Source organism: Mercenaria mercenaria, chromosome 17 (assembly GCF_021730395.1).
Source record: "Mercenaria mercenaria strain notata chromosome 17, MADL_Memer_1, whole genome shotgun sequence".
NCBI classification, from domain to species: domain Eukaryota; kingdom Metazoa; phylum Mollusca; class Bivalvia; order Venerida; family Veneridae; genus Mercenaria; species Mercenaria mercenaria.
The window spans coordinates 25,323,908-25,434,962 of NC_069377.1; the positions used below are offsets into that span (position 1 = coordinate 25,323,908).

The 111,055-nt window shown below is 34.4% G+C and overlaps 7 protein-coding genes across 7 annotated transcripts in view; 5 read left to right on the top strand and 2 right to left on the bottom strand.

Annotated features, from left to right (window-relative positions):
* LOC128550285 (uncharacterized) overlaps positions 1-4,852 on the top strand; it is a 6,741-nt gene extending 1,889 nt beyond the window's left edge. Inside the window, exons 2-3 of the mRNA XM_053529023.1 lie at positions 3,636-3,707; positions 4,035-4,852. Of these exons, the coding sequence (XP_053384998.1) occupies positions 3,636-3,707; positions 4,035-4,510 (548 nt within the window). The 3' untranslated portion in view covers positions 4,511-4,852. The remainder of the gene's footprint in view (positions 1-3,635; positions 3,708-4,034) is intronic.
* A 3,254-nt stretch (positions 4,853-8,106) lies between these two features.
* On the top strand, positions 8,107-14,817 carry LOC128549927 (uncharacterized). Its single transcript, XM_053527712.1, has 5 exons — positions 8,107-8,326; positions 8,725-8,796; positions 9,181-9,635; positions 13,198-13,270; positions 14,336-14,817. The coding sequence occupies exons 1-5, from the start codon at positions 8,155-8,157 to the stop codon at positions 14,815-14,817; spliced, it is 1,254 nt and encodes a 417-aa protein (XP_053383687.1). The 5' UTR covers positions 8,107-8,154.
* Positions 14,818-20,271: 5,454 nt separating this feature from the next.
* On the bottom strand, positions 20,272-25,164 carry LOC128550363 (uncharacterized). The gene has a single exon (XM_053529289.1). It carries the CDS (start codon positions 25,124-25,126, stop codon positions 22,580-22,582), a length of 2,547 nt encoding a protein of 848 aa, XP_053385264.1. The 5' UTR covers positions 25,127-25,164; the 3' UTR covers positions 20,272-22,579.
* A 13,028-nt stretch (positions 25,165-38,192) lies between these two features.
* On the top strand, positions 38,193-60,312 carry LOC128550308 (uncharacterized). The gene is made up of 3 exons (XM_053529119.1): positions 38,193-38,523; positions 58,353-58,424; positions 59,807-60,312. Exons 1-3 carry the CDS (start codon positions 38,259-38,261, stop codon positions 60,280-60,282), a joined length of 813 nt encoding a protein of 270 aa, XP_053385094.1. The 5' UTR covers positions 38,193-38,258; the 3' UTR covers positions 60,283-60,312.
* Positions 60,313-63,839: 3,527 nt separating this feature from the next.
* Positions 63,840-65,489, top strand: LOC128550364 (uncharacterized). Its single transcript, XM_053529290.1, has 3 exons — positions 63,840-64,091; positions 64,487-64,558; positions 64,938-65,489. Exons 1-3 carry the CDS (start codon positions 63,920-63,922, stop codon positions 65,414-65,416), a joined length of 723 nt encoding a protein of 240 aa, XP_053385265.1. The 5' UTR covers positions 63,840-63,919; the 3' UTR covers positions 65,417-65,489.
* A 3,156-nt stretch (positions 65,490-68,645) lies between these two features.
* Positions 68,646-70,961, top strand: LOC128549928 (uncharacterized). Its single transcript, XM_053527713.1, has 3 exons — positions 68,646-68,721; positions 69,301-69,372; positions 70,480-70,961. The coding sequence occupies exons 1-3, from the start codon at positions 68,646-68,648 to the stop codon at positions 70,959-70,961; spliced, it is 630 nt and encodes a 209-aa protein (XP_053383688.1).
* Positions 70,962-79,841: 8,880 nt separating this feature from the next.
* Positions 79,842-81,209, bottom strand: LOC128549929 (uncharacterized). The gene has a single exon (XM_053527714.1). The coding sequence runs from the start codon at positions 81,207-81,209 to the stop codon at positions 79,842-79,844; it is 1,368 nt and encodes a 455-aa protein (XP_053383689.1).
* Positions 81,210-111,055: the final 29,846 nt, after the last annotated feature.

Here is a 111,055-nt window from a genome sequence, read left to right on the forward strand (position 1 = left end):
TTTACGTTTATAGCACGCCAATTGTCCAGTCATTACGCGAACCAGGTTCACGGTCGCAAAACTAGGAATAACGATCGATAAACTAGGTTTTCCGAATATAAAACCAGGTTTTTCGAATATTTATCTATATTTTCGAGCGAAAACATAAGATAACGGTGGTAAACCGCTCATGAACCCAGGTTTACGTTAGGTAAACGAGGTTTCCCGATTGAATTATGAATTTGGGTCGTTATCCTAAGTTCAGATGCGTGAATCTATGTTTACGGGTGTAAACCTGGGTCCACGAGCGTAAACCATAGTTTACGAACGTGAACCTATGTTAACAAACGTGAACTTGGATTTACGACCGTGAACATGGGTCTACGACCGTAAACATAGGTTCTAGCTCGTGAATATAGGATAACGACAGAAAATCATAGTTTTGTTTGAGAAACCTAAGTTCACGTTCGTAAACTATGGTTCGCGGCATGCCAATTATCCAATAATTACCTTCTTGGTCAAAAGACGAGGATTATTGAACACAAACCTATATTTTCGAGCAAAAACATATGATAACGAGCATAAACCATAGTTTACGCTTATGGTATACAAATTGTCCAATAATTACGTGAACCTAGGTTCACGGTGGGAAAACTAGGATTAACGATCGAAAAACAAGGTTTTCCGAACGTAATACCAGGTTTTTCGAATACTTACACCTATATTTTTCGAGCGAAAACATAGGATAACGCCGTAAACCACAGTTATAACTCTTAAACGTAGGTTCACGCTTGTAAACCCAAGTTCACGGTCGTAAACATAGGTGCACGTTCGTAAACTATGATTTACGGGTGTGAACTGGGGTTCATGAGCGTAAACATAGGATAACGACCGTAAACATAAGATAACGACCGTAAACCACAGTTAACACTCTTAAACTAGGTTCACGCTTGTAAACCCAAGTTCACGGTCGTAAACATAGGTTCACGTTCGTAAACTGTGTTTTACGGGTGTGAACTGGGGTTCATGAGCGTAAACATAGGATAACGACCGTAAACATAAGATAACGACCGAAATGTGTAGTTCAAGCGATAAACCTTGTTTATCAAACGTAAATCATGGTTTACGGGCGATTTATTAGGATTATAAAATCAACTACGAATTTCGGCGTGAACATGGGTTTACGGCTTTGAACCTATGTTTACGAGCATGAACCTACGTTTACGAACGTGAACTCATGTTTACGACCGTCAGCCTAGGTTTATTACCGTGAACGGTAGTTAACGGACGTGACATGAATGGCAATGGTGAAAAACTTGTATCTACGAGCAATAAACTAGGTTTTTCGAACGTAAAATCATGTTAACCTATTTTTTCGAGCGTAAACATAGGATTACATCATAATCATAAACCATAGTTTCACGCTCGTAAACGTAGGTTTACGTTCGTAAACCCAAGTTTACGGTCGTTAACTATGGTTTACGTTCGTAAAGTATGATTCACGCTCGTGAACCCCGGCTAACACTCGTAAACGTAAGATAACAACCGAAATTCATCTTAGTTTTGTTCGAACAACCTATTTTATCAAACGTAAACTAGGTTTACGCTCGTAAACAAAGGTTCAGTAAGCCATGGTTTACGTTCAATAAACTAGGTTTCTCGACTGAACTATGAATTTCGGTTGTTATCTTCTGTGTCCGAGCGTGAACGTTTACGCTCGTGAATCCCGGTTCACGCTCGTGAACCATAGTTACAAACGTGAACGACGATATTATATTTTTTCGCTCCAAAGAATAGGTTAACATACTTTTACGTTCGAAAAACCTAGATTATCGATCGTTAATCCTAGTTTTTAGACCGTGAACCTTGGTTCACGTAACTATTGGACAATTGCCATACATGTCACATCCGTAAACTTTGGTTCGTAAACATAGGTTCACGCTCGTAAACTCATATTCACGCCCGAAATTCATAGTTGATTTTATAATCCTAGTATATCGGCCGTAAACGATGGTTTATGTTTGATAAACTAGATTTCTCGGTTGAACTAGAATTTCGGTCGTTATCCTATGTTTAAGCTCCTGAAACGAACGTGAACCTGTGTTTACGACCGTGAACTTGGGTTTACAAGCGTGAACCTATGTTTTCGAGCGTGAACTATGGTTTGCGGCGTTATCCTATGTTTTCGCTCGTAAATATAGGTTATATTCGAAAACCTGGTTTTACGTTCAAAATCCTGTTTTATCAATCGTTAACCCTAGTTTTATGAGCGTGAACCTGGGTTTACGTAATTATTGGACAATTGGCGTGAGATAACAGGTCATTAATTTGTTTACAATTTGCGAAAGGTTGCAGATCAACAAGTCGCAAAGTCTTCTTCCAAGAAATCCGAAGCTCAACATTCAGTGCACGTGCTGGAAGGACATATTTGTCTTTATTTGAAAATTTATAGTTTTAGTTTCATCGAGAGTTGCATGTTAAACAGTATATAAGGGTTTCGACTTTGAATAACAATAAAACAATTGTGATTGCTTTTTATATATATCGTTGTAGATGTTGCTCTCCTCAGTTTCTTTGGAGCTGAATTCATTTAAAAAATGTTATGAAGTCAGGTATTTGACAAGTTCTTCACTGTCAGAAAAGTTGTTCCTGCAATATTCAAATTATAACTTTGGATGACATATTTTCAATTGCCTGGTCGCACGTTTCCTCCAGTCTATAGTTCAATACAGGTTTGCTAAGATGTATACAATTTACAAGGGAAACTACATTGAAACTAAGTATTTTCAGAAAATCTTACAGAAGATATTTAAAAATGATGAAACTATTATTTGAGTGATACATATATTTTTGTCCGAAATAATATACATTAACAAACGCTCTTACTTTTTTTCAACTTTGATAATTTAAAGTGGTATGGTCGACGTAGGAAGAAGGTTTCAAATTTTCCAAAATTTTGAAAGAGTTAATAACGTCTTGATTCAGTGTTGTTATATATTCTGGTCCTTTGAGGTCATGGAGTCCTTTCAATAGATGTGTAATAGAGTTCCACTTAAGCCGGTGCTGGGGGAGGGGGTGGGGATGGGGCGTGAGAGATGTTCACGTTTTATTACCCCTCATGAACAGACACAATCAGACCGAGTCTGTTATTATTCTGTATGGTTATAGTCTATGCTTCCAAAAGATTTTTTTTACAGATTTTATTGACTATCGCAACATTTTCCGGCTGTAAAATGTCTCCCCGTACTTGGATTCAGTGTTGCTGTATTTTCTGGTCATCTGAGATAATGACGTCCATTCAACATATGTGCAATAGAGTTCCGCTTAAACGGGGCGTGAGAGATGTTGCACGTTTTATTACCTCTCGCGAACAGACTCAATCAAACCGAGTCTGCTACATTTTATTCTGCTTGATTGCATTCTATGCTTCCAAAGGATCTTTTTACAGATTTTATTGCTTTTATTACATAAATGCAGTAATTATCCAATAAAAAATCTCACATAAAGCATAAAAATATTGACCAAAGTTATACAAATCGATTATGAAATACCATAGGATTCAGTTTCGGTTAAAATAAAGACACAGAGGTTACGGTATTCGCAAATGATTGTTTACTTCATGAAATAAGAAAAAAAAAACCCTGTTTTTTTTTCAGGTCAAGGATCGACGTATGTGAGATGGGGTAAAACAATGTGTGATGGTAATGGAACAGAGAAGGTGTATTCAGGTAGAATAAAAAATTTAGAAAAACCGTGGTATTCATGTACTGTATTTATTACTGTTTCGTGTAAGCCTGTCCAGACCGAAACCCATGCATGTATTTAACGTAACTGAGCTTTTCCAAATTGCCATAATTTATTGTATATATATATATATATATATATGTATATATAATTACCTTTATGTTCGCACTACTTTTATAAAAGCGAAATAGTATCATAAAAGGCAAATGTTATTCTTATGGCGAGTTTTGGACCCCAACAGCGTTCTTATCTCCGAACTAATGTTGCTGAACAGCATGTTAAAACAATTTAAGTCTATGATTTCATTACAGGATTTACCTCAGGATCACCATATGATGTCGAAGGTGCTGCGAGCTACGTCTGTCTCCCACAACATCCTACTTGGGCAAAATATAAAGATGGCATACAAAACATAGGTGGTGAAATATCTGGCACAGAGTCTGAGATATCTTCAATTATGAACACATTTTCTCAAAACATTAACAATCAAGATGCACCTTGCGTAGTGTGTCGAAGTCCAAGACCAACAACTGTCATGATACCAGGAAGGAAAGACTGCTACCCGAGCTGGGCACAAGAATACACGGGGTATCTTATGACTGGTTACACTGGTTACAAAGGTGGTTCTGACTATGCATGTGTTGACGTTGACCCAGAAGCTGTTTATCACGGAGAAGCTGACCAAAACGGCAAGCTACTCCATCTTACAGAAGTTAAGTGTGGATCTCTGCCGTGCCAGGAGTACCCGGACGGACGTGAACTGGCGTGTGTTGTTTGTTCGAAATAGTTTGAAGGAAATAAAATAACTCTTTACTTCACGTATTTAGACTTGCACTCACTTAACATATTCTCTCCAAAGAAACTAGTGTAAAAAAATACACAATACAAGAAGGATATGCTCCCAAAATCTTAATTGGGATCAGGATATGAGAAAAACATTTGAAAATAAATGCGTCTATTTGACCATCTGTCTTAATCACTATGCGTGTATGTCTGTTTCCTCAATACAACACTGAAATTATCTGAAATTTTCACTGTGTCGTAACAAAAAAAAAATGTAAGCCATTATATTGTTCCATTGCACCATAACTTTATGAATGTATGATAAAAGAGACGACTTTAACATCGATATTGTAAAATACCCCCACCTGAACGGAGATGTCACCGAGTAACACCATACACAACTTATACACAGCCATTATATTGTTCCATTGCATCATAGCTTTACGAATGTATGATAAAGAGACGACTTTAACATCGACATTGTAAAATACCCCCACCAGAACGGAGATGTCACCGAGTAACACCATACACAACTTATTCGTTTGATAGCGCATGCTCAAAGTTAGATGATTTTAATAATACAAATCTATTTATTTAAAAAAAGTTGTTTCAGTCACAAACTTCAAATCGTTCAGCACGACATTTTTGTTGTGTTAGAGGTTCCTCTTTAGTTTTTCAGCTTGAGCATTTGGTTGTTTCAACACTCCCTCGCGAATTCATAGATTTGGGTATTGTTAACTGAAACTTTAGATATGGTGCCTGTTTTTAATTTTGGCACTTTCTGTGATATGCAGGCTCCATTACCTCAGGTCTCTTATCTAAATTCCTTTTTGTTAACTCTGCCCATCGTTTTCTCGTTTAGGCCACTCACATTATTTTGATTGGGGACAATTCGCCGCCTTTCATGGAATTGCACTGAGTATCATTCAAGGTTCTGTGAACACCATGGTATGAACACATCTGCGGATGTCGCTTGATTGATTTTAGTATTTGTAACATATGCTAGCGGGCTAGAGGGCGTGGAGATATAGTGCTTAAAATACGGAAAATTCAACATTGTCTTTATTTTGATCAAATATTTGTAAATCTGTTAGAAACTTTATTAAATGAAGATAAAATGCAAAGATCTTAAACCACATGGTTATCGACCCAAGTTGGTAGAACTTTACGTATTCCTATGACTATTCAAGTGTGAGGCTCCATATGATGCTTATCTCCAAAATCCTACACATAACGGAGCGAGTGGATTTTGTCAGGCAACTTACCTAGTCGTGCCCTTTATAGTTAAGCTCTTGGTTCTCTTTGCGTCTTGACTTCTGACTTGTTATTAAATAAATTGATGTACTGATACTTCTGTTTGATCCTATGTATATGATTAAATAAATTGATGTATTGATACTTCTGTTTGATCCTATGTGTATGATTAAATAAATTGATGTACTGATACTTCTGTTTGATCCTATGTATATGATTAAATAAATTGATGTACTGATACTTCTGTTTGATCCTATGTATATGATTCAATAAATTGATGTACTGATACTTCTGTTTGATCCTATGTATTTGATTTATTTGGAAACAATCTGGTATTTTGGCACTTACGTTGGAGCTAAGGTCAGTGGAATTTGTATTGACATTTTCTTGTCTAATAAGCTGAAAATAGGCTAGGGTGTGAAGTCGGCATGCTCCAAACGCGTTTAAGCCCCAGTTCCCTTTACATACGTTACAGATTGTTCCAGGGCGGTGCCCTATTTTCAACCCTTTGTCTGTACCGTTTACTAGTATATTTGTTATGCATGTTTTCTTGTATGTTGATGATGTTACTTCCCATCCCTTCTTATGCTCCCACCCATTTCTTACAAACACTTTCCTTTTTACCCTGCCTCGTTTTTAGTTATCCTTGATATAATTTAATCCTGTCTTGTTGATAGGTAGTTGAAGCACTTGGTTGTTGGTGGCCTGCTTTGCGGTGTGTGGTTCCGGCTGTGTTTGCTGTGCTCAGTGATTAAGAGGTGTCTACTCTTAGCTTTAAGAGATTCAAATTGATCAACTACGTATAGCTTAATGTGGAACAGTTCAATATGTAAATAAAAGATAAAAAAGATCCGTTTGTTAAATATAAATTGTTTTATTGTCGTTTGTTTACATCAACCTGTCCAACCTAACCAAAATAAATCCAAAATGATTTGGTACCGGATCGCCATATGGTATCCTGTCATTTTGTCAAAACCATACATAGAACCTAGACATTTTATAGTATCTTGACATTAATGGAAGAACAGACGCTCTTTAATTAAATCGTTTGGTGCAGGAACGTGTATAGTATACAGTATAAGATGAATGATATATCTGTTCTACAGAACATCCTCATCATACATCAGTGTGAATAAATCCGAGATGCTACAACCTCTTTACACAAAACGTTAATATATAATATGACTACTCATAAATCGTGAAACTCGGCCGACGGAAGCCCGTTTGAGCGATATGAAATTAAATATATCTGCATCGAACCCCATAGCGATAAACGAAACTCGAATAAGCGAGACGTCCTTGCAGGCGAGACGTCCTTGCGTCTGATCCTTTGAGATCATGGAATCAACTCAAGGCTACTTTATTATATTAGAAAGTGCCACTGGTTCAGGGGTTGCGAGACTGGTGTCGCACATTTCTTACTCTTTTGTCAACAGTCTCAATCAACCTATGGTTGTGATGAATGCGTACTTACTTAGTTGCGCCATATCTTGCAAAGGATATTTTAATAGATTTTGCTGCAACATCCTTGTTAAACTTCGCAGATTCTATACTCGTTATTTTACGACATTTTAAGAGGAACTAATTTTTGTCCCCCTCATACTGCCAATGTGAACGAGGCAATGACGTTGTAAAAAGTTATATGCTTAAGGTAACATTAATTGTCATTAAAGACGTCTACATCTATCAAATAACTGGATCAAACTATTGCCTTCATAGAAGGCATTATTGGATAATTTTACCTCATAATTCAATTTAAGTCAAAGGAAGTAATCTTTTGGGTGAAAAATAGAACCTTTCCTATTTTTTTCTGTAATGTAAATGTCAGAGCATGGATCAGAAGCTTAGTAAACATGAATGCTGAGTATGAAGTTGTACACATTCGTTAACATGGTTGGCCGCTAGATGTGCATCAGCTGAGTTGAAAAGGTTTCGGCCATTGCAAAAACAATGAAACTCTAATCGATTTGTTTGAAGAAAGGGAGCTGCCAATTTTTATGAGTGAAAAGTAAAGATTTTTTGTCAATAAGCAATGCAAATGTGTCCTTTTTCATATTTACCGTTGAATTGCAATCATTTAAATGTTTCATTTTTTTTTATAAAAAAGCAGGGAGGAAAGAGATGGTCCACAACTGACGAGAAAGTAAAAGTAATTCATGCTGAAAATGTTCTTATCTTTTTATTCATTTTCTGTTAACTTTTGAGTGACTGGGTGATGCAAGAAGTAATTTAAATTATAAATGTCTTGAATATTTGGTAACCCTTCCTTGATTTTAACTTGCGTAAACAGTAAAGAACATTGCACTAACCTAGACAAGGCTTTAGATAACACTCTCACGTTAACAATATTCATTATTCATTCAGCTAAATTAAAAGGAAAGTTGGGTCGTCAAAATGAAGTTTCTTTATTTCTTTATATTTACGTTCCTGTTGCATGGTAATGTGGGAGAAAACAGCGAATCCCGACGCCTTGTTTACCACAGTGGTGAGGACATTGCCGCCGAGTTTCAGAAGTTACGCCAGGAAATACAAAACCTGAGGGCTGAAGTGACAACATTAAAACAAGGCAAGTAATACTCGTAATTTAAATAAGATAATCTGTTTTGATATATAGATCCGTCTCAAAATTCAACTACGACTTAACTCAATTTTTCGCATATCCCTATAAATGTTGCCGGCTAAATCATTTTTCGTTATGATCACACTGGATCATCTTTGCGAAAAAACACGATTTAGCCTTATATCTAAGACACAAAAATGGCAATATGAGTCATAGGTCGCCGGTATTGAAAAAGAGTTACCTGCCCTTTAATTTGATGTACTAATTAAACTCATCTAATAAGATCGCTAAAACAAAATCACGTTTTCTTATCATGCAGAAATAATATATGCCTTTTAGCGTAATCATGATTATGCCGAAATTAGGTATGCGAATTTATACGGGCGTATTGTGATTTTCCTCAGAAAAAGGTTCAACTTATGTCAGATGGGGTAGAACGACATGCAGTGGAAACGAAACAGAAAAAGTGTACTCAGGTAAAGTTTTAGTTATCCCGGTTCGTCTCAACAGGTCGGTTTGTTAGAAAACAAGGGAAAAGACCGAAACTTTCAAATATAAATACGAAAATGCTCATGTTGAAATATATTTGATAAGTAAACCAAAACAACGTACTATATACTCATGTACCAAACGTCTTTGCAGAAGACAATCCTTAACTTAAAACTGTAGAACTCTTTTTCAAGATATTTTCGTCAATTAAAACTTTAAGCCCGGTCGAATATTTGTACAACTTTTAGAAATATCTAATGTTTAGAGGGCAAATTTTAAAAATGTAATAAATAGTATAATCATCACTTAAGTGTTATAATCTACTCTTTAAGTCACTGATTCCATATTTTTCTTTTTCTTTCTTTCTTTAGGATTTACTTCAGGATCACCGTATGACAAGGTAGGTGATGCGAGTTACGTCTGTCTGCCACAGCATCCTACATGGGCAAAATACGTTGATGGTATACAGGACGTAGGTGGATATATTTCCGGAACAGAATATCAGCTATATACAGCCATATTTCCACAAAATATGCAAGACCAAGATGCACCATGTGTTGTTTGTCGTACCCAGCGACCAACAACACTTATGATTCCAGGAAGGACAGACTGCTACCCCGGCTGGACAATGGAATACACCGGATATCTAATGACTGGACATACCAGCTATAAAGATACCAGTAACTATGCCTGTGTGGATGCAGATCCAGAGGCGGTGTATCACGGAGAAGCGAACATGAACGGAAAACTGTTCTACCTCACAGAAGTAAAGTGTGGATCTCTACCATGTCAGGAGTACCCGGACGGACGTGAACTGGCGTGTGCTGTTTGCTCCAAATGAACGACCCGAGATGATATATCTGCACTCGTATATGTGAAATACATTTACTTATTAAAATAAAAGTATTTATTTATTTTTCTGTTTTAATCACGATCTCATTATATCAATGTCTTTTCCGAATATAAGAATGAAAGTGTTTCATATGTATCTCCCGCTGAAAATAATCGATTATCCTAGATCCAAAATTTGAAAAATTGAGATATTGTTACCGCTAATGCCACATCTCCGATACATACATTATTTACATTTATGTTATGGGTTTCACTTACTTGTATATATACTCGGAACATTAAAGACGAGATTTTTCATATTTTAAAAGTTTAAATAACAAACTAAGGTAATATGTTAACTCCAAATTCTAGTCACGTAACGGCTTGATCTAACAAAACTAAACAAAACTCCCAAATTTATCCCCTTGATAAATTGAAAAGAGGTTACTGATCATGTTATGATATATAATATCATATGTGAATAATAGTTATAAGACATTGTATAGGTTATGTTAGAAAAAAAGAGGGTTTTTTTTTAGAATTAAAAAAGTCCTAATAGATAGTTTAAATTAAATTAATTAAAATTGGCCGACAGATATTGCAAATCCATTTTTAGTAAAAATCAAATCTCTTTTGCAAACGGCAAATAGTTTTTTCAGAATCTCGTAACAGAGCAACCAAAAAGAAAGAATGGACACGTTGTTGTAGCTTTAGGACTATGAATCGATAAACTACGTAGGTTGTTAAATCTATTATATGACTCTTTATATAGACCGCCGTTCCATAGTTTACTAGGCAAATAAGTAAATAATTGAAAACAAAACTGTGAAAGTAATTTCATGTCATGTAATAAAACACTATTGAATGGCTTGCCAGTCAATTTGTCAAAACTATTGCACGAGGTCTGATGGTTATAGGGCAATAGTTTTGACTATTGACCGACAACCTATTCAGTCAGTGTATAATGTCAAATTAGTCACTCATGATAGCTGACCTGATGTTGTATAAGTATTTTTAGAAACAAGAAAGATGAGCCGGCTCCTTAAAGTACTGCTGGTCATGATTTTGTACATATGACATCAAATTGATCTGCTGTGTAGATTTTGTACGGGAATACAATGCAGTTCAATGTATATACGTGTACTAATGATAACTCTCCTCGTGTTACTTTGGCATGTTTTAATTAACATAGTTTCACCTTTCCTTCCTCTCAGCTCCTGATAAAAATAAACTCAATGTACTTCTTCTGAATCCCCGAATGACATAATCTCAATGTTTGTTAGACTATCGATTGGGGCCTTGACATTTAGCGGGAGTTTGGCCTCATTGGAAGATGAGATCATATCATATGGAAATCTAGTAGTTAAACTTTTTAAATCATTTTGGTCAGAAACAGTTTTAAGACTATCTACCCACCAGAATATCCTTTTATATTGGTGTAGGTAACTCTGAGTTACATTTCGTTTAACCATGGATACAACATGTACATGGAACCAACCGAAGTCAAAGACCGACTAGACTATTAGTAAGAATTTAGAGGAAAAACGTTGGAAAATACGCAAGGAACTGCACTTGTGTTGGACCGGAAGACGGCATACCGGAATGCCCATATTTGGTCTACACTAATAAACAACAATCTTCATTCCATGTTTCACAGTATTTGCAGTATGTCAGCCCCTCTCTCCACACCTCACCCCCCCCCCCCCCCCCCCCCCCCCCCCCAAAAAAAAAATCATATTCGAATACTGTACTATTTCATAGTCTGTGTGACATCAATTCAGTGAATGATTTCTATCGTTATTAAATGGCTTGGCTCAGATGTTAGTTTGTCCTGTTATTTTTACAGAGAAAAGCAGAAGAAGTAGGCAAATAGCCCTTAAAAGAAAATATAAACATACTTTTTAGTTATTTTGATAACAGTAGATCCTATTAGTCATCTTAAGTATAATGTAGCGGTTCTCGTATCGGGTGGCCTCGGTAGCTCAATAAGTAGAGCGTTGGCACGGTAAGCCGAAGGCCAGAGGTTCGAGTCCCAGCCGAGGCTGCACAGTTTTCCTGAGACTGTTACAATAAAAATGTTTTGGCAGGTTATACCAACCCCTTGCCTCTATCCCCACCTCTTCCCATCCCAACTTGCGTCAACGTATAATTATAGCTGAAAGTGTCTTATATTTTGTTCATGGAAAATGTGCAGTCAGGAGGGGCTCACATATTTACATGATAAGAAAAATTCTTCTAAGATAAGGACTATTTATAATTCCATTTGTAATGCTAATTGCCCCATGTTGTTCTGGGACGATCTTTGTATGAAAAGAATTGGAACCACTGCCTTACCCTTGCATGATCGTAAGAGGCGACTAATAGGGTCTTAACACTTGGTTTTGCTGTAACTCTGTGATTCCAGCAGGTATGCAAATTTTGATTCCATACCTCATGTTTTTATCCCGATGTAAATGAGATGTGAAACCGAAATTTGTAGTCCAGTTTGGCGCCATATAAATTATACTGTGTTTGTGTGCCGTAAAACCCAAATAAATAAATAAGTAATGCTAATTATTTCATATTGCACAGCTGGGAAGAAAGAATAGCACAGTGATGTTTGTATTAATGTTTCTGACAATTACTTGTGCTGCATTGTCTTGTGTTGAGGTTCGAGTAAAACACAAAGTGCGGCGATTGGTCCTTCACAGCAGCGATGACTTAGCACTAGATGTACAGATGTTACGCCAGGAAATAAACACTCTAAAGCAAGGTAGATCTTTTTTTCTTCCGTATGGATTTAGAGGCGGATTCTCATGTAAATGTTTCACCTGTACATGTGTTCGATTAGATAGAATCACTGCATTTCATAAGCATGGGTTCCTCACATGACAGAATTGTAAACCACAATGGAGGTTTCGAATCCGCAGCTGAGGGAAATGGGATTCGAAGTTAACGGTCTCAACCACTCGCTCATGGAGACCCGTTCTTAGAGACCCTTTCATGTACGTGTCAGAAAATGTGTTACCGCAAATGATACAAAAATATAATTATAAATATGCATAGGCTATTATTATCACTACATGAGTCCTCATTTCACTTTCACAAACACTTGGTTGTTCATCCGCGCCTGCCAAATATCAGCCAATATTTTAATACTTTTTTATTGCATTGATGGTAATTTTTTAAACATGCTGAATTTGTTCCAAAACATATTCAGTGTTTGAGATATGTGATCAATGTGTTTTAAAAGACTAAAATATTGACTGATATTTGGCAGGGGTGGAGAGGGGAGGGGGCTTGACTTCCAAGTGTCTGTGCTCAGTTTGACATAAATATGACCATATTGTCATCATATAATCATGATACATTACTTTCATATGCGATTATAACCTCACGTTTTCTCACTCCGAGAGTAGTTCTAATTCCTAACAAAAGTGTTCGTTTGTCGCCAATTTGTTCCATTTGTGTCATTTCAATGTTTAAGAAAATGTTTTGTGTTGAGAACATGTGGAGGTCAGTTGCAAGTCACAAACAATATTGTACTCAAATTACAACAGTTTGAATTATCTTTTCAGTACAAGGGTCAACGTATGTTAGATTGGGCAAAACTACCTGTGATGGAACTCGAACGGAAAAAAGTGTATTCAGGTATATGCTATCATATCAGCTTCATATTAAAGGACACTTTAACATTCACACATGAAAATGTGTGAATTGCAAAAACTCTAATGGATATAATTGCTCCAGTTTATATAGAAACGAGATCATCGCTGTGTGGAGCATAACACCCCCAAAGCAATGTACCTATTATGTTTAAGAATCATATCTCAAAGCATTCTGAAGGTATTGAGCGGAAAATAAACTGCAAACAGACTGATGGATGACAAGCACCATCCATCACATAATACATCTATCTGATTACTTTGCATGCAAGTGACCATGACCTTTGACTAAGAAACCTCAAAATCAGAAAGAAGTCGATGGTGGACGTTCTCTTTGAAATAGCTGTCACTGTAATCGATTGAATCAAAATTCGTACGGGTCATTCACCGCCCATGAGCAATGTGTCAAGTTTGAGAGTCGTAGGTCAAGTCATTCTCAAATATTTGAAAGAAATAGTTTTTTTTTATACTTTGTACTAACAGTCACCGTTGCCTTGATCTTTTACCGTATAACCTCAAAATCAGAGGGTTTCATCTACTGCCCAGTGACACTGTGTTTGCAACGTTTGAGCGTCACAAGTTAAATTACTCTCAATATACTGAGAGGAAACGGTTTTGTACTAACAGTCAGTGTGACATAGACTTTTCAACATATGCCCTCAAAATAAAATAAAGGTTATTCACTGCCCAGTGGTAATATGCCTGTAAGGTAGGGGAGAACAGGTTGAGCGGAGATGTTTTTTTGTACTAATAGTCAATGTGTATTTGACCTTTGGCCTATTGACCCCAAAATAGGAGCAATGCAATGTCCATTAGCGATATATTGGGCGGCTGTCACTGTTACCTTGACATTTGACTCACTGATCTCATCAGGTCAAAGCATTCTTTAATCATTGAACGGAAACGATATTGCTGACAGATTGCAGACGAGCTGCGTCATTAAACAAAATACGTCCCTCCGGGAAAATAAAAACAACATCTAAACGAAAATTATCAGATACATACGACTTTGAACCAAATTAGAAAAAAAATTAATTTTCTTTCATTGAAGGTTTTACAGCTGGTTCACTGTATGAAATAGAAGGAGGTGCAGGGAAATATCTATGTTTACCACAACACCCCACATGGGCCAAATACGTAGATGGTATACAGGACATTGGTGGATATATTTCTGGTACAGAGTATCAGATATTTACTAACACATTTAGCCCTTTCCCACAAAACATGCACGATCAAGATGCGCCATGTGTACTGTGTCGCAGTCCCAGACCGACCACTGTCATGATTCCAGGTAAGACTGACTGTTACCCCGGCTGGACAATAGAATACACTGGCTATCTCATGACAGACCATAAGGCTTACATATCTGCGAGTGACTACGCCTTTGTTGATATGAATCCAGAAGCGGTGTACCATGGTGACGTCAGCTTGAATGACAAGTTGTTTTACTTTACAGAAGCGAAATGTGGATCATTGCCTTGTCAGGAATACCCAGACGGACGCGAACTTGCTTGTATTGTATGCTCGAAATGAGGTGTTGCACATGTATATTAGACTTACTTTGTGAAATAAATTTTACACAAATGCTTGCATGTCTATTAGTGTATTCATTGCCAAATAAATTAGACACAAGGCAGTCTGAAAGACAGCTTATAAGAAAAACTTTTTTTTCTGTAATAGTCTCAATTTCATTTGTATAGTACCAGTAATATATCTGTATGAAAAATACTAAGTTTCAGCTTGATTAAATCAGTTTTCCAGGTTTTATAGCATTTTCAGTAACGCGGGTCCCTGCACCAATTTTCCTTCAAAATTGATGTCGCGACATAATTTTTAACCAGTTCTTCTAGCCAGAGCTGGCTTTTGCCCTATTTCATAAATTTTCACAATAATTTGCAAGCAATTTACACATTAACACTTTGAAATATACCAAATGTCCCCTCTGAAAGGTATAGATGGGCATAATTTAGAGTGCAAATTTGCATTTTTTTTAAAAAAATACCCCCAAAACAGAGAAAATGTGAATTTTGGGGTTTTTATCAAGTTTTGCAGCAAAATTTCTATGAAATTCTCATTTTTTACCAAAATCTGACCAAACTAGTTCATTTATATCAATATCTGGACAAATCTCAATTTTTGCCCACATTTTCTTATAAGAAAAACTATTTTTCTGTAATAGTCTCAATTTCATTTGTTTAGTACCAGTAATATATCTGTATGAAAAATACTAAGTCTCGGCTTGATTAAATCAGTTTTCCAGGTTTTATGGCATTTTCAGTAACGCGGGTCCCTGCACCAATTTTCCTTCAAAATTGATGTCGCGACATAATTTTTAACCAGTTCTTCTAGCCAGAGCTGGCTTTTGCCCTATTTCATAAATTTTCACCATAATTTGCAAGCAAATTACACATTAACACTTTGAAATATACCAAATGTCCCCTCTGAAAGGTATAGACGGGCATAATTTAGAGTGCAAATTTGCATTTTTTTTAAAAATACCCCCCAAACAGTGAAAATGTGATTTTTTGGGTTTTTATCAAGTTTTGCAGCAAAATTTCAATGAAATTCTCATTTTTTTTTACCAAAATCTGACCAAACTAGTTCATTTATATCAATATCTGGACAAAATATCAATTTTTGCCCACATTTTCTTATAGGTCATAATAAGCTAAATAGTTTTCCCTATATATTCTATATAAAACTGACCTTTTTTTAAGAGTTACCAAACATAACTAGTCCAATTTCAGAGAACAAATCCTTACCTCATTTTAAAGAGTTATGATAAAACTGATATAAAATGAAAAGAAAAGTAGGGGTCATGTATCTTCTAAGAGAGATTTTTCTGGTCACATTTGCTTACTGTAAACTGACATCAAAATCACACTGCTGTGACCTGGAAGTACTACTCATACTAAAATTGAGCTTGACTTCACCAAATACAACCTGCTCTCCCATTTTTTCTACCAAAATGTCAAAAATACAACCACAATGAAATTTAAACAGAAACTAGCTTCAATTTAGACCTCTGTTGCCATGCCAAGTGAAAAATTAGTGTTCAAATACCTGGCAGCCATTACGCGACTAGACCAGATGGCTCCAACGCTGGTTCCTTTAGTTTAGTAAGGCCTATATACCCCGCCACTGTAATGGATAGTGAAAGGGTTGATGGTATTGGGTGGAAACATTGACGTTGTTAAGTGTATTTTATAGACCATGTATGAAGGCATCAATGAATTTAAAAATCCTTCAAAGATGAGATGCTCATTTGACCCAAGTTTCATGAAAAGTCTTCAAGGGGTTTAGAAGATACAGAGCTGAAACCTTTTACCTTGAGTTGTGACCTTGACCTTTAGCTGACATTGCTGACCAATATGTTCTACTCATTGTCTTGATGAGATGATTCTTTGACCCAAGTTTCATGAAAATCCTCCATGGGGATTAGAAGTATATTTTGTCCTTGAGTTGTGAACTTTACCTTGAGCCGAAATGGGAGACATATTGTTTTTGCCCTGTCCGTCCGTCCGTCCGTCACACTTCATTTCCGAGCAATAACTGGAGAACCATTTCACCTAGAACCTTCAAACTTCATAGGTTTGTAGGGCTTATAGAGAAGACGACCCCTATTGTTTTTGGGGTCACTCCGTCAAAGGTCAAGGTCACAGGGGCCTGAACATGGAAAACAATTTCCGATCAATAACTCGAGAACGACTTGACCCAGAATATTGAAACTTCATAAGATGATTGGTCATGCATAGTAGATGACCCCTATTGATTTTGGGGTCACCATGTTGAAGGTCAATGTCACAGGGGCCTGAAAATTGAAAACCCTTTCCGGTCAATAACTTGAGAACCACTTGACCCAGAATGTTGAAACTTAATAGGGTGATTGGTCATACAGAGTAGATGATCCCTATCGATTTTTGCGGTCATTCTTTAAAGGTCAAGGTCACAGGGGCATGAACATTGAAAACCGTTTCCGATCAATAACTTGAGAACCTCTCGAACCAGAATGTTGAAACTTCATAGGGCGATTGTTCCTGTAGAGTAAATGACCCCAAATTTGTTTCCGGGGTCACTCCATAAAGGTCAAGGTCACAGGGGCCTGAACAATGATAACCGTTTCTGATCAATAACTTGAAAACCTCTTGACCCAGAATGTTGACACTTGAAACTAGGATGATTGAACATGCAAAGTAGATGACCCCTATCGATTTTGGGGTCACCCTGTTAAAGGTCAAGGTCACAGGAGCCTGAACAGGGAACACAATTTCCGATCAATAACTTGAGAACCACTTGACCCAGAATGTTGAAACTTTATATGATGATTGAACATGCAGAGTAGATGACCCTATTGATTTTTGGGTCAGTCTATTAAAGGTCAAGGTCACAGAGGCCTGGTCATGTAAAATCATTTCCGGAAAATAACTTGAGAACCACTTGACCTAGAATGTTGAAACTTAATAGGATGATTGGACATGCCGAGTAGATGACCCCTATTAATTTTGGGGTCACTTGATCAAAGGTCAAGGTCACAGGAGCCTGAACAGTGACTCGAGAACCAAGAGTGTTGAAACTTAGCGGGATGACTGGACATGCCAAGTAGATGATCCCTATTGTAGCCAACCATCAGTGTCTCTTTGAATTTCGCTCCTGACCCCTATTGACTTCTTGCCTATAGGACTTTGCATTGGGGGAGACATGCGCTTTTTTACAAGAGCAATTTCTAGTTTGATCAAAGTTTCATAAAAGTCCATCAAGGGGTTTATTTAATACAGAGCGGACACAAAATGTTACGGACGGACGGAAGGGCGGACGGACGTGCTGATGGACGGAAGGACGGACGGAGACCATTCACTCGTGGCGGGGATTAAAAAATCTAAATTCATTTTATAGTTTTAGCAAACGTTTCAGTAAGTCATCCTCTTAGCTCCACCTTTCCTCCAAAGAAAGTTTACAACTGAGAATGTCAGACTATTCAGATGCATCATTTTCTGTATATAACAAATTGACGTAGAAAAGACTGTCGGTGCAATGTGATAGCCTGACAAACTGAATATAAAAGAGGGTGTGCTTTTAAATGTGGCAATACTTTTAATATTAACCACGGCATACGGAAAGAATATTAGAACTTTTTCACTGACTGTAGATGCGGGTTGGGATATCCGACTGAATGGTAAATGTTTATGTGGTAAAGAGGCTTTGTCCGCGGTATACCAGAAAAAGAACGAAACCTGTTTACCTTTCATAATTTTTTGTATTAAATTTATTTTTGGCTGGATTAATAGTCACACTTACACAATTCCCGTCATATTGCGATGTATAAGAGTCAGTCTTATTACATACTAATATAAATTCTGTCAAAAAATACAGCTTGTAGTTCACAAGAAAATATGAACAGGCAGAAAAAAAAATCGTATTGTACCTTTTGTACTGTCTGTTGCTGGACTACTTCCATTTAATATGCATGACATGACAGTTCATAAATAGAAAATATAAAAACTTCACTCAGTTCTATTTTAACGTCGATAAACATTGAAGATTTCGTCCGATAATAAAACAAATAACAAAAAAGTGGACATATATAATAAAAGGGACATTATAACAGTAGCTAAATCTGGGATTTGTTATTCGGCTCAATTTGATTTTGCCAGATCTTACGAGGCGCGCAAGCATACAACCCTATTACATTCACTACGATTGTTCTGGGCTGATTAATTACCACTGGGGAGGCACCTCCGACCTTACGAGCTTCTTCACACAAACATGGGATGAACAAAATCTACGTTCGAAACCATATCTATGTTGAGAAGTTACGTTTGCCACACTGCTACGGAGATTTCTAAATACAAAGGATAACTGACACGAAATAGCTCGATTACTTCGCGCAAACATTTGAGAAGTTTTAGCGACAACTCTAAACTTCCTTGATGATTATCCGATAAATATTTCGTTACTTCGAGTTAGTACTGTCACATGTTTTGTCCTATACAAAAATTTATATCGCACTAATTCTCCGTAAATCTTTTATCCAGGCGTGTAACATTGGTTTGATGGATCGGCAGCTATCTTAATCTGAAGGCAATAAAAAGCTGCGTATTCTCCAAATTGCTCACAATCTAAACCGGGTTTCATGAAAAAAATCTTGTTCTTTTTCAATTGTATACATCTTTTGTGGCAGACAAACATACAGACAGACAGGTGAACAAACAGACATATATCTATTAGGGACGTATAATGGGATCGCGGGCGCTGGACAAGCGGACAGCGCCAACATTATATTTCGGCCAAGTTTGATAACCAGCTAGATCATTTCTGGAGCTAAGAACCTTAAATTAATTACCATTTTGTTACTGTTAACCGTTCCAAGGCGTTACCGCACTGTGTTCCTTCTACATGTATGTTTTGTGTCTGTTTGTTACTTCTTTGTAATTACTACATTCGTTTGTGTTACTGTGTTCATATGCTCAGTTACTGTGTGCGTATAAACAGTTGCATATATCCATATTTCTATGTGTAGTGATGAATGGGGACTGCGTTCTTTGAATTTGGCTATTACTTTTAGACTTCTGTCCTTATTTTCGATCACAGTATTTTAGCATCGTATCTTAGGCAAGTTCGACGACAAGCTTGATATTTCGAATCAGTCTTTATCTCGCAGATTGCTTTAAAATTGTGCCCTTAAAAGTTAGGCTCTTGGTGCTCTGACTTTAGACAGGTTGTTGAGTACATTAATCCTCGACCCCTAAGTGTGTCCTTAAATCGTAAGAGAAACGAAACTGCAAGGCAATGTCGGTTCAAGGCCAATGTCGTACTGGTAGCATAAAGTACAAAAGGAACCAAGGACTGGTCGCGTAACGACGGATAGGTCATTGACTACTACGTTTTCTCTTGGAATGGCCGTAGTGGTATCAATTAAAGCTGTGTTTTGTTTAAATTTCATTGTGTTTGTAGTCTTGATATTTTGGTATAAAAATAGAAAATAAGATGCCAAAGGAAACTCATTTTATTTACCTATAAAACAGTCCTGTTAAAATTGTCTCAAATTGCACACAACAAACATAAATGTTAAAACTGATATCCTTTTATATACATGTATAATTCAAATTGGAGCAGTTAAAACACATTATCTCTGGCCCGAAGTAAGCTTAAGTTTCAAATTGCCAGCAACACACTTGCATTTCAAGGCTGCTATCCTTTTATATATCATTCATATTTGGAGCAGCAAAAACACACATTATCTCTGGCTTAAAGTTTACTTTAGTTTCAAATTTGCATTTCAAAGCTGGTGTCCTTTTCTAACCTATAATTTGTAGCAGCTAGAAAATTGCATTCGCTCTGTTTTGACCATAAAAATAGTATAAGGAATACGCTCCAATAGAGCTGTATCTGCTATTATTTTATGATTGTTTATCTATAATACGTGATCGTATGGATCATTTTGTAAGTCAATAGTCTATGTATGTGTGACTCCTAATATGTAGGTTTCAAAACTGTGAAATCAATTAATTTTTCAGGTATAAAACTTCGTGGTTAGGCTTAAACGACTATCAATTTTATCCGAGAGACGCATTTGTGGATTTCAACTACTGAAGATAGAATAAATGGGACATCTTTTTCCAATCTGATTTCGTGGATTGAAGCTATCACTTAATTCGAGAAAATTACCACCAACCAATCCCACTCCTCCATCTCTGATATTTACCACCAACCCATCCCACTTCCCCACCTCGAAAATTATGATTTCACAGAAAGGATCAATGGTTTAAACGCCGGGTCCTACCTGGCTGGTATTGCGGTGGTAAAGCCATTAAGCATATTTAGAGAGTAGACTGGGCTTATCTGACAGATGATGGGTGATAACACTGAAATTTTATCTCTAGTAAACAGAACCACGTGTGATTTTATATATACAGGAACAACTTGTTTTCAGATTTAAATAAATTGTACTAAATACTCATCCACAAATTAAAAAGACTTTGTCTCTACCAGGGTATCTACAAATATTTTCCATTGTTGAAATACCAATAATTTACATGACTGGATGAAGTTAAGAAGTTTAATCTTAACTTTGCTTTTGTATCAGTATCAGAGCAATGGTACACAGGAATTAGCATTTCATGTAATAAATATTAAAATGTAGAAATATTTTTGCTTACTTACACAATTCTTTGAAACATATTCCATAGAATGTTTTAATCTCTCAGAGTTGTAACAATATATGTCAGTATGTGTATTACATAATGAATGTTTGAATATTTGTTTTTACGTTTCCCGGAAATTGAATTTTGAATCTACTGGCTCTGATATCCATATTTTATATGCATGTAAATACTAACAACCTGCACTAAAAACATACACCTGGTGACTAAATATCCTGGCAATGTTTTAGTTCAGTTTATCACAGTGACCAGAATACTCCATTTTATAATGTAGGTACATCAAAGTAACCAGACCTGCTGATTTTATGAAGTACTAATATTTCAATATACCAAAACTACTGATCTGGTTGTAAGACCTATATATTTTAACTGTAACAGTTTCAAATTATACAGTTACTATTCATTTGTTTGAAGTAGGTCAATATTGAAGGGAGTCAAATAACCTTCCAACCTAATGGGTCAACTAATGTTTTGGGAACTAGATATAAATCACTTTTATCTACAGCTTTCAAGTGGTGTAGCTAATTACTGTAATGTGTGCAATACAGGGATGCTGGGGATTACTCTTGATAATTGAGTGGAACAAATGTAGAATATGTGAACAATGTGATATCTAACAGTGGAAGTACTGCCCGCAACATTTTGAAGGTTAAATCAGAAAGTAAATTATCATTTATGGAGTAAATCTAGATTGTTTATAGAAAAAGCAGAAGATTTTGTTTCTTTTCTTTATCTAAATGCTGAATGGAGTTATTTTTTCATCTTCCGCCATCTGTCAGATAAAGATGTTACTCATGTAAACTTCCCTATTCTGTTATTGGCTGAAAGGGAGGTCATAAACTTTATGTGGGCTGGCTTTAGCAAGTAGAGGTAAATTTGAATTTCTAGCAGACAACAAAAAACATTTTTTTCAGAAAGGCAGTAATTACTTGATAAAAATTTACAAAATTTTACACACTGAATTCTGTCATACTACAGAACATTTGTTCCAAATTTCAAAAAAAAAAAAAAAAGTTCAATGAAAGTAGAGATATTTAGAAAAAATGTATCAGTTTTCTGTTGTTCACAGCACTGTGTTCAACTGAAAAGTAGACATTTTCTGAGCTTGTCTGCCTTTTATACTTTTACCCTGGTGTTTAATCAAGATCTATATCCATATCGGGTTTTCTTTTTGCCTTGTCTTCCCTTCTAAACACCGTTTCTATTTTCTGTGAAGCTTCATGAAGTACCTTCCTTATCTCATCAGCTGGATTGATTTCTTTTTTATCTTCATGTTTCTGCCATACTTCGACGAGTTCAGCGAATGTACTATTGAAAACTGAAAATATTGCATTTGCCTCTTTGCTTTCTTTTCCTTCAGATTCATTGCTTTCTGTATGCACTGAGTTGGATTGTTCTTGCATTGACACTGCAAATTCATGACAAGTGGATAAGAAATTGCTTATGTCTCCTGAAGATCGATCGTCTTCCTGTGGCCTTTTAACAAATGACGATAAACTGCTAAATACATTTGAGAATCTTTGGTTTCTAGCTATTTCGGAATCTGTACCATTTTTGTTGTTAAACACTTCATCATTTATCAATTTAGCTACTGTTTCAAACAAATCACTAACTCCTATAAATACTGCTTCTCTACCATTGTTTTTCATTGATTCCATTGTGTGTTCAATTGTATCTATTGTATCTAGAAATAATTTCTCTTGCGAATTCTCAGTGTCTTCATAATTATATGATAACCTCTCATCTACTTCAGACCGACATCTTTTCAGCAAGTGTGTAATGACTTTATGAATCGGGTATTGATTTTTGACGAAATAAGGCAAATCCATTGCACAATTTACCATTTCCTTTGATTTTCTCTTAATATTCTTTGCTTGTTCCTCTTCACTTAGTATATTTTTAATCACACATTTATCAATAAAATGTGTTTCAGAGCAACTAGGTTCTACAAGGAATTTTTTCAGAAATTCCAATGGCTCTCTACGGATCAGTTCAACTTGTTCTCTCAAGGTATCAAATAATGCTTCATCACAGCCATTCAGGAGATTCATTCTTCTGACAAAATAAAATGGAAGGTTTCGTTTTTGAAGACAATCTGTCATGAAGTCTAAGCATGAATTGACAGCGACCGGTACATTTTCGTCTGTCCAGAATGATTCGTCTAAGGTTTCATTTACCCAGAACATAACGTTTTTCCAATGATATGATGTCAGACATTTTGGTGACGTCTCAAGAAAACGTTTCTGGTAAGCTTTTAATACTCGCCAGCACAACAGCTGTTGCTCTTTCAAACTTTGTGCTAGTATTATTTCAGAAAGTGCAAATGACAGTCTGAAATACGGGTCTCTCTCTTCCGCTATTGGTTTGCTATACAAGGCTAAAGGTTGTTTTGCTACGACCTGACATCCTGATTCCAGAACCCTTTTCAGAGTTACTTTCGAAGGCCATTTTCTCGAACGAGTTACCCATTCATCTGCTACCCGTGGCCATCCTTCAAATTTAAATGCTGGAACAAAGTCTATTGACTTTAACTTTGAGAATGAGGCATCGCGTTTTTTTGTTTCATGTTTTGATGATTTTTTTATACGTTCACGTGCTGAACAACTTTCTTTTGCTTCCGTGGGATTTGATTTCATGACATTTTTGTTTTTACGCTTATTGTCTAATTTAGAATCTGTACCAAAATCATTCCATTTTGTTTTTGTTGCTGGACAGTCTCGTGATAATTTTCTCTCATATGCATTGACACGCAATGTATCAGTTGAAAACGAATCTTGTGGCATGTTGTTGTCTTCTTTTTCAAGGTATGTTTCACGTTGCATCGAAATACCTTTCCCATCATCAGCAGCTTCTGTTGGACGCTCCCCACTTGTATGTTGAATATTTTTTGTTTTACCGCTGTCTGTTGCTTTGCCTTTGCTCATGTCATTAAATCTATTTAACATCTCTAATAGTGAGGTGTTGTCGTGATCAGTTAACATTGTTCTATTGTTAGTCTCACATATAGTTGATCCATCTTTGGCATGAGTTCTTTTTTCAGTTTGTTTTGTTAGATTCATAATTCCACCAAGCGCATATTTGGCAAAATTTTCCATTCCTGTCAAATTCAATTTTAACGTATTGGGTTTATTATTGGATTTAAAAGCATTTTGCTCTACCGGATATAATTGCATCTGTTCTTTTCCAACTGCTGTCGATCGGTTCACGTTTAAGAATTTGCTATCTTCGGACATAAAATTCAGTGTTTCATACTTCATCAACAATTTTGATATAAAGGGCAATTCTTCAAGACGCTCTTTAAGAGCTGCTGCCGGAAGGTACACACCCTCGATCGGATCTTTCACGATTTGGAAGTATTTCTGGTGTTCATTGTTAACTCTTATATGCAGAAATGCCGGAAACGCTTGGTCGTAATCAAATAAATACTCTTTCAAAATAATATTGTTAGAAACTATCAGCACGTCCATATCACCACAGTCGCCCGGTACGGTAACCTTTGAACCGTCTACGCAACTTCCAACAGGAATAAGTTCTTCATTTGCAAATAATTCGCAGCTATGTATGATATTCCATATTTCAATATTTTTTAACAACGAAACAAAGTCTGGATCTATTTTTGAGTCAATTTTTTCAGCAAAAGTTGTGAAATCAAGGTGTTTTTCTCTCTGACAAATAGTAGCCATTATACTCTCTTGAATATGATTTTCTCGCTATGTTTATCTGTGTTAGAAAAAACATGATATATTTTATAACCTTATTAACAAGATTCTCTTGTAGAACATACACGGTCACATGAGTCGATTTTGTAATGATACAGAGTAAATTATTTAAATCTATGGTCGTTTTATTTAAGATCCATAGAGTTGTGAAAAATGTATTGTTTTCCTTATGACTTCAGTCTGTAAATAAGGAAGACAAAATAGTGACACGGAAACTTAACAACACCCAATAGCTGTTTGCTAAACACGTAAGATATGCACTTGAACATTGACCTAATGAATATCAAAGCAAAAACATAACTGACATATCAGAATTGCTTACACCAAAATAATACCGTTACCAAGAGTTACTTCTTTGAACGGATGAAACAACCATAAAATGAAAAGATTTAACTCAGAAATCCAGTATAGTTTTTTTTCAAAGTTCTTCTCCCTTATGCAAAACTAATCGTATCAGAAGCTAAATTACCGCCAATTAACACTAACTTTGAATTCGCGGTTTCAACGATTTCACAGGCAAACCTCAATACGCTGTTCTTTTTAGTTAAATAGTTAATTAACAGTTATTTTAAGAATAAAAGGAAAATATACAGCCCTAAGAGAGAAGCATCGCCTGACATATTTTATTCGACTCGCCTTATGAATATTAAAACCTCACACTATCCATGTACGTACAAAGATAAAGTTTTGTGTTATTTTGATAAAAATGTGTCACATATTTTATTTGTAACATAAACTGATGAACTGACTTAAAACATGTTCCTCAAACAAATATTAAATTAGTCACTAATTAAAATATATTTAATTATTAAAAATGAAAATAAACTTCATGGAATTAAAAGTAACTTACACGCGAGCATAATTTGGCAGCCAGTCTTAACCTTTAGAATATTTTGATGACAAATGAAATGATTCAAAAACTGATTACCTTTTCATAAGTACAGTATATAAGGTAAATATTGATATAGTATCGGTATAATATAAAAATTATATTAACAAATATTCGCCTTACCTTTTTTCACACAACATCAACTGCTACTACTGGTTACGATATGATTCACAAAAGTTTGTTTTTTTCAGATTTGCCGAACAGGTTGGTAACATTAAACTGTGGTTTCTCAGACCGTTTTATGTTTATTTAGAATAGGAATAACGATCATTCCAAACGTCATGTAACTTTAGACGATTTTACGTACTAGTTAAATGCATTTCGTAATTAAAATGTTAAATGAATGCATTATGTATATATTTTATCAGAGTAGAAATAGATTTTCACAAATAAATAATTTTTCAATGGAAGCAAATTTTATTCATTTGGCCTTGGTAAAATTAGGGACTTTGCGAAATGTTATAACAGTGTATATGAGTAATACGTTAAAAGTGCAAGGTTTGATTGAATATGATATTCTTTTATTTCCTTCTTGTTGTTTTATGGGAAAATGACACGATTTGAAGACAGAAAAAAATTCCTTAATAAAATCAAAAGAAACAGGATATTAAATATTAAAGTTGTAACAGTCTTCATAACCAGAAATTATTTTCCTTACTAAAAAGAAATAAAAGTTTCAAAATTACAACTTTTCGGTTTTTAAAGGAAATGGCACGTAGAATTCCCGTTAGAAAAATGGCCACCAATTCTGTAAGATTTCAAACGTTGACAATAACAAAAAAAATGATATGGCTGTATTCAATGAAAACAAAGACTTCACAAACCTAGACAAAACTTTAAACATTTTTATGGATAAAGAGCCATCATTTGAATTAATTTCAACAAAGAATTATCTTACTTAGTTATTTTCGTTTGATGGCTAGTAATTTGAAATTTCAATGGAATATCAATGTGTAACCGGGAAACAGCTTGATAGTTAGTTACACGCAAACTTTAACGCTATTTAAGTAGAAGGGAGGCTCTTATTTACATGAAATTGAATTTTGGTAGTCTTTTTCTGAAGTTAAGCCCAATACATATAATGATTATTAAAGTTAAAAGTATGGACACCGGAAGCGACGCTGGTATCATTGAATCTCAGTAGAACAGCTGCCATAAATGGAATGTGCACAAAACTTTGGAGAAATTAGAATAGCTCTCTAAAACTTTTTAATCTAAAAGTTTTCTTTATATCCGAACACAATTTTCAAACTGCTAAAAATATTATTAATTTTCAAATAACACAATATTTGAAAAGCATTTATTAAGACTGGAACAAACCTGATTTACTATTATCTTGCCAGGCTGTGTTTTACACTTCTAAAAAGATTTTCTGATAAATTTTATGAACTTTCATAGTTACAATCTGTAAGTGTCGAATGGCGGCTGTGAACATACTCCTCGTATTTGAACGCAGTGTTGTACCATTTTCTGGTTCTTTGGGATCGTAGTGTCCGTAGCCCGATATTTAAGTAAACATTACTTCTGTGATGTTACTTACGCTATGTTCATTTAGGTATGGACACTGCATTTTGGTAAGCTTGAGTCGGACTGTTCAAAGTCTTTCTGTATAATATAGTTCGTTTAAAGCAGTAAGCGAGGGCATGTGGGGTGTTGCACTTTTTATTACCTCTCGAAAACAAACTCAGTCAAACCGAGTCTACTATATTTTTTCTTGTTCCAAAAGATTTCTTGTCGGCTTTATTACAAACGGTAAACATTTTAATAAAATGAGTGCATTTAGTCAAAAATATAATCAATTTTAGATTGCATATTCTACTTAATTTTAAAGGAAAAGATGTTTTTGTTTGTTTGTTTTGGGTTTAACGCCGTTTATCAGCATTATTCTAGTTATGTAACGGCGGACAGTTAACTTAACCAGTGTTCCTGGATCTTGTACCAATACAAACCTGTTCTCCGCAAGTAACTACCATCTTTCCCCCATGAATAAGAGGTGGAGGACTAATGATTTCAGATACAATGTCTTTTATCAAATCGTCACGGAGAACATACGCCTCACCCAGGGCTCGAACTCACGAAATCCGTAGATCTACGGCGCTTTTCCTATTGAGCTAAGCGGGCGGTCTTAGACAGTCACATACCGGACATCTATATGGACTATCTTTACCCAGGATTGAATATAAAACCTGGATTGTCTTATTCAGTTGAATGTCTTATATTTGTAGTATCAAACTATCTGAAACGACGGCTCTCGGTCAATGAGAATGGGAATTGCCGCCTTTGTATATATAATCTTAAAGCTTCCCCCGCCGCCACAACCCCCTCAGATTTGACCAAACAAAACTGTTCAGTATTGCAAAATCACTGGCGCCAGACCAGAAAGAAAATGCCTCTGTACATGTTATACCTTACCCCTAGGTATTCTATAAGACCCATGGTCATGAGGGGGAAAATATACTAACCCGTTTCAATCGTACATTTCTCAACTTAAACGCGCAGTTCTGTGAATGGGTACCTAGTATATTGAAAAAGCGATAATTTATCTTACATCGTGCACCAGTCACATTATCTCAATATTCCATATTGCTGAGATTATCAACATATTTTATGCTTTCGTCAACGTTACAGAAAAAACTTGCGTGACCTTCCCTAATGAACATCCGGTCTAGAGGTCACGGCAGTGTGCACATGTTTGGCGAAATGTAAACAAACAAAAACAGAATTTAAAAAAAGTCACAATTTACACTAAAACTCGAAATGATGAATGAAATTCATCTTGTATCTGATCTTTAATTGAAAACCGTACATTGCTCTACATTTGTTCTGTTTATTTTATTCATTTTGCACGTTTATTCTGCATTTTCACATTTTAGCGAACACGTGTAGTAAAATGACGATTGACATACATTTTCACAACAGCCAATCAGAATGGTTTTGTAATCTAGAAGCAAGTTTTTTGCGTAACGTTGAAATAACTATAAACTACGCGTTGTTTTTCCAAAATAAGATGTATTGAAGAAATGTGACCGGTACACAATGGAAGATAAATTACCACTTGTTTGATATGCATAGTACACAATTACTGAACTGCGTGTTTTAGGTATGAAATGCGCGATTGAAACGGGTTAGTATATTTTCCCCTTCATGACCATGGTTCTTATAGAATACCTAAGGGTAGGGTATAACACGTACAGAGGCATTTTCTTTCTGGTCTGGCGCCAGTGTGCAAAATGATAAATAATTGCTAACCAGAATTATGTACATATTTATTCACAAAAGCTACTCTTTCTTATACATGTTATATTTGCCACAAACTAGTTTCTTTTTAAACAAATTCGACAGTAATAGGATTATCTAGGTTTCACATCTTAGTTTTTGTTCGGAGCAGACCACATTTTTGTTACAAATGACTGTTTAATAGAGAATAACAGGCTACTGTCTTTTGATATCAATGTTATCAGGTCGAGGTTGATATGGGCTGGAAGGGGTGAGGGAACCGAACCGAAGTAGCTTGTTATTCTATTTATCATGAAACTCACACAAACTGCTTAGAACAAGATATGTCTTCTTCTCTTATTTAGTAAAAAATGTCTACTGAAGCAAAAAATTCAATTTATATTTTACGGATATGAAAATTCATCCGCCCCTGAAACATCTGAACGAAACAATACGGCAGCCATATTGAATTCAACTCCGACAAAGTTTATTGACTTTCTGATATTCTTGTAAAACATAACAATGAAATAAACCCTTACCTGCATAAAAAATCAAAAATCATCCTCTTGAATAAACCAGAACATGATTTAATTCCACATTATTAAACATTTGACTCAGAAAACTACATGTCCAAAGCGCTGAAAATTTCACTTCCAGTTCCAGACTCATGTCAGTCTTTAAAGTTTTTAAAATCACTAAATTTACACTGATCCAAGAATTATAATTAACTGATCCAAGCATAATAATTAACACAAATACTTTTGCTAATACTTAATAAAATGTGCATGCCTTAAATTAGGCATAAATCAAGAATAAGTATATCATACATTGTCAAGTGTATTGTAAACCTTTCCAAGAATCGATCCATGTAAACATTGTGATGTCATGATGAACGTTTCACAATGACGTCATTCAGTGCTATTGTCTGTGTGATAAAATTAGAGACAACCATATTCGAGGAAATTTGTTGAGATTACAGAATCTATTTAGAAAAAATGTTGTGCGACATCGAAACTGGACTCTGTAATAAAATTCAATCTGGAATGATGTAAAAAGTAGTCCGTCAATATGGGAGGGGCTTAATTTTGATATCAGGTCAATGACCTGATAACAAAATAAAATATCAGGCAAGTGATATCAGGCACTCTGCATAGTAGTTGCATGATAAATTATCACATTGTACACAGATTTGCAGCAGCTCTTAATTTGCTCACTTTCGTTATTTTCAGAATAATGCATGGTTTTCAAAAATGCCTCTTCAGATGATTATTTTGTTGCTCTACCTTATCTACGTTTTACATTTTTTTGAGGTGTTTGATGTTGAATCGGAATTTGACATCCTGTTCTGAAATTCGTGATACAATTTTGATATCTTTCACCAACTGCTGTTAGATCATGTACGGTCTCAAGTCTTCGGAAAATTTCACTTTTCCATACATCATTTCTGCTTTTACAAAGATCTTTTATTGTTGACTAGATAAAAACATGATATACCTTTTTTTGTCATTTTGTTTGGCATCTGTACCACAGAACAGACTATAGAACAGACATTTGAGATGAAAAGAAAAGTCAGATGAACATGTCCATTTAGCTACGTTAGAGATACCCTTTGCAGCTTGAAGTAGATTAGGGTGACAGTAATTTTTTTCTCCACTCACAGTGGACAATGTTCCCAGGTGTAACATACATTGTTCGCCTGCAATTTTATAAAAAGAACAATGAATGTAAAGGTTAATTGATTTTTATATATATAGTAACCAATGGCAATCTATAGTTATTTAAGTTTTAATACAAATAGACTCATTATGGTCCCTTTTATAATTCATTCTTTTTTGTACATATATCAGAGATGTTTGGATAACAAAGGAGATACAATTACACACAAGTATTCAGTGTAATGTTTTGATACATAGAAATAAAGACGGTGAATTAAAAATACCTTTCTTTCAGAAAGATACACTACACAATTGAATATTAAAATTAAATTGGTAATAAGTAATACGCGATTGCGTTCTTCTGCTTCCATTCTTCTCAATGTTTAAAGAAATATACAACACTAGATAAGCCAGGAAATAGCATAAACAACTAAAATGCATGAAAATAATTTTACCCAATGTTGCTGTATTACGCAAGTCTTTCATGTCGCAAATGACACACTTCACCTCAGCACTGAAAAGGGAAACGTTACTGTTGAGTTGTAAGACGTATCAGGAAATTATATGCACTGGTATTAAAGTATTTTAAATAATTTTGTAAAAAGCAAATGTTACAAATGCAAATAACAAGGTCTTTACCTCATGATAAATCCAGTAAGCGCCAGATAAATAGTATATCAACACTAACACCACTTTCAACAGTAAAAAGACTTGTTTCTTCTAGTAGCACTCATGCAACAGACAGTATAACACAATCATGAATTTTAATCTGAAAATAACAAAAATGATCCTATACATAACAATGATATTTAAAATAAATTGTCAGTATTTTTGAAAGAAATATGCCTTTAATACAGGGCATTTATGTACTTATAAATACAAAATGGATATATCTAAGTACATTTTTACGAATTTATTTTTAAAAGACCTTTATTATGACACAAACACGCTTCCGTATATTCATTTTCCATGCATAATCCATGTAACTGACTAAATTTTACTAGACCTTTTTTAGAATAAGCAATCGTTGACAATTTCAACACTAACACTTACATTTCATACCGGTCTGTGTATCAATACATGTTTTGAATAAAACATTGTAGTAGCAAACTTCGCGGACACCCATGAAAATCAATCAGCCTTGACAACTATATAATATAATGTTGCATTTACCAAATAACAAACGTTTGACATAATTTAATCAGTAAATTCTTTTACTTACCATGCACGGCTCTCTCAACGATAACCAGTAATTCGTCGAACAGAGTGGTGTTCCACACAATTTGACATGAAGCTCCGATGTTTACTTCTTTCCGGAAGTAGGGAAAACTTAGCACACGGTGCATGAAAAAGGACATTGGAAAATGTTTTTCCCTAATTATTATAATGTGATATCTCAGTATCCTGTAGTGATATTTTGAGGACTTTTATTTTCTTTGTGTGTTATCTCGTGTTGCTCTACCTATTCCATGATTAATATCTTATGTTGGATTTAGTTTGACCATACGTTTAACTATAACCTGCCTAACTTCTATTATTTGCAATACAATAGAGGCATGAAAAGTCCGTGCATATCATTAACGGTGCGCGCGTAATTGACCAGGTAAAAAAGATTATAGTTTGTTTAAAAAAGTCCGTACTAAGTATAAATTTTCAATCAGTTTTAAAATCAATCAAAGCAAGTCTGCTATTATTCTGCTTGGTAGCATTCTGTGTTTCCAAAAGATCTTTTTACAAACTTTATTGCAAATCTTGAAAATTGTTCTAAAACCGACTTCGATGCAAAATTTTAACATTCAATTTTAATCAAGTCTTGGGTATTGTCTGAAAGTTAAAACGGGCATCATCAGGGATTTTCTGTCTAAGTGAAGAATGCTTCGTGGAACAGGACATTTTATTTAACAGAATAAAATAATGACAATGATAAAATTTCAAAAAATACAAGCACTACAAATTTACTCCGAGTTAATTATTAATCCACTGATTTTCCGTACAATTTACATGAAACATAAATGACGAACTCGTATTAAAATAAATGCACTTATCTGTTCGTGATATATTTTATAACGTATTCGGACGAGCCTTAAATAAGAGTTAATTAACCTACAGTTTAAACTTATTTTTTAGAGTTATTTTTTATGAAGTAGTGGTGAAGGGTGGGAGAATAAAAGTGTAACACACATTACACATGTTACGTTACCATTTCAACAACCTGGTTGTATTGCATCACTTATTTAGAAAATATCCCAGAAACATAATTAATATTACTTATTTTGTACAATTATAATACAATATGCTTCTTTACTTGTCAGACTTTAAAATACGTTACCACTACCACTGCTTTTTAAACAGATATTTAAGAAGAAATTGAAGCCCTAATTGTCACATACTGATTTATTTAAACTGTTAGCAGTAAGTTTTAAGAAGGTTTTCTTCTGTTATTTCAGAAATTGCCTAAAATATACATTGCACCATCCATGTAACTATAATTTTAGATGGAATTTCAATAAAACATACAATAATATCCATCTGTACGTTCATAGAGTCGCTCCAGAAGAATTACACCCAAACGATAGAATCGCTCAAGAGGAATCACACGCAAGAAATACAGGCACTCAAGTCCGCATAAACAACTGAAATAGATTCAGTTAAAGCTACACAAAAACGTGAAATACAGGCGCTAAACGTCACACAGTCACAAAAAATAAAGATCTTGAAAAATGAACTGGCAACAATCAAACAGGGCAAGTAAACATAAAGTATCTATCTTGTAAAATTTAGATGCTATCAGGGTCATTCAGGACTCTCACTGATAATTTGGCCTTAATATACTCTTCTGAGCACTGGAAGAATGGTTTACCAAATAGTTATATTGCGCACTTGTCACACACAGGAATTATTTTTCTATGGCCCAGTATCCTCCATACAAGTATTTTCCTTTGTTTTTCGATCATAAGTGAGACCAGATGTAAAACTTAACGTCTCCGTAGACACTGAGACGAGTAATGTTTTGTACATGTAGGCTGTGTTTAAAGAGTTAGATAAAATCATTATGGTCAGTTACTTAGTTAAGGAACTCTTGAAAAGAGGATTTACAACACTAGCGGGCACTTGATTTCAAGACTGGTGCAACAAGCGTTGTTAGGGGAGAACAGGAGAACATGAAGTGCTGTACCCATATCATGGATCTGATTTACACTAAGTTGGTGAAATGTGTGGATATTATTCTGGCAGACACAAGGCGTCAGTACAATTGTGAGTTCGATAAAGGAGATTTTGTAATTTGCAACACTTTGGGGATATCGGAAATCATTTGTATCCATCGGAAGCCGCGTCGCCGGAACACTTTGCGAGTGTTTATGTTTTGCTGAGAGGAATGCGACTACCTTTATACTTTTCAGAAAGGCCAGGGCGTCTATGGCCGTGGTTTAGAAAGCGTGTTTGGGGTGCAGAATGCTTTCATGTCAGGAAACCATCCAGGCTGCTTACGGAAGATCGTTGGTTCTACTCAGGCGTCCACCCCATTTATATAATGCCCGTATGTGCACATGGCCACTTCCTCTACGATCAAAAGCGGGAAAGTCGCCAAATGACCCGAATTGTTTTACCAAGCGGAAAGCAAAGTTTTTTGTTAGTTTATTTATTTATAGTCTACATGCTTGAGTATTTCAACTTATGTAAAATGCTAAAGCGTTTTGCAAAATTTTAAAAATTATTCAAATAACTCACCTTTACAAGTAAGTTATGTATTATTTTAGACAAAGGATCAACATACATCAGATGGGGTAAAACTGCTTGTGATGGAAATGGAACACATATTGTTTACACGGGTAAAAATTACTGAATATATCAAAACTCGCAACATGCCTTTAATAATATTAAGTATGTACACAGTTCGCCTACAAATATTGGGGTATTTCTGAAATATGCATGTTATGAAAATTAAAGATTAAAAATTAGTTGTTATCCATGTTGAAATTCTATGTGTATAAGTACAAAACCTCTCGCAAAGAATTTTAATGAAGCCGGCAAAACCACTCCCGTAAATTGTCAAGTTTGATTAATCCCCTCCCGCTAACTTTCAAAATGAACAAAACCTCTCCCGTGATTTTGAACAGGTGGAACACCCCTCTCCCCCATCACAAACACACTTTGCCGTAGATGGGGCCTTGTCCTCCTGCTCCAAATCACGAGAGAGTTTTAGTTCGCTTATTTAGCAGGAGAGGGTTTTTATCGCTTTGTCAAAAATCAACGAGACTCCCATAGTTTTAGGTTCAGTGACTGCAGGTACTCAGTATATTTCTCATATTTGATAAAGTTGCATAGAGGTACAAAATTGAGCAGCTGTTGTTTTTTTATTTTACACTCCATTTTTGCCATTGATAAAACAGTCAGTGTTTTCGCTACGTTTTGCCATAGCCGCCCTGTTTTTACTGAAGTGTACTTTATACGAGTCAATTTCAATGTTCATTGTATACGACTATCAAAATTGATTTGTTTCTTTTTCGAATAAAGGGTTTACATCTGGATCTCCTTATGACAAGGAAGGCGGTGCTGCAAAGTACATCTGTCTACCGAAAAACCCTACATGGGCGAAATACTTTGACGGTATACAAAACATTGGTGGATATATGACTGGCACAGAATTTGATATATACCTGAATATATTTAACCCATTCCCTCAAAATATGCAATATCAGGATGCGCCGTGTGTTCTGTGCCACAGCCCAAGACCAACTACGGTTATAATTCCTGGTAGGACAAACTGCTAAACTGGTTTGGCAATGGAATACACCGGATATCTAATGACGGACCATGTGTACCACAATTCTGCGAGTGACTATGCATGTGTCGATGTTAATCGAGAAGCTGTGTATCATGGTGAAGCAAATGAAAATGGCAAACGTTTTTACTTTACGGAAGTGAAATGTGGATATCAGCCATGCCAGGAGTACCCAAATGGTCGTGAACTTGCGTGTGTTGTTTGTTCGAAATAAAAAGTTACTTTGCCATAACCAGAATTGTTATACATGCGGTTGTAGTTGTACCTTCAGTTAAATACTATGGATTCGTGTAAGCAACATCTTTTGGTCCAGTTAAAAAGTACAAATGTCGTCGTTACGAGAAGGTAGGTAGATAAATAGATAGAGAGATAGATTTATTTTGGCATCAAGTATATAACGAGGGTATTAAAACATGGTACAAATTGACAAAACGATTTTTACCATAACGTCAGATCTTAGAGATAATTAGCATAACATAACAAAATTAAGAAAAAAGCATTTAGGAATGTAAAGTGGTGCGAAATATTATGCTCTTTTGTCTAATAAGGTACGGGTCGCCAAAAGGTAGAGTTACTTTTCCCATTTTTTATTGTACGAGACAATTAGACGGGTACATCATTAATGTATGTCGGGGACGCGGTGCGAAAACTTGACGTTTAAGCAGCGCTTATTATCGTGTTTTTGCCCCGCGCCCCCAACATACCAGTTACTAAATCTCGCCCCGTGACCCCGCTAATTATCGTGTTTTCGCTCCGCGCCCCCGCTAAACAGCGAGTTATCGCCCCGCGCACCCGCCATTGTAACTTGTTAATTCTCGTGTTTTCGCTCGGCGGGGTCGCGGGCCGAAAACGTGAAATGGCAGAAATAAGCCACCATAGCTTTGACATAGTCATGTTAATAGTTTGGAGTGATTAATTCTGAGCAAACCCTTTATGTCAATGGCTTACTTGTCTTATTGTAATTTAGCACTCACAAGTAAGAATCAAGAACGTTGCAGTAGGTGGTGCGCCTAATTCGAAGTTATTGGGTTTCGTTTCGAAATTTTGATTAATATAAAATTCAGCATATTCCTCATAGACTGCGTAATTTACTTTTTAGATATTTCTGTATTTTTTTTCTCTGCAAACCTTCAAAAACGACCATTGACGTCCATTTTGGACGAACCACGATTTCACGTCCATCAGATAATTTTTGTAATATTATCGGACCTTTGACGCTGATGTTTTCTTATCCGACAGCCGTTCCGACGAGAAAAATTTGCATTACTGATTGTTTGCCTTTAAAGTATAGCCGCAAAATCAGAACAAAATCACCTCAAAAAGGTTGATGATAATACAAACTTATACAAAAGAACTTATTTCGATAGAAAATAGAAAATATGAAGAAAGAAACGCACAGAATTAAATAAAGTCCCTGTTTTTCAATAACTTTTTTTTTTTTAGAAAAGTCGATAGAAGAGGTATTTTAATTGGATGATACAAAAGATGATTCAAGACTTTGTCTAAACATAATTAGTGTTCCCACCAACAGATTCGTCAGAACAAACTCCGACACTTTACCCTTTTGTGAAAATATGCTTATTTGTTACTGTATAAGTGGTAATATTGGATCTTACTTGAGAACTCATACTAGTATTGCCATAAACTTGATGGAACAGGCTAGGCTTGTACTTTTAGGAGGGTCAGCGTCAAAGGTCCGGTAATATTCCAAAACTATTTTAGACAGCCTCCAAGTGGCCACAGAATAAAAAGACTACTAGCATCTAAGCAAAGTTCAACGACACAATTTAGATATCCTGGATGGTCCTTGGGTCGGATCAGGTTAGTCGGGTCCAGCACCCTACCATATATAACAGATTAAGTCATCTTACTTGACCCCTCCCCATGTCGATTTTTTCAAAATGATCTGGTTCAGTTTGTTGACTCCTTGCTTTTTCATTAAACGCAAAAATACATTTCGCGGACATTTTTGCAAACAAGTGCAACTTGATTGCATTTTATTTTTCAGCAAATAATGACACCATCGGATTCAAATGTCACAAAAATAACTTGAATTGCTCGGAAGATGAGGAATTACTATTATTCTTTCTTATTATCACAATTCATGAAAAGTATTATCACCTTGCTTTGAAATCTAAATCTAAAAAAAATTCTCCGGCAGCTTTAATATCAAACATTAAAGATCACCATGCAAATCTTTTGAATTGGTTTGTTTAAACCCGAGAAAAACTGTTGCCGTAACGTATTTTTTTGTGTTACTTTCCTTATCCCCTCCCGGGCCCCCGATTTCTACGCCCCTCTCCTTTTTAACTATGAGTGAGGCTAGGTACCCACCATATACTGGTTCAGGCTCCCAACTGGTGATTTTGCCAACGGCAGCAACGTCAATTACGGTGAATTTCAGATATCGCTTGAAGGTTTCGGTGACAAGTTAGGACAAACAGATAAGGTATCTATATCTGATATCTATATAGAACAAGTGAATTAGTGCAAAAACACACATTGGTGGCTACTCCAATAGTTTTAAAAGCTGGTGCTCAGCAGCTTTCTAAAATGTTCTTTGCGGACGTTTTAATTGTACTGGTAGCGTTTCATGGTGTAAATTGTGAAGAACAAAAGCGACTTGTTTTTCACAGCAGTGATGACATTGCTTTGGAGTTCCAGACATTACGCCAGGAAATAGAAGCTCTTAAAATAAACCACACAAACGACAGACAAATGCTCCAGAGTTCGCACGCACAAGAAATACAATCGCTCAAGAGTACACAAGCGCAAGAATTGGCAGCCCTGAAAACAGAAATTTCAGTATTGAAGAGTGGTAAGTGAACTAGTAGCTTCAATTAGAAAAACTTTTATCGTTTGAGCAAGGATTTGCATTGGTTAGAGGGTGGTATCGTACAGCTAAAATAGATATACAGTCGAGTCCACTTAATACGAACTCGCTTGATACGAATTTTCGGCAATAACGAACAAAATCCGGATTCCCCGGCCGAGTCCTTTTATTTTCTTTGTAAAATTATTTCGGTAGTAGCGAACTCGCTTCATACGAATTTTCGGGAGATACGAACACATTTTGGAAGTCCCAATGAGCTAAAATGTTATAAGTTTCCATTTTTTGATACGAACTAATTTTAGAAGTCGGCGGCCATTTCGCCCTTGCAAAGCTTGATTTTTTAATAGTTTGAATCTGTACAGTGCTGATATTTATTCGAAGTGATTATCACCTGTAATCGATAAATACATAATAAAGAGATTAACACTATGTTTGCAGTTATTTTATTTATTACAATCGAGTCCCAGTAATAATGTTTTTTGCAGTTGAGCGATAATCACTTTCATTTGTACACCTGTCCATGAAAATATATTTTCATTGTACGTATGAGGGCCATGTAGTGTAGTTTATGTATCAAAAATGGCTATGCCTAAGTCTGGCATAAAAAAAGCAATTTCTTTGGACAAAATTGAGATAATAAATGCTGTTGATGCTGGAATTTTAACAAAAGCTAGAATCGCTGAGAAATTTGACATTTCCTGAAAAACCTGTGTCTGATTTTTTTATCAGTAGATAGCATTAGGAAGTTTCTGGAAGAAAAAGGCTCAAATGAAAAATTATTCAAATATTGTTCAGAACTCAAGGAATTTGGCATTCAAGAATTAAATAATAGTAACATTCAGCCAAAAATTACAAGTTTCTTCAAGTAAAAGTTTGAAATGCCATGTGTAAGGTAGGCCTACCTGTTGCAAAAATGCATCGACGTATACCGTATACACGTTACTGTATTTCCATGTATCTATGCTATAAACACTTGATGGTTAATAAAGTTTAAATACATTTGTACATTGAAATTTATTTTTCATACATTTTTACGTGTTTTGCGTGTTTTAGTATGACTTTTGTTGAGTTATTTCATTGTAATCTAAATAAATAATTAACTTAATCAGTTTAAAACTACCAATGAACATCTATTCACGACTGTATTTTCATTTAATGGAAGCTATTCACCGGCGATACCGGTGATACTGCCAAACTTGCTCTGGCAAATTATCCAAAAGTCATACATTCGTTAATACGAATTTCGTTTGATAAGAACATATTTCTCAGGTCCCGAAGAGTTCGTATAAAGCGAGTTTGACTGTACTGGCAATAAAGTAAATATTCGAATAATGAAATGGTGTTCATTCAGAACAAGGACAACTATGCAGTAATAATGGCCAGGTTCAAAGAAAGCCACCTCCACTACAGCATGGACTTTTTATGAAAAGAAAAACAATAAACTTTAATTTATATATTTTCTTGAAAATTAGTAGGCCCCACACGGAGGGGGTGGGTAGATTCTGGGGAAAATACCTCATAATACTGGGTGTTTGGATCCCACTGCAAATCTTATAGAAGATAAGGTATAGGCTGGGCAATGGCTCAAGCCCTATTCGTGCACACACAATATGGGCACAGTTGCACACAAGGAAAAGATCACCAAGTCTTTTAGTATCACACATGATTATACTTTTTCTTTATATATATCAAAAGTGTTTTATAATTCTTTTGACGCCCGAAAATTACGAAACAATTGGGTCTCGAAAATACGTGATATTTGGCATCCAAACACACAAGGTGTAGTCGGCATGCGGATATTTGGCCATATCCTTTTTGGTTGCAAAATGACAGAGCGTGAAACGAATGTCACCGTAAAATGCAGCACTGCCGAGTTGTTTACCTTCAATCAAATGGGTGCTAGATTTATTTTTTGGCCGTGGACTGTCTATGAATGTGACCAAACAAATGCGCCGAATGCCGATGTCATAGATAAGATGTCATAATCAATCCTCATTTTCGAACTATGCAGAATCTATAAGTGTTATGCACAGTAGTAAAGAATGTTTGTGCGAAGTCAATCTGAACCCACTTAACTTTGGACACTTCTAAATAAACTGACATGTGGCAATTAAAATACTTTATAAAAACCACAGGTTTAAACCCCAGTTTAAAAGTTTTAAATACATTACTGATATAGGATGAGTTTACAAAATTAAAATATATTGTTTGAACGAAAGAGATTTACTGATAAATATAAACCCCATTAGTGTTATACAAAAAAATGGTGAAAAATGATAAAAGCTACCTGTTCATTTGTGAAAGATGAAATCAAGTTTGTTTAAAAGTACAGGGGCGTAATTTAGATTTTTTCACAAAGCAATGTTACCTTTAGTACTAAGAAAGGTTAACACTTCAGATTATAATTAATTGTGGGACCAGGAATTCCCTAGATAATGGAACCCCTGTCATGAACTGGATGCAGTATGTATGGACCATGATTTTGCTTATGTCAGTGATGTAAAAAGGGTACATGTGATAAACAAAGCTTTCCAATTTAAATAAAACTAATCAAAAACATTTGGAGAAAAGATTGACAAAACATTTAGTTGGTAAAACCTATAATTAACACAAAATACAAACTTGGGTGGGACAAAAATCAAAAACGGGAAAAGGGGGTGAGTATACCCGGAATCACTGCACCAAGCTACCGCTGGAGCGATGTATTAGCAGCAGAATTACGCAAACCATTAAAAGAAAATTTAGGAAACGATGAGTGATAGTTAATTGATATTGTAGATATTGGTCAGTGATTTAGTTGACTGCAAGCTTTTTCAAAATATAATAAGGGAGTAAATACTTGTTAACCGTTATGATATATTTAGTAAATATGCTGGGGTTATTCCATTAAAGAATCAAAATGAGAAGTGTTACTGAAGCATTTGAAAAAATCTTTTCTGAAGTAGAATTCAAAGACGAAAGTCCCCGAAGACTGCAAGGATCACTCATAGAATGATGGGTTGATGAAGGAAAAGAATTTTATAATAAATGTTTGAATCATTTTTGAATAAAAATAAGATTAATATGTACAATACATTTATGATGGAAAGGCTGTAGTTATAGAAAGATTAATAGAAGTTTAAAAAAATAATGTGGAAAAATTTTACAGCAAATAATTACTTATACTTATTTAAATATTTGCTGGGATAGGTTGATAAATATAACAAAACAAAACATTCTAGTATAAATGACACCATCCGTAAGCTAGTAAAAACTTAATAAAGTACTGTTTTACTTTAATTTATATGGTGATTTAAAGATAACCAAAGTGCTATAAGCCAAATTTAAATGGTGATCGAGTTCGTTAAGTAAACTTAAAAGCATTTTGGAAAAGGATATACACAAATTGACAGAGGAATTATTTATAATTTATAAAATTAATAAATACAAATCCCAGAAATACACTATTTAAAGATTTAAAGATGAAATAGTCAAGGTTCATTTTAGGACAACGAACTTTTACATACTACACAAGAAGTTTTTGAATTGAAAAAAAGTTATTAGACGAGGACTATAAGAAATAACAAGTTTAGTAGAATGGAAGGGTTTTAGCGGAAATTTTAATTGGTGGGTCCATTTAGCGATCTGAAACAATTTAATTTGAAATAAAACGTTTTAATTATATAAATGAGCAAATAAAAATCTAATTTCTAATATAATGGAATAGGAACAAAGATCAATTAATTATTCACTAACTAAACTTAGTGCGCTTACAGAAAAGTTATAATTTTGTGGGAGAGTAAGTACTGGTTTATATAATTACAGCAGGTGTCTTTGTTGTTCAGCTGAATTAGCACTTGGTCCAGTATTCCTTTATTTGTAGCAGTTGCTGGAGCTGGTTCCATCAGTAATTACATATTACTAACAGACTAAAACTTGACGACAAGGAAATTTTTTTTAAAAAACATCATCACAAAATAAAACAACTTATAACAGAAAGCACGGATTGGAAAAGTAAATAAAGAAGATTCCAAATAAAGTTATTCAGGATATTTTTCAATACTATTAGAAATGCGCCAGAAACCAAATTATTTCAACACTCTTGAAATGTTATGAAGGTATTTATACTTAAAAATAATACGGATATAAGTAAAAAAGAGAAGAGTTGTATTAACTTTAAATAAAGATTTTTTCTATAAGTATTTTATATAAATGAGAAAAATTTATCAGTTGAAGGAATATTGATCAGGAAAAAGTAGTTTTTAGGATATTATTAAAAGAAATATAATCGAATTTTTAATATAATTCCAGAACAATTCACGAATGGCAAAATGTTATGGATCCAAGCGAAATTCATTATAACCTTTTTGAACTTGCTGCTCAGAACCTTCCAATATTTATTTCCTTTTCAGTAACAATTTTAAAACAGTCATATAAAAATTTATCTTCTGCGAAACTGTTTTGATGGTGTTTCAGTCCTTGAACGTTGTTAAGTTAACTAACAGTAAGTTTTTAATAAAACAATCATACGACAATGGTGTTGTAAATGACCCCGATATGGGAGCAGTATACAACTTTCTTAACTGATCTTATATAAAAATACGGAAAAAAATCAATTGATGGATTTGTTTATGTTAAACCGACCAGAATATGTTTTAAAAAGACTCCAAAAAAGAAACAGAACGGAAGAAAACGAAGTTGGATTAGATTATTTAGAAAAAAACTTCAACAATTTACACGAAGAATGGTTAAACAGACTGTTTCAAGAGGATAAAATTTTAACAGTTGATAAACAATTTAGAAAAATGACTTTAAATCTTATTCAAAAGATTATTAGATAATATAAACAAATTTTCTCAATCATATAATTTCATTAGGTGTGTATTTAAAGATTTTTTGCGATAAGTATAATATATATAGGTTGGTTAATAGAAAGCGTAGATAGTATGATTATGCCAAAAATTATCTAGCATTTAGAGAATTATGAATCAGATAAAAAAATTCATTTAAGAAAGTTCTTTCAAAAGAAGAAATGTTATTAAATATTGGTTTAAATCAAATAGTTAGGATGAATATAAAAATCATGTCATTGATAAAATTACAAAATGTTATACGATCCTTATCTTTAAAAAATTATTTATTTGAATGGAACTGTGGTTGTCTATTAACTGAAGAAGAAAATGCTGAAAGATTATGTGATTGTCAAGACCAAAATAATATTCGAAACAATCCTAAAAAGTTATTGTAACCGACTGTGATACTAATGAAGAAAAAATATAAAGCAATTATGCAGCGTCTAAGACCTTGGTATTAATTCTGGGTTAATAACATGTGCTGAAGGCGAAAACGAGTAAAATGTGGAATATCAAAAAACTAATGGAAAACGTTATAATTTAAATATTTTATTTCTTCTTAAAGATAATTTAAAACTTTATTATTTTAGTATTTTTTTTTAGATATTTTTACTCCTTTTTTGCTTAACGAATTTTATTTTCTAACTATAATATATAGATGGAAATCGAGAGATCTACAAACAATATTATAGGAAATTTGAAATTAAAATTACATATAGACAAGATCCAAAGAAATCAATTATATTTAAACTATCAACAACTCTTATGAAATACTTAAATCAGAACTTAAAACTTTAAAAGGTATAAAAATAAATGTTGTTTTAAATTTAAACTTTTGTTAAAAATGGATTAAAACTGATACAATATTAATCAGCTTATTTTCAATCAATGCTTTAGAAATTATTAAACACAAATGAAATAAAAAACTTACATAAGCTTTGATAAATAATAAATAGAATTGGTAATTGGATTTTGAAGGAAGTGGTGGAGTATACAGACAGTTGATGCTCCTTATATAAATAGATATAAGTATGTTCATTGGCTGCTTCAAGTTATTTAGAATTACCAAAAAACTAACAAATTCAATGAGACGGATTAATAAATTAAAGAACGATGATAATGAATGTTTTAGATGGTGTCATTTAGCTTATAAATTTCTGTACAAAACATTCTGAAAGAGTTTCAAATTATTAAAAAATAACTTATAAACGATTTGATTATACTTGGAATTAAATTTCTGTTACATTAAATTCAAATACCTAAAAATAGAAGTTTAATGAAAAATATTTATTATTAGGTATGACGAACCTACGGAATTTATCCATTGTACATATCAACATATCAATCGAAGAACACTGTGACATGTTGCTAATTACTAATAAACACACCCATAACAACTCACATATCACATACACTGCATATTATTAACCACATCATGTATTCCAAAAAAATTTTTTTAAAAATACTTAAATATATTAAATAATAAACACCAAAAAAACACACTCCAAATTATTAAACATAATAACACCTAAACTACTTCCCTCCAAAATCATTCAAAAAAAATTAAAAATCAAACCTTTATCCTTATACCCCAATCCACATCTTTCCCCTACCCCTACCCAAACACACAAAACAACCTTAAACTCCTACCAAAATACAAAAATATCAAATCCACTACCACCCCACTAAAACAATCAAACACCATCAAACCAAACAATCCTCACACCCCACACATCAATAACCCCCCAAAACAAAAAAACAAAAACACCCCAACAACCCAACTTAACCAACAACTATATTCACACCCCCTATATCCCACCCCCAAAAACAAATTGTTACGGCTTTAAAGTTGTTTGTTTGGTATGACGATAAATATACTAAAACCAAACCAGATTTATAGTGGCCCCTAAGCAGTTTATAAGTTTATTGAAAAATGCTTGAGGAAGGAGGGAATATTGTTAAAGAAATATTAAAGAACATTTTTAACAGATTTGAGAATGTCTAAAAAAGATGAAAGTGAATTAAAAAACAAAAGTTTTTGTCATATTTGTGGCAAAAGAATATATTGAGTGTGAAGTGCCAGTCGTGATCATTGTCTTAACAGGAAAATTCAGAGGGAAGTGCTCACTCAGAATGTAATATTAATTTTAAATAACACATAAAAATCCTGTTATTTTTCTTAAATTTAAGAGGTTATGACGGTCATTTTATTATGCAACAAATAGGGAAATTTAAAAAGAAATTAATGTTATTTCTAACAATATGGAAAGATATATGGATTTATGATTTCTGACTTGGTCTTCTTGATTCATTCCAATTTATGTTCTCATCATTGGATAATTAGTAAAAAATATCCAGAATTTCAATACACATCAACGGAATTTATTGTGAAAATGTTGAATTATTAAAGAAAAAGGTGTTTATCCATATGATTACATGGATTCATTTAAAAATTCAAAGAAACAAAATTACCTTCTAAAGAAGGTTATATTCAATTTTTGATGATACACATATATAGACAACGAATATGAACATGCTAAAAATGTATGATTAATTTAAAATTAAAACAATGGGCGAATTTCATGATCTATATTTAAAAACTGACGTATTATTTAGCTGATGTATTGATAAATTTAGAAAAAACTATGTTTAAGGTACTACAAATTAGATCCTTTGTCATTATTTTAGTAGTCCTGGGTTAGCTTGGGATGCAATGTTAAAAAATGACTGGAATTATGTTAGATTAAATAACTGATATTGATATGTATCTTTTTATTGAAAAGGGACTGAGAGAGGAATAAGTTACATTTCAAACAGATACAGTAAAGCAAACAATAAATATATGAAAGATTATGATCCTAAACTTGAAGCAAATACATTATGTACCTTGACGCCAATAACCTTTACGGTTGGGCTATTTTCAACTTTACCTCTGGAAACTTTAATTTTATATCGAAAAACAATGTAAGAAATTAATTGGCAAAAGGTAAAACTAATTTATAATTGAATGTGATCTTGAAATATCCAAAAAGACATTACATAAACCCAACAACGATTATCCTTTAGCTCCTGAAAAAATAAAAATTCCAGATCAATGGCTTTCTGATTATAGTAAAAATATTTAAAACAAGAATTTGAAATAGGAACAACGTAATGTAATATTAGTTCCAACTTTAATGAAAAAAAAAAATTATGTAGTTCTTTAATAAAAATCTTGAACTATATACACAATTTGGGTCTAAAAGTAACAAAAATACTTAAAAATTTTAACTTTTGTTCATCTCTTGGTAAAAAAGTTATATTGATTTTATACTCAAATGACTAAAGCAAAATATTCATTTGAATAGGACTTTTTTTAAGTGAATGAACAATATTCTGTATTCGTAAGACGATGGAGGAATTTACGTAGAGGGTTAATATAAATTTATACTCATGAATATGAAATATTTTTTAAAATTACATAAGCAAAACTTATTTGTTAGTTCAACGATGTTTAACTTAACCTTTTTGGTATTCATAGATAAAAAGAAAGTTTGTTATTAACAGACATGGTATGTTGGAAGGATTCTAGATTTATCAAAATATTTAATGTATGATTTACTTATAATTATATTAAGGATAAAGTACGAGGGTAATTGTAAAATTATTGTTACTGACACTGATTCTTTATGTTATGAAATTAAAACCAAAGGATGCATTTGTGGATTTTTATTAGGATCAAAGATTTATTTGATAATAGTGATTCGATAGTAATTCAAAATTTTATTTTGATAATAAATAAAAAGTAATTGGGAAAATTTAAAGATGAAGCTGCCGGCATTTCCCATGTTGAATTTGTAGGATTAAGAAGTAAATGTTTTTTATTTATTAGAAAATGAAGTTACATTAAAAAATGTAAAGGAATTAAAAACTTGTGTTAAGAAAACAATAGTTCATAAAAAATTACAAAGGATACTTTGTTAATTCAACCAAGTAATCACACCTTTAAAGTTATTGTTCTAATAAACACAATCTTTCCAGTAATGTTATAATAATCATTTTATCATGTTATGATGATAAAAGGATATATTCTTGATAATGGTATTGATACATTAGCTTACTCTTAATTATAGAACCATAATTTGTTAACCTGAATATCCATAACGTTTAAGCATAATTATAAATAACATCATTTATTTTAAATTCATTTGCATAATTAATAGAAATAGATTCATTTTTTCTGTTATTTTTATACATGATAACTTTGATCAATACGTTTCTGTATTTTTTAGTTGTAATTTAGCTTCTCTTTATCTAATTTAAAATTGCATCCACAGAATAATTAAAATGGAATTAAAATTAATTCTTTACATTATTACTTTTTGAACTAACAGGACTAGCATTTACAGTTGCCATTGATTTTCCACATCAGTACCTGGGTATAACTTGTTAAAACAATGGAGGTTTTCTTATTAATTGCCTTTCTATTTGTGTTTCTATCTTATTTACTTTTTCATGTATATTATTGAATTTTCCCATTTATTAATTATTCCAGTTAAATAAATGATCTTTTTATTAAAATAAATTTTAATAGTTTGTTCATTTACTCTTTGATTATGAATTTTTAGTATTTTATACAATAAATCATAAAAGGTACTTTATCTTGTAACATTTTAATGAAAAATAAAACAAATAATTTCCACAAAGCATACTTGTTTCTGTCTTGATATTGAACATGTTGTATTTTACTTTTGGTATTCTTAATTATTCTTTTGGTGAGGAAGTCCAAATGGATCGGGAAGTATATTTTACCAATATACAAACCCAATGTGTTCCAGGACCAAAACAGAGTCGTCCATAATTTATAATTCCACCTCGTCCTTTTTCTTTTAATTTTATTAATTATTTCTACTAAAACCACCCCTAATAGTTTTTAATTTGTAATGTATTACGCATTGTTCCATTTCAAAGTTTAGACTATTGGTTTGTTTTATAAATTTATTTTTTTTTTACTATAGAATTCGTCTGTAAGGTCTCCGTTAGAGAATCATTCTGTAGTTCCTTTTCCACTTAACAAAGATGTAATCAAAGTATTCCTAGACTAGCTGCCAAATACCTAAACTCCAGCGTCTTGTTTTTGTTTTTGTGTTAATTAATAAACTCAGATCCTAATAATTGTTTTCTTGCTTCAGTGTAAGATATGTTGTATCATATTTCTCTTATCATTAGCTACTGAAATCATACCATTTCCAAGCCCCTATTTTACTACACCCAGTACTGGCCTGTCAGACAAAGCTCCAATGCCTAGAGGGGCTAATATTTTTGGAGCTATTTTTGCTGCATTGGAAGAATTGTTTTTCCTAAAAAATCCAGCCAAAGCTCCTAAAAATCCACCATTTTGGACTTGGACTGGACATTTGTTTTTTGAAATTGTAATTTCTTCTCCCTTATTATTTGAAGAACTTTTTTTATTTTGTAAATTTGTGTTTTTGTTAAAAGTAAAGGGAAGTGTTCCACGTATTGTTCATGTTTTAATTAAAATTATATGGAGTTTTGTTGTTGTAGGCTCGGGCTAAATTTTTCTTTTGTCCATTCCTGTAAGGTTAATTTTATATTTCAATATAATTTGATATCATTATATATAATGTATATTTTATTTTATTTATAACAATACCAGTTCATTTCAATAGTATTTATTTCAACTGTTTCCTCATACAATACAATTGCATAAACACGATTATTAGCTGGCCGGTGGAATATTTAATTTAGCTGTTAATGTATATGTTAGGATCTTCTGTAGTTACTTCCTTTTTATATTCAAGTTAAAACGAACAAATCCAAACAATCTTTGAAAAAATTTGATCGATTATGAGACTTCCGTAGTCTTATTATTTAGTTTATATAATATTAATTACATATCTTATATTCTTGATATACTTGTGTATTCTGTTTCTGGATAAAAACACATTACCAACTTCAAGACGACAAGAGGCTCAAGTAAAGTACTATCAGTTGCTGCTACAACCTTAAATGTATCTAACAAATGTGGCTTATGTTCATGTGAATTACTTTTGTCAGGTCGTTGTAAATAAACCAAATTAATGTTTGTGGTTTTTTTTACGTTCCACCACGCTGTGATTCTAAAGGTTATATTAGTTTGTTGTGTATCAGTTGATTGCGTCATCATTCCCTAAGGTTGACCATCTTACTTTGTAATTATCTTTCAGAATTAATTAGTCAAATTCATTAAAAATTAAACGGGAACCCTAGATTAATTTTGTTACATTACCCTACCAGGATCAGCAGCATTAGCTCTAAAAAATTAATTCATATCAATCTGTCAGCTGCGTGTTATTGAATTTGACTTGGAGGTAAAATATTAGTTTTAACCCTGAAAAAATGAATAATTATGTATGGAAATCTTAGGATTTACCTCATTTATTTTCTTGATTAATAATCCTTTAATAGCAAACCCCGATTATTATCAGAGAGCAGTCGCATGTAGTATCTAAATTAGATAAATTCATTTGTTCCAGTTGATTTGCATAATCTTCAGTATAGTTCAACCAAAACTCTTTTCATTATTAATTTGTATAAATTATTTACAATCATAAAACAATTTTTCCATTTTGTTTAACCCACTAAACTGATCAATTAATGAAGCTGCATTAGTAATTAGAGCGATTTGGGCTCATCATACTCAGCACCATCAGCAAGTTTATTTACTTTAAAACTTACTTCAAAAATATCCATTAAACCAATCAAAAATTTGTACTTCTATCATTAATTGTAAGTGATATCCGTTTTTTTGTTGCTTAAACATAATTTCCCAAGACAGAATATTAAACGTGTATCTAAATTGAATTAGGAGTTGTTCGTATCTTTCGCAATATTCTTTTGTTTAAACATGTATATATTTATATCTATTTTATTTTTTATTTCTAAATTTTTTATAAATTAAATCTGTTACTTCGTTTTTGTTGAATGAAGTTCCAGCAGAGCTAAAGCTGCGAAGGCGTCAGGGGACAAGGTCCCTCCAGATCTGACAATTTTATTTATTCTCATATGAATTCTCCTCCTCCTTACTATTTTTACTCTTATTTTTTATCTTGTTAATTCCTTAGCAATTAAAATTACCAAGCTGCGGCAGGTTTCTTTTTAGTTTTTCAACAAGCTTTGTGCAGCTAATTTTCAACTTCTGTGCCAACCTTTTTTTGTTCCACTTTCAAGTGGCTGCTTTTCTGGATGTTTCCAAAGCTTTTTTTCAGCTGTGCTAATTGAAGCTGCGGCTGAACTTGAAAGCATTTCGTTAAAGTGTCAAAGATACCTGTTCCGTGTATGATTTTTCTCTGTCGTGGCATTCAACATAAATAAAATATTCCTTTATTTTGTTCATATAAAAACGTTATTTTATGTCAAGATATCATGAAATACTCTACCTCTCTGTGTTCGTGTCGATATAGATATCGCATTTATACGAATCCTTGACGTTCGTGATAATACGGCGCTTCTCTACCTCAATCTGCTACAATACCTTCTATCATTATTCTTCCAATCACCTCCAACATCTGTAATATTTATTTAATTGAATTTATATATATTTCATTAATTTCAGACTATCCAACTCTTTGTGTCTTTTGTAAAATGGTAAGCTCTTGTTAAATCTGCAGTACTTAAAGCAATAGATTATATCACTGAAATTACCATCACAAGTGAATTATCTATAGATCACAATGGAATGTAATTGTTATCCACAGAGTTTGTTATATTTGGTGTTTTAGTTCCCAATTCTGTTATTTCTGTATTTTTCAATTTTTTTTTCTCAAACCAAGCAATGTATGAAAATTTGATATTTTCCAAATCCACTTAAAATTATCTGTAATTGAAATCAAATCTTAAAACTACTTAAATCAAATTCCAAATTATTGGAGCAAATTTGATTTATCAAATTCAAAAAATTCATCATTAGATTATTGTTTTCCTTATATATTTATTAATATCTGTGTAACGTAGAACCATTATGTACTTATATATCTTTTCAATCCTTACCATTATGCTAACGAATCTTTTATTGTATTTTTCATCACTAATATTATGCAAAGAGTAGGTCTTCATAGGTGTTAATACTATCCAAACCAAAACTAAGTTTTTTATGTTATCTAAATTAAAGAAACGATCTAAAATCTGATTGTAAAATCTGTAGGAGTATTTTTGGTTATTATCTGTAAACTGTTTCAGGAAACTTAATACTATTTTTTGTTTCATTTTTATATTCAGAAAAATAATTTTTATATAACATTCATGTTGTTCTGGGTAAAGGAGAATTCATTTTTTAATAGTCATCAATTATTCTATTACCTTCATTTTTTAGTTCTTCATTATTATTTCCAGCTTTATTGAACCACAAATTAACTTAGTAATTAACCAATTCATTTGGGAATTACATGGACAAAGTAAAACCTTGTCCCTTAATTACTTTTTTAAATTTCTAGATCTTTATTGATAGGTAATCCTGATTTTTCTGTTAATTCTTTAAATATTTTTCTTGAATGGAAATTGGATGTTTTTTATTATTGTTTATCTTATATAATTAAATCATTTATTCATCATCTACTTATGTTAAGACTTCTTTTCCAGTAATGCTATCTTAGAATCAATTTGTTTGACCATAAGTTAGTTAAGTTATAATTTATTACCATATTGTTCCATTTGGTATAAAACTTTATATGGGTGATTGATATATTTTTCTTTTCATTTTTTAATATGTAGAAGAATACCAAGAATATGATTTACGGTCTTGTCTTTATGAGTTGATCTGATCATGTTTTAATTCTTTTGCTTTTTCTTGTTTATTTGGCTTTTTGATCTGATTTGCTTGTTTATTGGACCGTTTATTTTTTATATCTTCAGTAACCTTATCTATTGTAGCTTTTAAGATCGTCTTTACTTATTTTATCTGGATTTAGATTCATATGCAGTAAAAAAGTCAACTTTTCCAGACGGTTTTGAAATATTCATATTCTTCTAAAACATCATTATCCAGGAAAAGCATCTAAATGACGTTTTGGTCATTTCTTTTCTTTTGGTCTTGTCCAGTTCTTCTGATCTTCAGGAATTTTTTTTTTATGTTATAATAATCTTCCAGTATTTTATCAACTCTTTTTCGTCGAGTTTTGGTGTGTGATAATGGTTGTTGAACGTCCGAAGGTGGTGGTTCATTCAATTCTTGCCATTTTTGTTGTTGGTTCTAACTTCTTGTATTTTATCACAAAACTTTTTGGAAGTAACGCTAATTGTTTGTTTTATTCAGTGTAAGTGCTTTTAACGGACTTGATATAATTGTTCTTTTTGACTTTCTATTTTTTCAAGTAATTGGCTTATAATTTCAGTATCCTTATCCCGATTTGTAGCTTTTCTTATTTTTTCTCTATTATTTCTTCTCTACTCTAAGACCATCTCATCTTTTGCCCGGACTAATTTTTTTCTATTATATTTCATAAGTTTTGATTGCTTTAGATATAATATGTAAGATATTGTAAAATAATGTAAAATAATGTAAGATTATGTAAGATATGTAAAATAATTTAAAATAATGTATTATTATTATATAAATGGAAATTCCTACTTAATGATACAAAAGTGTTAATAAAATCCAATAACTTTAAACAACGTTATCCTTTTAGCCCAGATTCATGTTTTGATGTTAATAGTGATCTTCGATACTGGAAAAACAAATACATTAATGATATACTTCGGAAAACATCTTATATATATGATTAAATATTACTTGTATGCTAAAAACTTGAACAATCTAAATATCAAGATTTATTAACAACTTAAATCAAATTGCAAAAAAAGATTAAATTAGATCCAAATGAAATACTTGAATATTCAGCTGATCCCAACAATTGAACCTTGTGGAATCTTGAATCAGAAAAAAACAAAAGTAGTAATATTGATGATTTGTATGTGAAGATAAAAAAGTTCAAATATGAAATAACAATTACTTTATTAACGGACGTCACCAAAAAACTGGTGTGTTAGTTATTTAAGTCAGTCTTACTATCAAAAACACCAAAGATATTCGAATTAACTGTTCACATGATTATTTTAATTTGAAAGTCCAGGTAAAATGGACAAATCGATAGGATTTGTAATGAACAAAAATATTAGATCGTGATACTTTTGACTAATGCAACAAATCAAAATTATGATTTTTATATATTGAAAAACCAAGGAAGTTTTTCTAGAAAAGAAACTTTCTGGTAATATATAATAATTATTAATGGAGTTTTTTATTGATGTAAAACAAATAAGTGACCTGACAGTATATAAGTAAAGTTAAATTTGATATTGATTTTAAGTGATTATGCATACTAAAAAACAATTAAAAAGCTTATATAAAGGAAACGAATGTATTTCACAGAAATAAGGAACTTGATAAAACACAATCGAATAGAGCATTAGATTGGGAGGTAATGAAATAATCAACCTAGGAATTTCCAGATAAAACCCAACGATGCTAGTTTCAAGACGATTTATGTTTAAAAAAGTTCAAAAGTGTAATAGATGGACTATAATCTTGCAGACATCAAATTATAAAACAAACATAGAAGTAGAAGTAAAAGAATATTTGAAGAATTACAAAGATTTAAAAAGAATTCATTATTAATTAATCAATTACAAGTAAAATTGAGAGAAATGAAAGCTAGGACTGATTCTATTAGAACTTGATGAGAAATCTGATATGACAGATGAAATATTAAAAAACAGTATTTTAGGAAGAATTTTGAAACAGTTATACACTCAAGTTCCAAGAATTAAAAGATAGTATGATTAACTTGAGAGCTAAAAGATAAGATTATTAAAAAGCTGAAAAAAAAGTTTACAAAATATGTATCCAGTAGAAATTCAAAACAGAAATAAATAAACTAAAATACTGAAATGGCAAAAGGGAATCAAGATTTAACTCGATACATTTTCAAATAAATTGCAGAATATAATCTGAACTGGAAAGGCAGCTTCACAAAGAGGTGGATGATCATGATACAGCATTAGATAACCTTAAAAAAGAAAATTAATTCTTAATAGATGCCTTTAAAAAAAACAAATTCGAAAAATTGGATTAGTAGTGTTGACAACCGTCACAATTTAAAATATGCAGAATTAAGTAATATACAAAAAATTACAGAAGATATTATGAATTTAATGCTAAGTGGAGAGAACATAAAAATGAACTGGACTTTGTAGTTGAAAAATCAGTTAAACAAGAGAAGCAATTAAATAATTAATGATCAAATTAATAAATAATAAATGATTTAGACTCTGTAGTTAAAATATCAGATAAACAAGGAGAATCAATCACTGCTAATACCAAGTAATTACTGCTAATACTAAAGCAATAACCGCTAATGTCGAAGAAAATTACACTAATGCTGAGAAATTTACAAAAGTATAAATGTTTTCTTAAAACAGAACACAATTAGCTAGGACAAAAGCGTTGTGATAATTTATCTGCTTTGAAGTTGCACAACAAAACGACTTGATGTTTAGCTGGAATAATTCTTAAACTTAAAAGAAAGACAGGAAAATAGAAAAAAGGTATAGAGGAAGTGAGACTGAAGTGTTGTCTTTGAATGCTAGTATAATCATTCTTTGATTTACATACAAATGAAAAGTATTTGACCGTCGTGGTGCCTGGATACATTCAACATATAAAAATATGGCCGATCGGTGATACTTTTAAATGAACTTTGAAAGTAAGACGGACCATTTTCTTAGATTATGAAGATTTTATAAACATAAACCAAGAATATAAAATAGATGTTATAGTTAAGTTTCTTTTGAGTGGTTGTGTTTATAAGTCGAAAAAACCGGAAACTTATATAATAGAATATTAATTTTTCTTAAAGGGGATGTGAGCTCTATAAGTGAACCGTATAATAAACGACCTAATGCCCAATATACATTTTATATTTAGGTGGCGGAATTTAAGGCCTCAGGATGATGTTTTATTTTTTGATATATTGAGAATGTAAATATAACAGCTGAAGGCAGCTGAGGACTTTGACACTGATCGGTTAATATCTATGTATTAAGGGAGAAAAAAAATTAAAATTTATTTTAAAAAAGGAACAATGTTTGATATTCCCCCCCCCACCGTATGACGATTCAGCATCTACAGAATTAACATTTTGCTTTTAAAAAATAGTTACATCAAATTTACTATCGGATGATAATGAAACCTGTATCTTATTATGGATGCGGACTTTTGGATTAAAGGTATAATTAAAAGTTATAACAATACAATATCAAGACAAAACAAACACATTTTTGTGGTTATTTTTGTTTATTTTTCATTAAAATGTTACAAAAATGGTTATAATACATTTATGAGTTTATTGTATAAAAACACTGAGAGTAAACAATGTAAATCATAATAATAATTCAATCATGCATATGTTATGGCATACTCAAAGGTTTGAGTTGATTTCTGTTGTTTGTACTTAAATCTTGTAATACTTGGTTTAATAGTTGTTAAAATGCATAAGCCGTGTTCTGTACAGTTATTTTAACCGACGCCAGGTAGAATTTATTACGTTGCCACACCCGACGCCGGTTTTTAGTGAACATTCGTCTTTCCTAAGAGACCTCATCTGCTAGGCTCACCATACCGCTGGTTTTTCCTAAATCATCAAACCTGCCGGTTTGTGAGCCAGAATCACCTTAACCCATTGTTCTTGGCTCCGAAACCTTTCGAAACTAGAGACAAGACGAAGTAAGGCATTCAGTGCTATATTACAACATTGACGTAAGGAATTTCTTTATGTGACACAACAGTAAATGTTCATAACAGCAGGCTGTAACGTTTAACAGACAGCGATCCAGTACAAAACCATACTGCAAGCTACTTTAAACAGACAAGGAAACGTCAGATTGACTTCCGGAACTAAACATAACTGAACTCGATCAATTGATTTAAAAGTTGAAAACCGGTTATATATAGTGTATATTCTGTATTATAATGTGTTATGGTTTTGAAATTATCATAATTTTATTTTTATGTGTTTTAATTTATTCAATTACTTTTTGTTTTAAATAAATAACAACTCCTTAAAGTAATTTATTCTTCCAATATTTATTAAAATAATTTTGTAATGAATGCAATTATCCAAGGGGATCTTACTTGTTTTTATTAAAAGAGGGATAGATTTGTAAATAACCGCCTTATTATATTTGTTATATTATAGCTTTTGGTTTCCGGTCTGTGTTATTTTTAGTTGTTATATTTAGGCATTTGGTTTTCCCGGTTCTGTGGTTATTTTTAGTTTGAAATTTTCTTTGTTTATGGATAATTATTAATGTATTTTGGTATTGTGTACATTTTGTGTCATTTCTAATGTCTTTTAACAGTTGTTTTATCTATTGTAGAAGGATTACAAAACAAGAAGTAAAAGAGTTATTTTAAACAGAAAATAAATGTGGTCTAAATTCAACCACATTTATATTTTACTTCCTGTATGTTATTTTCGGCCATAATTATTCTACATTTTGTCTATCGGTTTAGTGTTTAAAGATTATTTATCGAAGTTTTTACGTGGAAAACTATTTTTAAATAAAGATATATGTTTTCTTCATTTTTATCATTCTTTAATTAATACATATTAGTTAATCAGAGGTTTTTATTGGGTTTAAAACTGTGGTTTATTAAAGTATTAAAAATTGGCGACATTGGTCAGTTTTTTAGAGTGGTCAAAGGTTAAGTGGGGTCGATGATTCGCTCACAAACAATTACTTACTACTCTGCACGGGTGGGCTCGCTAAATATTTATATGACCCTCTCGGAAAAATAGGACATGGACGCGAGTTTGCCACTTTACTCATTTATTTTCACTTTGTTGGTGCTACAATCTCAATTCAGCTAGCAGTAACAGATCTGATGCCAAGTTAAGATTTAAATCTTGATATAGCATAAAAGCAGAACACTGGTCATTACTTTGTTTACAAGTTGCGAAACGTTGCAGATCAACAAGTCGCAGAGTCTTCTTCCAAGAAATCCGAAGATCAATACAACGCTCAGTGCACGTGCCGGAAGGACATGTTTTTCTTCATTTGAAATTTATTGTTTCATTTGTTTTTATTGCATTCTTTGCTTCCAAAAGATCTTTTTACAGATTTTATTATTCATAGTTCCATTTGGTGTCTTGCATGTTACCGTAGTTTGGATAGAGTCCATATAAATGTAAAGAAGAGTTAAATTGTGAATAAGTGTTTCAACTTTGAATCACAATCATATTTTTGTGATTTAATATATAATTGAGCCGCGCCATGAGAAAACCAACATACTGCGTTTGCGACCAGCATGGATCCAAACCAGCCTGCACAGTTGGTCAGAACCCATGCTGTTCGCTTTCATAGCCTATTGCATGAGGTGAAACCTAGCGACAGGCCATGGATCTGACCAGAATGGTATATCGTCCTATTCGTTGTAGGATTTTGCCTCATCATTTTCCTTCTGATATGTTGAGTGAATTCATTATTAAAAACTTGTGAAGTCATATATTTGACCAATACTTCACTGACAGAAAAGTTGTTCCAGCAATATTCAAATTATAACTTAAGATAACATATTTTCAATGGCCTAATATATAGAATTATCACAAGTTTCCTTATGTGAATATCCGTTCCGTAGTTCGTGGTATTGACCAGTCTATAGTTCAATACAGATTTGCTAGACTTACATAAAAACTTATAACTGATATCGGACCTATTAGTGCATTGCATTCTATGCTTCCAAAAGATCTTTTTATTTACGTATTTTATTGTTTTTATTACATAAATGCAGTAATTATCCAATAGCAAATCGCACATAAAAGCTAAAGTTATACAAACTGGTTATAAAACAGGATTCAATTTGGTGAATAAATACACAGAGGTTACAGTATTCGTAAATGATTGTGTTTTTTACGAAATAAGAAAAAAAAAAACACATTTTTTTTGCAGATCAAGGATCAACGTATGTGAGGTGGGGTAAAACAGCGTGTGATGGTAATGGTACAGAGAAGGTATACTCAGGTAAAATAAGAAATTCAGTAAAATCCTGGTATGCATGTTCTATCTAATATTTCTATGACATAAAGTTTCGTGTAAAACTGTCCAGAGTGTACTTAATGTAACCGAGCTTTTCCAAACTAGCCATAATTATGTGTCCCCCATAGGTATGGGAGACATATTGTTTTTTGCCTTTGCCGCCTGTCTGTCCGTCGGTTTGTCCGTCCGTCCGCATTAAGGTTGTCCGGCTTTCACAGGTCAAACTGCTGGCCGGATTTTGACGAAACTTCAAAGGAGTGATCAGTACCAAGCCTAGCTGTGCATACCGCCGACACGTGCCGCTTCACTGCACAAAATGGCCACCAGAGCTAAAGATAGAAAAAATTTGTCTGGCGGCTTTCACAGGTCAAACTGCTGGCTGCATTTCGACGATACTTGACAGAAGTGATCAGTACAAAGCCTAGTTGTGCATATCGCCGACACGTTCCGTTTCGCTGCACAAAATGGCCGCCAGTGCTAAAGGTATACATAGGTAGAAGACATATATTTTTGTGACAAAAACACATTCTAGTTCAATGATTTGATTAGATCTATGTATACACAAGAAAGCATAAAGATCTAACCAAATACATTCATACTGAAGAATTGGGTAAAAATCGATTCTATTATCTTTCCTTGTTTATCGAGATCAACGCTATACATTGTTGTCTCCCTTAGACCGTCTAGCTAAGTATCGATCACTATCGAATATTTTTTAGCGAGTGTTGCAAACCGTTATGGTTCGGCTATCTCCGCTTATCATATCACGGGAGGTGCATAAATAACTAGGATTACAGTTTAGAGATCTACTGTAAAAACGTGGGAAGGGGGAATTTATTTTGATTGTGGTGTTTTTTAATCGCCAAGGGAAGTATTAATTCTTCTTTTTAGATATATAATATTTATATCTCTGTAAAGAGAAAAGAATGACAAACACTTCAATAGGATAATAAATATTGCGTGTTCATTCTAATAAAAACAGTATTTGTTAAAACCCTTTTTCCTTCTTTGTTTCTATTGGAAAATATCAACCAGATAAAAATCGATATCGCCCAGCCAGGTGATTTCAAGTGGGATAATTTTACCGATAAGACGGCAAATTTTACCCAATTGTTGATCATGGGAACTAAAGATCTTATTAGCTTTATTATGTTTATATTACTTATATTAAAGTGAAGCACCAATTAATGTAAATCAAACCGATAAAATTAAAACCAACTATAACCCGTTTTGAGATCGAGTTTGAATAATGGTTTTCTTGTGAGGAAGAGAGTTTGGGACCCCAACAGGGTTCTTATCTCCGAACTACTGTAATTCAGTAGCTTTATAGTATATTAAAACAATTTCAGTCCATGATTTCATTACAGGATTTACATCGGGTTCACCATATGATGTCGAAGGTGCTGCGAGCTACGTCTGTCTCCCACAACATCCTACTTGGGCAAAATATAAAGATGGCATACAAGGCATAGGTGGTAAAATATCCGGCACAGAGTATGAGATGTATTCAACTATTGACCCATTTTCTCAAAACATGCAAGATCAAGATGCACCTTGCGTAGTGTGCCGAAGTCCGAGACCAACAACTGTCATGATACCAGGAAGGAAAGACTGCTACCCGAACTGGACACAAGAATACACGGGGTATCTTATGAGTGGTCATTCTGGCCATAAAGGTGGTTCTGACTACGCCTGTGTGGACGCTGACCCAGAAGCTGTCTATCACGGAGAAGCTGACCAAAACGGCAAGCTACTCTATCTTACAGAAGTTAAGTGTGGATCTCTTCCATGCCAGGAGTACCCGGACGGACGTGAACTGGCGTGTGTTGTTTGTTCAAAATAATTTGAAGAAAATAAATAACTCTTTACTTCACGTTTTTTTTACTTGATCGCAGTTAACATATTCTCTCCAAAATACTAGTGTAAAAAGATATTTTTGTATTGTGTATATACAGGAAGGATATAAGAAAACATTTGAAAGCAAATACGTCCATTTGACTATCTGTCTTAATCCCTAATGCCCGTGTGTGTTACATCAATACAACACTGAACATGTCTGAGATATAAACTGTGTCGTGTCACAAAAAATGCAAGCCATTATATTGTTCCATTGCACCGTAATTATCTGAATGTATGATAAAAGAGACGACTTCAACATCGACATTGTAAACTACCCCCACCTGAACGGAGATGTCAAAACGACCTATTCGTTTGATAGCGCATGCCCAAAGTTAGATGATTTTAATTATATAAATCTATTTATTTCAAAAAGGTTGTTTCAGTCACAAACTACGAAAAGCTATTTCTTCAAATCGTTCAGCGCGACATTTTTGTTGTGTTAGAGGTACTGTTTAGTTTTTCAGATTGATCATTTGGTGGTTCCAATACTCCCGAATTCATATCTTTGGGTTAATGGCACTGTAGATATGGTGCCTGTTCTTAATTTTGTCTTTTGGCAGTTTCTGTGACATGCAGGCCTCATTACCTCAGATCTCTTATCTAAATTCAATTCATAAAATACGGAGAATTCAGCATTGTTATTTATTTTAATCAAATACCGTTATTTGAAAATCTGTTAGAAACGTTTTTTTTTAAATAATGAAGATAAAATACAAAGATCATAAAGCACAGTGCAGGTTTGATTATCGGCCCCAGTTAGTAGTTACTTTTTCCTATGACTATTCATGTGTGAGGCTCCATGATGCTTATCTCCAATATCCTACACATAACGGAGCGAGTGGATTTTGTCAGGCAACTTACCTAGTCGCGCCCTTTAGTTAAGGTCTTGGTACTCTTTGTATCTTGACTTTCGACAATTTATTGAATACCTCTGTTTGTTCCTATGTATATGATTTATTTGAAAACAGTTTGATATTTCGGCACTTACGTTTGAGCTAATGCCAGTGGTATATTTATTGACATATTCTTTTCTAATAAGCTGAAGATAAGCTAAGGTATGAAGTCGGCGTGTCCAAACGCGTTTCAGCCCCAGCTCCCTTTACATAGGTTACCGATTGTTCCAGGGTGGTGCCCCTATTTTCAACCCTTTGTCTGTATCGTTTACTAGTATATTTGTTATGCATGTTTTCTTGTATGTTGATGATGCTAATTCCCATCTCTTCTTATGATACCACCCTTATTTTACATATATGTACTTTACTTTTTACCCCTACCTCGTTTTTTTGTTATCTTTGATGTAATTTTGATGGTTAGTTGAAACACTTCTTCAGCTATTTCTAACCAATACAGTTTGATGGTGGCCTACTTTGCGGTGTGTACTTCTGGTTGTGTTTGCTGTGCTCAGTGATTAAAAGGTGACTACTCTTACCTTTTATAGTTTCAAATTGATTAACTACGTATAGCTTAATGGAGAACAGTTCAAAATGCAAACAAAAGAGAAGAAAGCATCCGCGCAGTCTGGTCAGGATCCATGCTGGTCGCCTTTAAAGCCTACTGCAATTAGAGAAACCGTTAGCGAACAGCATGGATCCTGACCAGACTGCGCGAATGCGCAGGCTGGTCTGAATCCATGCTGGTCGCAAACCCACTATGTTGGTTTTCTCATGGCATGGCCCATATATCTGTTCTACAGAACATCCTTATCAGACATCGATGTGAATAAATCCGAGATGCTGTAACCCTTTTACACAAAACGTTGATATATAATATGACTACTCATAGATCGTGAAACTCGGCCGACGGAAGTCCTTTTGGGCGACATGAAATTAAGTATATCTGTATCAAGCCGCAAAGCGATAAACGAAAATCGAAAACGCGAGACGTCCATGCGTCTGATCCTTTTAGATCAAGGAATCAACTCAATGCTACTTTATTAGAAAGTGCCACCGGTTCAGGGGTTGCGAGAGGTGTCGCACATTTTCTACCATTTTGTCAACAATCTCAATTAACCAAACCGAGTCTGCTATGATTGTAATTAATGCGTGCTTACTTAGTTGCATCGTATCTTTCAAAGGATACATCCTTGTGAAACTTCGCAGATTCTATACTCATTATTTTTCGACATTTTAAGAGGAAACAATCTTTTTCCTATTTTTTTTCTGTAATGTAAATGTCAGAGCGTGGATCAGGAGCTTAGTAAACGTGAACGCTGAGCATGAAATTGTAGACATCCGTTAACATGGTTGGCTGCTAGATGTACATCAACTGAGTTGAAAAGGTTTCGGCCATAGCAAAACAATGAAATTCTAATCGATTTGTTTGAAGAAAGGGATCTGCTAATTGTTATGAGTGAAAAGTAAAGAATTTCTGTCAGTAAGCAATGCAAATGTGTCCTTTTTAGCTCACCAGAGCCAAAGGCTCAGGGTGAGCTATTCTGATTACTCACCGTCCGGCGTCCGGCGTCCGTCGTCCGTCGTCAGTAAACTTTTAATTTAAACGACATCTCCTCATAAACCGCTAGGCCAATTTCATTCAAACTTCATAGAAATATTTCTTCGGTGAAGCTCTACAAATTTTTTTCAAAGAATTGAATTCTATGCAGAACTCTGGTTGCCATGGCAACCGAAAGGAAAAATTTTAAAAATCTTCTTCTCAAAATCCAGAAACCCTAGAGCTTAGATATTTGGTGTGAAGCATTGCCTAGTGGACCTCTACAAAGTTTATTCAAATCATGACCCCGGGGGCAAAATTGACCCCGCCCCAGGGGTCACTTGATTTTACATAGGAAAATCTTCAAAAATCTTCTTCTCAAAAACCAGAAGCCATAGAGCTTAGATATTTAACATGTAGCATTGCCTAGTGGACCTCTACTAAAGTCATTCAAATCATGACCCCCGGGGTCAAATTGACTCCGCCCCATGGGGTTACTTGATTTTACATAGGAAAATCTTCAAAATTTTTCTAAAAATAAACCATAAGGCCTAGAGCTTAGATATTTGATTAGATTGCCTAATAGACCTCTACAAACTTTGTTCAAATCATGATCCCTGGGATAAAATTGGCCCCGCCCCAGGGGTTACTTGATTGTACATCGGAAAGTCTTCCAAAAAAATTCTAAAAATCATCAGTTTGACATTTGAAACATGTAGCTCGTATTACGCAGGTGAGCGATCCAGGGTCACCATGACCCTCTTGTTCATATTTACCGTTGAATTGCAATCATTCAAATGTTTCATTTTTTTTTTATAAAAAAAGCAGGGAGGAAAGAGATGGTCCACAATTGACGAGAAAGTAAAAGTAATCCATGCTGAAAATGTTCTTATTTTTTTATTCATATTCTGTTAACTTTTGAGTGACTGGGTGATGCAAGAAGTAAATTAAATTATTAATGTCTTGAATATTTGGCAACCCTTCCTTGATTTTTAACTTGCGTAAACAGTAAAGAACATTGCACTAACCTAGACAAGGCTTTAGTCAAATTGCAGACAAAGTTCTAAGGTCAACTAAACAAGATAACACTCTCACGTTAACAATATTCATTATTCATTCAGTTAAATTAAAAGGAAAGTTGGGTCGTCAAAATGAAGTTTCTTTATTTCTTTATATTTACGTTCCTGTTGCATGGTAATGTGGGAGAAAACAGCGAATCCCGACGCCTTGTTTACCACAGTGGTGAGGATATTGCCGTCGAGTTTCAGAAGTTACGCCAGGAAATACAAGACCTGAGGGCTGAAGTGACAACATTAAAACAAGGCAAGTAATACTCGTAATTTAAATAAGATAATCTGTTTTGATATATAGATCCGTCTCAAAATTCAACTATATTACGACTTATCTCACAATTTTTCGCATATAGATGTTGTCGGCTTAATCATTTTAGTTATGGTCACACTGGATCATCTTTGCGAAAAAATACGATTTAGCCTTATATCTAAGACATAAAAATGGCAATATAAGTAATAGGTCACCGGTATTGAAAAGAGTTACCTGCCCTTTAATTTGATGTACTAATTAAACTCATCTAATAAGATCGCTAAAACAAAATCATGTTTTTTATCATGCAGAAATAATATATGCCTTTTAGCGTAATCATGATTATGCCGAATTTAGGTATGCGAATTTATCGGGCGTATTGTGATTTTCTTCAGAAAAAGGTTCAACTTATGTCAGATGGGGTAGAACGACATGCAGTGGAAACGAAACAGAAAAAGTGTACTCGGGTAAACTTTTTATTATTCCAGCCCGTCTCAACGGGTCGGTTTGTTAGAAAACAAGGGAAAAGACCGAAACTTTCAAATATAAATATGAAAATGCTAATGTTGAAATATATTTGATAAGTAAACCAAAACAACCATACTATATACCCATGTATCAAACGTCTTTGCAGAAGACAATTCTTAACTTAAAACTATAGAACTCTTTTTCAAGATATTTTCGTCAATTAAAACTTTAAGCCCGGTCGAATATTTGTACAACTTTTAGTAATATCTAATGTTTAGAGGGCAAATTTTAAAATGTAATAAATAGTCATCATTTAAGTGTTATAATCTACTCTTTAAGTCACTGATTCCATATTTTTCTTTTTCTTTCTTTCTTTAGGATTTACTTCAGGAACACCGTATGACAAGGTAGGTGGTGCGAGTTACGTCTGTCTGCCACAGCATCCTACATGGGCAAAGTACGTTGATGGTATACAGGACTTAGGTGGATATATTTCCGGAACTGAATATCAGATATATACAGCCGCGTATAGCCCATTTCCACAAAATATGCACGATCAAGATGCACCATGTGTTGTTTGTCGTACCCAGCGACCAACAACACTTATGATTCCAGGAAGGACAGACTGCTACCCCGGCTGGACAATGGAATACACCGGATATCTAATGACTGGACATACCAGTTATAAAGATACCAGTAACTATGCCTGTGTGGATGCAGATCCAGAGGCGGTGTATCACGGAGAAGCGAACATGAACGGAAAACTGTTCTACTTCACAGAAGTAAAGTGTGGATCTCTACCATGTCAGGAGTACCCGGACGGACGTGAGCTTGCGTGTGTTGTTTGCTCCAAATGAACGAACCGAGATGATATATCTGCACTCGTATATGTGAAATACATTTACTTATTAAAATAAAAACATTTATTTATTTTTCTGTTTTAATCACGATTTCATTATATCAATGTCTTTTCCGAATATAAGAATGAAAGTGTTTCATATGTATCTCCCGCTGAAAAAAAATCGATTATCGTAGATCCAAAATTTGCAAAATTGAGATATTGTTACCGCTAATGCCACATCTCCGATACATACATTATTTACATTTATGTTATGGATTTCACTTACTTGTATATATACTCGGAACATTAAAGACGAGGTTTTTTCCTATTTTAAAAGTTTAAATAACAAACTAAGGTAATATGTTAACTCCAAATTCTAGTCACGTAACGGCTTGATCTAACAAACCTAAACAAAACTCTCAAATTTATCCCCTTGATAAATTGAAAAGAGGTTACTGATCATGTTATGATATATTATATCATATGTGAATAATAGCATAGGCGTAGGAGCAGGGGGGGGGGGGCCAGCGGGGGTCAGGCCCCCCAAAGCTAGGAGATGGGGGGCCAAAGTATAGTTTGGCCCCCCGAATATTTTGGAAAAGAGATATAAATTGCAGTCTAATATAACATTTACTTAGCATCATATAATTCTTTTCAACCTGATTTCTGATTTGCATTTGGCCTTCCCTTGTATTCTGACTAAAATGTCTCTTTCCGTAGTGTGAGTACTGAAATCTGTACGCGCCACGCCAAGAATTGTTTACATTTTATAAAAATAATATATCATTGAACGCAGTCACTACAGTTCCGGTTTGAGCGTCTGCAAAATCAATGTAGGCCTAACTATTAAGCCTGTTTACGCATGTAAACGTTATGTATTTTTTTGTTTTTCATTGTCCATTCAAAGGAAATGATATTTCCACAACTTTATACCACAATTAGACAAATCAGTGCTAACTGACTGTATGTCCAGGGTTTCAACAGAAGAATGTAAAAAAATGGCACACTTAATTAGAACAATACATAATATGACTGATTAAGACAGTTCAGTGCCTAGTCGTATGTGTATCATCAGAATAACTCAATGATTGCTAAAACATAAAGGTTTGAGGGGCCTATGGCCCAATTAATCCCTGTACAAGGCCTTGAGTCTTTGTCACGAATAATGCACCGAGGATACCTTGCCGCTACCCCCCCCCCCCCCCCACCCCCCGGTCGAAAAGGTTTGGCCCCCCCCCTCCAAAGTCAAACTCGCTCCTACGCCCATGAATAGTTATAAGACATTGTATAGGTTATGTTAGAAAAAAAGAGTTTATTTTTGGAATTAAAAAAGCCCTAATAGATAGTTTAAATTAAATTAATTAAAACTGGCCGACAGATATTGCAAATCCATTTTTAGTAAAATCAAATCTCTTTTGCAAACGGCAAATAGTTTTTTCAGAATCTCGTAACAGAGCCACCAAAAAGAAAGAATGGTCACGTTGTTGTAGCTTTAGGACTATGAATTGATAAACTACGTAGGTTGTTAAATCTATTACATGACTCTTTATATAGACCGCCGTTCCATAGTTTACTAGGCAAATAAGTAAATAATTGAAAACAAAACTGTGAAAATAATTTCATGTCATGTTATAAACCCCTATTGAATGGCTTGCCAGTCAATTGTCAAAACTATTGCACGAGGTCTGATGGTTCTAGGGCAATAGTTTTGACTATTGACCGACAACCTATTCAGTCAGTGTATAATGTCAAATTAGTCACTCATGATAGCTGACCTGATGTTGTATAAGTATTTTTAGAAACAAGAAAGATGAACCGGCTCTTAAAAGTACTGCTGGTCATGATTTTGTACATATGACATCAAATTGATCTGTTGTGTAGACTTTTTACGGGAAATACAATGCAGTTCAATGTATGTATGTGTACTAATGATAACTCTCCTTTTGTTACTTTGGCATGTTTTAATTAACATAGTTTCACCTTTCCTTCTTCTCAGCTCCTGATAAAAATAATCTCAATGTACTTCTTCTGAATCCCCGAATGACATAATCTCAATGTTTGTCAGACTACCGATTGTGGCCTAGCCATTTAGCTGAAGTTCGGCCTCAGTGGAAGATGAGATCATATCATATGGAAATCTAGAAAATAAACTTTTAAATTCAGTTTGGTAAGAAACAATTTTAAGACTTTCTGTCCACCAGAATATCCTCCTATATTTATGTAGGCAACTCTGAGTTACATTTCATTTAATCATGGATACAACATGTACAGGGAACCAACCGAAGTCAAAGACCGACTGGACTATTAGTAAGAACTTAGAGGAAAAACGATTGGAAAATACGCAAGGAACTGCACTTGTGTTGGACCGGAAGACGGAATACCGGAATGCCCATATTTGGTCTACACTAATAAACAACTATCTTCATTCCATGTTTCACAGTATTCGCATATGTCAGTCCCCCCCCCCCCAAAAAAAAAATCATATTCGAATACTGTACTATTTCATAGTCAGTGTGACGTCAATTCAGTGAATGATTTCTATCGTTATTGAATAGCTTGGCTCATTTGTTAGTTTTTCCTGTTATTTTTACAGAGAAAAGCAGAAGAAGAAGGCAAATAGCCCTTTAAAGAGCATATTGATATAATTTTTAGTTATTTTGATAACAGTAGATCCTATTAGTAATCTTAAGTATAATGTAGCGTTTCTCGTATCGGTTTTTTTTTGTTAGGTTATACCAACCCCTGGCCACTTCTTCCCATCCCAACTTGCGTCAACGTATATTTATAGCTGAAAGTGTCTTATATTTGGTTCATGGCAAATGTGCAGTCAGGAGGGGCTCACATATTTACATGATAAGAAAAATTCTTCTAAGATAAGAAATATTTATAGTTCCATTTGTAATGCTAATTATTTCATATTGCACAACTGGAAAAATAAATAGCACAGTGATGTTTGTATTAAAGTTTCTGACAATTACTTTTGCTGCTTTGTCTTGTGTTGAGGCTCGAGTAAAACACGAACAGCGTCGATTGGTCCTTCACAGCAGCGATGACTTAGCGCTAGAGGTACAGATGTTACGCCAGGAAATGGACACTCTAAAGCAAAGTAGATCGTTTTTTCTTCCGTATGGATTTAGAGGCGGATTCTCTTTTAAATGTTTTACCTGTACATGTGTTTGATCAGATAGAATCACTGCATTCCATAAGCATGAGTTCCTCACATGACAGAATTGTAAACCACAATTATGGAGGTTTTGAATCCGCAGCTGAGGGAAAAGGGATTCGAAGTTAACGGTCTCAACCACTCGCTCATGGAGACCCGTTAATGTACGTGTCAGAATAAGTGTTACCGCAAATGATACAAAATATAGTTATAGATATGCATAGGCTTTTATTATAAGTATATGAGTCTTCATTTCACTTTCAGAAACACTCTGTGGTCCATCCGCCCCTGACAAATATCAGTCAATATTTTATTGCATTGATGGTAATTTTTAAAACATGCTGAATTTGTAACAAAACATATTCAATGTTTGAGATATGTGATCAATGTGTTTTAAAAGACTAAAATATTGACTGATATTTGGCAGGGGCGGATAGGGGAAGGGGGCTTTACCTCCAAGTGTCTGTGCTCAGTTTGACATAAATATGACGATATTGTCATCATATAATCATGATACATTACTTTCATATGTGAGTATAACCTCACGTTTTCTCACTCCGAGAGTAGTTCTAATTCCTAACAAAAGTGTTCATTTGTCGCCAATTTGTTCCACTTGTGTCATTTCAATGTTTAAGAAAATGTTTTGTGTTGAGAACAACTGGAGGGCAGTTGCAAGTCACATACAATATTGTGCTCAAATTACAACAATGTCTATACAGTTTGAATTATCTTTTCAGAACAAGGGTCAACGTATGTTAGATGGGGCAAAACTACATGTGATGGAAATCGAACGGAAAAGGTGTATTCAGGTATATGCTATCATATCAACTTCATATGTGTACACTTCGAACATAGTTTGAATTTGTAAAGATAAATGTAGAAGGACACTTTAACAGTCACACATGAAAATGTGTAAATTGCAAAAACTCTAATAAATATAATGGCTCCAATTCATATAGAAACAAGATCATCGCTGTGTGGAGCATAAACCCCCCAAAGCAATGTACCTATTATGTTGAAGAGACATATCTCAAAGCATTCTGAAGGTACTGAGCGGAAACTAAACTGCAAACAGACTGATGGATGACAAGCACCACCCATCACATGATACATCTATCTGATAACTTGGCATGCAAGTGACCATGATCTTTGACTAAAAAACCTCAAAATCAGAAGAAGTCTATGGAGAACGTTCTTTTTGAAATAACGGTCACTGTAATCGATTAAAGTCAACATTAGCACGGGTCATTCACCGCCCATGAGCAATGTGTCTGCCAAGTTTGAGAGTCGTAGGTCAAGTCATTCTCAAATATTAGACAGAAAACGTTTTTATACTATATACTTACAGCCACTGTTACCTTGGCCTTTTACCTACTGACCTCAAAATCAGTAGGTTTCATCTACTGCCTATTGATAATGTGTTTGCAACGTTTGAGGGGCACGGGTTAAATCATTCTCAATGTACTGAGAGCAAACGGTTTTGTACTAACAGTGTGACCTCGACTTTTCAACCTATGCTCTCAAAATAAAAACGGTAAATCACTGCCCAGTGGCAATATGCCTGAAAAGGTAGAGGAGAACAGGTTGAGCGGAAGCGGTTTTTTTTGTACTAATAGTCACTGTGTATTTGACCTTTGACATATTGACCTCAAAATAAATAGGAGCCATGCAATGCCCATTAGCGATATATTGAGCGACTGTCACTGTTACCTTGGCATTTGACCCACTGATCTCATCAGGTCAAATCATTCCTAAATCATTGAACGGAAACGATATTGCTAACAGACTCCAGACGAGCTGCGTCATCAAACAATACGTCCCTTCGGAAATATAAAAACAACATCAAAACGAAAATTATCAGATACATACGACTTTGAACCAAATTAGAAAAAAAAAAGATTTTTGTTTCTTTGAAGGTTTTGCAGCTGGTTCACCGTATGAAATCGAAGGAGGTGCAGGGAAATATCTGTGTCTACCACAACACCCTACATGGGCCAAATACGTAGATGGTATACAGGACATAGGTGTATATATTTCTGGTACAGAGTATCAGATATATGTTAACACATTTAGCCCTTTCCCACAAAACATGAACGATCAAGATGCGCCATGTGTACTGTGTCGCAGTCCCAGACCGACCACTGTTATGATTCCAGGTAAGACAGACTGCTACCCCGGCTGGACAATGGAATACACCGGCTATCTCATGACAGACCATAAGGTTCACATATCTGCGAGTGACTACGCCTGTGTTGATGTGAATCCAGAAGCGGTGTACCATGGTGAAGCCAAATTGAACGGCAAATTGTTTTACTTTACAGAAGTGAAATGTGGATCATTGCCTTGTCAGGAATACCCAGACGGACGCGAACTTGCTTGTGTTGTATGCTCGAAATGAGATGTTGCACATGTATATAGGACTGACATTGTGGAATAAATTTTACACAAAATATACATTTATTTTGATATCATATCTACAAGCTATAAGAGCATACTGGTCAAAGACAGTGGAAAAATTCTTCGTATAGACCTTTTTACAGCTTTTCCCTTAGCAACGGGAGTAAATTTTCGCGCATGCGCACTCTACGTAGGACAAAAAGACATGACCGCACAATATAAACTGCGTCAAAGTTATATCGCATTTCAGTCTATTCGATCAATAATGAGTCTGTTTTATAGTAAATTACCACTGCAAGAAAAAGGAAAATATTATGTAAATCTTTGCAAACCCAGAAGTGCCTTGCTCAAAATGAGATACTTTAACTAATGCGCATTATAACTGATGATTTTGGATTCATAATGAACAGGCAAAAATTATTTTACAGCAATTTTGATCTTTCATCTCCACAAATTTAGGTTAAGAAAACATTTTAAAAATACGATATTTTCCATGAATTGAAACAGCTTGTGTTTGATTTTCTAACATACATTTGTATGATCTCACAGAACTTACCATCTGGCGCAAGTAGCTTATGTGATACTAGTAATCTAATTAAAACTCGAAATTTAAAATGAAATGTTCAATTTAGAGAAGCTGAAGTATGGATTTCATTTTTTTTCAGCTATATTACATATTAACTCCAACTGATGTACCCTTCCCCCAACCACACACGCACATATATAAAGTCCCTCATGCTAGATTTAACAAACACGGACAAAGTCCAGTTATACCAAAATGGGGATCAATTCATTCCGTATTCAAAAAGATAATTATCATCTTAAAATTATTTTTTTTGTTTCAATTGATTTTTTAATTTTTGAAGTTTTTATTTGACAGTATCAAAGTGGTTGGGATGGTGAATGCAGGGTCAGATTTAATAGAGAGGGGTGGGTAGCGGGGAGGGTGTTCTACACTTACCTTCTTTATCTGTTATTTGACGATGTTCTATTTAAAAAAAATTTATGTGGAATTTAAGTTTATTATAATTATTCTATCAAATAAAGGTTAATGACTTCTGCGCACAATGATCAACATTTAAAAATAAGAGATAAAAATTAGAGATATATATTAGGTATTTTCCTTCCGTATGAAATTAATATGAAGTCTTTGATTTGATCCAGATCTTACGAATTTAGATTTTTTCTATAACTAAAATTACATCGTTTTAAAAGGGAAATGTCCATAAAGTTCCAAAGTATATTTACAAAACAGCCCCGCCGAGTGATATATTAATCCAAGAGCGTTCTTATTATGGCATGAATGAACGAAGTGCATTAACCAAGCTAGCAAAATATATGGGACCCATATGGGCCCCTTATTGTTTTCTATGTGGAGCCCACATGGGCTTGCCAATAAGGGACCCACATGGGTTTGCAAACGGGATTGGCATGGGTCTCACATGGGCTTTAATATTGGACCCATATGGGTCCATTATGGGACCCACATAGCACTTACATGGGCAATCTATATGGGCCCCACATGGGCTGCCAATAAGGGACCCACATTAGATTTGCAAACGGGCTTGGCATGGGTCCCAGATGGGCTTCAAGGAACATTGCGGGAAGGTATAACATAAAAATATGAACAAGAAATTTCCAGTAAAAGACGAGATTAACCTGAAAATAAAAATGTTTTATTTATTTTAAATAAAATAAAATATGACAGTTGTACCTGTCATTTTTCAAAATATAACGTTATATGACTTAAAATAAATTTTATTTTTAAAAACAAATAAAAAGAACTGTAAACACGAAAAAATTGTACGTAAAGTTACAATTTGTCACGATTCCTTTCGATGTGGGACCCATCTCAGGTCCCATATGGGTGCAGAACTTGATCAATTACCAAAATTCGTATTAAAAGGATGATAACTGATGAAAATTTAAACTGCTGAACCGGGCAGAAAATAAACATGTGGCAAACATATTGTATTTTCTCCAAGGGCTATAGATATGGGCCTCATATGGGCCCGATGTGGGCAAATAATAACATATGGGTCCCATATGGGACCAATATTAATCAGCCCACATGGGCCTACCCGTATACAGCCCATAAAGGGCCCATATGGGCTTGCTTGCTGGGAAAGTACGTTACATCAAAGCCAACTTATATGCTTCAGTAACTTTTATGATCCTCTCTAATTAGGTGACAATCCTCGAAGTAACGTTAGGGTCATAATCAAGACCAAGGTGATCTATGTTTCATCATGTCATTTTCATAATAGTTATGTAATTATTTTCGGTATATTACTTAAGACAAGGAGCTGCATCCCCTAAGAATTCTTGACAGATGTCGTTCAAGTCTGATAAAAATATATATACAACAACTATTTGAAGTTGCAGAAAAAAAACTAGATCACATGAAAGAAAATACGACACTTTAAAATGAAAGGAACAAATTTTATATTTGTATGATGTGTGGAAATAGGCCAGGAATTATGCTTGTTCTTTTCTGATGAAAATAAGAATAAAGCCGGCTTCTTAGGTAAGATATGATTAATAACATATCTATCTTTAATCAAAGCATTCTGTAAAATAAATTGTTTGATTAAAATCAGCTTTATCGTGGCAAAACATATCGTAATATAATATTTTATGTAGGTTTACTTATTGTTCAGCGGTCTTTTGGCCACACGTAAAGAGCGCATGCGCATGAAAGTCAAAACATCCGCTAAAACTACGTAGCGACCAACCGCATTGTAAAAAGGTCTATAACATTTATAATATTGTGATGAAAACGCCGCTCTGCAAGTGCAGTATGAATAAGGGCCAACCTAATCCTGTGGGTGGATGACTAAAACCAAACTAAGTTTCAACTTTAAGATAGAGAATTTATTTTATTTAGTATAAAGATTCACAAACGATATGATTACTTTAGAAACGTTTTTTACTTATTAAACAAAGCTTCAAAATGTTAATCCGAGTTCCAATAACAAGCTTTGGAAAAGTTTAAGGAAAGATCCTTCCAATGTTTAAAGCAAACAATAAAGTTAATATTTACATCTCCTGTCCCATCGCAAGTCCAGTGAATTTTCAGTAAAAATTAGGGTTAATAACAGTATTTAATACTATTAAATACTTTGCTAGTACTGTATTTGTAAATAAATAGAAGTTTAAATAAAAGTTTGAAACAATTTAGTTTGATGATGTTTGTCCAAAGTCCGAATGAGAAAAGCTCCTGATTGCCCTGTGCGGCTGACTATATTCAAATTTCCCCGCTCCCAAACTCGTTCTAAGGGAGACTCGCGCATCACGGTGGTACCCCATCCAATCAGCTTGCAGAGATGGGAAAACCGCGGGAGATCAGTTTCCAGTCATCCAATGAAAAGCCGTTCAAGCCCGCTTTACCTCTTCATCCCACCGCGTCGCACAAACCTAGTGCGCTTAACTGGATACTGAAAAGAACAGCCTAACAGACGAAAATAGGGGTCTAAGGAGGCCCCTAAATACTTAGTACTGCCTAACCTAAAGATTTAGTGGTGTGACATCAGTCATTAATAGTGTTTTTCGCGATGTGATAAAAATATCCATGCGCCAACTAAAATGGAAACCTTACAAGTCACAATGAATGAAAATAAGGAATTTGCTTATAATTGAAAATATGGATGATACAACATCGATGAGGATCTCTTCTAATAAGTAGGTGTATGTTTCCTGGTCCATATATCGCGTGGTATGAGTATGCAATGTGCATAAAGTGTGTTTAGGTTCATGTTTGATTTTACTTCCTGGTTCCTAGAAACGTAACACGAGATATTTTCTTATGTATTGGTGATATAGAGTATCAGGAATGAACTACAACAGCAAATTAATACGTCCTTACGATTGTCATCAAATTGAATGACATAATTTAATGTGACATATCCAACATGCCCAAAAATACTGTGAACTCAAAGGTCAAGCATGGCAGTTAGAGATGGAATCCAGGTAAACATTCTGACAGCACTATTCTGCCTGTGGTTCGACCCCGCTCGGTGCTGCTTCAAAAATGTGGGTGGGAGGGAATCTGAATATCCGAAGTGCATTCTGATTTTGTGCCATGGACTTCTTGCACAAATGAACCTCATATTACACTTCCCCCACCTTTGTAAAAAATAATCCTCCTTGATTATCAGCATATATATAACACATTGAACAACACATTAAACATTTCCATACATATAATCTCAATAATCTCAAATATAATCTCATAGTTTTTTTTTTTTGGTTGTTTTTTTTTTTTTTTTTTTTTTTTTTGCATTACAAGAAAATTTTAATGCAAATATACAAATCAGAAAAGAGTAACATTACAAGTCAGTCATCGGCCTATTCACTCTAAAGCAACTAGATTTTCACTTTTACCCCACCCATATCTAACACGTTCATAATTGCATCTGTGTCTGTCCACCGTTCGGCCCTTTCCAAAGCTTTTACAATTGACCACGCTTGTCTGGAGTCTGATATTTCCCCTTTAGCTATTCCTCTAAGGTAGGAGAAATTATACTGACGGATTTTATCAGGTATTCTTTCAGCCTCATTGTTGCTAACGGAAGGTTTGTCTTGGCCGTCCAACATGAGGAAGGAATATTTGTCAAAAAGTAACTTTTTAGATATTGGGGGAAATTCAGCAGTATTTTTTCGTTCAAGAAATAATCCCATTTGCTCCATTGCAAATAGGCGATTTTCTGGGGTAAGTTCCCGCCAATTACGAGGGGCCAGGTCATTTTATGTTCAAACGCGTCAATGTCAATTTCTCGGGACCATATCCTCCTAGCTGGAGGGCACAGGGGCATTACACCTGTTGACAAAAGTTTAAAAGCTCGGTGGCGTAGTGTGGATTCTTCATTATTTGTGACAGATGAAGAAGTCCCGGACGAAGAAGAATCTGACGAAACTGAAGAATCCGAAGTGGAATCTGTGTCTTCAGCATCTACCTCTGAACCTACTCTCACGTGTCTGATGTCTCTTTTTATATCGGCCTTTCTACTTATATCACCCCTTTGTGCCCCTGTAATTACACCACTGCTTCCACTTGCCTGTTCTATAGTGTCCACCTTACCATTCTGAACCCCATTCTCTACCATCCCTGTCCCACCTTTCCCAGTTTCTTTTATCTATCATTTCTATCTCGCCGTTCCCTGTTCCTCGGTTATCCTTATCCATAATACTTACTATCCTATCCACTGCACATCTGGTTTCAACTGAATTTAATTCCCGTTCGACAGTCTTCGTGCTTAGAACTGGAAGTATTTCTCCTGTCACAGGATCTAGTGTGAAAGGTGCATCTCCCTTTTCATCCAGCTTCTTTGCTGTGAATGTTTCTGTCTTTTCCCTCCCCCAGCTCACAGGGAAATTCAAATTCATAAAAGTCTCCTTTCATTGTGATTCTAGTATTTTTTTCGTCCTTTTTCGTCGTATTTTGTTCTTTATCTGTGTCATTATTTGAGGTCTTCAGCTTTTTTTACTTCCTTGAAGGGTTTGTGTACTTTGTCTTTTTTCAGGTTTTCCCTTTTCTTTGGGTTTTATGTGGTGTTTGATTGTCTGTCATGTGTTTTCGTCCTTCGTTTTCACTTTTTTTTTCACTGTTTTCTTTGTCTTTGTTTTGGGACTGTCCACTGTCTTTCCTCTTTTTATCATTATCCTCTAAACTCATTGACCGTCTTCCTCTTTCTTTCCCTTTAGATTGTTTTTCACCCTCCTTCCATTCCTGTTATTCTGTCCAAACGTTCTTTTCTGTCATCAAACCCATCCGCCCACGTACGAACTTCCTGTCGGATGGAAAAGGCTAGGTCACTATTGTATGGTGTAACAGAATCCACTGCTTTCGCATATTCCAATGGACTACGTGCCATGTAAAATCCAGCTTGCCTGGAGAACATTTCCCTGGACTTCCATGGCAAATCATTGTGAGCAGTCCTCACGTGAGATTCTGGGTCGTTGACCCTTGTATAGGGTTTTTCCACGCCAAAACACCATGGACATAAAACTGTAAGCACTCTGTGTGCAGGACCAATCATATGCTGTTTCAGAGCGCCCCATGTCCGGAACATACCGTCGCAAAGTGTGCAATCAAACCTAAAAATAATGGTCGTGTTAGTCATGTTAGTCTTTTCCCGAGTTTCCATGTTTGTAATTTATTAGTTTTGTTAGTGACAAAGAAAAGATTAAAAAGACTTTGCCACCCACAGGAGTCACGAGGAATATTTACCCGAATCTCCAAAAAAAAAAAATATGCGAGGAACTTCCAAAACCGAACAGTTTTGTCTTCTGGTATATATATCCTGTAGAAAGAAAGAACAAGTCATTTTACACAGGTGTTGAGCCTTTGTTTTATTGTTACACATTTACACATGTTTACATTCAATATTGTTACACTTTTACTATTGTTGTTGTAATACATTTACTCTTGTTGTTTCACTCATTTACACTTGTTATTGTTATACTAAATACTCTGGTTTACTTCATATAAATAAGACAACAGGTACATTTGCATTGTTTATTAAACATCATTGACAGTACAAGGGTTATCGTCCCAACGTTACATGTTACATTTCCAATTAAAAATTCAGACATATTTGCTAACATTGTCGCTCCTTACGTATCCAGTTAGGCACCTTATTCCCATAGTATGGATACAATCTGTCAACATGATAGGCTTTTGGTTTTCCTTTGCACGTTTCTCTTCACCATACATACCAAATCATCCACGGTCTTTGTTACTAGAAACGGCCCCTTCCATTATTCACCAATTTAGAGCTGATTCCCACTTTCCTTGTAGGATCATGCAGCCAAACTAGCTGCCCTTTGATGTAACCTTTCCGTTTCCGAGACTTACTGTCATAGTGCTTCTTCTGATACCTTGAAGGCGACCCTCAAGTTCACCCTCGCTAAGTCATGACACTTCTTCAGTTTGTCTTCAAGGTCCATTACATATTCACTGGAGTCTGCAAACTCCATCTGCGCCTTAGGTCGTCCCACAACTGCTTGCATTGGCAGCGTTACCTCGCGGCCCAGGACCATCTTGTTTGCACTAAGCTTTAAACTACTGTGAGGAGAGCTTCGGTATGCCATCATCACCATTTGAAGGTATCTATGCCAGCAATCAATCTGCGAGCTACGTACGATTTAAGCATCGATATCAGTGTCTTATTAAAGACTTCCACTAAACCGTTGGCCTGCGGCGAAGAGACGTAGCATGTGTTTTCTCAATGTCCAAAAGTTCACATAATTCCTCCATAAGTCGTGACTCGAAGCACTTCCCCTGGTCAGTGTATATCTGCAGCGGCACACCATATCTCGTTATGTATGTGTCAACAAGGGCCCTGACAACCGTTTTTGATTCTATGTTTGGTATAGCTACGCTTTCCGTCCACTTAGTAAACCAGTCAGCCATTACGAGGATGTACTTTTTTACCGGGAAATGGTCACCGGAAGCGGCCCAAGGATATCCATCATAAGTCTCTCTCCAGGTTCCCCAACAGCATACTGTCCAAGGGGTGCTTTATTTGCTGTTCTTGACAGTTTTGCTGCTGCACACTCGTGGCATTCTTTGCAATATCTCTTAATCGTATCTACCATCCCTGGCCAATAGAATGCTTGTCTGATTTCCCCAGTGTCTTTTCTATACCGAGATGCCCACTGCAAGGCGTGTCGTGATGATATCTTATAACATCACGTTGTCTGTCTTTGGGGGTTACCAATTGGTAAAAATGATCGCCGTCGTCTGTGTCAAATTTTCTGTACAGCAAATTTCCAACTATCTCTAGTCTATCCCACTGCCTCCATAATGTTTTCAGGTGTGAGGAATTTGCTGAAAATATCTGCCCAGGTTGTCGCTGTTTGCCATCTTTGCAAGTCTATCTTGATCTTTGCAATATCCTTGTCTTGCTCCTGACTTAACGACACATCGATGGGGTCCCATCCATCTAAAAGAAATTGATTGCTAGACAGTCTTGATGATGCCTCATTCGTCTTACTTCTCGTGATAGCTCTGATTGTTTCCTCGGATGTCTTTTCAAAAGGTCTTGTTGACGCTTCAAAGTCAATCTGAAGCTCCTGTTGACGTTTGCACGATTTGCACGGCATTCTCGAGAGAGCGTCAGCATTAGAATGACTCTTTCCACTTCTGTGTACCACCCTCAAATTGTAAGTGTTTAATTCTTGGAGCCATCGTGCGACCTGTCCTGTGGGCACTTTTAGCGTCCGCATCCAGCTGACAGCGGCGTTATCAGTTCTTAAGAGTACTTCCTGTCCATAAAGATAACTATGAAAATGCTTTAATGCCATAATAACTGCCAAGAGTTCCTTCCGAGTTATACAATAGGCTCGTTCATGAACGTTCATCGATTTACTCATGTAGGCAATGACTCTTTCCTTTCCGCCTTGCACTTGGCTCAAGACAGCACCACATGCGAATCCGAAGAATCTGTGTCAAGTATAAATTGTGAACCTAACACTGGATATGCAAGTACCGGTGATGTAGTAAGCGCACATTTGAGTGTATCAAAAGACTTCTGGCTTTCTTCTGTCCAATTGAATCTATTGCTTTTCTCACAAAGTTTGTGCAACGGTCTTGCAACCTCGGAAAATCCTAAAACAAACTTCCTATAATAAGAGGCCAGTCCAAGAAAGCTACGCACTTCCTTACTGTTCTTCGGTGTTGGCCAGTCCTTAACAGCTTTGATCTTTTCTGGGTGTTTCTATTCCTTCCTCCGAAACAACATGCCCAAGGAAATGTGCCGATTTTTGGAAGAAGATGCATTTGGATGGCTTAAGCTTCAGTCTCGCCTCCCTCAACCGTTGGAAAACATGCTCTAATCGTTCGAGACATTGATCCACAGAATTGCCTGGAGTTATGATATCATCCATATATAATAAAGACTCGACCCATTGTATCCCTCTTAGAACGGTTTCCATTAGCCTTTGAAAGGTGGGTGGAGGGATTTACAAGCCCAAAAGGCATGACCCGGAAGTGAAACAGTCCTTGCCCACTTGTTGAGAAAGCTGTTTTCAACTTGTCATCTTCCTCCCTCTCTATTTGCCAGAATCCGCTACAGAGATCCATCGTATTGAACCATTTAGATCCTGACAAGGCATCAAGGCAATCATCGACTCTGGGTATGGGGTAAGCATCTTGGACTGTCACTTCATTAAGTTTACGGTAGTCGATACAAAACCTAGTAGAATCGTCTTTCTTTGAGACCAACACTACGGGAGATGACCAAGGACTATTGGATGGCTCTATAACACCTTTTTCTAACATCTTTTCTACCTCCTCCTTCTCAGTTTCGCGTTTCCCATATGGTTGCCTCCTTGCTGGTTGCCGAATTGGATACGAGTCCCTTGTGTTTATTTTATGTTTCACCATGTTGGTGCATCCTAGATCGCCTGAATCTTTTGCAAAAACGTCCTGGTAATTACTTAGTAAGGTTGCAAACTTCTCTCTATCAGCATCCTCCAAATGCTCTTTTCCTAAGTCAAACATTGATTTCATGTGTTCTGGCATAGAATCTTGCGCAGACTTCTTCATATTTCCGTGAAAATTGTCTGTCACGACTGAACACATTTCCGATTTTCCATTGACTCTATCCATTGTAAATCTATCTTCAAATATTGGATGACAACGACCAATTTCTTTACCCTCTTTAATTGTATAAGTATCTTCAGTTTCGTTTATAACCCCTATAAATAATTCGTTACAATGCGGGTCCAGTATTCCTTTGATGACCTTCATGTCATTCAATTGATGAGTTTCCATCTCACCTACAAATGCGACTTCTGGTAAGAATTCTGAGCTTGGTATTTTAACTGGCACCAGCATGCAGGTTTTAGCAGGTATCTCTATTTCCCCTCCAACAGTTACACGACACACTCTATCAATAGACTCCATTGTTTGACATTGAATTGCATATCCATCTTTTGTATTAAGTTCCATTCTCTCCAGATTCCATTGAACTATGTTTTTCATAATGAAGTCCTGTCCTAATAGTCCGGGTAGAGATATGTCACATACTATAATAGTGGTTCGTGCTTTAAAACTTCCAGAATCAATGTCCGCTTCTATTAAGCCATGCATAGTGATGTTTGTTCCATCAACTGAATTTACGTTGATATCTGTCATATGCAGTGGGTATATTTCTTCTCCTCCACATGTCTCGAATGTCTCTCTAGATATCAGGGTTGCAGTGGACCCACTATCCAACAAAAAGTGTATATCTACGTCGTTCATTTTACCATGAACATACAATCCATTATCCCAAGAATACTCTGTGCTTCCCACTTTACCTATTCTTGGTGTGTTGCATTCTGCTCTAGTGTTGCTTTATAGTGACTAGGTCGATTTCCCTTCAACTTCCCCTCCGTCATCTCACGACCTAACGAGATGACGGCTTGAAGTTTTCCTGGTTTCCTAGGGCGAGGCATGTTTGGTTGTCTATTCTTTGTGGACATTGTCTCCAAAATGACCCCTTGTCCCACACGTGAAACATGTTTTGTCTGCAACTGGTGTCTTGCCAGCAGCTTCAAGTTTATCCAGGCGTACTTCTATCTTCTGAATGGCTGATGTTAGTGTCTTCATGTCTAACATATCTCTAGTTCAGCAGGTTTCTCGTCCTTTGACCTCTCCATAGCTACACCCTTATCGTCCCGACAGATGTGTTTGCCCTACCCAGCACGTCTTCATAGCGTTCAACTATTTCTACAGCTTCCCGGACAGTCTACAGCCTCTATCCATTAGCCTGCACCTCATTTCCGGCGAAAAGCTCTTATAGAAATGTTCTAAAGCTAACATCTCCTGTGCATCCGGGCCCAGTGACACATATGCCTTTTGAGCGTACATCCGAATTTCATCCCCAAAGTCGGCAACAGTTTCATCCTTCCGGCGAGTCCTAGTCTGAATCCTGGACAACCATCGATTTGCTTGCTTCTATTGCCAAAACCCTTTTTTCCAGGTTAGCAGTAGTACCCTATATGAGCGCTTCTCATGTTGAGCCAGGAACTGTAGTGTAGCCTTGCTTGTCCTTTAAGTGAAGTCGCGAGGTACAACAGCTTCTCTTTGTCAGACCAATCTGCAAGCTCTGCACAGTCATCAAAGTAAGTCAGATGTCCAAAATGTCCGAGTAAAGGTCCGTAATTTCGAAAATATATCAAAATCCCACTCTTCTGACACCAGTGTGTTGAAAACGCCGCTCTGCAAGTGCAGTATGAATAAGGGCCAACCTAATCCTGTGGGCGGATGACTAAAACCAAACTAAGTTTCAACTTTAAGATAGAGAATTTATTTTATTTAGTATAAAGATTCACAAACGATATGATTACTTTAGAAACGTTTTTTACTTATTAAACAAAGCTTCAAAATGTTAATCCGAGTTCCAATAACAAGCTTTGGAAAAGTTTAAGGAAAGATCCTTCCAATGTTTAAAGCAAACAATAAAGTTAATATTTACATCTCCTGTCCCATCGCAAGTCCAGTGAATTTTCAGTAAAAATTAGGGTTAATAACAGTATTTAATACTATTAAATACTTTGCTAGTACTGTATTTGTAAATAAATAGAAGTTTAAATAAAAGTTTGAAACAATTTAGTTTGATGATGTTTGTCCAAAGTCCGAATGAGAAAAGCTTCTGATTGCCCTGTGCGGCTGACTATATTCAAATTTCCCCGCTCCCAAACTCGTATCTAAGGGAGACTCGCGCATCACGGTGGTACCCCATCCAATCAGCTTGCAGAGATGGGAAAACCGCGGGAGATCAGTTCCAGTCATCCAATGAAAAGCCGTTCAGCCCGCTTTACCTCTTCATCCCACCGCGTCGCACAAACCTAGTGCGCTTAACTGGATACTGAAAAGAACAGCCTAACAGACGAAAATAGGGGTCTAAGGAGGCCCCTAAATACTTAGTACTGCCTAACCTAAAGATTTAGTGGTGTGACATCAGTCATTAATAGTGTTATTCGCGATGTGATAAAAATATCCATGCGCCAACTAAAATGGAAACCTTACAAGTCAACAATGAATGAAAATAAGGAATATTTGCTTATAATTGAAAATATGGATGATACAACATCGATGAGGATCTTCTTCTATAAGTAGGTGTATGTTTCCTGGTCCATATATCGCGTGGTATGAGTATGCAATGTGCATAAAGTGTGTTTAGGTCTCATGTTTGATTTTACTTCCTGGTTCCTAGAAACGTAACACGAGATATTTTCTTATGTATTGGTGATATAGAGTATCAGGAATGAACTACAACAGCAAATTAATACGTCCTTACGATTGTCATCAAATTGAATGACATAATTTAATGTGACATATCCAACATGTCCAAATACTGTGAACTCAAAGGTCAAGCATGGCAGTTAGAGATGGAATCCAGGTAAACATTCTGACAGCACTATTCTGCCTGTGGTTCGACCCCGCTCGGTGCTGCTTCAAAAATGTGGGTGGGAGGGAATCTGAATATCCGAAGTGCATTCTGATTTTGTGCCATGGACTTCTTGCACAAATGAACCTCATATTACAATATTTTAAGTAGGTTTACTTATTGTTCAGCGGTCTTTTTGCTACACGTAAAGAGCGCATGCGCATGAAAGTCAAAACATCCGCTAAAACTACGTAGCGACCAACCGCATTGTAAAAAGGTATATAACTTTTGCAAACCTACTCTGTTCTTCCTAAAAAGGAACAAAAGTGAATCCCATATCACTCAGTTGCATCATTTTCTGTATATATAACAACATTTACGTAAAATGATTGAATATATCAGTGCTATACTGTCCAACTGACAGTATTGAATATTAAACCCAGGTGTCCTTTAAATGTGGCAATATCTTTATAATTACCACATCATAAGGAGAGAATATGAAGATGAAGGTAGGTAAAGGTAAATTTTGTTTACCGCCGCTTTACGAAGCGATTGACATCTAATCTGAAGATCTTTTGAGGAACATTGTTTTTAAACCGGTTAAATCTAATTAAGCCTTATCCATATCCATTAACCGCTGGCTCGACTGAGGCAATCACGGTATGGTGTATTGCCAAAGGACACGCCGCAGTGAGAGTGACTTAGGATTAGAACACTTTCAGCTCCACAGGAAAGCATCCTACAAAATTTGATCAAATGCGTCCTCATATTTCATTGACTTTTGGTGCGGACTGGAATATCCGACTGGAGGGTTACTGTGTATGAGGTAATGAAAAGAAATAGTACCAGCACCATTTCCGTCATATTGCGACTTTCTTTTATGTATGTCGAACGACAACGTTTGTAGGATCATCAGCCTGAATATGTTCATATAAACATACAAAGAAATCTATGTCCATGCGAAATTTTGAATCTACAACAGTGATGAAAATGCTTGCTACCTTGCCACGGAGGTTATAACAGAACAAACAAGCATGTACACTTTATCAAATCAACTAGAAATATGCCACTAAAATGTCAATCAAGGCACAGTATAATTCATAGTACTTTCGTTAGAAAAAAAACAACTTTAGAAATAATACACCTATTTTTTTTAAAGTGTTTCAGATGCTTTACTCATTTTGAAGCATTTTTCTGACAGTTCAGGGGGACCCAGTGTAACATAAAAACATGTCTACTAAATCCTAGCTCCACCACCAAGAAGAAGTTGTCGACGACAACCATGTTGCAGCTATCGCCGGTTTCAAATTCTGTATTACAATTTTTATTGATAAAACTTGTTTCAAAACTCGGAGTAAGAACACTTTTACTACAGGCTGATTGTCATTTCGTCAAATTACTACGTAAATTATGATGTCAAGAGCTTCCCCCTGATTCAGATGTTTGTACATTTTGATATTTGTCTGTATTCCTACTAATATCGATGCATAGGCATACTATTTGAACATTATCGCGCATGCAAATGGTCTAAATGTGTATGTTACTTACACACTAATAAGAGTTAATGAAATCTTTTAAAAAGAAATACATGTATAGATATGGCAGTATATTTTAAAGTGAAAGACGATTTCACATCAGTGATGCCGCTGCAAATAGGGTAACACAAATAAGGGTCACTGTTGACTAATCAAACGTTATTTTATTTATGTTTTAGGTAGTGGCTCCGTTAAGAAACTTTGCATTATCTGTGTGATTGTGTATTCGCGTAAGCAATGCGGCATTCTTCAGACGCAGCTATAGCTCTGTTTGTCTTGTTGCTTTCTGTAAAAACCGAATAATGCCGAAATAGCAAACGAAGAATACGATTTTCATTACGGTTCCGATTTTCTAAACAAATTTTTCTAAGATGTATTATTTATTGCTGAAAAAAAATGTGAGCGTGTAACAAGAAGAATTAACCCCAACAGAAACAAAAATAAAGCGGAGTTGTCTCAATTTTTTCCAAATAATTTACCCAGGATAATTTCTTTTCAGCTCAAATATTTCTTTTTCAGAAAATGATATTTGATTTTTTCAGACTGCATACTTTGGTGCAGTTAACAACACGTATCTAATAGGTAGTGCCCACTTAAAGTTTGTATTTTTAGTTCCACTGCCTTTATACTGAACTTTCCTTTTGTGTTTTAGAGTCTAAACCTCATAAAAACTTCTGATTGAAAGAGAATAACATGCCTTTTTGTTATAAGCTTATCAAAACATACTAAACATTAACTAAACATTAACCTGAAAGAAGTTATCAAAGATTTTGTAAATTTGTGTGAATTTAACGTCGCACCGACACAATTATAGGTCATATGGCGACATTCCAGCTTTGGTGGTGGAGGAAGACCCGATATGCCCCTCCTGCATTATTTCATCACGAGCGGGTACCTGGGTAGAACCACCGACCTTCCGTAAGCCAACTGGATGGCTTCCTCACATGAAGAATTCTCGAACCCACATCAGCGAGGGGCAAGTGATTTCAAGTCAGCGACCTTAACCACTCGGTCACGGAGGCTCCACTGACAACTCCGCTTAGACTTTATGGTAGGCTTAGGTGACTATTGACCTAGTACCTCATGCAAACCATGCACTTTTTACATCTAGGCATGAAAAAAGCATGCATACTTACTACAAAAGTTAGCAGTCTGAAAAGAAAACTATGTAAAAATCAAATAATTTAATGCCCTGGGGAAAGTGTACCATTTTATTGTGGTGAAATTAGTCAACAAACAGACGATTTTTTAAAGTCAAAACCCACAGAAATTCACCAGGTGTAATAATATGTTGAAAAGTTACTGCTGGAAAGAGGACAATCTCTGCTACCCATATATATGCGTCAAGGCAGTATATGACCAGTATGGGAAACTATCTAGAAATATGAGAAAATCAAAGAAAACAATTTCAGGACTGTTACATGCATGACTGTGCTATTCTGTTTAGCATTTAACATAGATAGCTTACTTTTCTATTGCACTGATATCACACAGACAGGACTAGGACTGACAGTGTTCACTCAACAATTTCACTCTATAATCGGATTGTTTCCTTTGTGTAAAGAGGGTCTAGGGTAAGTCTCTACAGTATAGGCTTTTTCTGTTGAAAGCTACGGTGGCACAGAGGTAACATCCGCAACACTTTATTTATATTGTGGCCACAACTTAGTAAATCGTGGCCACAATTTAGTAACTTGTGGCCACAACTTAAAAGCAGACCAAACGTACGCTATACTCTATCTTATTTACCTATGGAGGCTTCGATATCGACTATAACTGATGAAATCCAAATTTCAATGAAAAACGGCCATTAAAGGAATTATCCATTTTGTTTTAGATAATTGCAGATGGTCCTTTTTAAAAAAAGTTTTAATAAACAATATTTCTGGTTTTACAAGGGCAGGAGGAAAGTACAAATGTAAGCATCTTTAAAAAAAGGTAAATTAGTTTACAGTCATTTCACACAGAATAAAACCTGTAAAGTCGAATATGATTTTTGGGTACCATCTCATGATCTCTTATTACGATCCAACGCATCGAGGATAGTGATTGTAGAAGTTCGAATTGTTGCTAATTCCTAACTCCATGTTAAGTTTATCAATGCAGAAATATAAAGTGCGTTACCTATGTTAGATTGACATGAAAGATAAGAAATCAGAATTAGGATAGGCTGCACTAGCTTCCTTCCTTTAAGCAAATGTTTAATATTTCGATTAAAACTTGGCAGTAAACTCCCGAAAAATGTTTTATAAGGAAAATTTAATTGCACTTTTGGTGTTTCAAAGCATCACTAGTGAAGAGCAAAGGAGACTGGTTCTTTACAGTGGGGATGACATCGCTTTCCAAAATTTACGTCAGGAAATAGAAGCTCTGAAGGCTAACTATACCCATGAAAAATCAACATTGAACAGTGAAATACTGACGCTGAGAAATGGAAAGTAAAAGAAAAACACACTTATTTGACAAACTTGGCAAAATATCCACCCTAAGGTGATGATTTGTCAAGAAAATCCGCAAAATACACAAAAGACACAGTCCCCACTCGGGTAGCTGATGACTACCCATGAAAGATTTAAAGATACCAGTAACTACGTCTGTGTAGATGTCAACCCAGAGGCGGTGTACCACGGGGGCACTAACTTAGACGGGAAGTTGTTCTCCTTCACAGAAGTAAAGTGTCGATCTCTGCCATGTCAGGAGTATCCCAAACGGACGAGAATTGGCGTCTGTTTTTTGCTCGAAATAAAGTAATCATGGATAACTGTGAAATAACCTTGCTCATTAAAAGACACTGTCAACATTGTTAAGTGTTTTATATTTATTGCGATTTTATTTTGTTTTGATGAATGCTTTTGTATTTTATTACTATCACTTTAGATCATTTTCAAGCATTAAACAGTCGAAAAATTCTGTTTGCAAATCGCAATTCACATGTTGCAGTGCTTTTAGATACAGATTACATTTACTAGATATGAAGGAACTTTTTGTTTACATTCCCATAACTTCTGAAGTTAAAATGTAGCAGATTTTGAAAATACCTAAGGTTCTAAGTTTATTTTTAAGAAGAAATCTTATCTTTTCTATATGTTCAAGAAGAGAAAATCACAGACAGAAATTGCAGCGTTGAATAGCACAATTTTGTTATCTATATATCACTGGGCATGTAATCGACCAGGGGAATTAATTTTCTACACAGGTTTCATAAAATGCACAAACATATAAATTTTTCCATGTCTGTCTGTTTCTACGCCGCATGTAGAGATCAGTGATTGTATAATACCACAGTCACACATACGGCGCGGATAGGTACGTTTAGCTACGGACAGAAACATAGTAATTCGTACCGATCCGTACCTGAGCCGTACGGATTGGTACGGATTGATACGGGTTACTACATTAAGGTACGGCTCAGGTACGGATCGATACGGATTGATACGGATTACTACGTTTCTATCCGTGGCTAGACGTAGCTCCCCGCGCCGTATATGTGACTGGGGTATAACATACATATTAACAATACATCTATACAGTGTATTCTGATATACATGTAGACTATACAAGATATATAACAATTACACAATGATAGCTGCAGAAAAATATCAGCATATCTCAATTTCCTTACAATGCGACTCTTTTATATATTTACAGGTAAAATGTAACAGATTCAGTATCATTTTAAAACAGACAAAAATTCAAAAGGAATTACTATGCTCCAAGCTTAGACAGAACGCACCTCCCAAAAAACAAATCCCTACAGTAGTACATGACCATTTTGCTAAATTGTGTTTTATGCCTCCAGTGGATATCTATGTATATTCTGACATAAAACTGTTCTTGTCCCTTTTCCGGGGCGTTTTAACAAGGGAAAAAACGTGTGTTAACACTAAAACTCTCGCGCTGCTATAACACTTTTTATAAATGCGCGTTCCGTGGAGAAGCGTTAACGTATTACAGCCCCAATAATTCAAATGGAAATGACGTCAACGTGAAAAAGCGACTCAGATATTCTCGCACATTTCATGGAAATTTAAAAATTTTGAGGGAAATTTTTTCATTGGAGAGGTCTACAAGACCATTCCGTATGTTGGCTTTAAATTAGGAGGGTGTTTAAAGAAACTCTAAATTACGGGTTAAATTTCACTTTTTGCGCAAATTACGGTGTGCGTCAAAGGGCCCCCAATGCGCTTGCGCACAAGAATTTTTAAAATCCTTAAGAAAAAAAATAATTACTTTTAAAATAAAGAAATAAATGAAATATATTGATACAAATGTTGGGAACTTTTTCTTTTTTAACAAAAAAATATATTTTAACTTCCATTTTTTGTTCGCTTTTTCAAAGATATGAAATTGTTTTAATCACGTTAAAAATGTATTTCGTTAAAATTAAATAAAATTTATTTTTTTAACTGGCCTTTTTGTTTCCCCGTTCGAAGTTTCTGCCTGAAAAAGAAAGTTCTTCGGCTTCTGTGTTCGGGATTTAAATCACGGATCAAAAAAAAGCGGCAATTCGACATATAACGTTTTACAAAGGGGAGAAAAAACCAAAAAAAAAAATGTTTAGAATTTCTTTTTCAAAAGCCCCATAAACAATAAAAAATTATGAAAAAATCATTTAAAAAAAAAGAAATTTTTTTTTTTTTCATTTCCCGGCAGACGCCGTTCGATTGGGATTTTTTTTTTTAAGCTTTTCTAAAGCTTTTTTGGGAAGCTATTATTTCTTAGGCCAAGGGAAATGAGGCAGTTCAATTTAAACAGCCTGTCAAAGGGGTTCTCGCAAAAAGGGTTTTAAAAGCTAATTGCCAGCTTCACCAGGGCCAAGTTTTTTCATGTTAAAATTTATTGCAGTGGTGGGGGCAAGAAACCCCAGAAACTATGGGAAATGTTGGGAAAATTTTATGTCCTGGGTTGGCGGATGTGGTCATCCTGAATATACTTAAACGGGGTTTTATATTTGTCTTTCAGATCGTTCGCACGACTTTTAGTGTGTTTTTGGTACGTTTAGTTTTCACATCCCCCTTTGGGCCTGGGGGTTCCAAACCCCGTTTTTTCATAGCTTTGGGTTTGTTAACATCCCTTGGAATTTGGTGCTTGGTTTTTAATTTTGGCTTTTGGAGTTTGTAATTTTGGGGCTTCATAGCTGGGGATCCCCTTTTAAAATTCCAGTTTGTTTAGTTCTGCCCCATTTTTTTCCCCTGTTTGGGACTACCCCCTTATTTTTGTCTGGGGACCATACGCCGCTTTTTCGGGAATTCCCGTTTGTGTATCTTTGAGATTCCTTTGGGCCCCGCCGAAATAATCCATTGCGGATGTCTCTAAATTTTTTTTTTTTGTATTAGCATTTTTAAATTTTTGAGTCTCCCTCAACCCGGGGCTAGAGGATGTGGCATAGCATGCATTTCCCCCCGTCATGAACGGGCCCAAAAAACCCGGAGCCTGCAACTTTTTTGTTTTTGCGTTTTGAGTGACCTGGGATTTTTCCCTTTTTCTTTTTCTTTTACCAGAGCGTTGGTTTGGCCGTGGGGCCGGCCGAAAAAAAATGTATCCCCGACATTAAATCAGGGCGGGTTTTTTTATTTCGATCTTCTCGATATTCAGCCACTTTTTGTGTGTTTTGGTACTGTTTATTTTTCCCAATGACCATTTCGGCCTGGGTGGTTCCAAATCCCGCTTTATAGCTTTGGGTTTTGTAAAATCACCCTTGATATGGGCCTGCTTTTTTTTTTTGTTTTTGGGCCGTGCCTGTGATATGCGGCTCCATAACCCAGATCCCCTTTTAAATTCGTTTGTTTAGTCTGCCCATTTTTTTTCTCTTTTTAGGACACCCCAATATTTTGTCTGGGAACCATACGCCGTTTTTCTGGAAAAAAACGAAAGGTTCATGAAGTTTCCGGGGCCCCGCGCTGAATCATCTGCGGGAAAACCCTCTAAATGATTTTTTTTACTTTTTAGCATGGAAATGTGGTTTGCTAAACCCCGGGGGCTAGGGGGGCGTGGACGGTAGCATGTTTTTCCACTCCCGCCCTTTAAAAACAGGCTCAATCAAACCGGGGTCTGAACATTTTTTGTTTTTGTGTTTTTTTGACGCCTGTGGAGTTTCCACTTTTCCTTTTTAATTGTTTTTAGGAAATTTTTAGGTCATGGTAAAGGACTATGATGTCACAATGGGTCACGTGCCCCTGAAAGGGAGGGAAATATTTTGTCTACAGAAAACCTGTCATTTTAAACAGAGGCATAGATAACAATTGTTATATTGAATATATTTAAATTCCGGTATAACCGTTTTTCAAGAAATCTAAAGAAAAATCCCTTAAAATGTAATATTTGAACCATGGGAAAAATAACCCAAACCTTTATTCATAAAAGCAAATTTTACACTTAATGCGTGGTAGCCCATCAAAAAATACGAAAATTTTGCCTTGCGCCCCAAAAATTGGGGCCCGTGAGCAAAAAGGGCTCCCAGTCTGCAATGAGAAACATCGGTTCTTTTTTTTTTTTTTCACGCTTTAGCTAAAAAGCGTTTAGCGCTTTTTCATTCGTGTGAAACACTTCAGAATCCCTCGGAATTCTGCAGACGTTAAAAACCGAAAAAACATGCTTTTATCCTATTACTATTTTACTATCACATGATGTTTTGAGAAGAAAAGGAAAAATTATGAAAAATTTAAGTTCAAAGTGTTAGGTTTTTATGTATTTTGTTGATATGTCAAAAAAAATTTTTGACTTTTGTAAATTTTACCCTCGAAAAAAAAATTTTTTAAATATTTACATGTAGCTTAGTTTAAACAAATTTACATAATAACTAAATACAAAAATACCAAAAGGGGTCAACATAAAAAGAACAATGAAATTAAAGAAAAAAAAATTATTACAGTTTAAAGGCTCATTAGAATAACCCTTTGGCCCTTATGTTTTAAATTTGTTTACTCTTATATTTCTGTCTTTAATGGGTTTTAGTATCAAACTGCCAACATCAAACTTAAATTTGAAAGGGCGGGGGTGTACGTCTGGTCCGACTAGATATTTTTTATTTATTTTTTTTGTTAGAAAAAAATAATTATTTTATATATTCGACTTCTCAGTTTGGCTCTGTATTAAATTTTAGGACTACCCATTTTTTTATCTGGGGACCATAGCCGCTTTTCAGGGAAAATTACACGTAGAAATTTTTAAAGTTTCCTTTGGAATTTAGAAAGGGGATCTGAGGCTATGGAGCCCGCATTTTGGCTCTATTGAAAGCCCATGATTATCTTATGTGAAAAAAACATGGGGTCGAAAAAAGACAGGTGGGGAACCCCTAGCAGCCGGAAAAAAATTTTGTCAAGAAAAACTAATGCATAACTGACTATAGGGAAAGCCCAAATTTGGTAACACAAACAAATTTTGTCTAACCTTAAACATTGTTTTCTTGTTAAATTTTCAGGCCAATTTAAAAACGTATTTAAGAATCAAAACCTTAGAATCAAAAAATTTGTATTTAAAACATGTCGAGCATCGAAAAAAATTAGGGTAGAGAAAAAAATAATTTTGATATTTTATCTGAATTACAGTCTGATATTTTTTTTAAAAAGCTTTGTAAAGGGAAGGTTATCAAATTATGTCATGTTTTACTTTAAATTTTATAAAAACAGGTTTTTTCATTGATTTATCAAGCAAGGATTTGATTGTCAAAAACAAGGTTTAGGCTAGTATCATTACTTTGAACACCCTTGATCAGATGTTTTATCTATTTCTGCGTTCATAGTATTTTGAAAGCTAAAAAATAAATTTTTGGTGACACTAATTAACAACCTCATTACTTCGAAAAAATTTGAAACAGTCATGTTTTTTCACCAAACGGCAAAATTGTCGGGTTTTTTAGAATTGGCATTTTCATTTTTAGTTTTTTTCGAAATTTTTTACTTGCTACGGTTTGAATGTTTAATTGATTATTCATTTTGGGCTTTTTCTCTCCTTGTCTTTTTTTCCCCATATCTCTCCAGATTATACCCTTTTTGGCTTTTTTCCTTGTCTTTTTTTTTTTTCATTTTCCCCTTTTTTCTGTAAGCTTCTTTAAAAATTTTTTTTTTAATCTCTCAGCTGGCTGAAGGGTTTTGTCTTCTTTGTGACACTATTCGTATTTGGGAAAATTTTACCCCAACGAACCTACGACAACTGGCTTATCCCGTTTACCCTCTGTCTTTTTTTCCGCAATTTCGCATGTTTTTACCTACTCGCATTTTCCTGATAGCTTTGCAATTTCGTAAAAATGAATAAATATTTGTGTTTTTCCTGAGGACCCTTCGTTTTTCCTGCGTGAAAAAAGCTGCAAAAAAAACTTTCGAATTTTTCGCTTTAAATTTTTTCCGAAATCTGACGAGTAGGCAGTGTTTGGAACAAGTCATCAAAAACAAATTTTGCTTCTTTACCCCTTTTTTTGATTGATTCCATTAGTTTTTCAAATTTTCTGAAAATTTTTTCGCTTCAAACTGTTTGAATTTTTGCGTCTTTATAATCTATGTGACTGTTTTTACTACAGACCGACATATTTTAGAAGTTTGTAAAGGATTTATAATTTTTTGAATTTCAGTTTAATCAACCCCATGGTTTTGCCGTTTTATATTTTTTTAAAAAATCAAAAATATACAATTTGCCCTTTTTGTATTTTGTCTATATTTTTTTGCTTTTGCTCTTACTTAGCATGCCCTCAATCTTTTTTAATATAAAAAAAGTTTTTTAGATTTGGGAGGTTCTAATAGAATCTTTTAAATACCCAATGGCTCTCTCGGATCATTCAACCTGCCTTTTCAAGAATCAAATACGCATCATCACACCCCATCGCGAAGTTCATTCTCCGGAAAAAAATAAAATGGCAGGTTTCCCCCTTTTTGAGACAATCTGTCATAAAGCAAGATTTAGCACCAAAACCGGGGACATTTGGGTTTCCCCAAATGATTCGTCTTAATCTTCTTTCCCAAAAACATAGCTTTTTTTCCAATGATATGATGTAAGACATTTTGATTTATTTCCAAAAAACTTTTCGGAGGCTTTTAAACCGCCACACAATAATTTTTGTTTTTTAGTTTGTGTAGTTTATTCAGATAGGGCAAAGACGTTGAAATACGGGTTTTCTCTACACTATGGTTGCTATGCAAGGTTTTGTACGACCTGACACCCTGTTTCCCAAAACCTTTTCCAAATATTTCGAAGGCCATTTTCTCAAAAGGGGTAAGCCACTCATAGCTACACGGGGCCATCCCTCAAATTAAAGCAGGGACGAAGTCTATTGACCTTAATTTTGAGAACGACTTTCTCGTTCTGCTTGATCTTTTTTTTTCGTTGCCTTTTGATACACACCTACAAAACAACTTTCTTTTACTAATCCAGGATCTGAATCATGGCTTTTGTTTTATGTTTGTATCAAATTTTAAAATCTGAACTAAAGTCATTTTGTTTTTTTTTTGTTGTCGACAGTATTGTGTTTTTTTTTATGTATGCATTTGATGCAATGATTCAGCTAAAACCCGATCTCGTGGCGTTTTGTTGTCTTTTTTGTAAAGGGTATGTTGTCTTGATCGCATTACCTTTTCCCACCACAGCATCTATTGACTTCTCTGTTCGTATAAATTTTCTTGTTTTACCATTACCTTTTTTCTTCGCCTTCGCCATGTGAAAAATTTTTTTTTAAACACTCTAACATTTAAATGTTTGTCAGTTCATCAACATGGTCTGTCGTTAGGTAAAACGGGGATGAATATCTTCAGCATGTAAATTTTTCAGTTTGTTTTGCTAGTTTAAATCATTACCCCAAGGATCTTTGGTTTGTTCCATTCTTGCTAAAAAATTTTCAACGTACGGGTTTACCAAGAATCAAAAGCTTTTTGTTCAACCGGATATAACTGCACTTTTTTTTTTTCCAACTGATTTTGGCGGTTACTTCAAAAAATTTCCCCCCCTGGGAAGGGTCATTTTGTATATGTACTTCAGCAACCTTTTTGATGAAATAAAAGGGAATTTTTTTCAAGAAGTTTTTAAGAACAGTGCTGGAAGATTACACCCTCATAGGTCTTTCCGTTTTTGAAGTACTTCTGGTTTTCATTGTTAACTTATTGCAAAATCTGGGAATGATTTGTCGTAATCAAAAAAAACATTCTTTCAAAATTATCTGTTGGGCCTAAAAACGCCTATGCCGCACGTGGGACAGTACTTTTGAACCATTAAAAAATTTCCCACAGGAAAAAAAGCTCTTCTTTTCCCAAAAATATATCGCAATTTAAAACTTTTCCTGTATTTCAAATTTTTTTTAAATGTAACAAAGTCTGGATCAAATTTTGAGAAATTTGTTTAGCAAGTTTGTGAAACCCGGATGTTCTTCGTTTTGTTTAAAACGCTTTGTGCTTTGAATATGATGTCCAATAGGGTAGTTTTGTGTAAAAAGAAAATGTATTTTCAAAACATTTCAACACTTTTTTATTAAACAAGATCTTTTAAACAGTATTTTTGTTTGAGGGGAATAACTACGTTTGAAAATTTTGAAGATTCGAGTAAATAATTTTTTTCATAACCTTCCATTTTAGATCAAATTTTTTTGGGAAAAAAAAAAAAACACCCCTAGGGTGTTTGTAAAACGCAATGTACCCCTCCCCGGATAAAATGATCAAATCCCATATGCCCTTTGGACCAACGACTGACAGGGTGACTCTTATAACATTTTTCTACTCTGCATTCAATTTTCTCGGTTATAACTAAATACATTGTAAATACATAAAAACTTAGTGAAAACCAAAGGGTTCAATTAAAGGTAGAAAAATTTAAGTTTATCTTTTAAAAAAACGTAAAACCCCTTTCCCTGGGGTATTTTTTTGACTCGCTTTTTTTTTTTTTCAATGAAAATTGCTATTTATTAGCAAACTTCACAAAAACAGATCAATGATAAAACTTTGGTTCAGTTTTTGAAAACCCCTCTATTTTTAAATGTTTTGATATTGATATATACTAAATAATAATGTAACAAATTTCTATTAACTTTTACCTTTTATTTAAAGAAAAACTATAAAAGAACGAATTCACCAATTCCCTCTTCATGTAAAATTTAATTCAATGCCGCAAATCTTTCAAAAGTTTTTTTTTTTCAGAACTATCGCGACTGCTAAACTGATGCCATGTGGACAGAAGGAAACAGTTTTGTTTTAATAAATATGTGTATAGTTTCCCTAGCCCCCTCACTTGCTCATGTTTGTTTGGTCATTTTTTTAATACAATCTCAATGCATATGATGGCATACAATTTTTCCAAATGAAATACTTTTTCCCAAAAAGCCCTATTTGAAATAATTTTTAAATAAAAAATAATCTTTTTTATTTAACCTATGATGGAGGCTTAGTTTTTTAAACTAACTATTTAGGTTAGATTTATTTTTTAAAATAGCAATGATTTTGACAGGGTGTTTTTTTTATTTCTGATTTTTTGATAAAGTTTAGTAAAAATAAAGCAAAAAAATTTTGTCCTATTAGAAAAAAGATCGTAAAGTGCACAAAACCGGAAATTTTTTTTTAAACAAAGGAATTTTAAAGTAAAAATTTTGATAGTTTTTTATAATTTGATCGGGGAAAATTTTTTGGGGGGGACCGAAAATTACTTTTTAAACAACTCATTGAATATACTAAATTAAAATTCCCCCAAAGGTTTCATTTTTGACCATTTTTAAAGATACCAGTGGCCCCTATTCACTAAATATTTTTTTTAGATATTTACCTCAAACGTAAAAAAACCCCTCATCACGGTAATTAAAATACACACATCAGGTGTTACTTTTTTGTACTATTTATAGCTTTCGATTTTAAAATACCCTTGGGGTAAGAGTCATTTGATCGTCGGCGTTGGTTAAGATTTTTTTTAGGTCCATTTTTTCTAAAGAAAAAAAACTATTTTGACAAAACGCGGGGTTTTTTAAACTTGCAACCTATTTAAAGTCTTGTTTATCGTTGGGCAAGTAGTAGATCAAAAACCCATAACTTTTACATGCTTTTTATCGAATGTCGCTCTTTTAGTTAAAAAGGGGAATGGAATTTCTTGGTTCATGGGTTTTAGGTCCACTTTTTCAAAAATACTGTAAAAACCCCAGAACTTTGTTCTTTGTTTTATTAGATTACTTAGGGGTACAATGTCAGATTGAATAATGGCAACATCTCATTTCGAATACATATTATGTTTGTTTACATTTAAAATTTATTCTTTATTATCGACTCGGGAAAGTTTTGGAAAAATGCAAAAAGTGCATATGTCTATTCTAGTACTTCTGCAAAATTTTTAACCCGTCATAGATCAGGTGTCAAATAAAACCCCTCTCTTCAAAAATTTCAGAATCTAAAAGTGTAATGCAGGTCGCTAAATATTTTTTGCCCCTTCAAAAAAATAGGCAAACACCGATTTCCCAATTTTCTGATTTTGTTTTTTTTGTTCATGCATTCACCCAACACATTCGTACCTTTTTAAAAGATTTTTTTTTTTTTGAAAATGTTTTTTTCATTTTTTTTTATATTTTTATTTGATGTCTCGCATGTTAAAAATAGTTGGATTTTTAAGAGTTAAATGTGGAAAAAGGGGTTTTTTACTTTAATAACAATAAAAAGTGTATTTTATTTTATCGTTTTAGATGTTGCTTTATATTTCTTTTAATAGTGGAGTAAATTATTTTAACAAAAGAAAGTCAGGTACTTGACAAAACTTAGTCAGAAAATTTTTTCAGAAAATTTTCAATTTAAACTGAGAAATTTTTTCCCCATGGCGATATCATAGGTTTAACATACTTTTTCCTTTTTTAAATTTCCCCGTTATAGTTGTGCTTTGACGTCATAGTTCAGTAAAGGTTTGCTGGCTTCTAAAAACTTTAAAATTTATTTCTGATTCGGAATCGGGTGTATACCATTTGCAAGAGAAAGTCTTTGGAAACTAAATAAGAAATTTTTAAAAACTTAAGAAGAATTAAAAAATGAAATTTAAAACATTTTGAGTGTTACACGAAATTCCGTCTGAAATTATGTACTCAACAAACCCCCCTATTTTTTTAAATTTTTTGATAATTTAAAGGGGTAGGGTCGATGTGGAATATGGCCCCCCAATTTCCAAAATTTTTTAAAATTAAAAAGTCTTGATTTGTGTTGTTTTTTTGGTCCCTTTGAGATCCGGATCCATTCAATAGATGTGTTTTAAAAGTTATAGTAAAAACTGAACTGGTTTTTTTGGTTTACTCAAAATGAAAGGAAAATGAAAAGCACGTTTAAATTTTTTAGTTTTATTTTTCTAAAAATAAATACACAAAAAAAAATACCCTATTTTTTTGTTTTAAACTCGATCCATTATATATGAATTTTCCGAATATAAGGGGGGAAGTGTTTGGGCTGTAAAAAAAAAAACCGTATTATGTATTTGCAAAAAATTTAGATATTGTTAACGTAATGCCAAAATTTGATATATACATTTTTACATTCTTTTTTATACGGATTGCACTTGCTCGAAATATTAAAAAGGGTTTTCTATGTTTTAAAGATTAATAACAAGCTAAAATTTAAATGTAAACTCCCAAAAATTTTAGTCAATAAAAAAATGACAAAATTTAAAAATTATCAAAAAATCCCCTTTTTTAATTGAAAAGGGTTATAAATATATTTAGGTAAAATTTTTAGATTTAATACAAAAAAAAGGTCTCATTGAAGAAAAATGTTATAAATTTGAAAAAGCTTGAAGATCGTTAGTTAAAACGCATTTAGACAAATATTCAAAACAATTTTTTAATTTAAATTTAAAATTTTTTTACAACGGCAAATTGTTTTCCGAATGGGTTTTTCATTGAGAGTTTTGGTCGCCGTTTGGCATGCGCGGGGAATTATTACAAAAGGGAAAGCCAGGCAAAAAAACTCATTTTTTGCAGTCCCCACGCATTTAGTGTATAATGTGCAATATACGACTAAAAAGGGTTTGGGTTTTGAATACCATGGTTACAAAAAATATATATTAAGGTTTTTTTTGTTCAAATTTGTTAATCCGGATTACCGGAGTCGTAATATACACGGCGCACCAACTCTGTATTTAGTCAAGCTCAGAAACTTTAGGCCACCAAAAGAAAAGGGTGGTCACAAATACTAGCGTATTTTTGGGTTTTAGGCTTTGAATTTTTTAAACTGTACGTTGTTTAAAGCCAAATAAAAAATCTATTTCATGAAACTCTGTGTAGATCGCCCTTCAAAAGTTTTTGTGCAATTAAAATGTTTTGACCCTTTCTGGGATAAAAAAAAACAAATTGAAAAACAATTTTTGAACATAGTTTTTTGTCATGTAATAAAACATTTGAATGGCTTGCCCTCAACTTTTGGGGAAATTTTTTCTATCGTAATTTAAAAAGCGTTTCTTTTTTTTTTTTCCCTGATGTAATTATATACTGTTTGCATAAAAAAAATCGAAAAAAACAAGTTCTATTATAAAAATTTACTTGACATATATAAGGCCAAGACGAGTGTTTTAAGTGAACTCATTAAATTAATGTAGAAGTATCACAGTGTTTTGATTAAAGGGGAGTTAAAAAACCCCACCTTGTTTTCGTTTTTATAAAGATTATCCGAGTTTTGAAAACTAACTGAAAAAAAATGGCTGAAAGAGTTGCAGACAAATTTTCTGAAAACAAATGAATCCACAAGAGTCCCCTGTAAAAAGTAAATGGCTTTTTTGTTTCCCGTATTTTCGAAAGATTTTCAAAAGAAATTCCCCGGGGGGGAGGGGAAAATAGGTGTGACTCTTTAAATGACTTTAAATGTTATTTGGGTTTGCAAATCTTCATGGAATATGTTCTAAAACTTGAAATGTATTTTGGTGAAAAATATTACGTGCTTTATGATAAACTGTCATATGATATTGTAGTATTAGACATTTACCTGCATTTAAAATGTAGCCTACCTTTTTCCGCGATAGAAAAGGCCCTTTTGGGAAAAATAAGTAAATTTTAAAAAACAGTCTGGATCTACAACTTCGCAATCCAATTAAAAGGCGGAAAAAATTAGGGGGGGGGTAGGCAACAACCGTTGAACCCCCTTTTGGCAAAAAAAAAGTTATCTTTTACAAAAAATGGGATTAAACGGGATATAGATATAACGTAAAAAAATTCTGATTTTAAAATAGATTCTATTTTTCATTTAAGAAAAAAAAAAGTTTTTTTTTTCAGGTAAAAAAATCATGGCCCCCCACCCTCACCCCCCCCTCCCAAATTTGAAAATATAAATCTCACCAGCGTATGATTATAACTTAAATGTTTTTTAATTTGGGGCATGGGAAAAAAATCGTGAAAAATGCTCATATTTTTATTTTTATTCGCGTTTTGAACTTTTTTTATAGATGAAAAGAGCGCTATAAAAATTGGTAAAAAAAATAATAAAAATGAAATAAAAAAATTGTTTTATTTTATTATACCGATTTAAGATTTTAAAAATCCCCTTTTCATGATAAACACTTCAAAAGGGGTTTTAAATACAGCAAACAAACCACAAGGGCGCGAAATTCATTTTCCCACAGTACAGACACAGAGCGATTGACCAGAGGGACAGAGTGGACAAAGCCCCCGACGAAGAGGAATTTTTTTTTATACGACTTTTTCCGGGAACTTGCCCCAACCTTTCGAAAGAAGTTGGTTTTTAACGGCCCGGTGTTATAAACACGTACAGCGAAGGGAAGAACCAGTACACCTCAGTTAGGTGGGGGAAAAAAACCCCAAGGATCCAGAATTTTCCATGCCTGGACCGGGATTGAACCCCCGGCCTCTAGATTTACATCAAGTTTTTCCCAAACCCCGGCCCACCATATTTAATTAAAAAAAAGGTCTTTAAGATAAAGAAATAACTTCCATTTGTAATGCGATATTTTTTAACACCCTTTTGGGAAAAAAAGAAAGCACAGTGATGTTTTTATTAAAGATTACGACAATTTCCTGGTGTTTTGCTTGTGTTAACTCGAGTGGGGAAAAACAACAACGGGATTTTGGGCCCAAGGCCGGGTACTTTGCCGTAAGGCCAGAGTTTTCGCCCGGAACTGTACCCCATAAAAAAGGGAGGTCATTTTTTATCTTCCCTTTGCTTTTGAACGGTTCCCCATGTTTTTCCCTTGGGTTTTAAGTCACATCGACAAACTGTATGCAATAACACTTTTAATTTTTGAGGAAGGAAAAAATGGGGTAACCTTCTGAGACAGTATTTAAAACTGTTCAATAGAAACAGTGCATTCCAAAGCAGGGTTCCCCACATGACAGAAGTTAAACCCTTAGCGGTTTTTTTAATCGCACCGAGGGGGGAATAGGATTCGAAGTTTTAAAGACCTCTACCCCTCGTCTGAAATCCGCATGGGGGACCCATTTTGTACGGTTTTAGAATAAGTGTTTTCCGCAAATTTTCAAAAAATAGTTAAAATTTTATAGCTTTTCATATAACTATTGGTCTTTTTTCTCATTTTTTAAAAACATTTGTTTCCTCTCCGCACCCCCAAATATTTGCAAAATTTTGTACTTTTTATTGCATTTATGTAAATGGTAATTTTTTTAAAAATGTGTTTGTAGAAAACATATTAATGTTTGAGATACGTGCTCAATGCTTTTAAAAGACTAAAAATATGGCTGATATTTGGGGGGGCGGAAGGGGGGGGCTTGACGTTTAAGGTCTTTTTTTTTTTGGCTAAATATGACCAAAATTGTATCATAATATTATAAAATTTTCCCAAAAATACAAATTAAAATTTGAGCACTTTTAAAAGTCCATCTGAAAAGGGGGTGAATTGCAAAAAAAGTAATGAATTAAACTTTATTTTTAGAAACGAGATTATGCTGTGGGGGAGCTAAACCCCCGAAACAATTTTCCTTTGTTCCCAAAAAATTTGAAGGTACTGAGCGGAACTAATTGCTAAAATTTTCAAAAAGACTGATAGATTCAAGCGCTTTACGTCACATAATAACTCTATCTGATTACTTCGCATGCAAGTGAACATGACCTTTAATAAAAAACCTCAAAAACGAAAAAAGTCGATGGTGGGAAATTTTTTTTTGAAATAACATCACTGTATCGATTTTAATCAGAATAAGTAGATCTTAACCGTCCCTGGGAACATCGTGTGACATTCCTTTAAACCTTTTCCTTTCAAAACCAAAATGGTAATTTACTGCCCAGTGACAATTGCCTGAAAAGGTAGGGACGTAGTTCAAAGGGGTTTTAAAATATTTAGCAAAAGGTTTTTTTACTAAAGGTCACTGTGGGTTTGACCTTTGACCCGTTGACCACAAAATTTAAAAGAAAATATAAAATTCCCATTACAGTATGGTACGCACTTTTTAGGATCATAAAATGAAGCATTTGTAGTTATGAGCGGGGAAACATTTTTGTAAAAAAATCCCCCTGACTTTGACCTTTGCCCCCCGATTTGAAAACAATGGGGAATGATGTTCATTGGAAGTGGATCTAGTTTAAAAACTTAACCATTTTAACGAAAACAATATTTCTAAAAAGTGCGGACGACTGCGTAATCAAAAAAACCGTCCCTCCGGAAAAATCAAAAACAAAAACAAAACGAAAATTAGACTAGATAATATGAAATTTAACCAAAATTTGAAAAAATAAAAAGATTTTTTTTTCTTTTTAAAAGGTTTAAGTTTTGGTGTACCATATAATATGATGGAGTGCAGGGAAATATCTGTGCGCCCCAAAACCCCAAGGGCAAAATAGTAGTGGTATAAGGACATAGGGAATTATTTCAGTACTGAAAATTTAGGGTTTTCCCCCCAAAACAGCACGATCAAGATGCAAAATGTGCATGTGTCGAGTCCTAAACGACCACGTTAATTCAATGTAAGACGACTGCTATCCGGCTGGACAAGAAATACCCCGGCATCTTATGAAAACCCTAAAGGGTCACTTTTTTGCGAGTGCTAACCTTTTTGTTTATGTTGAAAAAACGGGAAGCGGGGGTTTTTCCATGGTAAGCCAACGACGGAAGTTTGTTTTCTTTACAGAAGTGAAATGTTTTTTATTGCCTTTTTCAGGAATACCCAACGACGGAAATTTTTGTGTTGTATGTTCGAAAAATCAAGATTTGAAAATCCTTCCCAAAAATGAGGGGATCATTTGATCCAAATTTTATGAAAATATGAAGTTTCAAGGGGATTTAAAGATAAAAAGTCCCAAAAATTTTCCTTGGTTGTGACCTTGATTTGAGCCGAAAGGCTGACTCATTTAATCTGCACTTGTTTTTTGAGGGCATCATTTGTCCCAAAATTTTGAAAATCCCTTTCCCGGGTTTTTGGAATAAGAGGGAACAGAAGGAAAACTAAACATTTGCCTTTAGTTGCTTTTGAATTGAGCGACATGGCTGTAAAAAGTTTAAGTTATGTCAATGTTTTGCCTTTACAAAAAAATTTATCGCCTAATCCGTAAATTTTTTACCAGGGTTTTTAAATTGGTTTTATGGATCGGCAGCTATTTTAAATTAAGGGGAATAAAAAGTGGTATTTTTCCAAATTGCTCACAAACTATAGACCGGGTTTGAAAAAAATTTTGATTTTAATTGTCATTTTTTTGCAGACAGACAGAATAAAACGGACTGGATTTTAGAATAGAATGATGTGATATTATTGGGGGCGATAATGGGGGTCGCGGGGGGTGGCATGGGGCAGGCTACAAAAAAGTACCCTAGTTTTATCAAGTATTCACAACTTTGGGCTCCCTAAATTGCCAAAATTTTTGGCCAAAGTTTATAACCCGCTAATAACCTTTTTGGGGCCCAAAATCCTTGAATTAATCACCCTTTTTTTACCCTTTGGCCCCTTCCAAGGCGGGGACCCTACTGTATTCCTTCTTTATGTAGTTTTTGTTTGTTTTTTTCTCTTTGTAATTATAATTCGTTTGTGTTCTGTTTCATATGCCTCAGTTATTGTGCTATAGCAGTTGCCTATACCCCTATTTTTATGTGTAGGTGTATTGGGGGTGCGTTTTTGAATGTTCTTTTTGTTGGACTTTGTCCTTGTTTTTGGGGTCACAATTATTGATTTTTATCAGACAAGTTTGATGAAAACTTAAAAGTTTTTAAACGTCTTTTGTCTTTCAGTTTGCTTAGTCGTCCCCCTTAAAATTAGGCTCTTGGTGCTTTACTTAGAAAATTGTTGAGTACATTAATTAATTTATTTAGATTGACCCTAATTTTTTGGGTTTTTCGGGTATGATCTGATATTTTTTCCAATGTTAGAGCCTTTCTCACGGGGGGGATTTTATTTAATTGCTTTTCTAAATTGTTTAAAATAGGGTAATGCGAGGTTAGCATCCCCTAAACCGGGTTTAACCCCCTCCTCCCAAGTTTTATTAGGTTATGACCGCCCCAAAGGGAGGACCCCACTTTAACTTGTTTTCTATCTGTTTTGTAATTTTTTTTGGGATTTTTTTTTTAGGTTTTTTTTTGTTTGGGTTTTCTTTTCTTTTTCCCTTTTCTCCCCCAAAACCCCCCCTGTTCCTTTCCTCTTGCATTTGGCTCCATTTTTCACTTGCCCTTTCTTTTATATGAATAACTTAAAAGTGTCACCCTAACTTGGCTGCAGGCCATCCCCTTGTGTTTTTTTCTTTCGTACGTGGATGTCTGCCGTGTTGTGGGTTTGCTAGTTTAAGGAATGTGGTTTCCCCCCGGGGTTTTTTGCTCCACTTCCCCCCCCCAAAACCCGGTCCCTTTTTTTCTCCCCCACCATCCCCCACCTTTTTTTCTGCATTTTTTATAATTTAAAGTACTTAGGGGTTTTTGGGAGAACCCATTTTCAATATTTTCCATTAAAGCTTTATTTTTTTTTTGGGCCTACTTTCGATCATGACCCTATGCTGTTTTTGGGTGCTTGTTCCCGAGAAATCTAACTTTAACCTTTTTCTTTTTTGGTTAGAATTTTTAAAAAAATTGTGAAAACGGCATTGCCCTTTAATACATTAGGAATTCTTGGGGGGAGTAGAGTATCAGAAGTATTTTGTTGAGATGGGTGTATACGTTGTATTATGGCAGTTTGGCACTCTTTTCTAATTTTCTTTTTTTGTTTATGTATATCATAGTTGCAGGCACTATCAGGGTAAGATTACGATCGGAAGCAGGAATATCGCGACAAAATTTGGGGGAAACCCGCTGTGATTCTAGTATTTTTAGGCAAAAAAAAAGTGTTACCATATTTTTGAGAATAAAAAAACATTTTCTATCTAAAAACCAATTAGAAACAAAAATTCAAACCAGTTACTTACCAATATTTAATTTCGTTTTTAGAAACCCCTTTCCCCTTTTGGGATGTGAATTTTTCCAAAAAAAAAATGATAGGTCCACCATACATCGAACATTGTGAATTTCAAAATAGTTTGAAAATACAGGGGGTTTTAAAAAAAATTGAGATACGTTAGGCCCAAATTGGGGGTAAAATCAATGAAATTTTTGAGTAAAAAGAAATATTTCCTTCTGTTGGGTTTTAAAATTAAGAAAAAAAATTTAAGGTTTATTTTTTTAAGGACTATAAAAGTGCCTCATTTTGGCTTTTAAAACATAAAAACTTTTAAAAGTAATTTTAAATTCAGTTAACAGGTCACCTTCCCGGCCCCAAAGGTGTCCTTAAATGTAAGAGAAACGAAACTGAAAGGCAATGTCGGTTTAAGGGCCAAAGTCGTACGGTAGCATAAAGTACAAAAAGGGAACCAAAGGGGCTGGGCGCATAACGAGGAAAAAGGTCATTGATACTACGTTTTTCTTGGAATGGCCCCAGTGGTATCAATTAAACTGCGTTTTTGTTTAAATTTCTTGTGTTTGTAGTTTTGATTATTTTGGGTAAAAAACAGAAAAAAGTTGCCAAAAGGGAAAATTTTTTTTATTTACCTATTTAAAAAAAAAATCCTGTTAAAAAATTTTCTCAAAAAGCAAACAACAAAAAATTGTTTTTAAAATGATTCCTTTTTTATTTCGATAATTTAAAATTGGAGCAGTTTAAAAAAATTATTTTGGCCCCCAAGGGAAAATTATTTCAAATTGTAGCATCACACTTTCATTTGGGGTGTACCTTTAATATCATTTATATTTGGAGCAGAAAAAACATATTTCTCGGGCATAAAGTTTTTTTACTTTTTTTTGCTTTCAAAGTAGTGTCCCCTTTTAATCATAATTTTTAGCAGCTAGGGGTTTTTTCCTAAAATTTTTATAAGGAAACCTCAAAAAGGTATCTGCCCATTTTTTTTAAAAGTTTATCTATAATAAAAGATGTAGGATCTTGTAAGTCAAGTCTATTAGTCCCCCAATAAAAGGGTTTCAAAACTGTGAAATCATTTATTTTCGGAAAAAAATTTTTTTGGGTTTTTAAAAACTTTTGTCGAGAGAGGATTTGGGATTTTTAAATTTGAAGTTTGAATAGAAGAAAAAAAATTTCATGAAGTGTCTTTTTTATTGAATTTTTTCAGGTTTAATAAATTCGTGTGGGGGGGAAAACAAAATTAATATTTTTTTATCACATGTATCTTCCCGTAAAAATCTACTTTCCTTTAATATAAACAAATCAAATTGACCAAAGCCCATAATAAAATGATGTCGACTTCAAAAATTTATACATATTATTATCCCTTTTTTTCTAAAAGGCTTTATTTTTCCTTCTCAAGGGGGAAAACTTTGGTGAAAAGTATCATGATGGGCAGGTAAAGAGGGATCACTACCAAATAGATGTAAGTTTGCAGGTTTTTTCAAATTTGTCCCAAATATAAAGTACTAAATTTTTCCTTTCCCAAAGCCTTTTTTTCAAAAAGAGGTGCTTACTTTTTTCCCCACCGCGTTTCAGAGTATCACTGTGCATTCTTTGAAATCCTTTCCTATCGCATTCTGTGTAAAAATGGCGTCGTAAGAATCTAATGTTTTGAAAAGAGAAATTGAAAGAAGCGAAACGGAGTAAATTTAGCGGGTTGTATTTAGTGAACTGTAGTTTTCCTATATAAAAGTTAACACACCCTTTTCTTTTTGTTTTTCTAAAGTAGCGATATAGTTCTAGAAAATGTCGAAAACCTGGATTTAGTGGTGTTCAGCCTATAAGGGGCAATCCATAGTTTTGTGCCAAACTCCTCGAAAATGAATGGAAAGGCCAATAATCTATTCTAAATTATGTAAAATGGTGTCAAATGGCTAACAACTCTTTAATTTCTTGTATTTTTGGAAATAAGATCCAATTTTTGACCCGGTGGCTCTATTTTGGTCCGTTTTAGGACCTAGTAAACGCATTTTCTCGTATTTTAGAACTACAATTGTCTAAAATTCCAAGCATATGGTAAAATAAATTGAAATAATGGTTGCTAAATTTCGCATATTTATGGAAATGGGGGTGACCTGTAATGAATTGTCATTTCTCTATATTGTTTTCAATATTTTGCAACAAAAATAAGCAGAATCATTGTAAAATAGGTGTACCTTGAGAATGAATGCAAATTCATGGAAAAATCAAACAAAAAATTTTCTTATAGACTGATCACTACCAAATAGAATGTAAGCTTCCGCATGTTTATCACAAGTAGTCCAAATATAAATAGTACTAATCTTTTTTCCTTTCCTAGTGCCTTTTCTCAACAGCAACGTGTTTACTTTTACCCTACCGCGTTTCAGTATGTATCACTTTGCATTCAATCGAAATCGGCATGTTCCTATCGCGTTCTATGTAAAAATTGCGGCGTAAGAATCTAATAGTTCAAATATAAATAGTATTTTTTTTTTCCCCTTTCTGTGCCTTTTCCAACACAACGGTTTACTTTTACCCTAGGGCGTTCAGTTTGTATCACTTGCATTCAATCGAAATCGGCATGTCCCTATCGCTTCTATGAAAAAATTTGGGGGGCGTAAGAATAAAATTTTGAAAAGAGAAATGAAAAAGGAAAAAGAGTAAATTAAGGGGTTTGTATTTAGCAAACGGTAGTTTTTCTTATATAAAGTAAACACCCTTTTTGTTTTCCTAAAGTCGTAATTTTTAGGGAAAAAATAAGCAAAGATTTTCAAAGTCCCCACTTGGGATTTATAATTTACAGACAAAACAATGTTAATCGAGGTCTAATCCATATCGGGTTTCCTCTTTCCCTTTTGCTCCCTACCAAAACATCTTTTTCTTTTTTCTTGAAGTTTCATGTAGTACCCTCCCTTATCTCATCGCGGGAAAAGATTTTTTTTTTGTTTTCAGTTTGATACTCTTCTGCGTACTTCAAAAGGTTTTTGCGATGGCCAGCAAAAATGAAAATATTCCTTTTGCCCATTGTTTTCTTTTTTTCAGATTCACACTTTCGATGCATTGACTCGATTGTTCTGGGCATTACAATGCAAATTCATGCAAGTGGAAAGAATTGTTTGCTCCTAAAAAAGGCCGTCTTCCGGTCCTTTAAAAATGATAAAAAACTACAAAATACATTGCGATTTTTTGGTTTATGTTTTCGAAATCTGCCCATTTTCCTTTTAACGTCATTTTATTGATTTAGCTACGTTTCAAAGAAAATCACAAAACCTTAAAATACGTTTTTTTTATTGTTTTTTTTGTTCCCTTGTTTTTTCATTGTATCTATTGTATCTAAACGCATTTTTTCTTGCGAATTCTGGTGTCTTCAAATTGTTTGATACCCCCCCCATCTTTTAGACCGACCTTTTTCGATGTGAATGACTTTATGAACTTTTATATTTCAGTTTTATCCTGGGATGACTTTGCCGAAAAAACAAAACCATTGCACAATTTGCAAAATTTCCCTTTGTTTTTTCTAATATTTTTTGCTTGTTTTCCCCTTCCTTAGTATATTTTTATCCAAGTTTTTCAAAAAAGTGTTTCAGAGCAAAGGGTTTTACAAGGAAATTTTTTTAGAAATTCCAAGGCTCCTACGGATCAGTTCAAATTTTTCTCTCAAGGTATCAAATAATGCTTTTTACAGCCCCTTCAGGAGATTCATTTTTTCGACAAAAAAAAATGGGAAAGGGTTTTGTTTTTGAAGAAATCTGTCATGAAGTCTAAGCTGAATTTTACACGCCGGGACATTTTCGTCTGTCCAGAATTTCGTCTAAGGTTTCATTTTTCCCGAACATAACGTTTTTCAATGTATGGTCACCTTTTGGGGACGTCTCAAAAAAAACGTTTGGGAAGCTTTTAAAACTCGCAGCACAACAGCGTTGCCTTTTAACTTTTTGTAGTATTTTTCAGAAAGTGCAAATGACATCTAAATAGGGTCTCTCCTTTCCCAAAAGGTTTCTATACAAGGGTAAAGGGTTTTTTTTGCTACGACCCCGACATCCTGATTTTCCCGAACCCCTTTTTAGAGTTACTTTTTGAAGGGCCTTTTTTCGAAGAGTTACCCCCTTTATCGCTACCCCTGGCCATCCTTTAAATTTAAATGCGGAACAAAATTATTTACTTTAACTTGGAAAGGCACGCGTTTTTTTGTTTCATGTTTTGATGATTTTTTTATACGTTCACGTGCTGAACAACTTTCTTTTGCTTCCGTGGGATTTGATTTCATGACATTTTTGTTTTTACGCTTATTGTCTAATTTAGAATCTGTACCAAAACCATTCCATTTTGTTTTTGTTGCTGGACAGTCTCGTGATAATTTGCTCATATATGCATTGACACGCAATGTATCAGTTGAAAACGAATCTTGTGGCATGTTGTTGTCTTCTTTTTCAAGGTATGTTTTACATTGTATCGGAATACCTTTTCCATCATCAGCAGCTCTTGTCGGACGCTCCTCTTTCGTATATTGAATATTTTTTGTTTTACCGCTACCTGTTGTTTTGCCTTCGCTCATGTCAAGAAATTTATTTAACACCTCCAATAATGAGGTGTCATCGTAATCAGTTAACACTGGTCTGTTGTTAGTCTCACATATAGTTGATTCATCTTTGCCATGAGTTCTTTTTTCAGTTTGTTTTGTTAAATTCATAATTCTACCAAGCGAGTATTTGGCAAATTTTTCCATTCCTGTCAAAGTTGATTTTAACGCATCGTTTTTATTATTAGATTTAAGATCATTTTGCACTACCGGATATAATTTCATCTGTTCTTTTCCAACTGATGTCGATCGTGTCACGTTTAAGAATTTTCTATCTTCTGACGTAAAATCAAGTGTTTCGTACTCCAGCACTAATTTAATAAAAAAGGGCAATTTTTCAAGAAGTTCTTTAAGAACAGCTGCTGGAAGGTACACTCCCTCGACCGGATCTGTCACGGTTTGGAAGTACTTCTGGTGTTCATTGTTTACTCTAATATGCAGAAATGCTGGGAATGCTTTGTCGTAATCAAACAAATATTCTTTCAAAATAATCTTGTTGGAAACTATCAACACGTCCATATCGCCGCAATCGCCCGGTACGGTAACTTTTGAACCATCTACGCAACTTCCAACAGGAATAAGTTCTTCATTTCCAAATAATCCGTTGCTAATTATAATATTCCATATTTCAAATTTGTCTATCAATGAAACAAAGCCTTGGTCTATTTTTGAGTCAATTTGTTTAGCAAAAGTTGTGAAATCAAAGCGTTTTACTCTCTGATAAATAGTAGCCATTGCTCTCTGGAATATGATTTTCTCGTTATGTTTATCTATAGTAGAAAAACATGATATATTTTAAAACCTTATTAACAACATTCTCCTGTAAAACCTACACGGTTTAATGAGTCGATTTAGTAATGATACAGAATAAATTATTATTTACGGTCCTTAGATTTGTGAAAAAGAATATTATTTTCCGTATGACTTCAGTCTGTTAATAAGGAAGACAAAATAGTTACACGGAAAATTAATAACACCCAATACATGTAGCTGTTTGCTAAACACGTAAGATATGCACTTGAACGTTGACCTAATGAATAGCAAAGTTAAAACGTAACTGGCATATCTGAATTTCTTACATCAAAATGATACTGTTACCAAACGTTACTTCTTTGAACTGATAAAACTACAATAAAATGAAAAGATTTAATCCAGAAATACAGTATAGTTTTTTAACGTTCTTCCTTATGCAAAACTGATCGTATCAGAAGCTAAATTTGCGCCAGTTAACACGTACTTTGCCGAATTTGCGGTGATAACGAGTTTACAGGCAAACCTCAATACGCTGTTATTTGTAGTTAAATAGTCAATTAATTAACAGTTATTTTAATACGCAGGCAGAATGAA

Coding starts and splice junctions, on each gene's coding strand:
- LOC128549929 (XM_053527714.1), bottom strand. CDS start 81,209: ATGAACGACGTAGATATACACTTTTTGTTGGATAGTGGGTCCACTGCA.
- LOC128550363 (XM_053529289.1), bottom strand. CDS start 25,126: ATGGCTACTATTTGTCAGAGAGAAAAACACCTTGATTTCACAACTTTT.
- LOC128550308 (XM_053529119.1), top strand. CDS start 38,259: ATGTTCTTTGCGGACGTTTTAATTGTACTGGTAGCGTTTCATGGTGTA. Junction 38,524..58,352: donor AATTTCAGTATTGAAGAGTG/GTAAGTGAACTA, acceptor TTTTTTTTGCAG/ATCAAGGATCAACGTATGTG. Junction 58,425..59,806: donor TACAGAGAAGGTATACTCAG/GTAAAATAAGAA, acceptor ATTTCATTACAG/GATTTACATCGGGTTCACCA.
- LOC128549927 (XM_053527712.1), top strand. CDS start 8,155: ATGAAGTTTCTTTATTTCTTTATATTTACGTTCCTGTTGCATGGTAAT. Junction 8,797..9,180: donor AACAGAAAAAGTGTACTCAG/GTAAAGTTTTAG, acceptor TTCTTTCTTTAG/GATTTACTTCAGGATCACCG. Junction 13,271..14,335: donor ACGGAAAAAAGTGTATTCAG/GTATATGCTATC, acceptor CTTTCATTGAAG/GTTTTACAGCTGGTTCACTG.
- LOC128550364 (XM_053529290.1), top strand. CDS start 63,920: ATGAAGTTTCTTTATTTCTTTATATTTACGTTCCTGTTGCATGGTAAT. Junction 64,092..64,486: donor AGTGACAACATTAAAACAAG/GCAAGTAATACT, acceptor GATTTTCTTCAG/AAAAAGGTTCAACTTATGTC. Junction 64,559..64,937: donor AACAGAAAAAGTGTACTCGG/GTAAACTTTTTA, acceptor TTCTTTCTTTAG/GATTTACTTCAGGAACACCG.
- LOC128549928 (XM_053527713.1), top strand. CDS start 68,646: ATGGAGGTTTTGAATCCGCAGCTGAGGGAAAAGGGATTCGAAGTTAAC. Junction 68,722..69,300: donor CCACTCGCTCATGGAGACCC/GTTAATGTACGT, acceptor TTATCTTTTCAG/AACAAGGGTCAACGTATGTT. Junction 69,373..70,479: donor AACGGAAAAGGTGTATTCAG/GTATATGCTATC, acceptor GTTTCTTTGAAG/GTTTTGCAGCTGGTTCACCG.